The sequence below is a fragment of the Papilio machaon genome, chromosome 17, assembly GCF_912999745.1.
Source record: "Papilio machaon chromosome 17, ilPapMach1.1, whole genome shotgun sequence".
In the NCBI taxonomy this organism is placed as follows: Eukaryota; Metazoa; Arthropoda; class Insecta; order Lepidoptera; family Papilionidae; genus Papilio; species Papilio machaon.
The window spans coordinates 5,536,746-5,658,021 of record NC_060002.1 but is presented as its reverse complement, the minus strand read 5'-3'; the positions used below and the strand labels follow the sequence as shown (position 1 = coordinate 5,658,021).

At 33.3% G+C, this 121,276-nt stretch overlaps 1 protein-coding gene across 4 annotated transcripts; it reads right to left on the bottom strand.

Moving 5' to 3' along the window:
- Positions 1-10,174: 10,174 nt before the first annotated feature.
- On the bottom strand, positions 10,175-110,920 carry LOC106721682 (protein doublesex). 4 transcript variants are annotated; one of them, XR_001357522.2, is made up of 5 exons: positions 110,339-110,920; positions 74,366-74,509; positions 72,000-72,081; positions 69,696-69,870; positions 40,092-40,160 (listed from the first exon to the last, which is right to left on the bottom strand). XR_001357522.2 is itself a non-coding variant. In XM_014516703.2 (4 exons), the coding sequence occupies exons 1-3, from the start codon at positions 110,844-110,846 to the stop codon at positions 39,976-39,978; spliced, it is 837 nt and encodes a 278-aa protein (XP_014372189.1). In that variant the 5' UTR covers positions 110,847-110,920; the 3' UTR covers positions 10,175-10,296; positions 39,952-39,975. The 4 variants fall into 4 exon arrangements, 3 of the variants coding, with proteins under 3 accessions (XP_014372189.1, XP_014372190.1, XP_014372191.1); XM_014516703.2 differs by lacking the exons at positions 69,696-69,870; positions 72,000-72,081 and adding an exon at positions 10,175-10,296 and having other exon boundaries at positions 39,952-40,160; XM_014516704.2 differs by lacking the exons at positions 69,696-69,870; positions 72,000-72,081 and adding an exon at positions 30,436-30,511 and having other exon boundaries at positions 39,952-40,160.
- Between the last annotated feature and the right edge of the window lie 10,356 nt (positions 110,921-121,276).

The window sequence follows — 121,276 nt, the reverse complement described above, 5'->3', positions numbered from 1 at the left end:
TTTTTTAATAGTAAAGCGCCATCTCACGGCAACGAGATTATTTATAAGAATGCAATGTGGCTGCTTTTGTTGAATTGTTCACATGTATTAATAGATGGTGCTATCGTTGAAATTTTATAAAAAAATATAAAGTCAGTGATCATGTAATAATATATTAGCTGTCGCCGGCGACTCCGTCCGCATGAAATTAAAAAATATGTACTAAGTAGCCTATGTATTCTTACAGACTATATTCTACATCTTTGCCAAATTTCATCATGATCCGTTCCGGAGATAACTTCAAACAAACATCCATCCATCTAAACCTATGAATTTATAATATTAGTAAGAAGTAAGATAGCCAACCCAAACTTTAATTTCAATAACCCTTAGTTGCAAAAAAATATTGTAGAATTTGCAAACAGACGATACTATTTGATAAACAATTTGTACTGTAGTATTTAAAAATTACGATGGGCAAATTCAAAGGTGTTAATTGAAGATTCTTACTTATTCATTTACGGTGCTTACCTTTGTAAGAGTTCTCGACGATTACCCATTAGGACTTCAATCATTTAAGCAGATAACAAGGAAATTGGTTAATGGGCTGAATAGCTTACGGCGCCAATTACACTCGTTAAAGGGTTCTCAAGAATTCATTCGAGCACAGAAATCAGCTTGAAAGGTGCTGTTCTAAGCTTTAAGAGAATGATTAGGGGCAATTTGAATATTGGCCACAAGATGCGGAGGGAATGCTATTACCCAATTATTCCAAAAGGACTTGAATAAAATTAGCATCGCAATCTATTTGCGAATTGTATTTCGTTAGTCGATTTTGATATTGAATAAATATCTGTAAATATGATTTTATATTTTACAAGTAACCATTACGTATAATAAAAATGTCTGTAAAGTCGGTTTGCGGACGATAATTTTACGTAATAACGCTTAGGCCCGTCGTGCTTCTCTATCGCTTGTCCTCTTCCTTGCAGTCGGCTTAAGTGGAACGTGAGCGAGTCATGCTTTTTGTGTTTTTTTCGTACGTGTAGGGACGCTTACGAAAATTTTCTAACGAATATTCGTGCCTCTGAAACTTCACTCTCTTATGATGACTCGCCTTTAATCTAATGAAGGTTCTTTAAGCTTTGAAAACTTAATTTATAACTAGCGTACTTTTTTTGCGGGGGGGTGGGGAATCTTCAAAAGATATCCTGAGTTCCAGGTGAAAGACAGGGTTATGCGACAATTGACTCACTAAAACCCTCTCGGTGACCATCCACAAGTGCAAGAGTCAAAAGTCCCAGGATCCCCAAAGGAACTCACCTTGATTCACAGTGTTTCTACACAACCTAGGGGAAAGCGCCCCCTAGGCTGTGCAGAAGTACTGTGTTTATCCTACATAAACGAGTCACATTTGTCACTTGACAAGATGTCACATTTTCAGAAGAAACAAGTGAAAGAAATTCAACAACATTCAAGACATTCAATTCTTTATTTTTGACAAATATAACAAACATGTAATATTCATACAAATATTGTAAACATTTCGACAAATAGTACAGATGATAAAAAATTTAAGATTTTTAGAAGATGCATTATACATACAATTTTACCAAACATTTTTTATGCTGTACAGTTTTCGTCCTAGCATTAAACAAGCTAAATGTAATATGTATAAATGTATTTATACACAATTAGTTTAAGTTAATTCAGTTTGGCACAGTAATAATGTTACAGTTTAACAACTTACGACAGGAATGGTGAACCTGTATGCAGTCAATGTCCCATTTTTCTATGTTTAATGAGGTCATAGATGTGCCATTAAATAATTTTGATTCTAGGGATTACTGGCGTTTGCTTATCCTATACCTAATACACTTTTTTTTCGTAATGCATAATACATTTTGTGTTCAGTGATGTGCCCAATGGTGTGCATGCCAATAGTTTTCCATCCCTGACTGAGGCAACTATGATATTGAATGCAATAATTTCTATTAGTTATGATTGGTTTCAAATGCCGAAACATAAAAAAAAAAAATTGTGATCCCATTCATTTCCTATGATTAAGTCTCTATTTATTGTTGTCTCTAGAACAATATGTTTTTATACAATAGTTACATAGATTGTATATTTACAGTGAATTAATTCTGCCTTGGCTCCATTATAAAAAAGAATAACTTTTGTTCATTAAAAGAACTTACTTTTCATAAAAGAATTTTTAACATATGAGTCAGATTAGAGATTATGAATAACCTCATTTACCCGAAAAGGTCATCTAAATCAGGCACCTACAAACACGGTCGTAAGCTTTCAACCAACTTCACTAAAGTTGATTTATGGAACCAATTAAACATTTTCACTTTATATTTAACTATAACACATTACCATCCTCTATAATTTACAAATTACCTTTTCACTTAATTAAACAATTAATTTGTAATCCTACTTAAGTTTTACCTTCATTTTTCGCATTTAGCAACTGTCTGATGCCAAATAACATTAATTTTATATGTGCTTTGGTCATAAAAATTTTTTTCTTTATTTCTTCCGCTTTGGCTTCATATACCTTTATTCTTGCATCTATATAGGTATTTGCTTCATTTACTGTAAATTCCATGTAATGTTTTAAACCAATGTGCATTAGTAATTTAGAAGTATCAGGAACTGAGGCCTCCATGAAAAAGTTGCATCCGATATTTAATTTAGTTTTGAAACCATTCGGATGAAGCTTCTCGTCGGTAATCACTTTTAATGTGTGTTTTTCTTGAATTAATTCTGTTATTTCTTCATTCACTTTTTGTAAATGTTGATCATGCAAACGAAGACTTTCTTTTAAAACATTGTTGATGAAGTTTTCGTATTTAATAATTGCGTTATCAATATTTGGTACAGCCATACTTTATGAATTTAAAAAGTTTTTATCACGTAATTTTTTCAACATTATCTCAGTTAGTAATTTATATTTTTAGCTGACTATGATAATAATTTATGATTGCTTACCACGATGGCTTAGAGTAAGGCGTAGAAAAAATATATAATTTAACATGTATTATTCAAAGAACAAATTTTAAGAATATCCCATCCGTCATTTGTAAATCACGAAGTGAAATGTCAAGTGTCAAACTCAATTATCAACTGTTGTCAACGAATGTTATAATTTCGTGTTCCGTTATCCAAAATAATGTTAGAGTTACTGCCTTAAAATTTTTTTCTTTCTTTCATTTCGGTTTAAACTATCTTTTGAATAATTTAGCAATATACAATGATTTGACATATTTATATGGATAGAATTTGCGATCTTAATCTTTTTCACGCCATCTAGCGATAAATGTTTCCATTAAAAGAAAAAGAAACACGAAAGAAGTATTACAGTTTGTTAGTTTGGATTATACTGACTAGATGGCATGACATGCTTAAGGTCTTAGCGATCTCAGCCTTTCTCAAGGATCGCTTAGAGACCAATCATTAGTATCTTTTTTAATAATATATTCATTTGCTTTGAATGAAGATAGGATATGAAAGAAAAATTGCTTGTTTTTCGTCATCGTCTTATTCCTTTCGTACATTATGTTTAAATATTTTGAGCTTTTTTAATAGCAATATGATACTGCTCTCAGTAAGCAGTCACTTCGCTAAAATAAATCACCCTTTTTTTCAGTGATAAAATAATACAAAACGGCAGTCAATTAAATTCTTTATTCTGACAATAGTTAAGAAATCTTAAATGTCACATTCGCGACTATTTGCCACGCAAATTCTAGCTGGTTATTAAAAAAATAAAGTAGAGATACTTGTTATTTTGATTTGCATTGCTTTAATTGCTTCAGATTCATTAACAGAATATGAATCAGTTTTAAATTTTATTTTAATTACGAGTCCGAAAGGTGTGTCATGATTTCATTTTCATTTATACTGGTCTTTTTAATTTTTAATTTGCAACTTATTTACAAAACAAAATTTTGGATTGCAAATTCAACTATTACGAGACATGGTAACATTCTAAATCGATAAACAAAAAGCTGTATTTAAAAGACACAAAATTCGATTTATGAAAAATTGGAAATAAATGAAAAGTTTTTAAATTTTTACACTCTGTTAAACAATTAAAGCAAGGCATTAATACAATATTTTTCGAATGCGAAATTTTAAGAATAAAATAAACAAGAGACCTAGGTGTTACAGATTAACGCAAAGGACATATTACACAATATTTTCTTGAATTTTTACAATTGTTACAAGTAGGTTTGATGTTTAATATTTGTTATTTATGATTATATATGTACATACTATATTACAAATCTGTACTAAAACTGTACTCGTTTAACTATGGGTTTATATTAAATTATATTTATGTATTTATATTTATTATTATTAAACAAGACAAAAATATCCGTAACACTTAAGCAAATGTTATCAAAATAACGTTCCTCTAAACTTTATTTATAATTATCTGTTCAGTGCAATTTTATCCATATATCACCCAGTAGACCTTTATCTATAAAACATCAGATAAATTAAACCTAAAATTCAAATACAATTTACGTTACAATTTGTTAAAAAGTGAATGTTGTGATGTATCGTCGCTTAAATTTATTTATGTGCTATTACTGACTCTTAATTGCTACTATAGACCGACATATTTCACTGACCCGGTGGGTATAAGTGAAACTAATTTACAACACCATTAGCGCCCCCCTGACAATGTCAATATCTCTGTTTTTTCATAGATATACATGGATGACGATAAGTTTTTAAGAGAGATTTTAATCTCAGAAACAAACGGTAATCAGGTTTAATATAATTTCTGACAGAACAAACTGAGATATAGACAAACAAAGTTATCTGACTCGGTGGCCATAAGTCAAATTAAATTTTGACAGCTCAGTAGCGGCACCCAGTCAATATTTGTAAAGTATCACAAGATCCTTGTCGTACTGTAGTTGTCATATCATGTTTTTCTTTTATGTCATGCCTTTCTGACGGACTAAATGCGACAGCCGTGCCTTTATCACCGGCCCAGATAAGTTTGTCACACTATACAGGGGAAAATGAATACAGATTAAAACGGAAAATATTAAAACGGATTATCGATTTGTTTAAAATGTCTTGACAGTCTATGACCTGACTGCTGCATTTTTTAAAGTGCCAGGATAAGCACCTCATTAATGCCAACCTCTTTGGAAGGAATTCGTTATATTTTTTTTTGTGACGGAAGCACCTAAAATGTAGGACGTTTAAACGACAATATTAGACGGCTATACATAAATTAAAGAACTTTGGCTTTTTTTAACCGCATAATGAGTTTGCACTACATTTTTCCTATTTGGAATAATTAGACAGATAAACTTGGAGCTTTTTGTATGCTAATATATCACAACTTAGTGTTATGAACTCCCATAAAAGTAAAATTTTTATTGCAGAATCTGAAAAATGGACATCATCAATTACTTTGTTTTTAAAAATACATCAATTTGATAAACATTTAATGTTTAATAAGTTGTTCTATGTCGGTAGATTAGTAGAAAGTTGTATTAACGTAATTTAGTGTAATACGTCAATACATTTTTCCTATTAAAAATTTAACTTCAAATTGGCGATGAATTGACTTTATTTTTTATATCGGTTGTTATTTTCTCAAATTCTGACTGTTTACTAAGTAAGGGAGATCTGATTTTCATATTTTAATGCGAGGCGCATTGCTTGTCTTGTATATTCGAACGGGCGGGATAATTATACTACGACTTAGCTAACATTTACAACAATTATTAAATCATGATATTAATATATTACGCGGTCACTACATCTTATTATTATTAGGATTCAATCACAATTTTTAAAAATAGATTAAGATCACGAATAATCCAGACGACTGAAAAAACATTTTATCGTGTATTAAAACTTCAAATTATATATTTTTGACAAACATTGAAATTAGAAAATTATTCAAATAATCATTCATTTATTATATGTATTTTATATCTAGAAATATATAGTAATATAGTACTTTATATGTAATTATATGTTACATAAATATATAACAGTTTATTCGTGTCTTATGTAATAAAGATCCAGAAAAAGTTTTAGTTCACTAAGATTATTTAAATATTATGGACATTGTAAAATAAACCAACCTTATCCTTAATGTAATATTAAACCTTTATAATTTTATATACAAATTATTTACAAGCTTATTATAAACATTAGTATGAAATAACTATGATAAAACATCAAAAATTACATTTCTTGTTATTTTGATTGGATATAAAATGTAAATTACATTTACTACTGAGGGCCTAGCACGAATATATCTCAGAAAGTATTCGTAACGTCATGGACAGGATCAGATTTGTATAACGCCCATATCGGGCGTAAAGTACGAATCTCAGACAAACTTTGACATACTTTGTCGATGACGTTATGAAAACGCATGTCGCAGTTATTCGCGATAGACCCTCTGCTCTGTAATTGGGCTCGTTATGATGTAGACGCAATTTTCTCAAAAAAGGACGTATTTACTTAATATTAATTTATCTTACGTTTAAATTATCTAGGGGCGCGGTTGTGCCCCCGCCGAGGTGAGCACAACCGAAACATGTTTTGCTCGAAACGGCTGAGATTTGTTCTTTACTAAGTGAAAATTCTCTTCTCATTTGGTTTTGGTTTTATTTCATTTTGTGAAAATGACCAAAGACAATCTGTTTTTGACCTTTTTCATTCTTCTTTATAGGATACTGGTTTAATTTTAACAAGTATGAAAACATCATTCACTGGGACTAAGTATAAAAACAATGTTTTTTTTTTTATTTAATACGCCTCTCTAAACTTTCTTTTAGTTGATAAATATTTTAGAAATAGTTAAAATAATTACTGGCGAGAGTTAACAATTAATTATAAATCTTATAACAATTTCAATGTTAGCTTTTATCAAATATTAATGTATTTCAAACTGATCTTACATTTTCGTAACTATAACATTTTATATGAGATCATTTTTTCATATAATTTAGACAACTAGAAAATCACAAACAAATTAATTTCGAAAACAACAAAATTGGATTGTTTAAGATTACACCATTATCAACGAGTTGTTTGATCACTACAAGAAGTTCCTTACCAATTATCTTGATCGAGGCGGGAAGGGGGGGGGGAGGCTGGTAATTTTTTCTTATTTTTATTTGAAAGTTTATTGACCTAGGAATGGGAAAAACTGACAAGTAGTTTTTGAGTTATTTTTCCGTAGGGATTGTAAGTATCTTGGTTTTTCGAAGTACTTTATATATCTACTTTATATTTTATGTATCAATAATTTTGAAAATTGAATCGTTTCTCTTTACTAATATTTGCTTGTATATTTAAAATTTGAATTATTAAGCAAAGTTAAAAATTAAATTTTCATCGTAGGAAGTTACTGTATTCGGTGCATAACGTAGTCATTTTCTGTCACAATTTAGTAAATATACAAACATTGACATCTTACTAATCTTACAAATATTTTTAATGCGAATGTTTAGTTTAGATGGATGTATGTATGTATGGATGGATGGAAGAACACAGTCTGGAAGAACATATACGACGAAATGTGTAAGGTTTCCATGTTTTTGTTTTCATGTGTTTTTCGATATTTGGCACAGGCACAAGTCGAGTAACGCATGAAATGTTTTTCCCTTTTTTAATCCTGCGTAGACGAAGTCGCGGGCAAAAACTTTTCTTTTATATTTATTATTTCTTTTCGCAATTTAATATATGAACAATTGAGAAATAACGATGATTTAATTAATTAAAAAAAGCATTGTAACAAATTTAATTTTTGATTCTTGAGTTATGGGGTGCGAAGAATTGGTTTATAAATTGTCATTATAGCTAAAGCATGAATCTGTAAAATTTCGAAAATTCTTAACAAACCTACATGGTTGGACTTCATCTTTAAGATTTCAAATCGGAACGAAAGTGAAAAACATTTTTAGCAAAAGCCCTAACACATGGAATATACATCAGGATATTCAAAGCGAATAACTTTTAGGTATAAAGAGGGCATAGTAATCAAAGATTAATCATAAATAACCTTGTATAAGCTAAGCTTTATATCAAATTACATAAGGGCGGAACCGATTTTGCTCCGCCCGGCCGCGCATGTGCAAACGATGTCTAACAGTGTTGCCAAATTATCATACAATAAATAATTATTGGTAAAAATTAACGAAACGGGAAGGGGACAAACGTGGCGTCCATCTTACTCTCTTTAATAAAAAAAAACAAAGATAGAAATATATTTGAGTGCGGGTGCTTCGACAGTTAAATGTCAAGGTGTAATGAATTGGAATTTCAATCTGTGTATTTAAACTCTTTCGAAATATAAAACCCTCGCCATATTGCAGAAAAATATCGAACTAATTTCTTTGCGCACACTAGAAAGATATGATGTAATATAATAATGAAGCCGATTGAAGCACTCCGAAGACAGGATTTTCTTACTCTTAGTTAGGCTATAAATTTTGTTTATAAAAAAATTACACTTGGAATATTTCCAAAATATTTAAGAAATCTAACTTTTTCCTAAATCATATTTCTACAAAATTACATTTAAAAATATACTAATTAACGTTTACGTTTAAAAAAATTACGTCTTTATTGCAGCTGGAGACTACTAGGATAACATAATTATAAAATAGTAAGATTTGATTTGTTATTGTTCTGCGATCACTATATTTAAAACAATGATTTTATCAATGGCCAAGTACGAAACCTTACATCAGCATTATCGAGCGCGTGATGTATCATTTGACGAGGGTTGGCATTACTAGATCTTCACTTCAATGTACTAACCGCTGCTTTCGAAACATGTGAAGTAAAATTCAATGGAAATGCGAACAAACCTATCTAAACAATTTTATCTCTACAAGACTGATCACAGACTTATTTATGTGATTGAATAAAGATTATCAAAATAAATCCATAGACATTAAATTACATTGTGAACTATTGAAATGTGTACATATAATTTCAAATTTTCATTGAATTTGACTATATATATTAACATACTAGCGGTCGCCCGTGACTTCATCAGCGCAGAATTAAAAAAGTATCCTTAAATATACTCGGGTGCAACGCATCCGCAATTGCTGTCCATGAGCAGCAGTCGCTTCGCTATTTCTACGAATTCAGATGGCCACTCGCTCGTTTCCCACCTTATGATATAAAAAGTACATCGCAATTTTTATCTATGAATCTATCGTCATGTACCGAATACATTGATGTCATTGTATGGAAATATAAATAATGTGGTATACTTCACAGGCATTGTATTTGAGGTGTAAAATAAATTTGTTCATTTCCTTTATATGTCATCTTAAAATTAAGGTCAGTTTTCCAATTGCGTTTTTTCCGAACCGAAACTACAATTTATACGAACGACTGTAGTGGCGTTAGGGTAGGGACAGGTGGGGCGACAGCCCAGGGCGCCGGACATAAGAGGGCGCCGCAAGTACCACATTCGGATGTAAAGAGGCGTCTGCGGTGCCCCCTAAGATATCCCATCTTTGGAAGATATGCCCCGACACAAAAACAGAGGGCGCCGAAAGAGCTCGCTCAGGGCGCCGGAAATAATAAAACTTTGACGCTTTCGTCATGAAAACAAAGGAAACATGGAACACAGTTTGATTCGCGTTGGATTCGGTTTTTCGCTGAAAACCTAGCTGTTAAATTGTTCGCTGAAACAAACCTAATGCATACCATGCCATGCCATGGTTCCCGTTCCCATTCACGACAGTGTGCCAGAGACCTTAATCTATTCTGATTTTACAGATATTCCAAAACAAAAACAAAATATTAAACTAAGTTTGATTTCCATGACGATAATGTTTTGTTAAACAATAGGTACACAACACATTCGAACAAATATTTACTTCACTCTATTTGTGTAATTCGACTTTTTTTTGAAAATAGACAAAAAATAAAATTAAAACAATTAGGTACTAAGTAAATCCCGTAAGTAATTACACGTAACATATATACAAAAAATTGTATGTCTATACAGATCTAACACTATGGTATTTTGAAGTCCGGAATTCGCACATAAGGGTGGTGTCACACTCGCGCGTAAGGGTGGTATCACACTGTCGTGTAAGTGAGTTTATACACTCGCGCGTAAAGGTGGTGTCACACTGTCGCGTAAGTGAGTTTATACACTCGAGCGTAAGGGTGGTGTCACATTGGTGCGTAAGGTTGTCCCACACACGCCGGTAGCAGCCCCATTTAGGAGTCGCCGGCACCTTCCGCCGCACTCGAAGTCGACGGGGGATCGGTGGGATCGGGCGCCGCCTGAAAATTAAACAACAAAATTTTATACAACAACTGTTCAATAAACAACTTCTTAATTAAAATGATTTATAGTTCATAATTGTTAAATAAATTACTATACTTTCACAAAAATACAGCAACGAACAAAGAATAGTGAAGGCTATTCGATAAATTATGGTATACGTCAAATATTAATATCGCGCTCGGATTAACGCACGATTCGGTAATTGGTCACTAAGCGTGACTAAGATTTATACTTAAAAATTTTAAGTATGGCAGTAAGTTAAGGTATTATAAAATTTAAATAATTTAAATTGTCTTTCATATCAATAGGCGTTAGACATTTATAAATTACAAGCTGTCGCTCGCGACATTCCAATTTCGCGGAAAAAAAAACTTAATAAGTAGTCTATGTGTTCTTCCCGATTATGTTCGACATATGTGCCAAATTTTTTTTAAGATCTGCTGTGCCGTTCCAGAGATACCTTCTAACAAATATCCATCCATCCATGCATTTAAACTTTCGCATTTATAATATTAGTAAGATCATTCGATATCGAGTAAAGCATCAACGCAAATGTACCGTGCGGTAACAAGTAAGAAGTGCAGGTAATTTTTAATTGGTATTAATTATGTGTGTATAGCAACATTTAAACGAGACCTTTACTTCGAAGCGTGTCCACTACACGGAGCACAGTAGACACTTCGCTGGAAGTAACATTACTACATTAACTTAGCGCACTATGCGAATTTTTGGAACGAAGTTCCTTATCGCGCGTTGTGAAAGGGGGCTAGACGGAAAAAATTCTTACGAAAAGTTGTCACGACACTTTTTGCTATAGTAAGTATGTTAACGACATGACAATATATAACGAAAATTCATAGAAATAAAATGTACTTCTTGTGAAGACTTAAGTTTTTTATTCATAGAATAAACATTGGTTCCTTCACTAATTAATTGAAAGGAACTTCGTTCCATCCGGGTGTCCCAACACACCTCTCAAGTTTTTTTATTAATATTGACGAATTGTAATGACGATTTTCTAAACAAACTGTCTTTATCAGATTTAACCGTACGTTTCAATTGTAGAGACATTTGTATTGTCACATATTGTCATCACTCACATTAAAAAAAAAAAAACAGAGACAAAAACATGTTTTAAAACAGGTATCACTACAGTGGAACTCCTCAGTAAGACTTAAGAAAACACAAATAATAGAAATTATCAATCTGTTTCGGATTTAGAAATAAAGCTACAGTTAAAAGATGTCTACACTTAAGTTCAAAGAGTTTCAAAGAGGTTTTGTTTTATTAAAAATTCAAAAGAATAGAAACAAGACTCATTATATGTTTATTATTGCCTCCAAAATGCAAATAATAAAACACGACCAAATACCTATACCTAGATTAATTATACCTACTTAAGATAACTATGAAAACACTTTAGTATCTTCTAGTATAAAATGAGTCAACAGCAATAAATTGTCTAGAACGCGCCAGTAGTCAAAGAAACGAATCGTTTTTTTGCAAGCGGTTACCTCCCGGTAATAAGTTCATACATCACTATAGTCGCCTTGTTAACTATTGGCACTTGACGTATTTTACAATTTATTTTTCTTTACATTTATTTAAATTAATTCCTTAAAGTTAAGACCGTCATTAAGTATATTGAATTGAAACTACAGTTTTATTACTTAATGATTAATGTTCATTTTAGGCTGAAAATAACAGCGTATATAACTTATTATTATCTATACGGGTTTGCAATAAATTATCCAAGAAAAGTACTGAATTAAAAACAACTACACTCAAGTATTGGTAAAAGGTCTTTTTTGAAGTCGGTTAAAAAGCAAATCAGGTGAACAAAACATTGGGTGGCAAAAAATTACATGGAACTTACTTATATAAATACTAGCTTTTACCCGCGACTCCGTCCGCGCGGAATAAAAAAAATAGAAAACGGGGTAAAAATTATCCTATGCCCGTTTCCTGGTTCTAAGCTACCTGCCCACCAATTTTCAGTCAAATCGATTCAGCCGATCTTGGGTTATAAATAGTGTAACTAACACGACTTTCTTTTATATATATAGATAAATACCTCTATTTATGTCAGAAATATGTAAAGTACTTAAAAAATCGTCATCACTTATTTAGGGTTCATTATTAGATTATATTTTAAGATATTCGATACAATTGTGATAAATCGTTGAAGCGATGTCGGTCACTGGGCCAATGTAACACGGCGGCATATCGGACCGGATCGCTCGTTCGCAACACCAAAAGAAACTAATAAAACAATTACTCGAGAGCAACATTGTTGCAAACCTGTCAGCCAGGGCCGTACTCTCTGTTGCTAACTGCACTGTCCATGTTTTTTTTTTGTCAATTGTAGATATAGTATAAAATTTTACGACCTTGTTAGAACACAGCTATGATAGTTTTTGTTTAGTACATGTCGAAGTCTATTAAGAGATTAAATTATATTTGAATTTTAAATATGAAATCAATACGATCGATTACATGGAGATAATTTTAAAATTTTGGAAATAATGGTATAAATTTAAGTCAATAATCATTTTTACTCTTATTTGCTGCGTTTATACGTAAGATTAAACATATTATTCTTCGAGTTTTTTGTATTTTTTTTTATATTACAAAGTGGCAAACGAGCAAGCGGCTGCATGAATTCGCCGAAATGGTGAAGCGACCCGCCCATGGACATTCGCAATTGCAGAAGCGTTGCCTACCGTCGAAGGAGGAGACGTTCAAAAAGAGAATATTTAACCTTCCTATGCATCTCCTCCTCCATCAAATCCACCTTCCCTTCCCATCTTTTCCTTATAAGAAAAGGGTGGGAAGGGAAAGAGGACTAAAATTAGGCCTGTATTTTATATATTTATAGAAGTTTTATAACTTTTAAGTAAGGTACAACAAAGTAGGTCTTATTTTTTGTGTTATTAAGATTTTTCTACACTGTCATGTCAAAGTAGATAATTAATGTTAGTACGGCCCTGGAGCGCCTGCCTTTTTTCGCTGGTATAAAAGTATTTTAAAGTTGCAACGCTGTACTGGAGCGACGTTGTCAGTTCGATTAGGGCGGTACTTAGAATTACTATCGTACCCTGATCAAATGTGATCAAAAAGTTTAGACAAAAAAGTTACTAAAATGAAGACAGCATCATGGTATTTGCCAAACCGTTGAAGTTAGCTTCATCGTACCCATCTTAAGTTACAAGTTAGACGGACTCGCTTGAAAGCCGATACATATTGCGTTTATAAACGGTTTTTTTTTCTAAAAAAAAAAACAGCACGTGCGGACACGATCATTAAAATATTTTATACGAGTACCATAATATTCTAAGGTTGGAATTTATTAATCTTAAGGAATTTATCGCGTTTATTTACTGTGTAAAATTAATGATTTCACTCAAATGTAACAAAGTTATCTTACTAATATTATAAATGCGAATGTTTATATGGATGGATGGATGTTTGTTTGTAGGTATCTCCGGAACGGCTTAACGTTACTTTTTTTTCAAATTTCGCGCGGACGCAGTTGCGGTCGACAGATAATATTTTATACGTGATATACTTGTTTAATTTGGTTTAATGTTATTCAAAGATTAATTAATCATTGTGGTAGCGATCCAGCGATTAGCTCTACATAGAAAAACATCACACATTGAACAAGACAATGTTGTACCGATAGTTGTCCAAAGATGTATTTATCGGTTACATCACAGATTCCCAAACTCATTTTTACTACGACACATTTCAAAATTCTCCTGATGTCAGTGAATACTGCAATGTTTGTTCTTCGACTTGTGAACCCTGAAATTTGTTTTCTAGTTTCCGTAGACCCCAGACATTTGGACCACATTTAGAAATATTGTTTTACATTTTTATACGACAAATAGACCGTGATAAACAGCTGTCAAATTATAGACATACATCATACACATGATTTGACAGCTGCAGCTGTTATAAAAAACTTAATTAAGACATAGTACGATAATAATGGCAAACGATATTCCCAGTAATTAAGTTATACGATAAAACATTCACTCAATCGTGGCGAATGTTAATAATGCTAATATTACCACACAATGAACACAAGTAATGATGTTCATTTTGATGTGTGAAAGTGAACAGTTTAGTAGAATGCGGCAGCATGATTTATGCTATAGTCATCCTATGCACAATGAACTCGAAACTAATGAACTAAAAATAATGTAAAACGTTTAGATGTATAAAAAATAGCTTGGAATCAAGATAGCTTTAATAAATACTCGTATCTATTAATCTATATATATATATAAAAGAAAGTCGTGTTAGTTACACTATTTATAACTCAAGATCGGTCGAACTGATTTAGCTGAAAATTGATGGGGAGGTTGCTTAGAACTAGGAGACGGACATAGGATAATTTTTTACCCCGTTTTCTATTTTTTATTTCGCGCGGACGGAGTCGCGGGTAAAAGCTAGTTAATTATAACTTTACATATTTAGCTGGTTACACACATTCAGTTTTAATAGAAAAGTCTAACTGTTGAGTTAAAACTTACGTGGGTATGACAAACTGTGAACTGTACAGTTAAATTGATAATTACAATGTGGCCTATACAAGTAAGTGAACCGTTCGACTGTACAGTTAAAACTGTGCAGTTAAAATAGAACGTGTATAGCCATTTGAAATGTAAGTATTAGAATACACTGAATTAAATGTACAATCACTTGGAAAACCTATTATAAAATAAAAAGTTGGTTTTCGCAATTTTAGAATTGACGAATTTGAAAGTTAAAGGTGTGTGATTTTTGTTTACAATATTCGGGCCCTGATTTGGAACGGTGTTTAAATTGCAATCCGTGCGAAGTAGAAAATTTGTGTTGTATATTATTAATATTTCAAATAAAATTTCTATGGGTCAAGCGTATCGTTGGCGATCTATTGCAAGACCTGTTCATGGTAGTCATTTTATAAAAAAGTTAAGTGTCGCATCAGAGTCGGTGCGCTCTCATTAAATTTCACAGTACTCGAGAAACCTGAGGTCTGATGGCGGTGTCATCGTCGATTTAATAGTTAATTGGATCACTACATGCCCAGTGATTAAGTCAAACAAATTCAGTATTAAGGTAAACTGTATTTAGATACCTGAATAGAATCGCCAAGTTTGACGCATCTATGTTATTTGTCGGGGAAAGTTTGATTAGGAATTGGAGAGGCTATAACTTCCTTGAAGCATTTAGTTTTTCTTTATTAAAAATATGTAATTAGTAGTAGATTTTTATTGGTTTACTAAAATTTCTTGTATCTTTCCAATGAAGCTTTAGACTTGTGCTAAAATATAATTTATCACAATAGACGATTGTTGGGATTCAAACTCTCGACCATGTGATGGGACATCTGTACCATGGTTAAGCAATTAGGCTTTAAGCGTTGATTTTTTTTTTATATCTTTCTGGCTACACTACCTACATAAAACCTTATGGTACTTTTTATTTATTTTGATATTTGTTAAATGCGGTGTTAGTGTGTGACAAGTTTGTGCCGCTAAGAGAGGCGCTGCTGTCGCGGTAAATTCTATCAAATTTAAATTATATCAAATAAATAATATTGAATAATATATCAGACAATAATAAAATGATATGTAAAACCGACATAGGAGTAGAAAATATCTATATATATAAAAGAAAGTTGTGTTAGTTACACCATTTATAACTCAAGAACGGCTGAATCGATTTGACTGAAAATTGGTGGGCAGATAGCTTAGAACCAGGAATAGGACATAGGATAATTAGTACCCCGTTTTCTATTTTTTTTTTATTTCGCGCGGACGGAGTCGCGGGTAAAAGCTAGTATATTATAAAACAGTTACAGTACGAAAACGACATTTGTGACACTTTTTTGACATTGACAGGTGGGCGCTACTGAGCTGTCATAATTTAGTTTGCCCACCGGGTCAGATAACTTTGTCAATCTATAATTCTTGTTATCAATCCTTAAATAATTTTTCCTTTTACTTGATGTTTGTTATAAAATAGATGTTGCTATAAAAGTCATAGTAAAAGTAACCACACGATGACAGTATAAATGTAGAATACACTTTGACATATTGTATGTACATATGAAGTGCGAATTACGAAATGTTTTTTTTTTATCTTAAATATTAAAAAATGTAATCTGATAAGTATGATGCATTACATTTAAGACCGTTCGAAGGTCCAACAGAGTATTGTATGAATTTGATGGATGATTTTGTTTCGCAAACACTTACGTTGAAAATAAAAACCGTTATATGTGAGGCTGTCAAGTTTCTGAAATAATATAAATAACTAGCTTTTACCCGCGACTCCGTCCGCGCGGAATAAAAAATAGAAAACGGGGTAAAAATTATCCTATGTCCGTTTCCTGGTTCTAAGCTACCTGCCCACCAATTATCAGTCAAATCGATTCAGCCGTTCTTGAGTTATAAATAGTATAACTAACACGCCTTTCTTTTATATATATAGATTAGATAGATGTCTTTTAATCAATTATATTTAAATACGATGAAGCAATTTAACTATTGTCTAAAATAAAATGTATTCCAAAACTGATTCTAGATGACGTTGAAATAACATACAGGATGTTTAAATTAAAAAAAAATAGTACTCACATAGTTGAAAGAAAACCTTACGATCTTTCATATTCAGATAACACAAGAACTGGGAGACACAGCATCCTAATATAGATGAATGCAATTTCGAACTGGTTAAGGTCGACTTTGGAAGTTGTGTAAAATTACAACCTGTTTAAATTCAACTCTACTTTTTATTATTTTATCGATGTAACATAAAACTCATATCAACCTTTACAATGTTATGTAAATTATTTGTCTAAGCTAACACGCACATAAATGCATTGTTAGGAAGTATTTTAATATTGCGTAAAAATTCATTGTTACAAAAGTGCAATTAATTGGACACTTAAAGAATTCTATAATGTCTAATAACAATCATTAGCATAAACACTTCCGAGGTCATTTGACGTTGTTACTTTACAAAGAATGCTTTGGAATAGTTTTATTATGAATACTAGAATTATAACAAGGTTCTAATTACAAACACACACTTTTACAATTCGAATTCATTGTTTTAATCAAATTAAAAATTTGCTAGTTGAATATTATGTACAGTATTTTTTTGTTTTTACTTAGATTACATAACTACATTTATGAGATGAATTATGTTAATTTAGTTATGAAGACTGATGGGAATTTAATTAAGAGTAGTACATACTGTGCTCACCTTGCATAGGGAAAAGTGTAAGATGATGTTTACATATTATTATAATATATGAATGTATGAAGCTATTTTTAAACGAATTCAAAAAGGAGGAGGTTCTCAATTCGTCTGTATGTTTTTTTTATATTTGTTACTTTGTTACTCCGCTCCTGAGTGTCCGATTTCCATACTTCATTTTTATCCGAAAGTTAATGCGTGTCATCACGCACTGTATAATAATAATATATAATATAACTAGCTGTCGCCCGCGACTCCGTCCGCGCGGTTCGTAGATTTACCATAGCAGCGCCATCTATTGATTACTTACTCAACCCAGTCGAAAAGTATCGACATTTGTTAGAATCATTTGGAGTTAACAGATAATTGTGACTGTCAAATAATAACAGACAAATAATTAGCAATAAATTAAAATTGCGACTATAATTTGAGATTTAAACTATCCTATCTCTCAAGTTGGATCCAACTGCACATGGTGTGCGAATTTTATTGTAATCGGTTAAGTGGTTTAGGAGTCTATTGAGGACAAACATTGTGACACGAGATTTATATATATTAAGATGAAGTCATTTGGCCACATTTCCTTCGAAATTTAAAAACTTTCTATTAGTTATTTAGCTATCTTATATATATAAAAGAAAGTCGTGTTAGTTACAGTATTTATAACTCAAGTCGGTCGAACTGATTTAGCTGAAAATTGATGTGGAGGTAGCTTAGAACTAGGAGACGGACATAGGAAGTTTTTTATCTTGTGTGCATTTTTTTTATTCCGTGCGGATGAAGTCGCGGGTAAAAGCTAGTATATATATAAAAGAAAGTCGTGTTAGTTATACTATTTATAACTCAAGATCGGTAGAACTGATTTCGCTGAAAATTGATGGGGAGGTAGCTTAGAACTAGAAGACGGACATAGGAACTTTTTTATCGTATGTCCATTTTTTTTAATCCGCGAGGGCGGAGTCGCGAGTAAAAGCTAGTTTTTAATAAGGCGTATCACAAAGTCGGTAAAATATAGAACGATTATTCTCTCTTAGCTTATGTATGTTAATCTTTAGGACCTACATAATAATGTTGATGATAAATGATTATTACAATTGTCTTTGAACGTTAATGGATCAATTAATTGATTGTTAACTTTTATCTATAATAAAAAATAAACAATATTTACATCACAGACTCATTAATCGATTCATCTATATTCATTCTATGTTGTTATAAATTTGTATATTTAATTACAATAAAAAAAAACAAGTTCCTTGTTCATACAAAGTTCCGTCCAATACAAGAATCGTTAAAGCAAAAATTCCATGTGAATCTTAAACGCTATGAAAACAACCTACACTAATAACCGAATTCGAAAAAAGTTTTAAAATTCGAATTCAGGTCGTCAAAGTTAAAATCTGATCGTCGGATGGAAATCGGCTTTCCGTTATCTCAGACTCGGGACTACGTTGGTTATAGAAATTTCGAATTCAGAATACATCATATAGACTTATAGAAATTTTGGTCTGCAAAGACTTCATCATCTCGCCCTTTTCTTATAGAGGGTCGGCACAGCACTAGATATTTTTACTGTTAGTACTTATCTGCAGACTTATCAGAAATCACTGCCTTCTACATATCTTGAAGTTTGGAAGTCAGGTAATAACTCTAATCCAATATGAATCGTGATATTGATAACGGCTTCCAAGACGTCGTTAAAGTATGGCGTCAGAGGAATAATTTATGATTCTCTTTGTGTCGGGGACTTTGAGAGGGAAACTTTTAACGTTGTACACTTTACGACCGACCTCGCGCGATTGTGATTCAAACACTATATGCATTATAATCCTAATATACGAGTACTAACGTCTACATATTATATATATAAAGTACTAACTTTTTTTTATAAACTAGGTTTTGCCTGCGACTCCAGGACTAGGAATGGAAGGTTGATGATGTGTGCAGGAGTAGATAGATAGATCATATTTTTTAAATTTGGAAATAAAAATTTTGATGAATTAAATTTAAGTGTCTGTCAATTACTAGGCTTTAGCAATTAACCTAATTTTTTTTTAAATCCATTATAATAGTAGAGTATAAGCATGTGTAAGTTGTCAATAAGTTTTTGTGTAAAGATATCTATCAATAGATGTATAAATAGATCATAAACTGTGTTTGTTTACACATCCCTTAGTGAGAATATTACATTTGCAAATGCGTATCCTTTAATCAGTTACTCAAGTTAACATATGTGTTATTAATAATATTTAACTGTCGCACTCAATTATTAAGTAATCTACAGATGTTAATTTTAATAAAGTAGACTTTGAATGAGGCAGGTCTTTTCACATTTCAGTGCATTTAGAACATGTTTAACGAATAAACAAAAGCTGTGCCCGTGAACTCCGTCAAATGTTTCGCAACACACGCTTGTTGAATTAATGTAGGTGCGATTGTTTTACATTGTTTCCCTATAATTTAATACAACAACATATGTTTCCACAATTTTCTTCGATTGTCCTATTAGTAATATTAGACGATGTTTCTCAAATAACTGGCAATTATGTTTAATAATATCAGTGTAACTGGGCCCATGTTTTACATAAAACGGGCAAATGTTTGAGAGATACTGTAAACACTCATGAGAATGTTAGCGAACTCTAGCACCGAGTTATTGGATGTTCTAAACAATGTTCCCATCTTCACGAGGCTTGTACCCACGGACTTGGTAAATTAAGACGTAAAATCAACTCTCATTACAATGTCATACAATGACGTAACAAGATATTACTACGTACTAATACCGACCGTTGGTTTCTGAGACATAAATTTCTGTATAAAATATGCCAGATGACGGCAATATATTTGGCAAAACAGAGATAACATGTTTTAAACGAGGATTTTGGTCTCAGCAACCCACGATGAGTGTTTTAGTTTGATTTAAATTAATTTCTTTTGTCTTACATAGCTTGTTAATATTTTGATAGAAGTTTAGGTTTTGATGGCCTCAGTTTTCGCGACACCTGAGCTAATATTTGTCAGAAATAGGTTCGTGAAAAGTCGATAATGTATTTCTTTAGAAAAAATATTATTGTATTATTTACTTTATGTAAACATTGTATTGTATGTATTTATACAGTTTGTTTTCTGATTAAATTTATGTCTTTATTTTAAATATTTAAATCAGAAATACGATCAAAATTTTACATAATATTTTTTATTGGTGGTAATAAAAGTGAATGTAAATTTAAAACGAAAGATCCAAAACAGGGTTGTCAGAGATAGTTTATATTAAGATCTCTCATTATCTGACTTAAAGGGCGCTAAGAGATGACGTTTAAAAACGCAAGTTAATTATCTGCCGCCAAAATGGTGTTCCCTGACAACTAAGGTGAAACGAGTCGAATCGCAAAAGTCAAATAAGGCGAAACAAGTCGATTATTTCGACCAAGGCGATATTGGCGTTTGATTCGCTCGAAGGTTATTTTTTTAATTGCTTAAAATAATAAATATTTTCAATAGTAGTCGTAATTATAAGGAATTTAAACAGGTTTTTGTTCGACTTGTTATCTATATTTTAGGGTTTAAAACGTATTCAAAATTTAAATCTCACTGATTTCAAAATAGGATACTAATCACGAAGCGTCGAAGCGTTCAATTTATATTTAGTTCGGAATGCGGTCGGGTTCATCTTTCGTTAAACAGATGCAAATATTGCCCTTCTCCGGTTCACACTTACCAAATAGGTACTGGTAGTTACAATCAAAAATATTTTTGGAAAGAAACTATTTTACACAGTTAGTTTTAGTAGCGTATTGACAGAAATTGTCATGAAATTCCGTCTAATGCTATAACACGTTCAATGGGCCTAGCACGAAAATTAGTGACATCGTATAGTCATCCATAAAATTTGTATTAAAATTTATACAGCGCCAGCTATCGGGAGTAAAGTATACCAAAAATCTCATACTAATTTTGACATAATTGACGATACCAAGGCGATTGTCAAAATATTCGTACTAGGCCCACAGTGCTACCGACTCGAGTTACGTGTTTACAATCGCACATAAAAACTTTAGTGGCATTGAATGTGTTAAGATATTGTTTAAGAAGATTAACAAAATTAACAGAAATATAATATTTTTGTAAATTGTCGAACATTGGTGGTGTTAATAATAGTAACAAGACATTACATAATTTAGTGGAATTTGTCTAAAAGTGCTTATTTTGCCTCAGAAGTGTATGGAATAATTAACGAATAATAATATTATATTTTCAAATAAGTAAATACTATATCCAAAATCGTAATTTAATCAAGATCGTTGTGCAAAAAGATATATTCAAACTGTCACAGAAATAAAATGTATTGGTAAATGTTTTACTTTTTCTGACATGGGTGAGATCTTATCGAGGATTTCAATGTGTCCAACACACAAATATTCGTGCAATCGTGCTTATTACCTCGTCTTTGTATGGATGTGTGACATCATCTGTTATTAATTAATAATATTAACGACTTTTATTCTAGACAGAGTATACAGTTCTATAAATAATATAAAAAACTAGATTTTGCACGAGACTTTGTCGCGGAATTAAAAAAAGCTTAGTAAGTAGCCTATGAGTTTTTCCAGAGTATGTCTTAGGTACTTCTATGTTAAATTTGCCTTCTAATAAACATTCATCCAAAAATCCAAATATTCGAATTTATATAAGTAAAATACACTACAGCATTGCTTTTATTTATTTTTATTTCATGAGAACAATATAACTTTGAAGTCGGAGTAATTTACTGGGCGGTCGCTCGCCTTAAATTACACACTGCTCGGGCTACCTGAGTTCGATTCCAATACGGCATTATTGAAATAATAATTACACACATATATTATTATTATTTATTATTTCACGACGTGCGAGATGAATTTGATGACATAAATTAACAAAAATGTGTTGCCCTATTTCAGAATTTTACAATTTTTTTAATCTGCACTCCGGTGAAAATGCAACTTTAATCGCTTTTAATTCATTCAAGCAGTTTAGGCTATTGTTTACAATACACATATTGTGTAGATACGAAAATCCATCCTGTCAGTAAGCGATAAAAATATGTTAGGAAACTTCCAATTGGGCTAAGTCTAAACTAATTCCTTAATAACCAACTGAAATCCGCATTAAAGCTTCCGCGGATGGTTTAGTGCCGGCTTTAGGGCGAGCCGATCGTAAAACGGGACTTACCCAACTAACTGCCAATCAGAACACGTACACTCGTAAAAAGCGTAAAATAACACACTTTAAATTAATGCCCACGTTGCATACGTCGCATCTCTACTTTCCGATGCTTCTCAATTTAGACGGGTTATATAACACTTCGAATAGTTCAGTTTAATCAGGCGAAATGCTCCGATACTACTAAAGTTGTACGAAGTCGCATAAAGCTTGCCCGTAAACGCTGCATCTGCTTAATTTTATGACAGTCTATGCGAGAGTTTCGTATACCGTCTTATAATTCAATATTACATGCATTATTCAATTTTCTTCAAAACATCATGAGACACATCATCATAGTTTTAGCAACTGAATTCATTTATTACGTAATGTGCTTTTCAATCTATTATTATTTATTTTATGTAGAAAACAATTTTAGATATTCAAACAATAATCCCAATATATTGCTGTCTTTGAATAGAGTCCAAAAGTTAAGCCCTATATGATTAGAGACAATAAAGTACAGCACAGACATTTTACAGCAATCACACTTGTATTTTATGATGGTAACGTTATTTCAAACATGTTTATTGTACATAATTTTAGTTGTCGAATTGTAAATCATTTAAAATGTCTTACTGTGTCATTTTACATTTTATCGAAGTCGATGTATAGAAATAAGTATTTAGGAAGGGGAAATGTCTTCTTTCTATTCGTCTTCTGTTTAATAAACAATGCATCTGCATCCTTCTAACTTGTTACAGATGCAACAAACAAAAAATAAATATAGCGTTAGCTTTTATCCTCTCTATTGTTACTAAACGAGTTTGATTTTTTTTCCAATACCTGTCTTTCATATCACACAAAGAACAATTCCGCGATTTATTTTAAAAAGTTAAAAATATTTACAACGAAGCTCGAATATAAAGGATCTTACAAAAAGGCAAAAGCTTAAAAGAAAGGAGCAGTTAATTTGCAGTCCACGCTCTGCACACACGACAAATCGTTTCTTTTGGTGAGCGGCAGCGGGTGTTGGGGGGCGACGCGAGACGGGCGCTTGTTTACTTTAAAATCACGCACGCGTGACCACACCGCCTCGATTATTTCCAAAACAATCAGGCGCGAGGAACGACCTGGACGATACAGCGAAGTCCTTGTATAGGTAACGCTCACACTGGATGTTTCTTAAATTGTACTAATATTCACTTACAAAGGTCCTAAATTGAATAGGTAGGCTTTAGATCATGGTTATTAATTGTTATTAAAAAAAATTAACATGACAAGTCATGCCTTTTTTTAAATCATGCCACAATTAGCCAAATGGACTGTCAAAATTTTTAACAATTGATTTAATTCTACCACAAATACTTACTTTTAACTATTGACTGAATTTAAAACTTCTTTAAACTGTTTAAATCAAGGAGTAAACTTTAGTTTTTTATTTGATTACTTAATTAGCCAAGCGAAGCTTGGGTTGCCAGAGTACTAAAAAATTTGCAACAGTGACATCTGCACTGTAAACAATTCCGCATTTGTCTGATGAGTTTGGTGCCGGGGGCCTAAATTTAATCCTCTTACATTGGCAGTGGATTTGACGGAGAAAGGGACGCAGAGGAAGGGGAAATATTATCTTTCTGTGCGTCCCCTTCTCCGTCGATTAAACGTATCTGCAATTACGGATGTCTCTGGGGAGCGGTCCCTTCCCTTTTTCGGATAAGTAGGTGCTTCCTCGTTTACCACGTTATAATATAAAAAAGCTAAATTTACAAACTTTCATATATAGTGTGAACGGTTCCTAAAGCGGCTACTAAATCTCATTTCGTTGATTTAAATTCATGTTTACCCGCCAACATCCGGAGCGTATCGATGCGATCGGAATTGTATTTGCCAGCTTTCATTGTATCGACGCCTTGTAAATCTCCAACTGCTACCGAACTGGACAAGTACCGAGTAATAAGCCTATTGGCAATTGTTTAGCCTATTCGCTCACCTATATAGCCTATTCAAAAAATGTTATAGATAACCTTTCACAACATGTTCAAATGCTCACTTTCCAACCGGGCACCGTTTTATCGCGAGGCGTCCAATCATTGTCAATTTTACCTTTACTTAAGCTTTCAAACATCAGCACTCAACTTATCAAGCTTTTATATCTATTGATGCAAATCACAAGGTACATAGGTAAATACAGTGAAACTTGGTTAAGTGGGACCTGGATAAATGAGAAACCTCCATAACTGGAACTCATGCTGAGGTCCCAACACTTTGGCACTGAATTACCTCTGTTAGTGGGACGAGGTAAACCTCTATATCTGGGATTTGTTCTTTCGATTTATTACCATAGTTACCTCTATAACTGAGACAGCGAGTAAATTTTATATGTATAAACCTCTGTAACTGAGATAACATTGTTTGTTTACTCATTCTTATTCTACCCACAAATTCCACACGTAATTCCAAGTACGTAAGTACAAATTTTGAGCTTCAATTACCTTCAGTTTTAGTTTCGCTTTACTATCATACAGATGTTTATTTGAAAAATGTCAAAACGAAAGCTACAATCGTTATCATTAAACTTTGTTAACTCTAACTAACTTAAGTTAACTCTGTAAATGAGACAGATATTTATTTATACCTGTATATCTGAGACACTGGGTAAGTGGAATACCTCTATAAGTGAAACGACATTGCAGGTCCCTTGATGTCTCACTTAACCAGGTTTCACTGTAATAGCGCGCATAACACCACCAAAGTATACATGAAAGGATGACTATATAATTTTAACATGAAAGTATTAAGCATCCAATAATCTTGTACAAAAAAATAGTTATGACATGACAAACTATTCCTTGTTTTTCATTCATCAAAGACTGGTCTGATAGCAATGAATTTAAATCTCTTCAGTTTACAGAGCGTGAAATAAATGAGTTAACAAAACACCGCATCGTATGTGGCCGACAAGGGGGACGGTACTCGTAAAAAGTACGGCTCGTTAATTTTTATCGACAAACTACGAAAAGCCCGACACCCTTAAAGTCAACAAGCTTTTATAATTCATACATCCTCGCACAAAGAAACATGACTTAACTACGCACTCATTGAAGTGAACATTTACAGTTAACACGAACCGTTAAGTTTAAAAACTTTAAACGGTTCAAAATTAAAACTGATCGTCATAATTTGTATACATTTATATAAAATCTAGATGTATTTCTTGTGTAAAAAATACAAATATGAACAAGAAATAATCATATTGCTTAGATATTATCGTATGTGACAGATTTATACAAAAAAAAAAAAAATGCCGCAGCCTTGTATCAAATTAACAATTCATTTGATGGAGCCACCCAAGTAAAAACTCGTTCCTTTGTGTTCAAATATGGAGTATGTTAATACGACATGGCCGTTTACGACTGGACACGTGTAAAATAGTTCGGTAGACGATTAAAAAACGTTGTTCCAACGATCGTAAATCAAATGGCACACGTAATAACACCGCGCTTTGTAAATTTATAAGTTTCGGTAGTTATTGCATGAAGCCGGAACCAGTTGATTCCGAACGACATATGGCAAGTGTTGGATGAGAAGAAAGGTATTCAAAAATTACAGCAATCTTTGTTTTCAATTTCTTCGAAATACAGTTTGTTTAAGGAAAACAAGCTGATAAAGAAATGTCTTTCTGAAATTTTACTGTCACGCAGACCGAACCTTGTTAATTAAAAAATATATAATATACTAGCTGTCGCCCACGACTCCGTCCGCTCGGAATTAAAAAAAACTTAACTAGTAGTCTATGTGTTCTTCCAGATGTGCTAATATGTTCTACATCTATCTATCCATCCAACCATCCATCTAAAGTATAGTAAGATGTACATATATACATATTATGTAGATAACACTATGTAAAACAAAACAAATGAGTAACGTTGTTATGTCTACACCGGTTGGTCTTAAGAGTTTTTTTTTTAAATTTCAAACTAGTATTTAATAATTTATTGCTATTGAGTAGGAACATAAAAATGTAACTATTAAAGAATAATCTGGTATTGAAAGGGCACATTGTCCGTATGTTTTTAATACAGATTTAACTGACGCCTTTGCTCCACCGACGAAGTGGTCTCGCGTTAAAATTGAATAAATTTCGAGAACTTTTGAGATTTAACAACTTTAGAATTAGGCGAGACGCTATAAAGTTACAGTGTCCCTTTGACGTGTCTTCCGTTTGAAAAATTATGATTGACAGCTGTGACTGTTCTAATAGTTAACAACTCACTGATGTGAATGTCGTCTTAAAACCTTAGTGACTCAGATTTTTGTCGTATGAGAGGCATTTAAAGGACGTCTTCTTTATTCTTAAAAATATTATTAAAAAAGATGTTTCACATACTAAACTTAGTGTAAAAACCAATCTAAAAATATACAAATATTCGTCTCGTCTGAAATTAATTGGAAGGCGATATGAAATTAAATAAAAACTTTTAATAACTAATGGAGAAATCTCTCCAATTATTTGATAGTTTTAATACGATATGCGAAAGATGAGTTTAAAGTAGCAAATTAACTGCACGCAGAGTAATTTCATGATTACTTAAGCAGACCCTTGGTGTAGATTTCACCATAAACGTCTGTGAGTGAGGCTGTTAGTTTTTAAAATAAAGGTCACAATAATACACCGCTAGAATTAAAAGTTAAAAAAATCAACCATGAAAATTAGCCTTAAATAAAATTAGGTGACCGTGAATTTCGGTCGTTTATTAAACTTATTCGAATATCCAAAATAACAACAGCTCTTTAAATAACTCAGTAATATCTCATTCAAAAATACTTGGTCCTTTAAAGGTAATTATCGTTTTTTCAACTTTCCGCTTTGTGATGCCGTTTGCGGTGGAGACGAGCAAAACTTGTCTGCCATGCAAACAGAATGGAACTTAAAAAATATTATAAGTATATAAGTTTATTATTAGCACTAAATAATGGCAGCATAGTAAGATGACGACACGATAAAAAAAAGGAAATGATATTTGCCGACGCGTATTAAGATGTGTTTTTATCAATATTATTATTAAAATTGGGGGGGGGGGGGGGTAAAATTAGGTCATTCTCTTTTAAGGATAACTCGAAGACTTAAATCATCGTGACCTGCTCATGGCCTTGATTTGTTTAAAGAAGGTTCTGTAAGGCATTTTCAACATTTTTAACAGATACCGTGAGAGCACAGTTCGGCATAATTTTTGTATCTTAATTCAGATACTTAAAGTAGCCAATCGAGATTGCTAATTTGGTTTACACTTATAACCCTCTATCTTTAAGATGAGTTTATTTTAAGATCTTTGAATGCCAATCTGTTACTGAATTGGGATCGAATACAATAATTTTATCACTATATTACTTTGTGTGACATAAAAAGAAATAAAACTAAATTCAAGTAATGTAACCTTTTTCCTTTTTTTTGTTACTGGCCAAATGGAAATTAATTTTTTCTTTAAAACGGGACACGGAATAAGTTTTTTTTAATCTATGAACAGTTATTAATTGTACTGACATAGGGCGACGGCACACTGGTCCGGTGACCATTACGCTTAAACGTGCAAGTCTCGCCACCTGATGCCTGCCATTGCGACTACTTATTTACTGCGGTTCATGTTATAGGAGATTTTACAATTTGGTCGACTGATGGAGTATTTTTAACGTACTGTTTACCAACTTTCAAGATTGAAGTTTGATACCCGAATGGTTGGAGTGCAACGTTTTTAGATTTCTATTCTGCATTAGAGGCGAAGGAATTAAGTCGATTTGACTTTATTCGTTTTTATTTTTGGTTGTTAGGTTATAAATAATTTAATTAACAGTAACAGCGACCATTATAAAAAAGTTAATTAGGTTAACATTAGATTTGAGAAACAAGGTAAAAAATATGGTTGTGGAAATTCGTTTTGATTACGAAATTTAATTAAAAATAAACATTTATATTAATCGCTTGAGCCGTTGACTTGCGCCTGCGCAGATCGCAACATTGTTGCAAACCACACCGGCCTCGCTAAACAAGGCGATCGGAATGCCATCCGCACTCGATGTTTTTATCCGTGAATCGAAGAACGAAAGTCGCGTTTGATTCTTTCGTGCTAAATTTATCAACTTTTGTATAAAATATTCGCTTTCTAACCGAATATATAGAAATAATTATTTTTTTAAATAGGTTAAAATCAGCAGTAGAACCTACTATGTGGCGAGAAATTATATTTTTTTCTGGCTCTATGAGAGAATGGCTGTTATCACATTTAGTCCTATGAGAAAATATGTAACAGATATTTTTTTTATTGACAGGAGTTCGCTAATGGGCTATTGTAATAGTTGTCTTTATGCCATCGGGTCACATATGTATGTTGATTGATGTTTTAAATTTACCTATTTTGTTTTAGTCTTAGAAAAGTTCAATAAAATGTTTCATAGCCTTGAACTTCTACACATTTTCTCCAATCACGTCTTGTTAGTATTCGTTGACGCCAATAAAGAGGAGATCTATAAATGCCAATGCGTAATAATATATTCCGATACGAGCCTTAACCTGAATTACTTTGGAATGCACCTCCTGTCACAGACGAAAATGTCTATATTATCTAATTAAGATTTTTTACATGCGATAATGATCTATCAGTAAAGTCTATAGGTAATAGAAATTTATACTCAAAAAGTAGTGAATATTAAAAATTCTTTCTTCAATGAGGCATTTTATAATTTTGGCTTTGAAGGTTATTTTATATCTTCCTATATTAATCCGACCTAAACTGAGTCAGATTCCTAGGAAATAATAATCGTAACGAGGAAATGTGTTATGATCCTTGCAACATCGTGGCATTGTAGTACAAATATGGAATTCTGTAATTATTTTGCATTGATAAAAAAGTTGTCATAGATGCGTTAATGAATTTTGACATTCTTTAGCTGTTTTTATACATCTACGGCAGGTGCTGTGTTAATTATTACACTACAAAATACAATTTATTACAGCCATATGTAATAGTATCTTGGGTCTGCGTTGTAAGGATTGTAATTATCTAATTTCTGAAAAGAAAGTCACATGAGTTTGTAAACTTTAAGTTTTTAATTAAAATTCACAATATTCCATTCAAGAGGACTAATATTAGTCTTCTTTCCCTTCCTACCCTTTTCTTATAAAGGAAAGATGGGAAGGGGAAGATTTGATGGAGAAGATGAAGCATTGGAATAGGAAATATTCTCTTTATTTGCGTTACTTACTCCCGAAGCAATTGCTGATGTCTATGGGCAGTGGTCGCTACGCTATTTCGGTGTTTCAGGTGGCCGCGCGCACGTTTGACACCTTATAATATAAAAAAGAATATACTAATGTTTTCAACTAACTACATTATTACTATCTTTTTGCCTTAATATTATTTTAGCGAAAGATTCATCTAATGTTAATGAGTGTAATTGTTGTATGATTTTAATTCACTGAACTTTATTTAGGTACCGGAAGAGATGAAACAAAACTATTTTAGGATATGTTTATAATTATTTAATTATCCTTATCAATTAACATTTATAATAAGATCAGGAATATATAGAAATAACAAATATATTCGATACTTTACGGACCCGTAAACAGCTATGTAACAACTTTAAGGTTACAAATATTATGGTAGAAATTATTCTTAAAAAAACATCTGAATTTGGCACAATATTCGTCCTGTCCGTTGCTCAGACTCAATTGTGATTTCGCGTACGCTGGCCCTCGGGCTGTCAGCAATGTGTCTGTAAAGAATACGATATTCTTCACGTTAAATTGAATACAACATGCGTACATGCGTGTTTAACAATAGTAGAGACCGCAGAAGCATTAGCTGCTGTACGAATCGCCCTCTGAACCGGTGAAATACTACGTACACACAGAAGACAGGCATGGAGTGAATATCCACGTTTAGTCTGATAAGTGCTACTCCTTCATATAGCGAGATGCGAAGGGGATGAACATAATTTCTTATATCCAAAGTACTTATCGCATCTAAAACTCTTTAGTTTGTTCCAGATGTTTATAGGCAGCGGTGACTTTACCATTTTAGAGATACCAAGTGACTTACTGGTTTGGCACTTGGTATTAAAAATATTTAAAATATTTAAACGAAAAACTACAATGCAACGAAAGTAAATGCCAGTCATTTGTAAAACAAAAGTTTGCAAATATATAAATGCTTAATAATATACAAGTGTGGTCGTTACATTAATGTATCAAATCTTGTAAATAACAACTGACTGTCCTCTAATGACATAAAAACTTGTAATGACTTACTCCGATTACAAGCAACTGATATAATCGCACGGGACGCGGCAAATAAAACGTTTCAATCTTTAAAATGAAATTGTATGTTTGTTGCGGGTTTGTAATATCTGGGAATCATGTTCTACATTGTTGTGTTTGATTATCAAGTACGATTGTAGCTTTGCTTGTTTGTTTTTAAATAATTACATTTTCTGACTTGACTACCAATGAAATTTGTACCTACACTATTTAAGTAAGCTAAGATTTTTGTACTAATCAAAGTTACAACGAAATTTTTATGTATCGAAAAAATTGTCCAATATCGTATAAACATGTGAAGGATTCACAAAAACTTGGTGCTGGCTAATGTAGCATTTGTATACACCTTTCGAAGTGTGTATCAATAAAAATACTTGTGCGCTTTATCCCTTAATCATTGAACAGATTTGGATATAAATTTAGTAGCTTTTTTTGAGGAAAATATGGCTTGTTACAAAAGTCTAAAATATAGTAAGCCCCTTTATTTTTAAGGCGATCGGTTTTGGGGACTAAAGAAATAAATCTCAGTGACGCGTGTATCTGTACAAACCTCTATTGAATAAAATTGCCAGGCTTCGAAAATTTACAATTTACATCGTGAAGGGCTTAACCGTATGTTTAGTTTTAAATTTGGACTATCAATGCATTTCAGTGTTTAATAAAGCGTAATTAACTGCGTAAAACAGTAAACTGAACTGAAATTAAATTACATGTCAAAATAAAGCCATTTATTGTTGAGGCAATTCAAAAGATCCTCAATCAAAGTTTCTATCAAAGCTCATGAATCTGCAATAACTCAAGAAAGAAAACTGAAGCCGCTACCGAAACCCAACATTAAAAATTCCATATCATTAAAGTGTATACAGAAAAAATGGCTTACTTTGTATTTTAGATGCGGTTGTATTAACATAATACATGGCAAGGAGAGCCAGAGGCGAAGCTAGTTATGTCGTAATTTACGAGCGTGGCTTCGTAAGTGAATCAATCGGACAAATTGCACCAATAATGTCAGAGATTACATCAAACGAAATGCAGATGAAACTATCATTGTGCCCTCTGCGATGTTTAACTCCGGCTCAGTAAACACATGTTCACACGTTGTAAATATACTGCCTTATAATTTAAATCTGAATCTTGCAAAGATGACGAGGAAGCAGGCAGCGGGTATTTATCAAAAAAAAAATGCCTCCAGTTTGTGTCGTTTATGTTATGATGTCCATTTGTTTTTCAAGTTAAGTCCCACGAGTTTGTTGTCAGGGTGGGCAAAGTTGTGCATCTTATGTTAGTTTAGTTCTTAGTTATTAGGTTAAATTGTTTTATTAAACTAATATGTAGGATGAGTTTGTTTGTCCGCAGGTCAAACTACAAAATTTCGTAAGTAAGATAATAATTGTAACCGACTGTAGGATAATTTTTTGACCAAAGATGATAATCGATTCTTCCCCTTTAAAAAGATCTTTTGGCCTAATTAGTTTTAGAGCATCGGTGGCTCAGGGGTTAAGCACTTGACTTGCAATCTGCAGGTCCAGGGTTCGAATCCCGCCATGTACCAATGTGTTTTTCGATTTACATATGTATATTTATCGGACGTTTGTACTGTGAAGGAAAACATCGTGATGCAACCGCACATATGTGTGAATTCCCGGGAGAAACTGAGGGCGACGATGAATGGCGAAAAGTGGATTGCGGAGGTTCATTTGACCACACAAAATCACGTCCGTGATCTCTGTCTACCTTTCTGGGTTACAGTCCTGAGTTGTGTGTACTATGTAAAGTGCTGTTGAAATTATTAGTGAACTAGTTATCAGTAATGCGTCCAGTGAGAAATACAGACAAGTTAAGCTGATAATCCCAGTGACCGTAGCACGGCCAGGATGAAGCCCTACTTACACTGCCGCATCACCTGCTTTGTCGGTTACTAGACGATTTCTCGGCTGAGGCATGTTACTGTTGACTTCATCGTATTGACACATATTGTTGTGTCTATTTCTTTAAAGAACATTAAGGGATGACAATATTTGTTCATGTTCATGTCATTGCAGTCGCATCGTACAGTTAAAATAACGAGATTTCTAGGCATGGCGTGTACAATATATCAACACTTTTCCTCAGTTGAAAACATTATCGTTCCGTTCATTCTATTCCGAAAAAGAGAGAAAACAAACGGTTTTAATGCAAATGATACAGCGGTTAAATAACGTGGATAGTCGTTATCTACAATTCTGGACATTAGGATTTATTGAAAGATTGCATAAGTAGAAAACAACAAGATAGGTTGCAAAATTCCGGCGAATTCATGTGGCTGTTTGCCACCTTTTGATATAAAAAAATTAATGAATGAGATTTTTAACGATGATTTGAGTCTGAAGCATGGAAAAGAGAATTAAAATGTAAATGAATTCATTGCAGTTGTTCAAAACGTTTAATTTAATGTTGTGAAAAAAATTGTTAGTTTTGAGCGTGTTTAAACGAAGAATGAAAGAAGAATAACAAGGCTAGAATAGTTAAAAAATGAAATCGTTGACTTAGTAATGTGAAAAAAAGCAGGAGATGTACACGAACAGTCAGCTGTAATCTCGACCTTACACCTCTTAACTTTAAAGTTGATATTTCTAGTCTCTTCAACAAACGATGATCAGCGCTAATGATTTGTAAATAGTTCATCTTTAATGAGTGAGACGACAGGTGATCAAGTGCTGTCCTATCACCATAATACTACAACAGTATGTAAACATAACGAACTGGTAATGCCATGTTCACACGAAGATAGAAGAGTACGACAGAGTAGTAGACAGTGCAGTACTGCTATTGTTTGAACGCAAAATGCCGCCGTAGTACAGTACTGTTTTGTATTACTGTTCTGTATCTCTGTGCTGCACTCGTGTGAACATTAGTATTAATTTCAAAATGTGAACGCATATTAATGTCAGGTGTCCAATTAGCAGACAATTAAACAGCATTAGCTTGTCCAAAGGTAATAAAGTCTTAAAAAGAAATTTATAATTATCGACATCCATGTGCATAATTAAAAAAGTATCGTGTTTAGAGCCAGAAAAAAATATACACAAAAAGGAATTTAAGGATTTTAAGGGATAAAATTATTTACATATCGACGCCCCCACCGAATAACCCCGTAATAGGAAAAATCAAATTTTTCAGGAGAAGCAAAAAAACCGTATTTCTTTAATAACTTCGTCAATAATTATTGTACAAGAATCTTTTAGATACCAAAACACATAGATACATAAATTCCGGGCGTATTCTGTGCTATAAAGGAAAAATTATAATACCGGAAATAAAAAAAAATCTGTTTCAATAATGACTTTTTATCTCCGTAATTAACATTAAGAAAAATATAAAAAAAATTCACAACGTGTAATAGGACCTTTAGATGCCGAAGTCGACGGAAAAGCAAAAACACGGTAAGAGTGCATTACGGGATTATTCTTTGGGGGCGTCGATATATACATTTGTCTTTTGTAACAACAATAGAATTAAATAATTTGAGTGAATTTCATTTTTAATTATTCTTTATTTTTGTCGAGCATGCACTTAATTATAAATTATTTATTGTACTGAGTTTCCACCGGTTTTATAGTCCGAACATATAATTCTTTTCTTATCTACCCCATCCCCTTGTACTTTTAAAATGCCAGCTTACAAACGTCGACACAACACGCCGTAACTAACTGGCATCCTTGTTAAGCCCGCTACACACCTTCAGTTATAACTGCGCAGTATTATTACAGTCCAACTGCACAATTAAATGCGCCATGATATCCAAGCACTAGGATGCTTAGATAATAATAACTGTTTATATTCTTAATTAATAGAATAGTGGCAAGCACATTATAGATTAGTTTAGTGGGCTAAAATGTTACTAAAAACCGCATAATAATAAACAAAAAAATATATTACTACAATTTGACTAAAATATTAACGCTCTAGGGCTGATAGATAAAATGCTGAATGTGTTGAAGAGTACTTTACAAGTTTATTAAAATAAAATGGTGCTTATTAAATTTCTTCACTACTATGCCATCATAAATCGATAAAAAAAACTTCATCGTTAATTCCATGTTTAGAATTACATACTCGTATGTTTTCAATTAAAGTCTTTTTGTCAGTCCATCTTGGGTATTTGAATTAAGTAATTTAACAATTTATTTTACTTAAATATAGTTCTAGTCCTTAAATGACTTTTAAGGTCTAAGGACAACAGATGTACTATGAACCTGTTTTACAAAAACTTTTAACATACTGTATACTTGAAACCTCGAAGTTAATACTGCAGAAAATCGCTCCTGTAGTTACATGTGTTCCTAATTACAAAAACTATAACTCTTTCAGAATGCGGGCATTAGATAGTTAAGATGAGTAAACACTGGTAGCATGAAGTATTGACTACCAAGTGTAAATAAAATTTTTCAAGTTGGTGGTACATCTATCTTATATATATAAAAGAAAGTCGTGTTAGTTACACTATTTATAACTCAAGAACGACTGAATCGATTTGACTGAAAATTGGTGGGCAGGTAGCTTAGAACCAGGAAACGGACATAGGTTAATTTTTTCCCCGTTTTTTATTTTTTTATTCCGCGCGGACGGAGTCGCGCGTAAAAGCTAGTTATTAATATAAAGTTTAAGCAATTGTAGAGAAACTTAGGTTGTATTAGATTAATTAACTACTAAACTAATCAAATAAGGAACAGATTCATCTCCTTTTAAACTCAATCGCTGCATATCTTTAACTGCTCAATATAAAAGCATAACATTATCTCGAAATAGTCTTACGCTAGGTCATATAAAACCTAGACAGATAGAGCCGTGCGCCCCGTCTCCAGTCGTAAAACGTATCTACCTAAAATAACCTATAAAATATTGTCCAAGCATATCAATACGGACATTCATTTTAGATTTACTGCAAAAGATTTATACAATCTATAATATAATTTGTAATTGCTCGTATTATTTCCTTGATATTATATTATTGTTTAATAATTATACCTAAATTTTATATTTAAAAATAAATAAAATTCAGGTCAAATCGTTTGCTTCATAATAGTATAACTACATAGGAATAATTTACAGATAAATTTTAACAAATTCTACTAAGTTTAACATAACAATAAATAAATGGTGAATTAAAAAATGGTTTTATAGGTACTTAATATAATATTAGTATAATTAAAGCGTGACATTGCCAAAATAATTGCTATTTTTCACTTTAGATGCGCCGTCAATTTATTCCTTGGATCAAAGGGACGTATGTACATGATCTCTGTCGCGCCCTCTAGGTTTAGGGTGTGTATGTAATTTTATTTAATTCATGAGTCTTCGAACACCTGTACAAAAACATGTTATTCTCTGTTCTTTTCAAGACACTGAGAGTGAGAGAGCAAATATGTTTTTTTGCATACGTGTGTTTTAAAAAATCGAAAATAAGTTAGTTATCTTTTATTTTTTTTTTGTTTTTTTTTTTTTGAAAATCATAAATTATTGTATTCTTCTCTTTTGTCACTAAATGTAAAATTAATTTAATGATGATAATAATGGGGGAAGGGATTGGCTCCTGAAATACAGGGCTTTGCCCTAGTTCAGGAACCAAGGCTTCCACATAATTGTGTATATGAGTGTTACAATAAAGCAGTTATTATTATTATTATTGTTTTACACATTAGTTTTGGCGATGAAAACCTACGGCTAGACTTACAACATAAATTCCACGCAGGGCTGCAGATGCTAATGTCAAAAAGCGACATTTACACGCGAAAAGTTTTACGATCGGCAGACGTTACAGTAGTGCGGTGACAGAGTTTCATCGTCGATATTTATACATGATATTTCTATACCACCAGTGCTGTGGTAAATTAACAAATGACATCCTCATAAAAGTCAACGAATATACTGTTCAATAATAAGAAGCGTTCACCGTTGCATACTAGTAATAAAATTAATTTAATTCCCCTTTTATTTGCCTTATAATCGTAATGATTGCTTTTGCAGATAAAGTAATTAAAATTATTATTTAATTAATGGAAAAATATCCTTTATTTGATTAGCGACTTATTATCATTCGGAAATTATGTTTGAGGTCATAAATGTCATCGGAATCCTTTTAATATTTTAGACTAGATGGAAATCAATGAGATATCCTGGTTTAATCTGAATCCGTTTACTTTTTTAGGTACAAGATCTTGGATGTTTGGATCGTAGAATACGTTATGAAATTGTTCCTGGATCGGCTTATATAGATTTTATATTAAAGTTCAAAGTGTGTATTGTCGAACCATAGACTCTCAAACTTTTTATATATACTATATATACCTACTTATATTACTGAAACTACTGAACCGATTTGAAAAATTCATTCTTTATTGAGAAGGTACACTATCCCCGGGTCCCATAGCCTACATTTATAATTAGATATTTAAATTCCGAGCAGACATAGTCGCGAGCAAGTCCTAGTACTTTATGTTTTCCACATAACTGTGTAATCAAAATGTCTTTGCGAAAGTAAATGGTATTCTTAGTATAGATAATAAATTAGCGACTGACTTTTATACTCGAGTGTCGATATAAAGAAGGGCAAGCACTCAAAGGTTCGTTTTACGAGCGTCTGGTACCAGTGTTCCATTTTTAAATGGGTCTCGCCTTGTGGTAGGTCATTGGACAAACACTATTAAACTCCTTTGTGTACTTTATACTATGCCCTTGAATATAAATGAGATAATAAAATTTATTTATTAGTTAAATGACATTTAAATGAATCAGTAATATTACGCACAAGTATGACATATAGAGTATGCTATTCAGCTATAATTTGGATTACATTTGGAGAAGCTTCCGATAGATAATGCTTTGCAGACGGATCGTCTAGGAATGATCATAAACATTTTGTTTTACGATTTATACAGGCATGTATTAAGTCATCAGTTTGGATGTATATTGAGGAAAAGGTTCTAAAGGTTTAGCGAGTATATTACTCATATGTATTAGGTTTAAAAGTTACTTATGTAGGTTGAAATGTTTGATGTTTTATGCTCATGATTTTATAAAAAAAGTACATTGCCACTGAAAGCGTGTCTATTTCGTCACAGTGAAAATTCTTAATCTTATAAAATATAAAATACAAATCGCTTTAATACTTTTCTCGAAGCGAGACTGCTTAAAGTTTACGAGTGCTTTGCAGTTAAAAATTTTGTTGGGGGAAAAACGGCGGGACGCTATAAAAGCATATCTACGTCTCCCTTTCGCACGGCTACAAAAGCATGAAGGAACGAGACAGCTATTATAGCACCGGTAGTTTTATTACTAAGGCAACTCTGAAGTGCTAGGAAGCCGGCTACTAGGAAATAGGCAGTACTTTCGCGTCACACTAGACGCCTCTGTCAGGTATAACACGCCACGTAACATAGTCTTTTGTTTAAGGTAACTTTAAATCATTATTAAATGTTATTCTTAAAGTCTGAAGTCACGTTTCAGAAAGACCATACATAGAGTTGGGTAAAAGTAAAGTCCCGTAAGAACACATATTTTACGCTACCGTGATTTTCACTCCTATAAAAAAAAAAACTTGAGAGGTGTCAAGGGACATCCGGATGGAACAAAGTTCCTTTCGATTAATTAGTGAAGAAATTGTAATAATTTTTTTTTCATTTTTTTAAGTCGCGACACCACACTGTTCAATGCGAAATAGAAATGAAAATATCTGGCTTGCTTTCTATAAGAGAGAGAGAGAGAGAGAGAGACAGACAGAGAAACATGCGACGCCGCACAGCTTACAATAGCTTACTATAGCAAAAAGTGTCGTGACAACTTTTCGTAAGAATTTTTTCCGTCTAGCCCCCTTTCACAACGCGCGATAAGGAACTTCGTTCCAATTATTGTCATGCCCATTCTATTTGGAAATAAAAGAAGACTATGTTTCTGTAAACGTTTTACTGCAGTGGAAACTTGAATTCGACTTATTTCGAATAAACAATCGACAGTCATATTCTGAATACACAATAGGAAAGTATTATTTGCAGTCTTTATAGGTAATAACTGAAGACTAGAGCGGTGTTTACAGTGGTGCGTTTCACTTTATAGTTATCACTAGAAGGACTTTATAACCTATCATTCGGGCTCTTCGTTGAATTGATGGCATCGTTAAGATAAAGCGCATGATACTGAGGCAGGTAAGTGGCAGTTGCTCTCAGGATATATTAAATAATAAATATTACAATACACTGAAACAGTATCTCGTACTAAAATAAATAGAGCAAAGGTTATTATTTGAGAGAGAAGTAGTTCATTAGTGCACAACTGCTTTATCTTTTTATCTTTCTAGAATACACAAAGTTAAGTCATGGCTTTGCTCAAGTAGTATGTTTTCCGTTGGGCTGAATTTCCCCTTTAATTATTCGAAGCAAAGGGAAAAACCCCATTTGGCTGGTTTATTGGTAACCCGATTGGCCCAACGGCAAAACACTAACAAAGAATTGTTTTTTATATAGATGTAATTTTAATTTTCTATACCTAATATTATAATTAACCTGAGCGTTTAATTTAATTCGTTTGTTAGTTTAGTAGGGTCAATAAACACAACAGTAAATAAAACCAACGGTTGTGTAAGAGGCAACCTTAGAGTAGAGCATGGTGGGGTTGCTGCGCCGGTGGTCTGCTATGTTAGTTTCACACAGCGGCAGAACAGTAGACAGTCCAGTACTACTTTTGATCGAACCAACAATGCCTCGAGATGGAACACTACAGTTTCGTCAGTCTCTTCTGCCCTCGTGTGTAACTATAATAAGTACGATTGTCTTTCTGGATGATTTTTTTTTTTGTATTTTCGATCTAGGCTAATTCTAGCGTTGGGAATTTCAAGTAAATATGATTAATAAGTTGTACTCACCAAGTTCGGCGCGTGGTCGTACCGCTACAAGTGCGCGGGCGGCGGAGAATGGCGCTGCGTTGTGAGTTGCAGCGGCAGCAGATGCTGACCGTACTCCGGCGCGAGAACGTACTGCGAGGAGCAGCAATACGTGCCCTTGCGCGCTTGCAGCTCCAGCAGCGAGCACAGCGACCGCTCGTACAGCCGCCACTGGTGCACCACCCAGTGAGCTGTATCACAACCAAGGCAATCAATACACCTTCATACATACGATGACTTAGCACCAAGTAAACATCTTCGCAAATACCGCTTATTTTTTCGCTCGAATCGCTAAAATATTAGGTCCTTACATATGAAATTGGCGTTTTGTATGGGAGGAACAAAAAGTCGAATATTTTTTAATATAATATATTTAATTAATCAAAGTATGAACCAAATTTTTCTATGCACTTTTGCCATCTCATAGGTAGTTCATTGATCCCTTTACTAAAAAAACCAGTCGGACGGGAATCAATAAAATCTTTGAAGGCGATTTGGACTGCCCCATCGGAGTTGAATTTTTTCCCTTGCAAGAAGTTATCCAAATTTCGAAAAAAATGGTAATCTGTTGGAGCAAGGTCCGGGGAGTACGGAGGATGTCTTAGACTTTCCAATTGAAGCTCTTCTACTTTAGTAGCCGTCTGTTGCGCAGTGTGTGGTCTAGCGTTGTCGTGAAGCAGCAGTGGCGTGGAGCGATTGACCAGCCTAGGTTGTTTAGCCGCTAGCTTTTCCATCATGGTTTGCAATTGCTGACAATAGACATCAGCCGTAATAGTCTGGCCAGATTTGAGAAAACTGTAATGAACAATACCGGCACTAGTCCACCAAACGCTTACAAGTAACTTTTTTGGGGTTAATTTTCGCTTGGGGCAGGATTTGGCTGGCTGGCCAGGATCCAACCATTGTGCTGAGCGCTTCCGATTATCGTAAAGAACCCATTTTTCATCACAGGTAATGATTCGGTTTAAAATACCTTCATTATTGTGCCGGTTCAGTAATGTAACGCAACAGTCGACGCGCGTTTGCCGGTTTGCTACAGTCAATTCGTGAGGTACCCACCTTTCAAGCTTTTTAATCTTCCCAATTTGCTTCAAGTGAATTAAAACAGTTTTATCACTAACATCGCAGCCTGCAGCTAACTCGGACGTGGTTTGCGATGGATCCGCTTCCACAATAGCCTTCAACTCTTCATTATCAACTTGAGTCTCAGGCCGTCCACGGGGCTTGTTCTGCAGATCGAAATTTCCAGAACGAAAACGTTGGAACCAAAAACGAACTGTGTTTTCTTTTGCAACACGACCGCCATACACATCATTCACCCTTCGAGTCGTTTCCGCAGCACTAGTACCACGGCGGAACTCGTACTCGTAAATAATGCGATATTTTAAGTTTTCCATTTTGTAAAATGAGTGACGCAAACAGAAAAAAACAGAAGAAAAAAAACAAATGAATGACGGTCATCGAACCACAAATACATGAGTCTATAGCTGTACAAATTTGAATTTGGAATTCCTTACCAAAGAGGAGAAATTCGTGATTAAAGTGGCCAGTACGAAAAACGCCAATTTCATATGTAAGGACCTAATATTAAATTTGAAACTACTTCAACAACGTATATATCCAAAAGTACCGCCAGCAGAACTTTTTGATAAAAAAGTTAGAAATCACAATTAACAAATTATTTTTCTCAAGAATTTTTGTTTCCTAATATAGATGTATATACAGATTGATTGAAATTAATCATAATATAATAGAGAATCAACTAAAGGTTGTAGTTAGAATAAGTAAAAAATTTACTTTACTTGCCAGTCTCTTTCACTCTTGTTTCTTTTTTTTTTTTTCAAAGATAGAATAAGAAGGAATAAAAAGGATGGCAATTTCGAAATTTGTTACGAGATCAAGGCCAAAAGGACTAGTATCCAGGCCAGAAAATATTAATTAAAAAATTAATTACGAGATCAAGTGTCATTCTTTCAATAACCATTGCCTACCTACCACCCAGGTCAGATTTAATATTTAATTGACCGAAAACAAAACATTGCGTATTCGATTACTGCAAGTTGACTTGCAACAAAATACGTTGGGCTTAAAAATAAAATATTTAAACCATTAAACGTACTACATCGGAGGTGCAAGAGTGTAAGAGTGATACACTTTAAAAAAAATAAAGGCGTCATCTGGAAACAAGAAACGACATTACTCGTCGCCTCTTGTTAGACCCTTGGTACACAACATAAATCTTCGAACTATATATTATATGTTTGTGTAGCGAGTATCGCGTTGCACGCGTTTCGTACACGCAATTTTGTCGGTGACGTTACGACAACGTTCTAACGAATATGCGTGCTAGGCCCTTATATCAGGTAGCCAGCGATTGACTTTGGCGACATAAGAAAAAATATAGGAGACGCGTGCCGGTGTACAAACCTATATTACATTGCACTGTATAAGTCGGCTTTTGAAGATATACGTAGCATTGTGTACGAAAGGCCTAATACAACCTGACCATGATGATAAAGATATAAAAATAGTAATATATATGTAGATATATAGTTATATGTACAGACACAATTATAATAATTTAACGCACAATATCAAAGAAATAAGGAAGTAATGAACTGTAAAATGTACGATCGAAGACAAACGAGTCGCCTACATTGTCGCATGATCTTTATTTAAATCCCATACGTTATAGTAGTAGCTATTTTCTCCACACAACTACTAATATAATACATAATTAAACAAAAATATATTCAATCACAATGTAATAAAATTCATTTCAAAATGACCACATCCTGGAGAAAAAGACGTTTTGTTATAATAGTACTTGCATAATACGAATGTCTGAGTTCACGATTGTGCCAAGTAATATGTAGATACCACGCGACCAACTATTTATGTATGTATATATTTTGTCACATGTGCATTTGCACTGTCCAACATAAAGAGACACCTGACATTGTACTTAACGTTGTTGAGTTGTAAGATACAGTTAAGAGCGCGGGAGGCAGGAGAGGTCTAGACATTTTGGTTTGCTAATGATAGAAAACGTTCGAAGCTGTCTGATATCGTTTAATTACGACAACTTTAATTGTTTATTGACGTATAACTTCCGTTTATTTCATTCTACGTATCATCTGGTGACGGCTCGATCGAATAATGTTTATTAAAGGAAATCAACTAAAATGTAACTACATAAATTCTTCAAACAATAACTGCTGATTAAAGGTAGGCAACCCATATGCAATTGCGAGTATCTATGGGCTGGGGTCGCTTCATTATTTAGGCGTATTCTGGTGGCCACTTGCTCGTGATATGACCTTATGATAAAAAAAACTACAAAAAATCCTAATTAATATTTCTTAATACAAAGACGCAAGTTATTAAATAGAGGCACAAAAGCATCGGTCTCAAATGATGAAAATTTTACCTGAACCAAACTATGTTCTACATCTGTGCCTAACATCAAGATCCGATCAGCCGTTCCGGAGATACCTTCAAACAAACATCCAATCATCCCTTTAAAAATTCGTATTTATAATATTAGTAAGATTGACCGAAATTCAAAAATAATATATAGAAATCAAAGGTTGCCCAAAATAATCATAGATTTGCTGACAGACAGACAAAAAACTTTAAATATGTTAACTTTATAACATACGTTTTGAGATATTTGTATACATTACATTGTAAAATATTTCAATCGTCCAATGATCTTGATAAAAAGCGATTATGATTTAATTTTCACTGACAATAAATGGCGTGACTGTACGCACCAGTGGAAACATATGTTAACGTATAATGTTCATTTAAACGGTATGCATAAACCATGAGCGAAGTGTAGACATAATTAGGCCGTTTGAATAAAATACGTTCCAAGACTATTAGCTGAAATGAAAATTGTTAAATAGATGGGATTTTTTTTTTATTTATAATATTTACGTAAATAGATACGTAATTGCATCATTAAATTAAATGTTTATGAGTCTAGTTGTCTAGTAGTCTAGTCTAGTTGAACATGGTAACTGTTTCAATTCTAAATAATGTGCAAACCAAATGTTGAAACTTTAAATTTTCTAAAATATTTGAATTTTAAGGGCACAAGCCCTTCTCTGGCATCCTCGTAACATAATTCCTAAGTTTTATCAATATCTGTCCTTTGTTTAAAGAACGCATACCGAGCAAACATATTACAAGGATTGTTATTCATGAGATGAGTACTTTATTAATTTAATACTAAAATCAAAAAGTAATTTAAATTAAACATATTCTAAATTAAAAAAAACAGCGGAGATAACATTGAGTCGTACTAAGTCAGGTTGAATTCATATATTAGTTTGTCAGTAACAAAGTACCGTTGTCAGAGTGCGAAATTGTTCACAAAAGAGTCGATTGTGCTCTATCTAGTTGTGATAACTCATAATACAAACATGATAACCTATTCACATAAACAATGAGCCCCTTTACTCTAGTCTGGAGCAAATGTGACGTTATGTAATAAAAATAAGGAGTTTATTGTATCACAATGTTTGCGCGGAGTGTTCGGGTGATTAATTCAATCTTAATGAGAACGTAGTTAAAATTAATTATAGATTTTAAAATCATAATCAGTGGACCTAGTACGAATATTTGCGAAAAGCGCCTTCGTATCGTCATCGTCAATTATGTCGAAATTAGTATGAGATTTTTGGTGTAGTTTACGCCAGCGGCGCTGTCCAAATCTTCTTAATATATATAAATCTCTTGTCACAATGTTTGTTCTCAATGGACTCCTAAATCACTTAACCGATTATAATAAAATTCGCACACCATGTGCAGTTCGATCCAACTTGAGAGATAGGATAGTTTAAATCTCAAATGATAGTCGCAATTTTAATTTATTGCTAATTATTTGTCTGTTATTATTTGACAGTCACAATTATCTGTTAACTCCAAATGATTCTAACAGATGTCGATACCTTTCGACTGGGTTGAGTAAGTAATCAATAGATGGCGCTGCTATGGTAAATCTACGAACGTGTCATATAAGCTACATTTATTTTTATCTATTTTTCATACACCAATTAAGTTTTTTTAACTGCGCGCGGACGGAGTCGCGGGCGACAGCTAGTTTAATATAAATTTTGTGGACGATACAATGGCGATTGTCACAAATATTCGTGCTAGACTCACTGTATGACAAATGAAGAAATAATTGAACTGGAATTCGTTTCAAAAAGAATCGAAAAAAATCTTCGAGTTTATAAAACAATGTTTTAGAATCTTCTAGTTTATAAAAAAAAACGTAAAATTTTTTCCTTTGAAATCCGTACTTTCTTAGCGATTGTTAAAAAATCGAGGTCATTGACTTGCACATCCTTATTTGCTTTGCATTAAATGCAATACGAGTAAAATAAAATAAAGTTTCGTCTTTAAAAACAATCTTGGGTTATCGTCCTACATACGTCAAAAACTTACAATCTTTGAACCAATGTAGCAGTTAAACTCGTTTCTGTTTCAAGTCGCTGTATGCAACTAAGAATAAAAAAAAAACAGAGTTGCGCGTCAGATTATTTTGGTAATCGCCCAATGTCTACACATGACATATTATAATATACTTCGAATAAATTGACAATTATCTGATGAAAGGCCGTGCTAGACAGTGCACCTATGGACCTATTCTGACTAGATTTTAACGGGAAAGTAGTCGAAACACACGGGAATATTATAGGTTCATCATCATCATCTCACTATACGTCTCCACCGAGGGGCTCGGAGCCTTTTTCTTCTCAGATTGCATCACGATGTTTTCCTTCACTGGAAGAACGTTGGATAAATGTACATATGTAAATCGAAACTCAAAAAACACATGGCGGGATTCGAACGCAGGACCTGTAGATTGCAAGTCAAGTGCCTAATCCCCGAGACACCGCTAGTCTATTATAGGTTACATTTTTTAAATTCTGCGCTAACGGTCGCGTACGACCGCTAGTGTATGTACGTATAGGTATAATTTAACATCCCACGTGATTAGAGAAACTTAAATATTATGCACTGGTTAAAGCTGAATAAATGCGAGTTGCCATACTTATTTATTACTTGTGTAAGTGGTCATTTAAATAGTGTTATATGGCATTCCGCAGCCGGTGGTGTACTTTTTTATATAGTATACGAGTATATGTTGTTCAATTTTTTTAATATAGAAAATAAGTAAATAAATAAAAATATGTAATTGTGAAATATTAATATTATTAATTATCTCCAAACGAATATCTACACACGACACGCTACAGTAATGAAGTTCCAAAGGACGAATGCAAATTTATTAAAAACTAGCTTTTACCCGCGACTCCGTCCGCGCGGAAAAAAAAATGCACACAAGATAAAAAAGTTCCTATGTCCGTCTCATAGTTCTAAGCTACCTCCCCATCAATTTTCAGCTAAATCAGTTCGACCGATCTTAAGTTATAAATAGTGTAACTAACACGACTTTCTTTTATATATATAGATGAACAAAAGACGACCTAAAAACACTATTACGATTTGTAAACACTAAATTAATACGACTAAAGTTTCTAAAGTTAGATTGAAACGTTTTTATTGGTTTTCCATCAGCAGAATTAAGATTGGTGAAAACACTTTTCAATTCAACTAATTAATTAAAACACTAGCTAGCTATCACCCGCGACTTCGTCCTCGCGGAAATAAAGAAATTACTTAATTAGTAGCCGACGTGTTCTTCCAGGCTATGTTCTACTATGCCAAATTTCAGCGAGATATATGCAGCCGATCTGGTAAATACCTTCTAACAAAAATACATCCATCCATCCAAACTTTCCCATGTATAACATTATTAAGATGTACAAAAACGTTTTTTTTGAAACTTCATCTAAACGTTATACTAATCACGAATGTGTTCACCAACATTCATGATCCTTAAAACGGACTGACTTCATTTGTAGACTAGACATCCAGACTGACAACTATCCATGTCAATATATCACTGATCAGTGACCGGATTAACTCGATAGCTGATCTAAGAATAACGTGGTACATCTTAACAACGTGGAGCTGGTTAAACTTAGATTGATTGGATGCCAAGCGTAACATTTACTATTGAACATTTTCTATGATGTTATTTTGTATACTTCCTAATTGGAATAGTATCAAAATCTTATTTTGCTATAAGCCAATAAGTAAAGAAAGTGAAATCAGATATTTTACAAATTCATTTTATCACAAAAAATAACCTAAACTTAATTTTAATGAAAACAAACCCGACGGATTGAGGCTCATATATAAAATAGCTTTCTACAATAGATCATATACACACACTAGAATTAATAATAGAAAAGTACCAAGAACGTCAGAGACCTTTATACATTGCTTTTGTTGACTACCAAAAGGCTTTCGACACTGTGTCGCACACGAGGATATGGAAAGACTTAAGAGATCAAGGAGTAAATGAAAGCTACATAAAAGTTATAAAAAGCATTTATAAAAACAACACAGGAAGAGTAAAACTTGAGGCCACTGGTCCAAGTTTCCCCATAAAAAGAGGAGTCAGACAAGGGGATCCATTATCTCCGAAAATATTCATAGCTGTACTGGAGTCCATCTTCAGCAGTCTAGACTGGAAATACATGGGACTACAGGTGCAGGGTACATATCTAAGCCATCTCAGGTTCGCAGACGACCTAGTGCTGCTATCGGAGACAAGCACCCAACTACAACTAATGGTCGAAACACTACACTCTGCTAGTATCGCGGTTGGCTTGGAAATGAATCTCGCAAAGACGATGACAATGACAAACGCAGAAAAAATCCCTATTAAAATCAACAATATTCCACTAGAATACACAGAAAGCTATATATATTTGGGAAAAAGAATAAGTTTCGAAAGAAGAAGTAACGAGTTCGAAATAGATAGAAGAGTACAACAAACTTGGAATAAATATTGGGGTCTTTACGAAATATTTAAAAGCAAGCTCCCAATCAACATAAAAACTAAAATAATGAATACAAGTCTTCTGTCATGCTTAACATACGGCTGTCAGACATGGAAGTTTACGAAAAAAGTAAAACACAAAATTAACACCTGCCAAAGAGGAATGGAACGAAGCATGCTCAATATCAGAAAAGCAGATAGAATAAGACACACAGAAATAAGAAATATAACTAAAGCAAAACACGCTTTGAGTTATGCATTAAAGCAAAAATGGAAGTGGGCGGGACATGTTGCAAGACTAGGTGATCAGAGATGGACTGTTAGAACAACGTTATGGAAGGGACCAAAAGGAAGAAGAGGTATAGGAAGACCTATTACACGATGGGAGGATGAAATAAAGAAAACAGCCGGCACTTCCTGGGCACAGGTGGCGCAGGATAGAGAGAAATGGGCGTCTTTGGAGGAGGCCTTTACCCGAAGAGGGGTTCCTACAGATTAGTTTATCAAAAAAAAAAAAATTAAATTAAATTAAGGAATTGTAAAAAATTGCAAATAGAAGTAAGTTACTTTGTACATTTTATTTCATTTTTTAATTTTGTTTTATCTGTATGGAAATAAATGGCTTTATTATTATTATTATTATTATATAAAATAGCGCAATCTATTGGCTGCATTTTGAAACAAGGATTTTAAATTAAAATTTAATAAACTGTTATATTATACGTAACACTTTCTTAAGAACATACTCGAAAACATCGAACGAATTAACAATGTAAACAAGAGTTATGATGAATGAGACACAAACTTGTTTGTCACTCATTTAGAATTTTATTTCTTACTAGCTGTAGCCCGACTCAATCCGCGCGGAATAAAAAAAAACGTAATAAGTAGCCTATGTGTTCTTCCAGACTATGTTCTACATCTGTCCCAAATTCCATCAAGATCCGTTGAGCCATTCCGGAGATAATTTCAAACAAACGTCCATCAATCTAAACATTCGCATTTATAAAGATATACTGTACGTGTTTTGTGCAGATGTAATATTCCCTATGACACTTCGGGGAAGAAGACAAATTGAATGACACTCGTCATAATCAATTCAGTCGTTTAGGCTCTATAAAACATAAACAAAACATTTACATACACAAAAGCACACATTCATAAAACAAACTTATATACGCCCGAAAAACTCTCTTGTCAGTCGGATAAAAAGGTGATGTGGCGGAAAGATTTATTCTACTTCTAAAGGCACTTACGTTGTACATAAACGGAAACATTGAAAACAAAAAATGCAATTTTGCTATTCATCTGATGCGTTGTTAGAGTTTGCATCTCTTGAGAAGAGAAGAAAGGAAGAGGGACGGAGAAGTATAGGGAATATTCAAGTTCATCCGCTTATCGTAGTTGGGTGGACATGGTTGATTTAAGATCATGCTAACTCGTTTACCACCTTTTGAAAAATGAAAATTTAACAAGCGTCTTCTGTAACCTTATATAAGTCTATTTTCAATATAATAACACGTTAATTAGCATAAGAATGAGTAGCTACTTGACCTGACTTGAGAGGCTTTGTTCAGCAGATAATAACAATGTTATTCTGAATACTTAGCGTATAATAGTAACTCGTAGTAATGTGTATGTTCCACCAGTTGGGTACCGTTCAAATAGAGCAGGGATGAAAGTAGAGCAGATTTTTTATTGCATACAAAATTGTACTTTATACGATTGAATCAAGGTTTAATTTTATTTTGCACGTCACTCGGTGTGAACGGGTTTATATGGAAATGTCAGGAAAATAAATAGAAAATTGACACTTCTATTGATACATATTATTGTCTCTATTTTATCTTACAGAATATCTGTTCTCTATTTTATCTTACAGAATATCTGTTCTCTATTTTATCTTACAGAATATAAGGGATAACAGTACATGTGTGATTTGCCAAAAGGTTGGCGTTTTTGTAAGATAGATGTTTCTACTCGTATATCTATGTTTATTTAATTAAACATATATATAATAAGCATGTATTTGTATTGGAGCAGCACGTGTAAGCGCAGCAAGGTCGGCCGCATCGATAACTAACTAACAACATTCTATCATTGAGTTAACTACATTTTATAGCATTAAATCCGATTCCATTTCAACACCTAATGTACTGTGATTATTTCTAATAAGGACTTAAGAATGCAACATTTTATAAAAAAAAACACTTGAATACTTTTCTGAAATAACTAGATTTAGGAAAAGAAAAACTTAGTAAGTATATGCTTTTTCAGACTATTCTCTACATCTATGTTAAATTTCATCGAAATCAGTTAAGCAGTTTTGGAGATGTCTAGTAATAAACATCCATCCATACATACATTCGCATTTATAATATTAGTATGTCTGTATAATATTCGTAAAACATTCATTGTGGTAAAGATTTAAACATTAGTGTACAGAGCAGAAGTTGAAATGTTAATTTTGATGCAGTCAGCTCAAACATTATTTAATAGAATCCATCCATCCATTCAGCCGTTACGCCCACTGCTGGGCATAGGCCTCTTAAAAAGACTACTTCTACAGTATTATTTAAATCCAAATTTATCATTGAATAACGCTTGCAAATACATAATACATTAATCATTACTACCCAGTTCATAAATGGTCACCAACTCACGTGTTTGTAACAACTTATTTAAAAAAATCTCACTTATTATTAATATATCAGGTAATAATTAGCATTGAATTGAAATTTACTTAACATAGTCTTTTAATTATACCAATTACATTTAAATTGCACACATAGTTATTCTTCGAATGAATAAAATTCAATAGTTGTCTGTTTGTATCAAATGCGATGATATACACAGACGGATTTTGATGAAATTTTAATTTTAGTATAGTACCAGCAGTCCCCGCGACTTAGTTTGCTTAGGATAAAAGAATAGCCAATAATATTCTCACATAGGTACATCAGCTGTCATCGTCAAAGTTGCGTCGAAATTGGCACAGCCGTTTCAGAGATCACTCGAACCAAACGCGAATTTATGGTTGAGCAGACAGACATAGAGTAGATAGATAAAAATTTTAACGATTTGTTCATCGTTAATAGCAATGTATACGAAATATGTTTTCTTTTTTCTATATAACATATAGACACTTGTAATTTAATAACATTTTATCTGATTTGAAAACATCACCTAAAATGTAGTAAGTAAAATATTTATTTATCAAGATTCATCACGATATTTTCCTTCAAGGTAAGAACGTCGATTCGAACCCAGGAACTGCAGATTACAAGTCAAATGCTCAACCGTCAGCTGCCGCTCGACTTTTTTCCGCGTGCGCCTTAATTCCGAGGGATCAAAAACTACAATATATGTAACTCGCCTTGACACTGGCAACATAAATGAGTTCTTTACGTTATATTAATGACACATTCGAGTATAACTGTCATCTTGATGTTCAATTGTCAGTTTCTATAAAGTTTTTTTCGTAAATTTTAACTACAATGTCGTAAATTATCGGTTCAGTATCCGGACAAAGTGAAGTCGATCCTACCTAACCATGTTTGGTCATGGACATCGTTTCATTTCTTAGTAAAAAAACGTTCCTAGTGATACAGTTCATTCGAATAGAATTAACGTAAATGTAAGAGTTGTAGGTGAACACTAAGAAAAGATGTTACGAAATTCACCTAAAGGTGCAAAGTGGTGAAGTTTGTATGGAAAAAGTTGAAAATTTACATGAAATCTTTTCAATATTAACAAATAAGAAACCCATATCGTTTTTTTCAATTCATCTTCCACACAAAGTCGCGGGGGTCGTCTAGTTCCTATTTTTTTTTTTTTTTTTATAGGAGAACGGGGGCAAACGAGCAACGGACCGAGAATTATTTGATCCGACGCCCATGGACATCCGCAACTCCAGAGGAATCGCAGATGCGTTGCCGGCTTTTAAGGAAGGTATACGCTCTTTTCTTGAAGGTCCCTAAGTCGTAACTGTTTGGAAATACCGCCGAGGACAGAGTATTCCACAACGCGGCTGTGCGAGGTAGAAAGTTTCGTGAAAACCTCGTCGTTGTGGAATGCCACCCATCGAGATGGTAACGATAAAATTTGCAATCGTGTCAAATGTCGATCGTTTTCAAATGTCGAGAATGGTAGCTTTTATAATTAGTACTTTAAATGTAGAAAAAATTATCTATTTTTAATTAATTTTCATATTTTTTTTGTGACTGAGCAGTCACTGTTTACCTTGAAGAGGCATTTACAGTTTCACCGGGCTGGAGGTGGCCGGGCGCAGATGGCGCTTAGCCTAAACCTCGTTTAAGAGTAACTAGGCTCGAGGGCTCCCTCAGGAGCCTCGGCTCGGGCTGTTACTTCGTTATTATTACCGGATTGGGAGGTCACCAAGCTCTTAGGTCGCTTCGGTGGACGCTCCATGGAGTGACTGGGCGCTAGGGCCCCCGAGAGGGGACCTCGATAAATTTCAATAAATGAAGACATAATTAAGAAACAGATAAATTTCAATAAATGAAGACATAATTAAGAACAGTTCTTTAGGAAAGCCATATAAAAACTGTTAGGTTTATAAGTACATTCTTATATGGATAATGAATGCAGGTCTGTACAGAACGCATCTAATAGTCGTATTAGTCTGGAAGAGAGCTATTAGACCTTTTTTAGATATTATTACGTCTGTAAAGTGTATGTACTGCCACAGACAGCGATAGTGACATTTATTGAAATGTTCCCACGAATTCTGTTAATAGTTATTGAAAGATGAATGAAGTATGATTTTTAATAACTTATTACTTCTATATTTTTAACTGAAAGAGATGCGATCGAGCATTTTATTTTAAGTTCACACTAAGGATAGCTAGCGCATTCAAATAGTAAATTGACCACAAGAACCTCTTCCCATTAATGGAGACCACTTAACGACTAGTAACAATGAAATAGTGCATGTGTTAGCAAAAGGAAAACTTGTAATTCTCTAATCATCTCAAACATCAGATGTAACAGAATAAGAGGAGCTAGTTCACACCATAACTTTATCTATTTGAAATGGCTTTTTTATGTCAATGCCAAGTCGTGGTTACAACTGTTACGTTCTTATAATAGTTGAAGAATCGTAATATAAAAGTTATTCAATCAATACATTATCAAATAATAAATTGATGTTTTTTTTTTTGGAATTACAATCGAACCTGGATAAGCGAGAGTCCAAGGGACCGCAATATCAGAGGTTTTTTGAAGAAAATGTCATGGAGGTCGTCCGACGGGAGCGTACAATACTCGCTTATAGAGGTTTCTCGCTTATCCAGGACTGTATAAACTTTATCATTTACTCACTCCCTAATCATACCTAATTATAAGCTGCATTGCAATAAAAAAGTTATCGAAAATTATATTCTTACTAATTATAAATTATGAATACGAATGTATAGATGGATGGATCTATGTTTGATAGAAGGTATCACCAAAACGCTAAACAGATCTTGCTAAAATTTGGCGTAGATGTAGAAAATAGGCTGGTAAAAAAATTTCTTTTAATTCCGCGTAGACGGTCTTGCATGTGACTGCTAGTCTCAAATAAAAGTCGTAGATTGTTTCAAGGTCGGGGTCATGTATCTGAGTCAGTGTTACAATGTATGATCCGGTGGATCGTGATGTAACACAATGTTTTGATTGGTCGCACCGACGACGTTCGGTTCGACAACCTACAACATTGTTATAACGGCCTTGACTTTGCAGACAAGTTGCGTCGCAAATGCAATACAACTGTCCGTGATATAATTAAAAAAGCACCTGCAGTTCAAACGTTCCAACTTAAAATTTCTAACTTGTAAATAATTCTTAATTTTAACCTTTTTGATAATTAAAAAAACCATTATTGTTATTGACTTTCTCTTTAAAAGGCTCGAAAGGAAGTATTATTGTACACCATTTCATCAATATGACGCAGTAATTAGTTAGTGTTTTCAAACTCGGATAACGAGCACGATCTTAACAGTTCCGGGTATAAAACAATATAACACGATTAAATAAATAAAGTACACTACAGACTATACTGGATTCTCACGATCTACGTAGTCTACGTAGGTTGTATTCTAAAGTAGTTACAATGCACAGCGGACATCAAACTATTTATGTATACTTAGAAATAATGAAGTTATTGTAAAATTAAATTATCGTATAAATGGATTTTTTATTTGTGTTCTTGACAACTTCATAAGAATCATCTCATCTGACAATATAGACACAAAAGAAGAACGTCCTCCACAATAACAATTCTCACGAAAAAATAACAAAAGTGCATATTGTAATTGTGTAATTTAATAAACAGTTTAGCGGTCCGTTAGTGTAAGTTAATGCAAAATCAACACTAAACGACTCTATTAGTGAAACAATTCTGAGTGAGACAGTTAATCTATTAACTACAAAATGCATAATGATCGTCGTTACGACTACTGTAATACTGAAACCTGTTTGAAAGAAAACAAAGCGAAGAACCGCAAGGTGTTTAACCTTGTGGAATGTATGAAGAATTAAGTAAAGAATTAAATAAATTAACTATTATTAAGGTGGTGATAAAATGTCGGCTAATTAGTATTTCTATGTCCACTGGTACTTTAATAGTAACATAAGGGCAATCTACTTCTTACCATAAAAGTATTCCAAGACCGCGGACAAAATATGCTTGGATTATAATTAACACTAAATCATCTGAAGGTCTATAACAGACAATGATGTTTTTTTGGACACTGAAACTTTTTAAAAGCGACTAGTTATACTTCTTGGCTTTCCTCGCCGCGAAGTTTATGATGAACTTTAATTACCTTTAATCCATTATTGAAATAAAGAAAAATCCTATTAAAATTAGAACGTATTAAGATATTTTCGTTCCAAGGCCCACTTCGGGTCACTGCGTCACCCTAGTTAGTTAGTTAAGATATTTTCGTTATACCGCTTAAACCGCAAAAAAAAACAATAGAAAGTTATCTTTCATCTTTAAACATTTATTACTTTAACTAGAAATTTCAGTTTGTGACTTTGAAAAATTTACTTTTCTTCAGTTCCGATGTGTTACGTATTTTATAACTTTATTAAAATCACACAATATCAATATTTAATACAACATTAAAATGATAAAAGAGTTGCATTGTCACATGCATCAAATGCAGTCAATCTACGTCATTATTTGACGTGAGTTCGCATTGCAACTAATACTCTATGAATCGCAACATGTTTTTATGCAATATTTCGGTAGTATGAACTCCCAGTTATACATAACATTTTAAAGACGATGACAATTGAAGACAGGGTTGAATTTACAATCTGGATTTCGTTTGCATTCATGAAGAAATTTTCAACGCTCGTCTTCAGGAAAGTAAGTATGACACCAAACGTGCCAACTAATAATCACAATGAAAATAACTGAAATTAAATGAGTACACATGATAACTGTAATAGATAAATGTATAAAAATGTAACACGTTGATTGTGTTATTTATACCAATACTAGCTGTCGCCCGCGACTCCGTCCGCGCGCAGTTAAAAAATGGGGGGGGGGTATGAAAAATAGATGTTGGCCGATTCTCAGACCTACTGAATATGCTCACAAAATTTCATCAGAATCGGTCAAGCCGTTTCGGAGGAGTACGGGAACGAAAACTGTGACACGAGAATTTTATATATTAGATTATAAAGCATTTTTTGTTTGCTTTGAATAGTAAAATTCTTTATCTGTATGGAAGGTATACTATTCCTGGGTGATATAAGTTATATTTATTAATACATTTTTTTTAACGGCGAGGAAGAGTCACGAGCAACTGCTAGTAAATGATGTATGAAATTTACGTGTGGTATTATATTACACTTCAACGTGAACGTTGTTAACAAATTTCAAGTAGAATAAATTAAGTAAGAAAGAATACTGGCAACAGATAACGTTCATCCTAATCGGATTACGCAATGGAAAACTGCAATACAAAACGATAGATCGCAATAGCAGCTATTTCTGAATCAGGCGGTGAACCGGCACGGTCAAGGTCGTTCCACATTGTATGCACGTGGCGCCCTCTTCTGTATTATGACGCGAGAATGTCATGCAATTCCAATTCCCGCCAACACAACAAAGACACGCCACATCGTTTACTTTCCGTCATGTGTTTGACGTTTTTTTTTAATTACTTCAGGCAAAGGAAATCAACGTTTTAATTATGCTAAATCCATTATTTATGCATCAAGTTTTTTAATTAATGATGATGTTATACAATTATTAATGATTGATTTGTATTTTAAATACAATCAGTTGATGATAATGGATTGTTGAAATTTTTAATAAAAAATAATTACACGTGTAGGTAAGGAATTGTTTAAGTAGTTGTATTAAAAATCGTTGTTGGTATTAGAAAGGAATTTATTTATTAGATTATAATGGGTTCAATTCTGCGTTCTTGTATTTATGTGTGACTTACATATGTGCATAAAAAAGATACTACAGAAGATTTACTGATTGTGTTACTTAAAGAAATTCGACGAAGTCATTGCCACTGTATTACTTTAATAGAGTAATAGAGATAGTTGTTGACCGGAGACCACTTAAATTATTGTCTCGTCAGCTTTGAGCAATGATTGTCAAAGAACATTCCCAATGTCACTTACATAACAGTAAAATATCAATTCAATAGTCGTTGAAACTTTATCAGATTTTAAATTAACTCTTGTCAGAACCGAAAATAAAACTTTTAAATGAACAAAGAGAAGGTTTAATTTGGAAACTTATTTACGGATACGATGCAACTTTGTTAGACTGTAAAGAATTGGATCTAGACTGGAGTAATATCGAATCGGGACAGAACGGCGCTCCTGACGGGTTTACGACTTTCCCATTCGGTTACTCGGAAGAAGGATCAAATGATTTGCAGTCGAGGTTACACGTGGAACGTTCTTTAACTAGCTGCCACTGACGTCTTTTTCGTCCGATTTACATCTTATTACGAAAGTTAACTAAAATATTATTAATAAATAAAAAAAATCTCGCTCCATTTTTATTTACCGTGTATACGAGTAGCACTGGCTTATTTTACGAGTATAAGATTCACTGTTCTTTTTTCTGGTTGCAGGGCGGAAGTGTGTTTTAAAATATGAAAAGGTATGGTTTTGCTAGAACTTTCTAGTAACGATGATATCCATCTCATACGTAATTTTTTGTTGCTTTTAAAACTTTTTCTATTAAAATGATCACACAATTAGTATACATTATTTACAAAGAATTAAAAGGCTACTCTTTAATGAATCGTTTGTCACACCTGAATTACTTCGGATAAATAAATAATTCACGATATATATAAAAAACATAAACGCACCATGCATCAATTATATGAAAATCGAATTAAAAATCCTGTGAAAACAGACCACAGTATTTATTGGTCAGATTTGAATTGCAAAGAGAATTTTACTTTACAAATAGCTACTTCGAATTATTGACACGCAATGAAACATGTCGGAGACAATTATTATATTTAAATAAAGAACCTCAAACCGACAACTTTAAATATGTCATCTATATCAATGGGTAAAATTAAGCTTTATTATTTGTGTAGTTAACAATGCACATTTTTTGTATTTTCGTTATTTCGGGTCCTTGAACTTATTTCTTAATTAATAGCTCCAGGGTGCACATTTATCTGACAGACCTTTCAAGAGATAACTGAAAAAAAAAAACATTTAAAACTAAACGAAGTGCTTTCAAGACCTTAAATGACTCGGTTTAAAAAAAAAGAAAAAAAGAAAATTACTTTAAATTTCAATCATACTCAGTAGCAAAAGCTACACCACTTTTCCGGTTGAGCAAAAAGCTAGTTAAACATGTCATTTATTTTACTTCATATATCCGTTATAAACTTGATCTTACCTAATTCTAATAAAAGTAGGGCAATTTGTGAATCTCGGAATACAAAAGTACGTAACTAAATTTCACTAATGTCATTGCGAAAGCAAGTAAATTGGTACAACTTTGAGCGTTTGATAATAAAGACATGAATTTAAGCCTTGCACTGAACCACTGGAAATGTGGCGCGAGATGACTAATTAAAACTTATTAATTACTGCGCCACTCGCTGGCAGTAAAGTGCGCATTTACTGCTCGAACTGTGCGCAGTAATAAAAGAAGTTCGCCTTTAAGCCTGTAAAAACGATCGTTTCCTAGCCACGTTTCGAGCGAAATTCGATGGCAGTAAAGCACATGCTGGTTTACGGCCCAGTGTTTGCTCAATGCGGGCGCGTGACTTTTTAGCTAACTACGTGCTTTGATTAGTTCTTGAAAATGCTCATGAGCTGCTTACGAGCTTGCTCCTAACATCGATATTGTAAACATCTAATATAATATTGTACTTATGTTTTCTATCAAGCTATAAAACTTTTTCTAAAAGCTTTAACAAGATGAAAATCTACGCAACTTTTATGGGTGGATAAAGATAAATACAAAGTGATCGAATTAAATGTCTAGTTGACCATTTTTTAACATCGAAACGTTTACAAACTTATTAGCATCTTACTCATTCTGTATGAAAAAAACTGAGATAACAATATTTGAGAATACAGGCTACTTGCCAATGAAGTCAAAAATTTTAAAATACTAAAGTTTGTGCTCAACTTTAACGTTTTATTAAAAACAGTTAAAGCCTGCAATAGAAAACTACATTATCTAACATATCGCAACATTAAAACTAATATGAATTACAAGCGTATGTTATAAAACATCACCGACATATTCTGCCAGTAATTGTTGGTCGGATGTTGCTAAGTCGGCATTTAAACTGCGCGAAGTCCGCACTAAACTCAAACTTTATTAGTCGCCATACGAGACACTCGTAAAATTCTATTTATGACGTCTTCACAGTACGGTGTACTTTGAAAGACTAATTGGGAATGATACAACGCAGTGTGAAGTGTGGAGTGCAAAAATTACAACAGGTAAGGCAATAGAAATACTTTTACGACTATATTCCTCAGCGTCGAAAGTAGAACTTACTCGGACGTACGGGTTTACATATCAAGGGCGTTCCATTTTACGTCTTAGGATTCTATATCGTATCTTGTGTCGAGGTTTTAACATTAAGCAATTGAATAGCATAAGGCCTACAGAAGCAACGTAGGTGAAATATTGTGGTAAATACGTAAGGATACGTGAAATATAAAAAAAACTACTCATTCAATAAAGACGAACTTAACACCTTTAGTGCTACCGACTCGACGAAATGTGAAAATTCTAATCTCATTGAACGTGTTAATTCAAATAAAGTTAAAAAAGCTAATAGGTAATATTGTTGTAAGTTTAAACATGTCTCTACCGAGGAACTCGAGCCTAACCTAAGTGACTAGGCCTTTGTCAACCATGCTAGTCAAATTGTCCAATGTATGTTATAAAAAATACTTTTGTTACCTTGCTTGTAGCAGTTTGTACAAGCTGCTAAAACACTTATCGTCGATAAAAGCACGTTAAACCCAACTCGGTGATATCAACAAGGACATAAAATCTACCGTAAACATGAAATTACAAACATGGCAGCGCTGCATTTCGTGAGCCCGCCTCCACTACTCCTGTACTATAAGTAAAATTTGAGTTGACATTGCGTTGAAAATATACTGTAACTAGCTGTAGCCCGCGACTCTGTCGGCGCAGCATTAAAAAACTTAATAAGTAGCATATGTGTTCTTCCAGACTAAGTTCTATATCTGTGCCAAATTTCATCAAGATCCGTTGAGCCGTTCCGAAGATATTCGAACAAAAAACCATCCATCCATCTAAATTAAACATTCGCATTTATATGATTAGTAAGATTAAAGGATCTCAACAACCATTATTTAAATTCTTAAATTGCCATCACGCAAGACGGTAGAAGCTAAACCTCGCTTTCATACAAAAATTTAACATAGCAAAGTTATTGTTGAATTAAATTTAATTCTATACGAACATACTTCTGTCGCTTTAGTAATAACAAAGATTTAAATTATCTTTGATTGTTTTTACGAATCTGTTTCAACTCCTGTTCTACGATGAAGCTATGAATCTTCGTCCTACAACTTCTTACGAGCGCTTTGTCTCATAAACACTTTCGCCGCTGTCTCTCGGAGGCGGGCCGCAACATGTGCAAAATTATCAATAGGCGCATTTGGTCAGCGAGAAGATGTACTGCTCATTCCGTACGTACAGTTAACGCTTCTGCGAGCATTACTACACATTTTCCATAAACTAGTGGCTCGTAAACCTGCACATATGTTTACCGGAGCGAGGTGCAGTACCTTAAAAGCATTGGTAATATAACAAAACGTGAACCGAAATTGCCCATAAAAGTCCGACGGCGTTTTCCAACTAAAGCCATGAAACTGAAACGCTGTAGGAATTTACAATGGCCGCTCCGGTCTACATTTAACGTTCGCGAAGCTCACCTTAGTTTAATTAAAGTGCCCCGACTTGAAACTCGAAATCATTTCGGCAAATTATGTCAGGTCCGGGAAGGTTATGACGCTACGTTACTACCGCTCCGAGTGAAGAAGAGAGAAGCAATGATAAACTTCAGCGAATAAAATAAAAAAACAACAATATAAACAATAACACACAGATTCTCCTCCCAAAATGTCAGATTTGTATAGCAGAAAGTTGTGTTAGAATCTAACGTAACGACTTTGCTACGTATGAAACAGTTACAACTTATCTAATATGTTAATTATACAATTTTCGTTATTTATTCATGGCCGTTTTTAGAATTTCCTGAGCAAGATTTTTGCGGCTCCCCCTTTTTTTGTTGTCGAAGGAAATCTTCCAAAGATCTTAGGGGGTATCGCAGGCGCCACTTTATATCCAACTTTGGCGCCTGCGGTGCCCCCTTATGCTCAGCGTCCTGGGTGGTCGCCCCAACTGGTCCTACCCTAACGCCGCTACTGTATTTATTTGTACAAATATGTAACTGATGACAGGAAAAGATGGATGAATTGCGTGAAAGGTGACAAAATTAAAAAAGGAGTGATGAATAAATGAAGATAGATCGGTCTGGAGAACGAGAACCTTGTACGCTGACCTTACGCAAGTGTGACGGGAGTTGTGAGCACTTGAAAATGTAACAGATTTCAGGTTACATTAAATTCACAATAAAATAAAAATTGAGTATATACACAAAGCACAATTTATTTACCTTCTTAAATGTTTTAAATGCAAATATTTAGAATCATAAAAAAATGGTTTATTTCCAAATATTTATGGGTCTATTTGATAGACTGCAAAATGCGTTGCAGGCGTAGGATAATAAAAGTACAGCCTGAAGGGAAGCTATACTAAATCCAGTAGCCTGCGTCGTTACGAGGTCGGTGTAAAAATCTTATAACCGAATGCGTCCCGTTTTTATAGCACAGAATATATTTACGACAATCCGCTTGCAGAAATTGCACGTAAATTTATCTACGTCGACATTTTTCATTGCTTTAGTACAGCAATCTTAAATACTCATCTAATCTCTTTTCAGTATCATAAACTATGGTCAAACCTTTATTAGTTTTAAATTTAAAAAAATTAAATGAAACCTGACACTCAGAATTTAGATAGTGTTTATGAAATTCTATCGGTTGCGATTCTGGTACAAGGGCTACGACACAACCATCTTTACGTACCTGTATATGCCTGTTGTTCACTTCTTGTATCGCTTTTCTTTAATCAAACAAATATCTAATCGACAAAAGTTAACTTCGTCCTCCAATATTATATCCACCAATCTCAACCATAAGTATTTGCCTAATAAAATTCAGTATACGCTGTTGTCGCCTGTTTAAGAACTACCTTTCCGATTTTTAAAACACTTTTTTATTTACAATTCCCTCCAATCTGACATTATTTTTTCAATCACCGCTTGGTTGTTCTCCACTAAAATTATCTCAAGACAGGGAAAGTTATTTGAGAAAGTTGCAACTCGCAAAACATAGCATTACGCAATATAACCGTTCCTTTATGAAGTTGTTGGAATACGTCGCCTCAAGTCATATCTGTTTCTATCCATGATGCGTTTAGTATAGACATGTTAAAATTGCAGCTCTCTGTGTTTCCAAGAATAGCTTTTGACATCAACAAACACGTAAAGTACACGCGTTTTCTTTCATTTCATTAGCATTATCTTGAGATTATTTGACATTGAATTAAATAAAAAGTTCTACGTTAATATGGGTTTTTATAATCGTTACTCTAAACATTCGACTGACAGTACTTAGGTATTGCAGGACGTGAAAAAGCCATGACGTGACGCGAGCATCACCTGTTTCCGTCACGTTACGGCTTTTTATCTACACACTACATATTGAAGGCGTGTCTTCTTCCACTAAGGAGAAAGATTCTCCGGATACGTACATTCAGCTAATCTACATTTAATGCAGCCAGTGGAGTTTGTTTACTCGAAAATCAAATAACATAAAGGAAATAGTTAAATTTACGATGGCTTTTATAGTATTTCCTTAGAAAGGCATCGCAGGCAGCCGCATGGGAGCTTTTCAATCCGCGCACTGCAATAAAAATATGCGACGCTCCACAAGACACATAAAACTTGCAACGACAATGAATTCCTGAAAAAGATAATGCATAGCACCGTCTCTTTAGAACCGCGTACGTGCGAGCGGGACAAAGCGATGTCGCAATAAAACTTTTGATACGATCCAAAGGAATTCGCGATATCGGACGTAGCTCGTTTTACTACCGGACTCCGAAGACCCGACGTGTATCGTCTTAGCTTTATGGCTGCATTTTAAACTTTAAAAAGTCCCACCGTAACTATTCAGGACTTACCTTAGATGCGATTTCGACTTACTTAACGATTATTCATTTCTAACCAAAGGTCCTATTAACATTTTATTTATAAATAATATACATATCACGCAGTTTAACAAACAGTAGACCCATTAACAAAATTTACGAACATTAATTAAGGAAGAACACCGCAGACTGAACAGTTCTCGCAGTGTTGATTGTTTTCCGAACATCCTGTATAATTGCGGTTACAATACCCGAAACTTTATATTGATAAAACCGCAAGTTTTGAACAAACAAAATTGCTTGACCGAATCCAACCCCTTTACGTAACAAGACACTGTCCTGTACAAAAAGTTAAACCAGTGTTGAAAACTTCTGATCACACTCGGAAACATCCTGTATAAAGGTAGACCGCTATGCCCGACTGTATGTCGCAAATATATTCTGTAGAAACAACTTTTGAAACGAACATTTAATTTTGTCCTGCAAACTTTGAGATAAACAGTTTGTTTCGCAAAATTAGGTAACATAAAAGACAATATTTAGAGTAAGTTATAAATTTGAAATATATCGTACAGCGTGAAAAAAACATTACCTCTTATTTTAAAATGTATTATAAATTAAAGAGAATTTCTCCCCTCTTTAAAATCTCTCTCAATCTGTTAACCCATGGAGCGAGATAATTTAATTACTTAGTAACTGACCAGTCAACAGCCCTTCTGTTTACGGACATTGAGTTACACAACTGGAATAGACAGACTAAAAAGTATGTAATTGTATTTATTTAATAATACGAAATATGCAAATATTATTTACGATTTTTTTTAAATCACAGAGTCGCAAACAAGCATGCGGAATTCGCCGAAATAACGAAACGACCACAAACTTTGCGTTTGTATGTACTTATCCCCTCCTCCCTCAAGTCCGCTAGTAAATGATGAACTAGTGTAGCGCCCAGGCATTGTATAGATTGTATGACAAAAAATTCAGCAATTTAATCAAATCTTAATGTCATATTAGCCAATTTCTTTATCAAAAATACGGGTGTAGCTATTTTTTTTAATTTCTCAAACACGTCATTTTTTAAAAACTTAAACATCTTGATCAATATCTCGAGGGAATCGACCGAGAACTAAATTGATTGATATTAAGCAAACTTAACATTGTGGTGATCTTTGGGGGAGGCCTATGCCCAGCAGTGGGCGTAACGAGGCTGAATGGATGGATGGAAGCAAACTTAAAGGATATATGTAATAAGAATGTTTTATACTGTCTCTTTTAGAACTTTGTATGCAAGGTAACAATGCATTTGACAACTATTAATGAAAACGCTTCGTCCGGCAATAGTTCATTAACACTTGCACACTAAATAATTGAAATACGAATAATATGTATACGAGATTTTCAATTAAGAATAAATTGTTTCTAAATCAAACAATCAACAAAAAGTGGACTACAATTAGTAACATTTAAATACAATTTGTTTTGTTATTTGTTATATAAAGAGTGAATGTTAGTTAATTCGGTATCACGAATAATCGTGAGAACGATTTCGTAACATGACCTACAGATTGCAAGTCAAGTGCTTAACCCCTGAGCCACCGACGTTCATTCATATAGTACGTATTTAAAGTAAATTTAATAGAACAGTATAAGGTATACATTATATTTGTGTAATATTTTAACAACACAAATTAAATCTTACTAATATTGTAAATGCGGATGTTTGGATGAATAGATATTTGTTGGAAGGTATCTGTTTTCAGAACGGATTGTCGGATCTCGATGAAATTTTGGCATTGTTGTAAAACATAGTTTGGAAGAACACATAGGCTTATAATTACGTTTATTTTTTAATTCCGTGCGGAGAGATTCGCCGACGATATTTATGACATTTAAGTTTCTAGTTTTGTTAGTACCAAAATATGAATCTCTATTGTTCAGGAACAAAGAATTCTGAATTTGAATTAAATTAAAATTTCCGTCAATAATTTTTTCTTTATAACTATTTATTCATTGGTTCAATGATTCATTCATCATTTCAAAATTCCTGACTCGATCTTTAAAAATAAATAGTTTTATTTTTTGTTATGTCAACAAGAGCATCTTGGAAAGATAATTGAAATAGCCAACAAAAAATGTAAAGTATATGTTACATTAGCAAAACGGCAAATTAATACAAAAATTGTATTTAGTTGTTACCATTAAATGTATAACTACTTATTCGTTAACATAAAACGGCCGTATAGAAGTTATAAAATTTCTCAGTTTTATAGATTTTCTCGGAACACCTATGTTAGGTTCTGGTAATTGAAGTAGGGTTGCCACAACGTTTAAATTGGCAATTCAATTTAAACGATAAAATCTCCATTTAGTGAATAATTTAAAAGCTACACTCGAACCTTGATAAGCGAGAGTTCAAGGGATCGCGATATTTTTCTCGCTCATAAAGTTTTCTCTCCAATAAGTTTCTCGCTTACGGAGGTCGTTTGTCGAAACCAGACAATGACTCTCGCTTATAAAGGTTTTTCGATTATCCAAGTTTTACTGTAGTTTTAAGATAATCAATAACCATAAATAATTATTTTAATAATTGCCATTAAGTGTGCAAAATTGTAGAATGTATATTGTTAACATGAAGTTAAATCAATTAAATAAATAACAAAACTTAATAAAAATATTAACAATTGAGAGAGTGATGTTGACAACCCTAGCACAGAACGCTGGCGCAAAATTAGTCACAGCACAAAATAAGCAATGAAAGCGCTTAGCCCTTCGAGCTGTTCACGAGCGTTCGTCGTAAAATTTTCTCTCTCAATCTAACATACTGATAAAACAAGTGGAGTGAGGGAAACAGCTGCGGCAACATTGTTGGCAAATGGTCCATGTCAATACCGGAATAAGAGACGGTAAAGTGGTATATTTTAACACGACTGAATAACTTAGCCAGTGTTCTACAAATGTGCCTTAAAATCGTATCTATAACCAAATTATAACGCTTATCACTTACAAAGTAATGCAGGCAATATTTTAAATAAATTACATGACGCCTTATCTGTTATAGACTGAGAGACTCAAAATGCTCCGCTCTATTTATTTAGCATAACAAATCTACATAATATTAATACAGAGACTGTAACATACATACCTGCTGGGATTGACCGTTGAGTTTTAATTTAAAAATATCATAAATTATTTACCTATTATCCAGATTAAGCATTGAATCGAAATTATAACTAAATTCTCATTTACTACAAATTCCATTTCAACTTTTTAAAGTTGGATTAACGATATAGAAATATATAGAGGTGACAAATAACTGTCGCGTAGAAAAAAGTAAAAAAGTAATATGTCACTTTAATTCCAAAGAAGTACTAAAAAGGTTAACGTCGTAATATTTTAATTCCAGTTACACAAGTTACGAGGGCTATAGATAAATTGTGTATCGGTTGACCGTTACCAATTAATTCGATAACTCCACATTACAGCACTAGCTACAAACTAGTGTTGTAGGCGTTGGCAATTAAATAATTAGAACAGTAATTTTAAACAGTATTGAAAACTCAATTATTAAGTCCAATTTCCAAGATTTATTTAATGTTTAGTAAGATGCATTATTTTGTCTACCATATTTTTTCGGAAGGGGGCAAACGAGCGGCAAGAATAAGGTGATCAACAACGCCTACGGACTTCCACAACACCAAATTAACTGTAGATGCGCGGTCTTTAAGGAATTCCGCAAAAGTACGATTTCGATCGGTTGATATTTAGAAAGCCGTGAAGTATTTTTTACTTGTTCCCACAATTTAATGGCTAAACACACTGATATAGCTGCTGAAGATTCATTATCGATATTCAATATGTTGTGGATAAAATGTGCTACCTCGTGATAGAAAATTACACGAGGCGTGCTTCGCATGATAACCGGTGACCTCTCCCCTCACATAAATTGTAAATTCATTAATATACGGAAAATTCTCGTAACGTTAAAGGCCAGTCTTCTGTAGATGTCGAAACCTTTTTGAAAAAATATAAAAACAAATGACTTTCTTGTCTTCAAACTATAGGTTAATTAAAATTTCCAACTATGGCTCATTTAATTAATTTTACACTAAACACAACAAAGAGTGTAATAATGATAACATCAACGTAATAGTCATGTGCAAGGAGGTTCTGATATGCTCCCCTCGGTAGAGGAACTGCTGTGCATCGAATGATGGCAAAGCAGGACGACTTTACAGACAAGTGTCGTAAGATAAAATCTAAAACCTATATATATATATAGCGCATCTCTGTTAAATGACACTATTCATTCTAGCAGAAAAATATTAATAACCACTGGACTATTGCTTGGAAATTACAGCTTTTGCGTCGTTCCAATTTAAACGCGCCTGTTGGTGTTACGTGACAGTAAATTCTATCTAAATTATTAGTTCGAATCCACACCTCCGCTACAAACCGCCATACGCGCCAAATGGCGAAAATCAAATAAGCACAAAATACTACGTCTTATAGCCAGTTCATTTATGAAGTATTAATAGCTCATCGATTAATTTTTTTTTAAATTCCATACCATCAGGTTTTAAAAAAGGTCGATTGCAAAATCATTGAATACTACATTCACAGGAGCTCAGAAATGCCTGCGCTGTAGAAGATACGATCTAGTTACTGTCAAAATTATTAATGAATGAATGAACGAATGAAATGCTGTCAATTATGCTTTGTAATTAAAAAGTACTGTTGTTGAAAAAATCCTTTTTTTATTGTGTTTCAAGACTCATGACAATTATCAGTAGCGCCAACTTCAATATAAAACAACTGCATCACAATATGGTTCGTGGTCTATTGATACATAACTATGGTTACTATTTTTCTTGTTGCAAACACGACCACACATTATGATAGTCATAAAGTCGTTGTACCACCCATAGACAAGACCTCCAGCAAAGCTGTTTTTATTTATTTTAAATGAAAACAATACTTTGTCCACATTGTGGAAAATATTTCTAACATAGGGGATACGGGTAATCTACTTTGTGGTTGTAAAAAAGGCTTTGTAAAATTATAATTTAGAGCAACATTACCAGATAGTATTGGTAGTATTCTATTGGGAGATACATGGTTTTAATAATTTACGATGCGGCCAACCATAATTGAAAATGAGCTATGTTTTTATCACAGTTTATTTCAACGTTGGTTTGTTGTGCAAAAATCAATCTTAGTTTTTTGCAATAGAGTTCATAAAAGCAAATAAATAATGTCTAAGTGATAACGTTATGGGAGGCATATTTTGTAATAGTAGTGGTAAAACTCATAAATTTGTTTCAATTTTAATAATTCTTTTTATGGCTAAGAATATATATTTTTTTGTTATCACAAGCGCGTAGGTACAACCTAACCTAAAAAAATTACATCGACACATCCACACTAATATTATAAAAAGAAAAGATTTGTATTTTTGTATTTGTATGTAACGAATAAACTAAAAAACTACTGGACCTATTTCAAAAATTCTTTTGCCCTTAGAAAGCTATAATGTCACTGAGTATCATAGGCTATATTTATTACTACTTTTATAAATCCCGCACGAACGAAATCACAGGCAAAAACTACTTTTGATAAAACATCAAAATATATTTAAAAATAATTGATCCACATTATTTTAATGTCTTAATTACGCAAACATTCAATCTACGAACAGCACATCCGTTCGTATATGCGACAAAAAATATCTCGACACTTACTTAAGAACGCAATGTGATTTAATTACTACGTATTTAATCTTTGATTAAGGCTATATGTTTATAGAGCTAGAAACACCTCCGGAGTCCGCATTCTTAAGTTATGTCTACACTAGTCGCCTTTTTACGTCTAACCATAATTTTCCACTGCCGAAACACCTTTATAATTTATTGAATAAAAATAAAAAAAATACAGTCGAATTGACAACCACCTTCTTTTTGAAGTCGGCTAAAAATGACACTGAACCCTTATGAAACTCAATGGAGCGTGGGAATCGAATAACACCTCATTCGGTAATATTAGTTCAGTTATTTAAATATAATACAAAAATTCAAAGTGGTATTGACATAGGAAAAAATAATATAGAAAGGACACTGGTGTAGATATAGGTTTAGGATATGGCAACATGTGTTGCAAAAGGGATCCAAAAATCGAAGAAAAGTAAGTCGACGCCTTTTAGCGTACTTGTTACAATGTATTATGCTGCTGCCGTTTTTGGTAACTTTACGATCAAGCTAAGTAGAAGTAGGTACCAAATATTTTCATTATAAAAGTCATATTTTTAACGTACCAATAGTAAAGTAGTTATATTTTATAAATCAAACCAGCCAACATATATTTGAGAAAACAACGCGATACAAAACAAACCCATAACATAATTGCAAAAATTTTATTGCCCTTCGAGGAATCTACGGGTGAAATACAATTTGCCTACACGCCGCTCATTACGGCCGCTTTTATAACGCAGACCATTAAGAAGATTCCGCTTAACATTTTTACAATCCATAATTGCATATTATAAACGTCCAAAGTTATAGACGCGGCGCTGGAGGGTCCGCGAATAAAATATTATAAATGGAAATGTGATAAAAACTTCGTTTATTGCTATGGCTTTAAAATAACCCTCGGGGCAGAAGCACGACCAGATATAAGATTTGCAATAGTTGCTATACAAGCCTTGTTATGTAACGCCTGTGCTACACAGCTGCGTAAGGGAGCGAATCGCTTTCGCAGAAGTGTGTTGGAGGCCTCATACTTCTAATACCTACACGATTAACTCATAAAATGGGTTTTCATAAAATGTTTGTCAGAACTTGTAATTAGTCCTATCTTAAATTTACGTCTCCTATAGTTTAGAAACTTTTTCGTTGGTCAGAAAAGAGACAAAGTTATGTTTGAAGTTTGCATCCAAGATATAAAGAACAATGCACAGTAATAATATATAATAGTATATAATATTTAAGGTAGCTAGTATGTGTCTATGTATCTCACCTGCATCCGTTGTGTTGACAGCCAATCAGTCCGCATTTCGCAACAAGCGACAGTGCACAGCACAGCGCGCGTCCACACAAAACACAGCACTTGTAAAACATAGTATCATTCGCAAAATAACTTCATAGACGACGATAGTACACCACTTATATTATTAATTTCGCTCAGCATTTTCCTACAAAAAAGAAAACAACACTAATCAAATAAATATCGATACAATTTACACGCACACACACATCACTATTCGTGAACGCTTCTTACGGAAGAGTCACTTATCGACTGATTTATATTTCGAATTTCTCCACCTTCGTCCGGTCACTGTAAAGTGGAAATCACTACTGGTTAGAGCTGTGTACTGCCAGTTTGTGAGTCCGCTGACATTCTTCTACAGAGTAACGGCCATTGTAGTGTGCGTGTTCTGATTAATTTTCAAGCAACACTGTTGTGGCCGAGTGTACTACTTTGTCAGACGAAAATGTATTTGCAATATTGTTCGCTCGAAAACTACATAAGTCAGTCTTTGTTTTATCTTGATCAGAAAGTCGCAGCGATTTATTTTTAATCATTGCCTAACACAAAGTAATAATATTTAAACAAGACCCTAATAATTAAAATAGACCTACACAATGTCTCAATGCCAGTTAACTCTCTATCACTCGAGCAACGAAAATGCCTAGACAGAGGAAAAAACGAAAATATTCTTCCCTCGAACCAATGTTTTGAAAAATATAATCAGTTTTACGGATTGAATTCTCAAACATCTTCATCTTAATTAACATATCACAGCTAAAATTTGCACCCCTCTTCCATGTAAATAAGGTTAAAACATCTCAACGTAGTTAAAGGCGATTCTCAAGTAGAGAATGAATCCTCATGAATACTACAAATTACAGCCGCAACTCTCTGATTAGTAATATCTGTGGTCGCATCAATGTTTTCTAATTACGTGCAACTAACTGAAATTGGGCGCACCACGCACTTCCTAGTGATGTGCATAATATCGATTAATCGAAAATATTTAGAACACCTGGTGGCTAGACTAATAAAATAATAATAAAATCTTGTCGTAAGAAGTGCGGTTACCACAGTTATAAAAATAGATTAATAAATTTGTAAATATCGACGATGGAAAGCATAAACGCTGTAACCCTTGAAATCGCGAATATGTTTTTCACACGTTAATAATTTCAACCATTATCAAACGATAATGATTTTATTATAGGTTAGCACAAACTACACAACATTGCTAAATACCGCATGCTTGTACGAGTAGGCGTATCAGCTCACGAGTTATGATTTTTTGGCTCTCCTGTAAAGTTCATACTTTCGGGTTTACAGCGTTTACGCTTTCCAGCGTCGATATATAAAAAAATGAAACCTAAATCAATTATGACAATTAAGGAAATTTTATTGTATTAATAACAAAGCCTGAGATCATATAAAGATACGCACTTTTTGATTTTTTTTTTTTAAATCAAATACATTTTCGTCTTGTGTATTGTGTCGTATGATGTATGTGTTTATGAATCATGAAATTTGCTTGATCAAATACGGAATCTAAAACAGACCTTTATACATTAGACATTATATTGACATTTACTTAATCATTTTTAGTAGAACGTTCACATAACGATTACAGTAATAAGAGATGTAAATTTAAATCATAAATTAATCAGTTAAATCATCTTAATTGGTGAAAGCTTTTATTAGAACTGGCCGACACATTCGCAGGCCGTGTCCGACATAAACGTCACCTTTGAATGTTGCTAGTAACGGCTGACATGTTCATGTTTGATCTTTACAACGGTTTTATGATTGCACATTCGCATTCGAATTCTAAATTTAAACTCTGTGTAAACTTTTAAACAGTGTCACATTACGATGAATCATTTCCGGAATTGATTAGGGACAAAGTTTATTTTGTGCAATTTTTATTTTTAAGTTTATTGAAAACAATAGGTTTTATAAAGCTATAAGTTTATATTGGTATTATTGCTTTTCAATCAAATATCAAATTACAAATGACTATTTCGATTTAAAAATGGCTTGAGTTTTTCGTGATATATCTGTTATATCCATTAAACTATAATAATTATTAAAAACTGTTGTTATTTACAGCACCAATATTAACTGAATAATTAATTAATTATTATATAATATTTAATCTTTGTTGCAATTTGTATTTTGTCTGAGTAATTGTATAGTTTTGTCTGTTGTATACCTAAGCGTAGCAAGTGTATGTCTGTAAGTTTGAGTGTCTGTTTGTTTTAGAACAACTAATTATTACTGTATTAAAGTCCGTACTGGCGTGTCGAGTTCCGAAGTTCGAGACCATCAAAGATGTTCAAATTGTGCTTCCTCGCGTATTCGTTCACGATGAGCTTTCCTGTGAACAAACAATGTTGCTTTTAAACGCTTAGCGTGCCGATTGAAAGAAAAAACTGCTTATTTATATAAATTATAGAGTAAACTGATTTACTGACTTACTGATTTATTGCACAGGTCAAACTACTGTGCCTAGAAACTTGTACATTATAAAAGTAACCAGTAAAATTAAATATGATTAATTATCCTTATTTTACTAGCAATAACATATTGTGTTTCATAGAATTTATTTTACAGTACGTAATATCAAAATACTTATTAAGTGTTAAAAATATCGTGATTGTAAAATAATCAAAAATTATTTCTTTAACACGTTTACAATTTGTAATGTAAAATAATTTGTAAAGTAAAACAATTTGCAATGTTATTTAAGACAATTTATTGCAGTTTTTTCAATCAATACAACAATATGTTGACAAAATTAAAATGAAAATCATTTGCTGTCTTTTATCAATCAAATATGTCTCTAAAATAAGAATGATAAGATATGCAAAATGTAAAAAAAAAACATTTAAGATAAGATTTCCGTTGTAAATCTTGCCGTTAATAAACTTAAATTATGAGCGTGAAGGTGTACACGGGTAGAGGTATACCAAGCAAGAGATGGATGGATTGCGTTAAAGGTAATAAAATCAAATAGGGGGTGACGACTGAGATAGATTGACGTAGATAGATTGATTTGGAGGTGGGGAAACCTAGCGCTGACTCTACTTAAGTAGGACAAAGACAAGGAGGTGATGAATTAATACTACAGAAATACCTCTACCGCAAAAAGTTATTGGTATTTGCATGATAATGAGAAGGTGAGTTAGTTTTGAAAGTATTCAATCAGAAATACGCTATAAATATAAATTATAAAATAATCTAAATCCTCGATCGATAAAGATAAATGGATAAGTTATTAAACATAGAAGTGATTAAGCAATAAGAAATTCTATGTAAAGATTTATAGACGCAGTTAAATAATAATTTAACTACAAACATAAGTAACACAGCAAAGGATTTACATTTAAAAAAATTATAATCAATTCGCTTATTTGCATTGAAATGGATTTGTCTTATTTTTATTGTTATTTTCTATTTTTTATCCTAATTTTAAATCGAATATTGATGAACTAATTCAAATATTGTGATTAATTTGTGTAATAAAACAAATCCAGTTTAATATAAATTAAATAATCTCATCAAATGCAATGCGATTTATTATACCAATTAAACTAAAATATTTTAAAAGTGTTCAAACAATTCATATTGGATTTGTAAAATCTAAAAATATACCTTCTTATTAAAATTAATTTGAGAAATTATACCACGGGTATGTTAAATAAATACTAACTCGTGGTTAAGTTTATCCCAATCCTACTAATCTTACTAATATTATAAATGAGAATGTTTAGATGTAAGGACGGATAGGTGGATAGATGTTTGTTAGTGGACATCTTCAGAACAGATGCATGAATCACGCTGAAATTTGGCATAGATGTAGAACATAGCCTGGAAGAACACATAGACTTCTGATATTTTTTTTTAAATTCCTCGCGAACAGAATCGCGGGCGACAGCTATAAGAGTACAAATGAAATTTAAATTGTAACTAGCTGTCGCCCGCGACTCTATCGCACGGGATTATAAAGAACGTAATAGTTAGCCTTTGTATTCTTCCATACTATGTTCTATAACTGTACCAAATTTAATCAAGATCCGTGTAACCGTTCTGGAGATACCTTCAAACATCCATCCATCTAAACATTCGCAAAAATAATATTAGTAAGAAGTAAAACAGTAAGATGGAAGTTTCTCTTAGCAATTAAGAGTTACTACAATATGTTGCTAACAGGAATGTTTTAATATAAAGTACGGCCATTATCCTATTCTAAACTAAATGAAAAGCCTAGTAATTTTCCGTTTAGCAATTTTACGTTGTCATAACTCGACAAGATCATTTACTATTGAAGAAACTTTAAAAATTTACTTATACCAAATCCTGATATGAATTGATGAACAATTATAAAACGCTACTCAATTTAAAATGTCTCAAATGATAATAAGTTCCCAATTTAAACAAAAATAATTCAAAAAATGAAATAAAATAAAAACGTTAAAATACATTGAAAATATATCAAATTCGCTTTGCAAATTTACAACATATAAGATCAGATACTGCCATACCCAGAATTATAAAGCAGACTCTTTATGTAGCTTACTTCGATTTAAATGTACACTAAAGTTCCATTCAGTAGTTATTCTGAGTATGACAGTAAAAGTGGCAGCAGTTATATTACTAACCTTCATCTATCTTCCGCGACGCCTCGTCGAGGTCGCTGCCTGCGTAGTTAAGGATGACCAGGACTAACGGCATCATCTCCCACGAGTAGTGAAACTTCTCTAGTAGCCTGTGACAGTTCTCCACCAGGGTTTCAAGGGATACCGCTGTAACAAACATAATTCATTATAAACGGCTAAGTTAATAATCCTTGGTATCCTTGTCTTAAAGTTGATTTTGGTCTGCCAAAATGTTCTTAGTAAAAATTATTTATCCCTTTCTTTCACTTTGAAAAATTTGAGATAATAACATGTTTTGGTGTAATGTTTCATCTGCCTTATATCATCAACAAATGTGCTATGTTTGTTTTATCTTAACAATTGACTTAAACCATTTCCAAATAAAAGGTCCACCTTTCGCATGCAACAACCGAATCTAAACACGTGACGAAAATAGGGGACTATGAAACATTTTTTGATCTGTTAAGTAATCAAAAGCTTTATCACCGAGGAACTGTCCACGAGGAATTAAAAAAAAAACTTATTTAGTAGCCTATGTGTTCGTCCAGGCTATGTTCTACATCCATGCCAAATTTAAGAGAGATCCTTCATGGTACCTTCTAACAAAACATCCATCTATGGATCCAAACATTCACATTTATAATTTTCTTAAGATAATTATCTTTGAATCCTAAGAGAAAGTAAACACAATATCTAGTCTAGATAAAGTAGGATTAATGATATTAATTGTGTGACATCTATTATACCATAGACTAAAATAAGACATAGAGCCGTCCCGCTTTAAAATCGGCCGTGTATGTTTAGCACTAACAATACGCATCAGTGCCCGGAACTGTAAACCGATACTACAAATAAACGTTTCTATGAAGCGATTCAATCTTAAAGAGTGTTTATACATGTCAAAAGATAATGTAAACTGAATAATTGGGATTTATTATAGACAAGCGCCGACAATCCCCTGGGACTCAAGCAATGTTTACTAGGAACATTCTTGTCAACTGATGGAGAATAAACAAACTTCTTAATGTATACATAAATAAAGGTAATATATTGCTATTTGAGATAGGAATATTAAACATCTTTAATGGCTGCCGTTATAGTAGGTACTAAGAAAAACATCTCTGATTCAGCAATCACACAACAGTTCATAAAATATAACTATTTCAGCTCAGTTATATTTATGTATGTATGTTATATGTTTCTCTAATGTATAAAAGGAAATCTAATTTCAAAATCTTTATAACAAACACTCAAAACGCATAATTTAGTGAAATAAAAATGACAATCGACGTTGACAATAGATAAGGATAAATTTGACATTTGGCACGCAGGGTACATCACTAGCGTCGCTTAGGAGGTCTCGCCTCGCCGCCAGCACTTGGCTCCTTTACGACTTCCCTTTGTCCAAGAGACGTCGACGATAAAATACCTATTCAAGTTCCAAAGGACACTCGGTCACACATCACTCGCCTCGCACACTGTTAAGATGCACTTCATGTTGGTGGAAATGTCCATTCTTTTTATTTACAAACGTGAGAATGGAACGCCGCTACAAACAAATGGATGCACTTTAGACGATTCAATCGATAGTTACTTCTTTTGATTACTATGTGTTTATTTTAAAATTAGTTTTAGTCTTAGTCTTCAGAGGGTCTATTAGGAATATTTGCGATAGTATTAGGCGATATTTGCAAACCGATTTACTTAATTTATTTTTCTTTATAATGCAAATGGATATTGAAATTCATTCGTTGACTATTCTATGCAACTTTGTACCAAGATTTACAATTAAACCTACTATAAGTCAGTTTTATTACGCACTTAAAATGCTAGGTTTAATTGCGGTATAATGATTGAAGTAATCAATAGTTTATTTATTATTGATTGGTTCAAATATTTCTTTAATTAAGGTAGCTGTATAAGTTTTTATTGCATTATTAGCTGTCGCCCGCGACTCTGTCCGCGTGGAATAAAAAAATAATTAATAAGTAGCCTATGTGTTCTTCCAGACTACGCTCTACATTTATGCCAAATTTCATCAAGATCCGTTGAGCTATTACGGAGATACCTTCAAACTTACATCCATCCATCCATTCATCTAAAGTTTAGATGAATGGATGGATGGATGTAAGTTTAGATTCTAAACAATCGAATTTATAATTTAAGTAAGATAACATTTATAAATGCTTCACATCTTTGTTATGTCAATTCATGAAAAATTCTAACTTATGAGTATGTCAAAAGCTTTTTTAACCTATTATAAATCCTAAAGCTTATTTAAACAAAAATGTTGACACTAATTAGAGAATGTAAAAATCTTGTAATGATGCACCTTATGTTCCAATTTCCTGAGTGGGGACTTACAATATAGGACAGTGGGATCTTGTTTGTCAACGGATATTAAATGGCTTCTCACCCTTCCATTTTTAAAAGTAAAATCTTTGTATTTCATAATAAATTCAATTTTCCATTAAACTTTTACAGTTTCAAAATAAAATTAAAAACTTATAGAAAAAATTTAAGAAAGCTAAAAATGTTTTATTGAAATTTCATTTCACTTTTGACTTGACATTTCCAATATGACTTACTTAAAATTTGACATTTAAAAAACTCGACTAAACTTTGCAGATGGCATTGGTAAAATTAATAAATGGCAACACTTAGTGACAGCCAAATAAAAATCCCCCGCCATAAAGCAAGTAGCGTAACGATCGAAAACCGTTGTAACGTTATAATCGACCGACGCATCGTTAGCTGCCGCGCTCCGCCAATGACAGCGACCCGCCCCGCCTACAGCGCTCGCTATTGGTCGTTGTAACTTTGAATATAGAACCGCTTTTTTTCTCTAACGCCTACGTAAGCTCGAGCACGTAGACAGTGCTGCGGCCTGCGGTGCTGTGGTAAGACAGTGCGACGGAACGTTCGAAATTCAAAATTAAATTTACGTTTTTTTTTTTGTTAACCAGATAATGGCATTCTACAACTTTACAATTAGAAGACTTACTTGAACTTTACGAAATATAATATTAAATTATTAATATACTTATTATAATTTAAAAATACAAAAATTTAAATCTTAAAATATAATTAAATAATCATAGATTTTGATATCAATAGGAGGGAAATCTAGTTGAAATTGACCGATTAATATACATGGATTTCCAATAGTTAAATGAAATCAAATCAGAATTTTTGATCTTACTTATACCTACTCATATTATAAATGCGAATTTTTAGATTGATGGATGAATGGATGTTAGTTTGAAGGTAGGTATCTCCAGAACTGCATGAATATTAATGAAATTTGTCATAGAGGTAAAGCATAGTCTGGAATAACACATCGTCTACCTTTGATCCTGGAAATATTATTTAATAAGACTGAAATAATTGACCATTCTTACAATAATTCATGAACCAATGTACCTATATTATCTGTTAACAAATTTAAAAATATTAATATACAAAGATACAATTGTCGACAAACGAATGAATATCTTCTTTACAATGTGAATAATTTTGACACGTATTGTGTAAATATGACTATTGTATGATAAGTAGGTAGGTACTAAGCCACAATAGCAATTTTAAAAACATCTGCCGTCCAAGTTAAAAAATATCGTTTTTACTTCCATTTATTTACATGACAGACTATAAATAGGCCAGGATTTGAGTTCCCTATTCCCAAGCTATAGTTTTTAAGTGCCCGCAATTTGTAGCCAACATTTCATATAATTACAGAGCCATGAGAGCTTGCGCGTAAATTATAAGCATCAGCGCAATAAAATGGACTGCTCGTAATTGTTTCAAATGTTGGTAGTACTAATTACCCTTGCATTATAATGTTGGCAGCTATCTGCATCGCTTAAATTGTTTATCGGTTTCTATGGTCAACATAATCGTTAGTTCCCTTAAATAAAAAAGAAAAAAAAAACAGAGACAACATATTTTTTTTAAATATATGTTTAATCCTTGGAAACCAGCGGTATTTTTTTTCCAGTAAATAAGAAGGTATATAGTTATCATTCAAGAGAATTTGGCACCAGTGGTTTACCTTTTTCGGTGCAAAAAAGTGAACATTTTCGAAGATTAAGATCAAATCGTTTCTTTTGTAATGACTGCAATTTCTAGTAAAGAAGTTCCTCCAAAACAATAACAGCAATTAACGGACTTAATCCAGAGATATTGACCGATGCATTCTTTTCATAACTTGGTGCACATTTAAGTTTAGATATCGCAACAATCGTCACCTAAGTCACTAAAGGTGTTACTTAACGCAATAACATACTAACGACACTGCGCACGAAGCTACGTACATCCTAATTCGCTACTCCACCATTCAAATACATTGTAAGTACAATTAAATAGGGAATTATGGGCGTCGTGAGTAGATCATAAATTAGCCGTAACGTTCCGATACAAGGACGTGGCTTTACGAGCGGAGGTAATGGCCAATACTAAGATTACTACCTACGTCTAGAAGCTTCTATACCACTGTCCAATTCTATTTACTTTTTAACCGACATTAAAAAAGGAGAAAGTTCTCAATTCGTATGTATGTTTTATCTTTTGTTACTTCGTACCACCGTACATCCGTTCTTGGTTGTCCGATTTTCATTTATTTTTTTTCTTTTGAAAGGAATTGCGAGCTATTTGGTCCCATTTATTAACAATGAACCAGTCCTTGACCATCTATTATCTACCTATTCATTCTTCTCTTGAAAGATCGAAATTGTGATAACGAAATGAATAATATGAAACTGGTCACTTCAGTGACTTGAAGTAGTATGTAGAATATAAGAGTCTAACAGTGGTAGACGCCAGCAACAAAAACATCAGTTGCACGAATTGGCCGGCTCGCCCGGTGAATCACCACGACCACACAGAAGACAGACGTGAAGTGGAAGTAATTCCGCGTACAGTCTGATGAGTGTGATGCCGGAGGCCAAATTTTAGTCCTCTTCCCCTTCACGTTCTTTTCTATTAGGAAAGGATGAGAAGGGGAAGTGGATTGGGCGGAAGAGGGGACGCATAGGAAGGGAAAATGTCCTCTTTCTATGCGTCCCCTTCTCAACGTTAGACAAAGTTAGGCAACGCATCTGCATTTGCGGATGTCCATGGGCAACGGTCGCCCGCTATTTCGGCGACTTAAGGTGACCGTTTGCTCGTTTGCCACCTTCTCATATAAAAAAAAATTAGCAAGGATAGGATAATGGCATTTTGGAAAGTAGCCTTATGAGCGAAAACAGCTTGATAATGTTACGAACTAACTAAAATTTTATTAGAGATTTATTATCTTTAAAATTAAAGTTAAAGTATAAGCTGTCTTTTCTACCGACTTATGCAATGATCCGTTTTGCCATTTCGATTAAGTTATCTCCAAAACAAGCTGACAACGATAAAATTTGGTCTAGTTCTTGTGTTTAAAAATTATAATAAAATACAATGCAATGCGACCAAATTACAACCAATAGGCGACGAGTTCTATTAAAAACATGGAAACTGAAAGTACAGGAATAACGTATGAGTGTCGCGCGACACGTCCGGTGATATCGATACAAGGCCTCATTCACACCGAACAATCGGCGCGAACACAAAAACGTTCAACATTGTCCGTTATGCGCGCTACGTGACCGGCCGCCGGTACCGCAGGAAGTCGTCTTTTGCGATAACACGACGTTAAAGCTAAGCCCGCCTGCGAGCCAAACAAACTGCCTATTAACACAAGAATTACGACCAGTTTCACGCTAAACATCGATTAAAACCATAATCGATTATGGAATATTTTTAATCGATTAACCTTCCTGTACTTATTGTGGGAAAAAATGTGTCTAACCCATTGATTATGTTATAATTGATTATTCGAATTATTAATAACTGAGTTTAAAACAATTAATCCTATCGCCTGTCATCTTTAATTTAAAATAGAACTTAATTAACTGTGTTTGGCAATTAGCGACTTAATAGTTTCATTTCTCATTAAATATAACTGTAATAATAATTTCTCTTCCAATTTAGCCTAAAGCCTAAATTTTATGTCATTTTGTTAAATTTAATAACTAGATAACACTTTAGCGATTTTTATTGAGACATCGCCAACAAAGAGATAGCAACTTTTACCGAAATGAGTCTACAATATGACAGGGAATACGAAGGTAAAGATAAACCGTTGTTAAGCTATTGCTGTTCAACTCTAATCTGAGTGTACCATGGGCTGTAACTGTGTTGATCTCGTAACACAAGCAACATTGAACGTTTTCTATTCATTCGAATACTGTATTTAGTTTTAAAACAGATAAATTACAGATTTAAAAGCGTTGACAGTAAAAAACATAACTGTGAATAGCATCATAAAACCTAACACAATTGGCAGACCTTTACAAGCAAATAAAAACAATTGTAGAATACATGTAAATACATATTAACAATCTTATGTCACCTTGGATCTAGTAGTGAATCGACTGTAGTTAATATTATTTTTTACGAGCCCGTAAACGTTCGCCTTCGTGAGCGATAAGCAACACTGTACGGTGTGAATGAGGCGTGACTGATTTTTCAAAATGGCCGCGTTAGTTTTGTTTTAATTGTTAAATAATGCTCACGATTGGTGAATACATATTTGAACAAAGAACTTTTTATAGGTAATAACTTTTTTACTGAGGAAAACAAAAGAATGTAAATCGTACTTTAATGCAGAATACGTGATCATAAATTTACAAAATATCAGTTTTCTTTTGTATTCAGCATGAAAGAAATGAATTTCAAACTACGTTGTGTTTTTTTTCACAACATTTCTATATTATGCTATAAGGTATTTAAAAGAGGTCTTTTATTCAACCATTGAACAAAATGCAGCAACTAAAACTGTGTACATGCCTACTTCATAGTCATATGGGTAGGTCATATGAAATCATTGTTGGTTTTGTCATTGTTCCTTGATAGATAACAAGCGAAAACGGATAATGTCGGTCTAAGCTATTAACCTAAAGATAGAAAAAAGAACAAGTCTCGATGGGGGCATTTCAGCGCCCCCTGGTATGTAAATACAATACTAACATTATATATTTAAGTAAATACATCTTTAAATACAATACATTAGGGCTGAGCTATTGCTAGGAATCATTAATAACTGTCAGCGATTCAGGCCCCACCCACTGCGCAGACACATTATGCAGTTGCGGCCTTGTATAGATACTCTTCAGAGCAACTATCGCCTTTATTCCTAAGATCATAAAGGCTACTTACGTCTGAATGATTAACTCAACACAAAGATCGATTCGGTTGAAAGCCCTCGGAGCAGCAAAGCGCCGACAGCGCCACGCCTCAGCGGACGTCGGAAATTGACAATTAATTTTTCCTGTAGTCGTTTCCATGTAGAGATATGTATTGTTAACTTCCTTTAAGATTTGGTGCTATAGGAAACATTACATTAGAATAATTTTATTCATGGTCTTGGTATAATAATCTTTATTGTACCTATACCTACTAGCTTTTGCTTGCGACTTTGTCTTTGCGGAGTTAAAAAAAATTTAGCAGTCTATGTGTTCTTACCAGACTATGTTATGTATCTATGTAAAATTTCATCGAGATCCGTTAAGCCATTTTAGAGATACGTAGTAGTAAACATCCATCCATCCATACAAACTTTCGCATTTATATTAGTAAGACTAGATGTTGCCCACTTATCCGTCCGCGCGGAATTTAAAAGAAACGTAACTAGTAGCCTATGTGTTCTTCCTTCCTATGACAAATTTCAAAAAAATATGTTAAGCCGTTCTGAAGATACATACCTTCTAAATTCCATCCGTCCATCTAAAGGTACTTTCGCATATTTAATATTAGTAAAATAATATGAGTACGGTTTTAAATATATAACACGTGTATTACGTATCCTTATATAAAGACATAAACAGTATATAAAAAAATCCTGACAGATGAGATGGAAATTTTATCTCAAGTTTGTAAGAAATTATGTCCATTCTATTATCCTAAACCAGAGCCTATCTCTCATGTATCAAAACCACAAAAGTATAAAAAAAAATTATTTCTAGTTCAACAGAAATACAAAGTTTCCTCGGACATGTTAATATTGCAGTAACTCAGTTAAAAACAGAACAGATCTTGAATCTATACAATGCATAAACAATATTATCTTAATATTTATAAAGAACTAGCTTTTACCCGCGACTCCGTCCGCGCGGAAGAAAAAAAATGCACACAAGATAAAAAAAAGTTCCTATATCCGTCTCCTAGTTCTAAGCTACCTCCCCATCAATTTTCAACTAAATCAGTTCGACAGATCTTGAGTTATAAATAGTGTAACTAACACGACTTTCTTTTATATATATAGATTTAAGGGATAAATAATGTTTTCTCAACCGTTTTATAGAAAGTTACGTTAATATAAGCAAAATAAATGGATATAAAAGTTAATACTCGAATATACGACACGAGCGCAGTTAAGTTATGATTAACTTAAACCAATATACTGCTTTTATAAACGACTAGGTCAATGAAAAACTTTTATGACTACTGTGCAAATTGTTCTCCGATCTTATTATAAGCTCTTTTTCTCGTTTTATACCTTCATTAATTAATTATACAAAAATTAAGGACAATAGTTAATATAAAATTTGTCTTTAACAATCCCCAGTTGTTAAGAAATTTGGAGGTTAAGATGGTCATACTTGATATAGAAATTATATAATAAACGAAACTTGAAAATTAATAAAAACTTAAAAAAATACGATATGTCATAGAGTTCCGTACTCAGGCATGCGTCGCATTTTGTTCTTTCGTAGGGTGGGAAGGGAAAGTGGACTAAAATTAGGGCTTCGGTACGCATAATCATCACAGGAAACGCTGAATCGCTTCCACTTTACGCCTTTCTTCTGTGTGGTTGTGGTATTTCACCGATCGTTTATTATCGAAATATATAGAAATATTGTTGTTGCAGAATCTACTACTGTTAATTCAAAGTTCCTTGTGTACGTAGGTCCTAAACATTAAAATCTGAAAGTTAGTCATTTCATTGCAATACTGAAACTTAGTCATATTAATTACGCAATGTTCATGAGATCACCTTCGCATATAATACTCGATAAAAGCTGTACTCACAAATATTCCATATCGTAAACATAATGAGTGTTGAGCGAGAGTAATGAAATTATCAAAATTATTTATAAACACTACCATAGTGATGTCAAGGCATTGTAATACTATTGTTTACTCGAATCACAATCAGTGATGTAAGCGATTATCTAATCGATTATAATTCGATACAATAAGTCTTATTCGATTGTATAACATATTTTTACTTTTGCCCTTTGTACTTATTTAAAGTAAACAATGATATGACGTTTTATTTTTTGTATTTTAAATAAGTATTTTAATGTTACTTTATACATGAGTTGTAGAGACAATGAAAATTATTACACGTATGTTATTATCTTTAGGAACTTTAATTTAAACTACTTTAAGACATCGAACCGATAACAATTTAATTCAATTAGTATACTGCAACTGTCTGTCCCAGTTGACGGACATATCATGTAGGATATCATCATGTTTTGTCTATGCCTAAGTAAATTTTTCATATTTCCTAACTGAATTGACCTCTATATCATCGCCAGTTTCACCGAACAAGTTAACTTTATGGAAGTATTAGCTTTTGCCTGCGATTTAAATCGCACGGAATTTAAAGAAACACTTAATTAGTAGCCTATGTGTTCTTCCAGATTATGTTCTACATCAACATATGCCACACCGATATCTGTTCTAGAGATACTTTATAAGAAACATCCATCCATTTATAGCATTTATATAAGTAAGATAATATCAAATGATTTATTTAAATTCTGAATTCTTTCCCGATTGACAACACGCAGTCTGTGTCGATTTTGAAACGTGTCACCGCGTCACATCTTTTGAATTTTAATTCCAATGTCAGTATTTATTCATATTCCAGTTGATTGTGATAAAGGGACATGTGTATGCGTAGGAGTGCGCGCATTTACATGCTGAGTGATTCCGCGAAGCTTTTCGATACGATTCCACATGGAATCGTTGCAAGTCATGTTTAACACAGAGTATACTTGCGCTTCCGACTCTGTCTGTGATAAATATTAAATGTTATCAAGAAACAAAGACATGTTGATACTGAATTAAATCTTATTAGTTGCTAAGATTATTTAGGCTCTTTGTACTCAAGTCAATCATTTTCAATGTCAATTCGTATACTTTAAAACGCGATTCTCCCAACGCAACCATACAATTTTATTTTCGTAAATTTACTTTGCCTTGTTTACGAACGGCCTAAAAATCTGCTACTACCAAAAAGCTACATTAAAATAAAATTTTATATTAATATGGTGCTGTTGCAACTACATGCAGCATGACTAAGAATTAAATAACATAATCTATATCCAAAAGCAATAAACAATCAATCCACAACCATCGATCACAGTGTTAAAAACTTGTATACTCGTAATATTAATAAAACATCTCCATCTAATTGAAAATACGAAAAGATACGGATTTAAAATACTACTAACGTATTCACTAATTATTTATAATATTTCTAAACACGTAACGATAACATTGTGAGAACCAGATAAGTGTTTCTATGAAACTATTGTGCGAATTCGACACCGGACGTGGTAGAGACGAACGGACGGATCCTTGTACTTACACGTACCTAAGTAATTGATGCAAAAACAATACTTAATAAGGCCACCATAAGAAGTCAACGATTTCGATACATTAACGCCCAGGTGCATCCGCTAGCTTCAAATACGTATGCATAGTGGTACATCATGAATTTCTATTGTATTTAATCGAGACATCGATTTTCCAGAATCGACACTGATGATTACGATTTGAATGCGAGTCGTATCTTTAATCGAGTTGGGGGACGTGTTTGCGAAAAATATTGCAGCAGCCTCAGTCGCAGGAAATCTACGGTACAGTGGCAGTTGAAATTAGAATCGCCTTTGAAAAATATAAAAATGTAAATCTTGTCTATATTTATCATAGAATTCTTAAGTAGGCCTATTATAATGATATTGTTTAGAAGGATTACTTTATGATCGTTAACTTATATAGGAACGGCTAAAACACTCACGTATATATATCCGGTGTCGTCACCGACTAGTTTCGAGCCTTTCGGGGGCCCTTCATCAGGGTGAGTGGGATTGGTATTATTTCGCGGACTCGGTACATCACTCACTTTATGATCGTAATAACATAGCCTATTCGGATAACTAATACACTAATATCCATCAAATACACACAATACTACAAAAAAATTGAGCTTAACGTTAATTTCGAACACGAAACGGTGAACAAAATTTAAAACTTCATCGACAAAATTTGTCAAATTATGTATCTAATGTCGATGAAGATACGAACACTTTTTCGCAAATTTTCCCTCTGAACTTGGCCCTCTGAACCCGCAAATAAAGTAACATTCGATTATATTATTAGCTAGATCGATAGTAGACTTGTTAAAATGTATAGAAATAAATCTTCTATATGATGATGATGATGATGTAATCCCGGCCGATATCGGCCACGGCGACTGTCTTCAGCTCCGGTTTTGACGTTGGTGTGCTCGCATGTGGCTTATGTAGCCAATTTTGTTTGCGAAAATCCTCGCACATTGCGGACATGAGATATATATATATATATATATATATATCTTCTATATATATCAATATCGAAAGTCGTGTTAGTTACACTGTTTATAACTCAAGAACGGCTGAATCGATTTGACTGAAAATTGGTGGACAGGTAGCTTAGAACCAGGAAACGGACATAGGATAATTTTTACCCCGTTTTCTATTTTTTATTCCGCGCGGACGGAGTCGCGGGTAAAAGCTAGTATGTTATAAGCAAGTTACATTATGGAGTTAGCGATATCGCTAATCGAATTTAACTTTATTTAGAGAGGGTGGAGTCCTTAAAGAATGTTGATTATATCTGTTTTTATAAAGGCTTCGCTACTCGAAAATGCACTTGAACAAGAAGAAGCAGATAAAGGAAATAATGCCTGGTTTACATTATGCCAGTATAGTAGTAATGTTTTGGCTCATTCGCGCTATTTATCGTGGTATTCTGAAACCAAAATCTCTGTTTAAAATAAATTGTTATCTCTGTTTTGGTCTAAGATAATGAAAAGGATGAAGATATGTTTTATACAAAAATGTTGGTCTCGAAAACCCATGGTTAATGTTAACATTATGCCAGTTGTATGCCAGTGCTGGTTTTGAGCGCTGGTTTGAGTATACTGGCTTTATGAAAACCAGGCATTTTGGTATATAATATTAAAGACGTGCTTTGTGTACCGTAATCCTGTATTAGGTATTACTAATCGGCCTGTTTGTGTAAGATAAAGAAGTGGGTCGACTTTAGTCACTAACAAAGTAAGCACTTTAGTATGAAGTGGCCACTTGTAATACGGAAAAGAAAACAATCACACGTGTTGAACACTCCACTGTAAAAATGTTATTGTTTAAGATAAAATTGTTTCATTTTAGTCTAGTTGTTTTAGTTTAATTTATAAATGGAGTAGCTGTCGCCCTAGACTTTGTTCGCACGGAATAAAAAAATAAATCTTAACTAGTAGCCTATGTGTTCTTCCAGATCCAGTATGTTCTGTATCTGTGCCAAATTTCATCAGGATCTGTTGACCCGTATCTTAACTTATGCATTTATAATATTAGTAAGATGTGCCAGAATAATGTTAGAATACTATAATTTGCTTTGCGTCGATGAGTTGCATTAGATTAAGACAGGCCGAAAATGAGAGCAGAGTAGATTTTTTATCCCAAATAAAATTGAGCTTTATACGGTTGTAAAAAAGGTTTAATTTTACTTTGCACCTCGTTTCTTATCAAAAGTAAACGTAAAGAAAGTGTGAAAAGTAAAATTAAACCTTCTTTCAATCGTATGAAGTTTAATTTTATTTGCGAAAAATATCTGCTATCCGACACTGTCTGTGTGAACGGACCCTTATCCTAATGAAAAATCATATTCACAAATTTGTAACTTTGTCAATTCTAGAATTCTTTAGTTTAAGTTCAGTTTAATTTATGCACGTGCATTTGCGAGACCGAATTAAAAAAGTGAATCAAATAAAACCTGCATTTGTAATTTAAGAAAGGCTTCTGATTTGTATTGTAACTAAAATAATATATTATACATTTGAATTTAGAATGATACGTAATCTTTGCAAAGATACATACATCAGTTTCAATTAAAAATTTAATATGTTGGAAATTTTAACTTAAAGTTAAAATATTTTCGTTATAATATGGATAGCAAAAGTTAAAAGATAATAAAACAAAAAAATTGTGTCCAGTTATAATCTGGTAAAAAGTAAGGTTTTTAACAACTAGCAAATCACAAAATACCTGATATATTTAATAACTAACTTACAAAGTAATAGCAAACTCGTTTTACATATTTCCAAATAACCGCGACATGAAACGTCCGAAACGATAGTCAATTTCCTCATTAAGTTTTCATATCGGCCGCTGAAATGAGATCAGTCGGCCAACATGTTGGCAAATTGATGACTGCCCGCTCACTGTCATACTGCTATCGATTCATTTTGAGCTATTATTACTAATATTATAAATATGAATGTTTGAATGGATGGATGGATGGATGTTTTTTTGAAGGTATCTCCAGAATGGCTCAACGAATCTCAATTAATTTGGCAGTTATAGATGATAGTGTGGAAGAACACAAAGGCTACTTAATAAGTTTTTTTTAATTCCACGCGGACGGAGTCGCGGGCGACAGCTAGTTATTACTAATATTAGACAAACATCGATTAAAATACAGTATTAATGCAATGCAATGTAAATTGACAGTTTACTTAAAATTATAAATTAAGCACCAGAAGTGAGAACATTATTATGACCTTTAATAAATTCATGCTAACGCTCCTTATCAACTCATGATGGTTTCGAATGGTTAGCTTGCTTGAGTAAAAAGTAAATTGCAGTAAAAAAAAAGTTTCTAAAAAACAATAACTCGACTTAAAGCGACTGCTTCTTAATTTTTATTGTAATTTTGCAACATTTAAGTACATTATTATGTATTTCAACTTGATAAAGCTTTTATCGCGACTATAAAAATGCTTGGTGATTTTTTTAAAGTCTAGTATTTATCAAACGTGTGAGTGCGTTTTTCCTACAATCACTTAGTCAGACTCATTAAAGTCATACCCACAGACAGACACCACACTCATAGTTTATAGTAACGCTAAACGGCCGCGCGATTCATGTTTTTGCTTCAACAGTTTTTATTGAATCCTCTTTACGACCTCCGACAATATTTTACGAGCTCTCTGTATCGCAAAGAGTCGCATCGGGTTTTATAATACTTTAATTTCACCGCCAGAAAACCATAAAAGTATGCAAATGCGACATAAAAGTCGCGAGCCGGCGATAAAACGCATTAATCCGGACGAAGTGTAACAGTGATGTTACCAGTCTGTCATAGTTTCGCACTTTATAACAATTAATCGATATTATTATATGGCGAATAAAAAAAATCGATGTCGAATCGTGACAACATGCGATTATTTACATCATGACGAATCATAAATCATATTTTTAATAATAATTACAATTTATTTAGCTCTCCGTTTTTATTTACAAATATAAGCTTTTACAAATTAAAAAGTTAAACCACATTTGAAACAATACTGTTTCTATTTTACTAAGCTATTGAGACAACACTACTCGTACAACGCATTTATCCACTTCGATTTACTTATTCCGTAGAATTTTAAAAATGGCTTTAAAAATATAGATAACTAACAGTTGTCCGCGACTACATCTGAATAAAAAAAACTAGTAATAAATGTCTACATCACACTGGTATGTTAGCTTCCCAACAGTAAATTAATTTTTCAATTCGGAGCCTACTCAATACAATAAAACAATCAAATAATTCCGTCTTATATTAGTTTAGATATCTTTCTGAAGACACAAAAAAATACTTATGCATGTTTGACTTTCTATTTTTTTTTAAGGGTGTGTCGATGATAGCACAAAGATTGCATGTTTTATACATCTATATATATAAAATAAAGTCGTGTTAGTTACACTATTTATAACTCAAGAACGGCTGAATCGATTTGACTGAAAATTGGTGGGCAGGTAGCTTAGAACCAGGAAACGGACATAGGATAATTTTTACCTCGTTTTCTACTTTTTTTATTCCGCGCGGACGGAGTAGCGGGTAAAAGCTAGTAGTTAAATATATGCTAAGTATTTGTATTGCAATAAAATTATTCCATTCAATTGACATTGTAATGACCTTTAGATGATATTGGACTCGTATTGGAGTTAGTATTTTTTGGCCAAAGATGGGCTTGGTTTGACAACACTGATGTAAAGATAAGAGCGCAAGAGCAAACGAGGTAAATAATATTTCTTATTTTATCTGTCTCAAGTAAATTGATAGAATTTCTATGAATTGAACTAATTTTTGATGCTTAAAACGAAACGAAAGAGAAATATCAGGACTGCATTAAATGAAAATCTGTGATCTCTGGTTACCCTTCTGCGTACTGGTTTTACTGATCGTTAAAATTAATTGTTTTTTCATGATAGTAATAACTGCTACTAAGTTATGTACATGTTCCTTCATAATCAAGCTTAAAATAAATTAAATTTAAATAGGAAATGATGGCAAACAATAAACTGCGGTAGGTCAATTTAATTGCTCTGTCCTTATTAAATTAAAAAAAAATTATTACTCATTCGATTTAAATTTAAAAGCTTGTAACAGGCTTTAAATTTTTTGGGTCACAAATGTCTTTATTAAGTTTTAGTGCATTTTTATTACCTCAGCCGCTACTGTTGTTACAAGTTTTAAATCGTACGCGCCCGGAATTAGAATTTGTGACATTGTTGAGGGGTAATAATTTAAATCAAATGTGCGTGTGATTTTTATTAATTTAATTTATCATCAATTACTTTGTCATCAAATTTTATAACGTAATTTATTAAACTACACAAGTAGCTTGTTGTGGATTTACGATTGGAAGTCGAGGTCTCTAAAGCAGGTTACACACGTTCGGTTTTGCATGCCAACTATGACCTTATATATAGTAAATAACATACAGGCACATTGATTTATTATTAAAACTGCGCGAATAGAGTAAGATTAAAGCTCCAAAATGTGATTGAACGACAATTAACTTCTATTAAAACACACCTAACTTCTGTTAGCCTAGAACTACGGAAACAGATAATGCTATATTTTTTCAGCATCGGGACAAATTAAACTCCATGATTAATCCTGGGTTTATACCAAAGTTAAAATTAAAGGATTAATTTCCGTACTGAAAATCTTTAATGGTCACTAAGGGTGTATTTACGTATGTAAAATCTACACTAAAGGACCTGTTAAGTAATCATTAGAGGACTTTTGGTCTGGCAGTCGTTATTTAAAATGTTTTATCTTCCAGATAACTCAAAAGAGTAAGATTGTAGCCACATTTCTGTTTCAAAATTCAACGGAATAAATGTGAAACTTCATCTCTAGTTTCAGTCCTGTCATGTTATATCTATGTTACGATATTGCGAATAATCATATCTCTAAGAAGCTATTGTACAAAGGATATTGAACTTTATACCTATAGCTTTAAGTTGTTCTTCAGATTGTTGGTAACGCATTGGGATTTGTGCCGGCTGTCCCACCACAATTACCACGGCACTGACCCACTGTGCACGAGAGTAGTAACCTATTTGGAGCATAATTGAGTTCGTCCAATTCCATCAAAATTCGACGTCTGCTCTTGCATTGTAAGCAACCAATGAAGATTGATGTCCAATGCTAGTTTAAAGCTAGACATCTTCGTTGTGTTACAAAATAAAACTTGTTTTTCGTTTATTTGTATCATAAATTAAAATATTGCGAAGTTTAACAGTATCTACATAGTCTCACACCGACAAATTACCTCTAAAAGAAAGTTTGAATTTTGAAAACAGAGCAATGTCAAATTCCACACATGGTGGTTACGTTATTTTATTTTTCACTTGTTTTGTATAACTTATGCTTATGTTATAGAGAGAAAAAGTGTTCACAATTTTATTTTTTTAAATATTTATTAATTGAATTGAAACTACGAGTAAGTTTCCGAGCATCAGTTGAAATCAATATGTACTTACTACTTACTATAGACAGTTATTATAATAAAAGAAACATTCTGAAATATAACTATTAAACCCAATCCGAAGACTCTACCCTGTAGATAAATCAGAGTCATAAAAAATATAATTCTGTCACAACTCTGAAGCCCCTTAAACGTTGAGCCTTTGTGATGGAAAAAATTATTAAAACTAAATTTAAAATTATTATCCCATTGTATCTGTAAAGTCGTAGCAGTGCTTAAGGCACCCATGAAATATAAAACATTTTTAACCTTATTTAACGGTAAGATAACTGTACTACCATTGTGTCTACATTTCTTTTGCTAATACACGGTAGTCACGACATGGTATTGTGGTCACTGGTAAAGGGCTATTACATCTTTTAAATATACGTCGAGAGTTAATTACATTAGCCGAAAGAAGAATAAAATTAAGGTAAATTGTTACGTTCATGTATACTTAATAATAACATTTAAAATTATTTTTTAATGTGTAAGGCAAAACTTGGTGTGACTAAACGTTAACACGTAGTAAACTTGTCCAAAAGTTTAGAGTGCTGTTCTGTTCTTGGAGTTCATCATCATCTCATTATACGTTCCTCTTCAGGGACTCGGAGCCTACCTTAATTAAGGGGGGGCTAGGCCATACTTAACAACGCCGAGCAAGGTTTGGAACATTATAAAATCACTGCATATGTTATTTTGGATTTGTAACATTTTTAATATAATCAATATAAATAACTAAAAAGCGAATATGTTTGTTTTCAGTTCTGAATTATATAAATTGGACTATTTTCTATAACAAAAATGGTGAGTGTGAACATTCCTGTCACTATGAGAAATTATGAAACAATTTTAATTTTTGCTTCGAAATAAATTGCGACCCCAAAAAAACATCAAAGCAATACAAATGAGATAATCATATCGTTTAAAATCAATTTTATGGAAATTTGGCATGATTCGCTTGTGAGAAGTTTTACGAAAGTGATTTAAAAAAACAAGTTTCGTTTCTTTAATCAATCTATGCAATTATTGGGTCACAGGTAATTTGCTTCGACAGTAAAACGCGGTCATACATCATACACCGTGTCCCCCGCTAATTGCGAACATGACTATAAAAGTTTAATTACTACATCTTATCGCAACTACGATTTAATGTTGCAAATGAGAAAACTACTTCTGATTGATTAATTAAAATTTTGTAACGTGAACGAGAACTTTGCACACAGATTAACAAAACAAAAGCTACGCTTCAATTCGCGCCTAAACTCTTTGAGGGCAAAGGCAATCAAGTCATTCAGCCACTCTGGTTTGAATTCATCGAATACCTTTGCCTTCTAATATAAATAAAGATTACTATCGTTTTTAAATAATCAATACAACACATTCCAATCAATTAAGTACAGGATTACGAGTAATTAATAGAACAGTTTGTAATTTTACATAGCAACACATTTAGCCATCTGGACTCAGTTTTTATAGAAACCATTCATATGCAAACATGATTAAAAGCGTAATAAGATTAGCCAAGATTAAGTAAATCCGGCCACCTGTTAACATCATAACGAAATTCACTGTAATTTGTTGAAAATGACTGTCAGCCGATTTTAAAGGTAATTTTATGAAGAAATAAACACAAAAAGAGATGTAAGCTTTGTAGACTAAACAAATCTTAAGCTAAGGTCATTGACACGCATCTACACACGCTCCACAATACTTAAGCCTAATTGAACAAACAAAACATATTGTACCCTGGACCACTTGAAACTAAATATTGGCTCTCGAAGGGCTCTTGAAAACGTGAGCGCGAAGTGGGAGCGAGACAAAATGCGCGCACGGATTCCGCGAACTGCGGAGTTATGGTCCCACAAAACGTCAAGCGAATCATCAATGTTTAAATCGTAATATATTGAAGAATTTCTCAATTATCATATTTCATACTTATTTACGACGTCTAGGCTCTCTGACATCTATCCAATGCGATACAGGGAGGTCATAAAATGAATAAACCCGGCCGTAATAAACGCGCGTTTTATTTCTTCTGTACATAATTATAAGTATAAGGTATTTGTTTTCGATATTTTTTTTTTGGATTTGTACGTACGAGGTCCGTTTACGATCGTCTGGCGGAGTGAGCGCGGGCGGGCGGGTTATCTCGCGAACCCGAAGGCGTTTTATTCGCACGGCTAACTTAAACGCGCCGCGATAGTGCGATGTTGTTGCGGACTGGCAAGTTTGCGTTTGGGTGACGTTTACAGCTTTAGAGAGTGGCAGCGATGAATTTAATGGTTGGAAACAACTCGCACAAAAGGGAACTCTGTCGGTGTTAAAATGAGAACTTTTTATTGTAGATAACAGTCATTTATGTTTGACGTTACTCATAAACGCTCATGCAAAGCAATATAATTACTCTCATGGTGAGGCTATTGTTGTGGCGAAGATAAAACAAATATAAATGCCGTAACATATAAAGTTATGATGGTCCCGGGAATAGATAAAGTTCCGTAATGTCTATCCATATTATTTTTATCCCGAAATAAATCCATACAGTGAGTAGATAGATACATACATAACTATATTATTTATTATTTTTTTATTTCAAAGACTTAAATTAATTTTTAATTCACTAATTTTAGATCAAAATTATTTTTAACCATCAAGGGAACTTAGAAAGTTTATCAGTAATACTTCCCAGTATTACTGGCCGTATATAGAATATTTAAATTACCAAGTAATACTTTTACGACTTTGTAATAAAAAGGGCCTTAGATAACGCCATTTTATCGATTTATAACTTATACTTTACAACTAGTGCAATTAGCTATGTCCGCATAGAAATATAAGTACTATAAATTTGCATACAAGGACTCTAAAAAATATTATACATGGCAACACTTAACTAATGTCAGTGTCATTAAATATTTGACTGTTTTTCGACGACTTTTTAACTTTATTTGGAATACTTGCTTCGAAATTGAATAGAATTGAAATTTATTTGGATATTTTTTTACCAATAAAACTTATCTTCCAAAACTTAGTAGGTAACGGTATTGAATATTGGCTAGTGAATTGATGAATTATAGATTTGATAAAAGAAAATAACTAAATAAAAAAAACACTTCCGTCCTTGCGATCCAATTACTTACATTGATTTATTATTTCATATTTTACAAAAGAATACAACAGACAAAATAAATAAAAAGTAAAGCGTTCGATTTTTGATTTGAATCTTTTGTATAAAGCCTCTTTGCTAATTCTTAACAAACGGAATAGACATTAAAAAGTTCACAAACAGGTTTGGTTTTAGTTGCAACTATAATATTTACACGAGTCTCATATCTCTGTATATTAATACTTAGGTAAACAAGGAAACAATTATTATCATAAGAGTTAACCCTAGCTCTTTCAGTTATCGCGAAGGCTTCAGTGTTCTGGTTCTCACTGGTAAGACAAGGTTCTATCTGGCAAGGACAGAAAACGGCTGGTTATATTGAACAATGTACATAATTACCACTGATCTATTTGTTTAGGATTTAGCATAAATGATTATCTCTCACTTAGTGATATTTTCTATTCACGATATACGTAAGGCTAGTATAAACTATCAATTAAACACGCATTCGCTAAGTAGGCTTGTGTAGTACTAGGTTAATACAAAATCAAGTGAGGTCGCCACTGTAGAAAATATTACAAACTCTACACAATCCTATAATCCTATACTTAACTTCAAAAGAAAGTAGTACAGTTCTAAAATCGTAATACCTTCAAATGTTAATACTATGAGTTTTGAAGTAAAAACTATTACATAGGAAATTTAATTAACTTTCTTAAAATGTAGAAGATATTCCGATTTTAAACCTGTACAGCTTTTATTTGATGGAAAGTTTATGTCAATCGCTTGAATTATAACAATACTAGTGTTGTAGTTCCAATTCTCGTTTCCTACTAAAAGCAACAAAGAGTACTTGAAGCGAGTAGAGTCTGAATTGTAACAAAACTATCAATTAATATTATTCTAGTAAGTCAGTAAAGACTTCAAATAATATCCCTAAAGAATATCTCTTCGTTAAGACCTCTTGATAATTATTGCTTCCTAATTAGTCCCCAAGTAGTTAGTTCCTAATTCTTTGCAGAATACTCGACTGAAAATGACAGGGAATTGATTTGTGTTGACGCTTTCATTCTGATTGATGTTTGTGTCTGATTGAGGCGAGTGGGTGTTACTGCACGTGTTAATAAAATCATGAATAAAGCTCTACAATTCAATTATTTCAGCAATTCAGTGTTATAGTTATATAAATTTTAAAACTTGTATCCTTGTTTTATAATTATTATTTAACGGAACATATATAGTGTTTAGTTTTATTTAATACGTCATTTGTTTCTATATGAAAATTCAGATTTCTGTTATAAGCCGGCTACACACCTACAATTTTAACTGAACAGTCGAGCTGCAGAATTAAAACAGACGTGTTTAGACAAAATTTTAATTGTCAGTTAAACTGTACAATTCTCAGTTTTGCACACACACGTACTATTTAACTTAACATACCGAATGTTCTGTTCAAACTGAAGCCTGGCCTTTATAATACTTATTAGACTATCATAGTTATGCAAAGATAACTCATTTAATTCCAATACTCAATAACAATAATTAACAGAACTATATTTCATACATACTTAAGTTTTTCTATCCGTATTGATGTGCTTTAAATCATTTTGTTCGATTAACTTATCAAAGACAATTGATTGCAGGATATAATTACAACAAACGCTAACAAAACGAGCGTGAAAAAAAAACGTCATCACATAATAAAAAATCTTTAACAACATTGTTGCTATCAACTAAAGTTGGGATTACCAACAAAAATAAGTGTTTAATTGATAACACTGATTAATAACCATCATTATTAATTTTAATTTGTTAGAATGAGAACTAAAATGTATATTAATGGGGCTTAGCCACTAAAATTATGAATGGAGGTACAGTATCGTTCATTTTTTTTATATTACAAATTGGCAAACGAGCAAGCGGCCACATGAATTCGCCGAAATAGCGAAGCGACCGCTACCCATAGGCATTCGCAAATGCCGCGTTGCCTACCCTCAATCGACGAAGGAGGAGACGCACAAAGAGAGAATATTTAACCTTCCTATGCATCTCCTCATCCATCAAATCGACCTCCTCTTCCCATACTTTCCTTATAAGAAAAGGGGTGGGAAGGGAAAGAGGACTAAAATTAGCCCTCCGGCACCACACTCATCAGACGAAACGCGGAAAAGCTTCCACTGCCTATCTTCTGCGTGGTCTGGTAACTGTATGCCTAGTAACCGTTTAAGTTTACTATCGTAAGAGCTGTCTGTGCGTAACAACATCGTTATTTTTGTTTATTATAAAATAGGATAATAATTAGAACAAAAAATTTTTGTGCAATGGAAACTAACGCTTACGTTTGTAGTCCAATTGACGGGAAAGTAAGGCTTTGGTTTTATAAATTAACTATTTGTTAGGACTGTAAAAAAATACAGCAACAGCTGATTACTTGTTATTTTGGTGCATTAAACTTACTTATACTTTTATTGCTTAGATAATGACTTATCTAGCTTTTAATTGTCAAACAAGAGGTAAGGTTTGTATGTATTTTTTTTAATTAGCGTGCACTATATATGAGGCGGTGTAGGATCCAAACCCTTTTAGCCGGATGGTATTACCCGGACGGTCGTAAATGCCGTTTATGGCCTATAAAACCAAGTGGGTATACACATCTACACGGAGTGTACATTTCGCATACTTGTTGCACTTTTATAACCAATATATTTCGGTTTGATTTGTTACTTCTGCACTCGGAATGGTAACTCTTTGTTTTTTTTGCTTTCGATGCGTAGGTAAGTTATATCTCTTAGTTTTATGGCTATCGTTACTAATGTACTCTATTATAGTATGTACAGTAGTCAAATAAAAAAAAATGTGTTAGAGAACATGTAATGATTAAATTTAAGTTTAAAACCTAGCTTACTCGACTCGACGACGTATAGAACACATTTAGGTAATTTTGACCTAGATTACTTGTAACAAAATAGCTTTTTATTAATAAGACAATATTAGAAAGAGCGTCGGTGGCTCAGGGATTAAGCAGTTGACTTCTGTTCAGTTCAGTTGACTCCTGGGTTCGAATCCCGCCATGTATTAATGTGTTTTTCAAATTTCGATTTACATATGTACATTTATCCGACGTTCATAGGGTGAAGGAAAACATCGTGATGCAACCCGCAAATATTTGCGAAAGAAATTCAAAGATATGTGTGAATTCCCGGCAGAAAAAGTCGGCGACGCGGCTCGCCACCCGTCACGTCTCCTGAAATGGCGAAAAGTGGTTCGTTTGGCCATGCCAAATGGAGGTCCGTGATCTCTGCCTATCCCTCTGGGTGACAAACGTGAGTTGTGTCAATATTAGAATTCGGTTCCTGAATTCGCTAATAGCAGGCAAATGTTCACAACATAATGATGCTAAGATGGATGTGTGGTGTGACAAGAAAAGATAAAGTTAAGAATGTGCATATCAGAGGAAGTTTGAAAGTAGCGCCAGTTATCGAGAAATTGAGGAGCAGAAGGTTAGCGTGGTTTGGACATGTTATGCGGAGGGATGATAATCATATAAAAAAGTAATGAGATTGAATATGGATGGATTGTGTGAAAGAGGACATGCGTAAGAAGGGGGTAAATTCAGATATGACGGCTGATAGAGATGTATGGAGGAGTAGTACATACTGTGCCGACCCTCCATAGGGATAAGGGCAGGTTGAAGATGATGATGATAATGTCCATAAACAACTTCTACTAAATCCGTTTAATTAATTCATCAATGAATACTTTATTATAATAATCAAAACTGGCTCGCCCAATCGATTTGCCCAATGAACTCTACGCCCTACTAACCCAAACACCGAAATAATGACAAACTCGAAACACAAAAATATCCATCAGACATTCAACGTAATATTAACTAAATAAAATTACAAGGTGGCTTTACCAATGTTTTTATGTTCTGATGTTTTTAATGCATAAAGTTTTTATGATCCATTTTCAAGGCGGTTGCAAATTAACAACTTTAATTTAATCGATGAGTTAGTCAAAGGTATTAAGTAGATTTTCGATTTTGGTATTAATCTGTTTATTAAAACTGTAAATAATATTAATTGACAATATTGTAACAATTCAACAGCGTATGGTTTCAATTTATATCTATTCAGCCTCGTAACGCACACTGCTGGGCATAGGCCTCCCTCAAAGTCGCCACGATAATCAATCCTGTGCAACCGGCATCCAGGATACTCGCGCAACCTTGATCAGATCATCAGTCCATCTTGCAGGAGGCCTGCTTACGCTGCGTCAACCTGTCCGTGGCCGCCATGCCAGTACTTTGCGGTACCATTAATTTATATAAACATTTCATATCCTCTAAAATAGTTAATTATTTTTTATCTACGTAGGGCAACAAAAATTTACGACGGATATAACCTGAAAATAATACTAGACTTTAATTGCACTAGTTTCTTTATCACGGATCTAGAATTACGTTTAAAGCATTCATTTAGGGCGTATCTTATCATAGGAAAATAAAACTTTTATAATCAATAAAATATGCATTAATATTAAAACTTTCGATTACAGAAGGATCCCTAACAATATTGGGGTAGAAAATAAAACAATAGCTATCTATCAATTACATTAATAAATGAAGGAAAAACTTGTACCTCTTTTTAAATAAAGGATATTGTGCGAACAGATGAACGTGAAATTTGTTAATGTGGAAAAGAAGTGGGTACCTAAAGCTGTTTTTGATCAAAAATGGCCATTGGACCAATGGGCGAACAATAACATAAAAAGAAGACCTACTAACAGTGTTTAATACCAGCAACAACAAAATCTGTTGCACGGAAAGACTGGCTCGCCAGGTGCAATACCACGACTACACAGAAGACCGGCGTCAAGTAGATGTAATTCCGCGTTGCGTTTGATATGTATGCATGCCGGAGGCATAATTTTAGTCCACTATCCCTTTCCGCTCTTTTCCTATATGGAATGGTTTAGAAGGGTAAATAGATTAGACGGAGGGGAGAACGCACAGGAAGGGGAAATATTCTCTCCTCCATTGTTTAAAGTTAGGCTACGCATCTGCAATTGTGGATGTCTATTGGCTGCGGTTGCTACCCTATTTCGGTGAATTCAGATGGCCGCTTGCACAATTGTCACTTTAAAACATAAAAAGAAAACCAAATTATTCTGCCAGAAAATGAATTTCCATAAAACACGAAATCTGAAAATTATTCTTTTGAAATTGAACCCAAATCATATTACTATAGAGTTTAAAATAACAGACCTTGCTCAACAGTTGAGGCGTTTTATAAAGTGATATACAGAACTATTAGCAAAACAGTAACGTCCTTCAATTTAGTAGCGAATCCGTTGTTGCTAGAAACGTGCTGAGTATATTTACATATCTTTACATCATTAGATTGAATTATCGTGTTCCTTTTAAATTGTGTCTATGTATTGTTAAGTCTGTACCGAAAATGATTTTGGCAACTTAAAGCTAGAGACACAATATAAGCTATGCGTTGCGACGGAATATATTTTATTTTATTTAAACTTTGCACACATATAATTTTTGTGACATTACATTAGAAATGCAGTCATGTACTGGAGAGCTTAACTCTAAAAGAGTTCTCTTATAGTTAACCATAACATAGAGAGAGGTTGTTTAGTGGGTAATAACTAAATGTGTGTACAAGTCGTCATAAGTACAGTATATACTGTTAAACATATTTTGTGAAGTCTGACATTAAAGGTAATGTAAACCATAGTTTTAAAATATGTACGTAACATATTAACTTGTTTTTAGGTCTTTAAGTGTAGCTACAGACTATTCTTTATAATTTACTTTGAACTACATTCATTACAGACGGTTAATTCTCATGTTCCAAATTTTTTTGTTATTAATTTACTAAAACATATATAAGCATACAAACGGCATATTCATTAAATGTTCCAAAGCCAAATTCACAAAGAAAAACAAACTTTAATAAATGAAACTGTGCAAGCTTTAAGTTCGCTTCGAGATTTTATTTTCCTACTTCCTTTGTAATATTTAGAACAAAGACTCAAGGACATGGAAGCAGTTTATTCAAAGTTCAGTCTTAATTGTAGCAGATATTAGGTTAGTTTTAGTTTATGCAGACGAAAGGGTTATTGTGCTCACGTCGCTGCTTGATGGGGCTGCAAATTCAGGCACATAAATGTATGGTCACACTTTCAGCGATTTTTGCAAGTATTTTTATGAAACAAGTAACTAAAATCATATACATTTTTGAACCCATTTTTGCGTTCTTTATTATGGAAGAAAGATAATAAAACATTCAACAATATATAAAGCAGACAAATCGTAGAACAATGATATCTTCGACCTTCTTATAGTTTCTCAATGTGTATTCTTTAAACTGTATGAAATAAAAAAAACCATTACAATTAAAAAATTAAATCTTATTAATTAGAATAAAATGTCGTAAATCACACTGTAACTACAATAACTATACGTAAACACGTATTTATGTTGCTATGACAAGTAAACTTCAAATAAACTTCAAATAAATTTTCAACGAAATCGGTAATAAAAAACCATACCCGACTGGAAATACATTATGATATATGTAGACTTTCGGTTACTAATTTCTGAAATAACTTACATACCTAATATTAGATTTCGGTTGTTATTAAGTGAAATTGTAGCTTTAATATCTTTGGTAATCGCTAATAGTGAGGCCACACAAGTCGTCACCCGTTCTCCCGGTGAGCTAGTGCCCGAAATACAGATGCGTCGTAAAACTTGTACCCTTGCTGGATTGACGGCTGCCTAACTTATTGACAAACACAGGGTTGTAACACATCTTAACAAAAATAACTTTCTCTGCTCTTTATTTATTATAAGGTGGCAAACGATCAAGCGGCCACCTAAATTCACCGAAATGGCGATGCGACCACTGCCCATAGACATCCACAGTTACAAAAGTTGCCTAACTTTGATCGACGGAGGAGATAATATTTCCCCTTCCTATGCGTCCCATCCTCCATAAAATCTACTCTACCTTCCCATTCTTTCCTCATAAGAAAGCTCCGGAACGCAAAACATTTCACTAAAGAAATATAATATTTGGTTTAAAGATTTTAGAAGTTAGAGGAAGCCGACATTATCTTATCTTACTAATATTATAAATGCAAATGTTATGATGTATGGATGGATGGATTGATGTTTGTAATCTCCAAAACGTTTTAAAGTATCTCGTTGAAATTTGACATAGATGTAGAGCATAGTATGGAAGAACACATAGACTATCAAATAAGATTTTTTTTACATTCCGCATGGTCGAACTCGCGGGCGACAGCTAGTAAGTAATAAAGCTTATATAACAGTAAATATCAATTCCATATCAAGACGTCTAGACTGATCTGTTACCGTTCACACTGTCAAAACATCGACAAAAAACATGTGAGCTCAATCTTTGTGTGAATGAGAAACATGGCACGATCTCCGCGGTGCTCCTACCGTTTGGTATCCCTTCTCTTATTAAAAAAAACATGTTTTATGTACAACTATATGCAGTGAATCTTAATATTATATAAAATTCTCGTGTCACAGTTTCGTTCCCGTACTCTTCCGAAACGGCTAGACCGATTCTCATGAAATTTTGTGAGCATATTCAGTAGGTCTGAGAATCGGCCAACATCTATTTTTCATACCCCCCCCCCATTTTTTAAGTGCGCGGACGGAGTCGCGGGCGACAGCTAGTACTATTATATAATAAGACAATCAGACTCTGTTTTATGATTATCTTATATTGTATTCAGATTTCGTATCAATAGAAGTGATTCAGAACAAAGAAATACATTTATTGGTCATTGTTTATGTATAAAAAGTAGTAGTGTAAAGTATTGTATATGTTGTATTCTTGACTGTATCTGATATAGTAAAGACCACCCAGTCTGTTGAAGCATTACTTTGGGTTTCTTCCATTAAGACACATCCATAAACCATATTTCGTATATACAGAACCAGTAAATAATATGATAGAAAATGATCAGAGTATATTTGATTGAAATATATTTTTCTACAAAACTAATTATTTTACTTTATAAAATTAATAGTATTGTTGCTATTATAAATAATTTAATACGTATAATTGAATATAATATATAAATTAAAATATAAGAAAATGTGTAAACGACAGATAAAACTAATATTCAAGATAATGGCAACACTGCGCACAAAAATTATATATATTTCTATTTAAACTTCATCAACGACATATTAAATAATCAATTAAGCAACTCCTATAAAAGGCCTGTGAACATCAGTGGCTCAGGGGTTAAGCACTTGACTTGTAATCTGCGAGTCCTGATTTCGAATCCCGCCATGTACCAATGTGACTTTCTATTTTCGATTTACATATGTACATTTATCTACACAAAATGCACACATTTACGTAAGAAATTCAAAGACATGTGTGAATAAATAAACCCGCACTAGGCCATCGTGATTGATTTTGGCTTAGTCACCCCTAACTTAGATATGGCTCGGAGACTAACTTAGGCTCCGAGCCCCGTCGGTGAGGACGTAGTAAGCTGATGATGATATAAACCTGCCCTTAATTTTTACTTGGATTTTTAAACAACTACATAAATAATACAATCTTATCCCAGCAGATAATTTAAATAAAAAAAAAAATAATGAACTAATTAGGAGTTTAATATTCCAATAGATTGAGTTATTCGGATTCTAATAGATACTCGTAGATTAAGAATTGTTTTATGTATATAATTAACACAATGCAATTATTTTGCACATTCCAAATAGATTACAATTTTATAAATCTCATTATCAAAATATGCTTTCTGAAATGTATTTTCATGTCATAGTTTGTTGTCATCCTATATCGAGGTGTATGTACAAATATATACTAGCTGTCGCCCGCGACTCCGTACGCGCTGAATTAAAAAAACGTAGTAAGTAAGCCTTTGTGTTCTTCTGGACTATGTTCTACATATGTCCCAAATTTCATCAAGATCCGTTAAGCCGTTTCGTACATACCTTCAAACAAACATCCATCCATCGATCCAACATTCGCATTTATAATATTAGTATGATGATATATATTGTAGAAATGTTGGATTTGAACTTCAAGTTATAAACCATGAAGTACATAAACGTTATCGCGTAAGCTTTATTTACGAGTATTTACAAACCGCCTACTGTAGGCTTTTATTTCACCCCCGCTTTGCGCCGGCCTATCGGAATGCCTCACCCCTACGGACAAAGTCTTGAGGAGCAAGCGAGACAGGGAAATAATGAAGCTATTACAAACAGTAAGGATGGACGATATTGCCCCCTTTGGGCGTCGCCACTTTTCCCTTCGTAACTTACACCGTAACGCAGGTAAACGACCATTTTGATAACCACGAGCTACGTATTCGCTGTCTAAAATAAATTTCACACTGGCTGCTGACAAATAAATAAAAATATAACACCTTTTTGGTGCTGATAAACTTTTTTTTAATAATTTGAATAAAAAAAGTTATACATAAATAATTGCTTTGCTATAAGCATTTCCGATATTCCCTTTCTTAAAATAAAGATCTCATTAAAATTGGACACTCATCACCATAAACAATCAAATGTGTCAAAAGGCGGGAAAACACATACAAAATCATTATCTATGGCTTATACAAGGTAACACTTGACATCTACTACAGATAATCATTACCTAAAATGTTTCAAGATATTTTTTTAGAATGTCCGCTCTGTGACTGATTTATTTGAATATTTCTGACGATCACTAACATAAGTTAAAAAATGGTCATTAATAATTAACATAACCTAGTATACAAGGTATTAATTGTGCAGACAACGAATGCTTTGTCGATATCTACATTGTTATCGCCTCAGTAAGGCAAGGACAAACAGTCATCACATACGAAAAATAATTAATAACTGTTTTATCAATTTTATTGGTCGCCGATATCAATACAACAAAGCACTCACACAAATCTTTACTAAGTACTTTGTATCAATATCTTTCACAGATTATTTAATACTTCTTATAAATAAATTGTTATTAAATCAAATGGAGTCTTTCTTTCTTTCATATTCTTCTTTAAAGCGAGACATTTTCTGGTCCCGACGGAACGACTCCATGAGCGAGAAATTCGGAAATAAAAAAGAAACCTCAGTAAGCAGTTGAAATATCGCGGTCTTTTGACTCTCGTTTATCCAGGTTCGACTGTATTTGATTATATTTATAATGAAACTAGCTATCACCCGCGACTCTGTCTGCGCAGCATTAAAAAAACGTAATAAAGTAGCCTATGTGTCCTTCCAAACTATGTTCTACGTCTGTGCCAAATTTCATCAATATCCGTTCAGCCGTTCCGGAGATACCTTCAAGCAAACATCCATCCATCTAAACATTCCCATTTATAATATTAGTAAGATTTATAATATTATAATTACATGACTGGTATAAGACTACCAAAGCCAGATATTCTCTAACTAGAAGAGTTACTGTTTAGAATTTATAAGAACAAACTATTATAACCTTACCGTAACCTACCCAAATTATTTATTTTATTATCATTCAATTATTTTATTATTCATTGGTTTCTGAGACCATCTCTGCATAAAACATATTGCTATCTATATTTTCTCGAAGAAAATTACGATTTGTATCGTTGTTTTCTTGGTCTCAGCCAACTTTAAACTATTAAATTGTTTAAACTTTCGTGAGACATCATAATTAATTAATTAAGAAACGGCTTAACTCACGTTTGATCGTCCGGTGACGGCACTGACTAGTTTCGGACCCATCTCACCCGTCTCAGTGCGAGACGCGACGCGACCGCGAAGTCTTCGGATTAAACACTCGCCCTGAAAAATGGACCCCCGATGGGTCCGAAACTAGTCGGTGCCGTCACCGGACGATCAAACGTGAGTTAAGCCGTTTCTTAATTAATCAACTTTAAACTAGATACTTTGTTCATCAATATACATAATACTTTAAGTAGATTTCCATCTTGAAATAACTAAACGATTATGAATATAACAAAATTACGCATCGACTTTATTGACCTAATGATAATAATACTGATATGCATTATATGACCTCTCTGCCCTGTCCTATGTAACCCCTTATCACGTATCAAATCTCCTTAAGCCCGCTATCAAAATCACTAAACAAAACTAAAAATCATTTTTCGGATTCTAAACAAAGGGCAACCAATCTTACTTTATACTATAAAGGCGAAAATTTAGATGGATGCATATTTGTTAAAAGGTATCTCCAGAACGGCTCTACGGATGTCGCTGTTTGGCATAGATGTAGAACATAGTCCGGAAAAACATAGGCTAATTAAGTTTTCTTTTTTAATACCGCGCGGACATAGTCGCGGGCGATAGCTAGTTTTAATATAAACCTAGTTTGAATTTGGTTTGTTCCAGCAGATCATTTAGCAGCCAGGCTTTCAGCACGAAATCTAACGTGGAATTTGATCAGGTGACTTCTACAAATAGTTGTACTTCTAGACAGCTAATTTTATAAAAAAACAATAGTATAGAAATAGTTAATTTTTTATTTCAAAAATTTTTTTGTTTACTTTTGGAATATTATTTTACGTAAAAACCGAAAATGTTTTATATTAAACCGAGCCTATCAAGTAGTATATTAAACCGTTTTATTGAACTTGTTCTGTTTATTTGAGTCAAATCTAGTAATTCAAGTTAGATTTACTTATTTGATCTTACATCTTAAGTTCTAATTATAATATTACATGAAAAACAAACCATTTGATGTATAATTTTTTTTGCTAATAAGTATACGTTACTTTGTCCTAACCTCGGATTAAGTATTTTAAAATAGATTGGAATTGAGAGCGAGCGTCAGAGTGCACGGGGCGTATCAACCACGATAATATGCAATTTGTTTCAATATAAACATATAAATGTTATCACATTCACCTCTGTAAACAGACAGTGTGTGTTATCAGTTGCAACTTTGAATAGTGGCATATTATCTGTACTGATGTAACAGACTTAAGATATCGTGTTGCCTAGCGTTCGTGTCATTGGGGATAATAGGTTAAACTAAATACGATTCGAGATTTTTTTTAACCTATTTTTGTAATTTTATTTACAGACTCACTGTCGCCTGCGACTCCGTCAGCGCGGAGATAACAAAAAAAAACTTTATAAGTAGTCTATGTCCTTCCAGACAATGTTCTACATCTGTGCCAAATTTCATCAAGATCCGTTGAGCTGTTCCGGAGATACCTTCAAACATCCATCCATCCATCTAAACATTCGCATTTTTAATATTAGTAGGAAGTATGATTTACAACTTTGAGGCGGTGAAGGACAGGACTTAGACTAAACCTCGATGTATTCGATTCGAGACATTACTCGAGTACGAATCCCCACTGAGGGACTCGGAGCCTACCCTATGTTAAGGGTGACTAGGCCATAGTCAACCACGCTGGCCCAGTGCGGCAGTGGTTTACTTCACACATCACTTTGAATTTCTCTTCAAATATGCGCAGGTGTCTGGATGTTTTCCTTCACCGTAAGAACTTCGGATAATTGTACATATCGACGCTGGAAAGCATAAACGCTGTAACCCTGTAAGGGTTGCTGTAAGGGTTACAGCGTTTATGCTTTCCAGCGTCGATAAATAATTGAATAAACATTGGTTCCTTCACTAATTAATTGAAAGGAACTTCGTTCCATCCGGGTGTCCCTTGACACCTCTCAAGTTTTTTTTACATTCGCACGGACGGAGTCGCGGGCGACAGCTAGTTGGAATATAAAGAGTAGTGATTTTGGATTATTATCGCTATTTTTTAAAGACCATGAAGGAGATGAAAATGTGTTTTTGTGTAAGTATCGTTGCAGGAATAAAAATGAAAATACACGTGAACGCTTTCATTTAAAGACAAAGCTGATCACGTAAAGCTCATTTGTCATTTATTTTGTAAAACAACACAATATCTGTGTAAACATGATCTTACAACATTGAAGCATCTTTAATATGTTGATTTTTATCATATTTAGGTCATGTTTACCTTTTTAGATCACATCTAAGTATGTAATTATTGAAGGTACATTTATATCCAACTCTGGATGTAATTAATAGACAGTTTAACAGCTTTTGCGGAATTAAAAAAATTTCTTTTTGAATTTCATCCAGATACGTTTGGCCTTTTTGCAGTTATCTGCCAACGAATTTCCTCCCTTCCAAACTTAGTTCTAAACATTCGCATTTATAATATTGGTAAACTTTTAGTTGCTTATATTGTACATATATTATGTAAAAACATTTGTTTTTGTTTCGACTGCCATGATTGATCATATTGTTGTCTCTACTTTTAGTCCTTTTTTGATGTATTTTTTAAATTAACTTATTTAATCGACGTTTGCAAATTGTTAATTTTTAAACTAACTAAGCGACTAGTGGTTTTTTTATTATTTAGCAATACAGGAAAAATGTATTATTATACAAACATTTAGGGTTTAAATGTAGGATACATTAGTCATGTAGACCCTGCGGATTTTCAAACTGCTTCTTAAACACAATTGTATTTATATTTAAAAAAATGTTGAATAATAAAGTTAAAAAAAGTTATGTGTTTCAGTGCAGTGGCAGTATGGATAATTTATTTCATTCATACATACATACATACATACATTACATAAATAATTCTACATTAATATTGAAGATATTAAAGACTAGCTGGTGCCAGCGACTCCGTCCGCTGTGAATTAAAGTGAAACTTAATAAATAGCCTATGTGTTCATCCAGATAATGTTCTACATCTGTACCAAATGTCATCAAGATCCGTTGAGCCGTTCCGGAGATAACTTCAAACAAACATCCTTCCATCCATCTAAACTTTCGCATTTACAATATTGGTAAGATTGTAGTTTATTTTTAACACAGAAGTTAATTAATTGACTTATCTACATCGGTATAAAGTACCTATATAAATATGAACTCTTTGTAGTAATTAAAATCATATAACGTATGTTTATGCTATATTCCGAGGACAAGAATTTCAATTAGCGCATAATTGTAAACAAAAAATAATCCTTAACAACTTGTTTCTTTTTATTTCCTTTTATTACGTTGGTCGATTTTAATACTAATTGACTACCGACGGCAATTTTGCATGAATTTAAAAAAAAGAAAAAAAAGAACGAAAACTCAATGTTGCCAGTGTTGCAAATGCTAGTTTACTATAAATAAAAAATTATTAAATTATGTTATTAATAAGTATATCTATCTTTGCAATTACTTTATTATCAGTTATTGTTGTTTTTTTATTCAAAAGTGCAGTAGCAAAATAATATACGCAATTAATTTAATTGTAATTAAAAATAATTAGTTATGTTGGTACACAATGTTTTACTTTTTAGTTAAATCTTACTAATATTTATAAATGCGAATGCTCGGATGGATGGATGTTTGTTTGAAGGTATCTCCGGAACGGTTCAACGGATCTTGATGACATTTGGCAAAGGTGTTAAACATGGTCTGGAAGAACACATTGGCTTACTAGATACACTTATTAAGTTGTTTTTTTATTCCGCGCGGACGGAGTCGCGGGCGACAGCTACTTTATTTATAAATTATATGTTACTAATATTTATAAATGAAAAATGTATGCCAAATTTAGATTTTGTAATCACTTATTGTGTGTATTTCACTAACCGTTGGTTTCTGCGATGAAAATCTCTGTATGAAACATATCGACATCCCTGTCATTATCTTCGACAAAACAGAGATAAAATATGATTAAATCGGAGATTTTGGTCTCAGAAACACACGGTAAAATATTTACAAGGTGTAACCCGACGCCAATGCTTTTTGCAACTGATATTTTATCAGTTAATAGCAGTCGCCCGCGACTCCGTCCGCAGGGAATTAAAAAAAACTTATTAAATAGCCTATGTGTTATTCCAGACTACGTTTTACATGTATGCCAAACAAACGTCCATCCATCCATCTAAACATTCGCATTTATAATATTAGTAAGATTTTATCTCTCATGTATCTAAATTACGCAAAGAATTAGTGTTAATTAACTAATACTTTTTAGTTTTTTTAAGATCGAAATCGACTTTGTGCCTAAACATACGATTATTTAATATTTACTATCTTATATCTCTATATTTAATGATATGTAACGAACTGTTTACTATGTTCATATTTAGATATTGTTCTTTGACTTACGGAATGTTAATGTAGAAAATATACGCTGTACCGTTGTCACCGATGTGTTTGTTTGAACGGTAATGTCTCGCGCATACTTTTAGTACTGAACAAAATAAGCCTAGTAAACATGTCGCTAGTCTATATTTTCTTACTCTACAAAACAAGCCCAGTAACAGGTAAAGGTAAACTGTATTTAGACAAACAGTAGCAATGATAATTCTACATAGTAACTCACGACAACCCAATATTTGCACGTTATCCTACACACCATTCCTTCCAGTCGACCGCGCATAACTTAGCGCCAGACGACACAGGTTTTGAATATTTATTTATTAATGCACTTTTGTTATTGCGATCAAGACAAACTTGCGTTATCTTATCGGATAGGGTCACGTTTTCGTTCACTAAATTCCGGTTATCGTAGATGCGCCCTGGCACTGGTTTGTACACAAATGATTTCACAATGTGGTCAGGTGTCGGTAGGGAGTACTAACCGGGCTGTTGCGGAGGCAGCAAGGGCGGCATGGTCGGCGGCGGCGGCACCGAGGGCGGCGGCGGCGCGAAGGGGGAGACCCCAGGTGAGCCGGGTACCGAATCGCAGCTGGAGGAGCCCAAAGAGCGCGGCGGCGGCGGTGCCGGCACAACGGGGCTTCGGGGCGCCTTCACCACAGGCGGCTCGCCCCGCTCCAACTCGATTCCGGGAGGAGGGTGGCCAAGCTCGGCGGCCCGTGCGCGCGCTTCATCCTGCGCCTGAGCACGCCGTAGTGCTGTCTGCATGGCCATGACGCGTTGCCGGTCAGCGGTGAGACGGCACTTCTCGCAGGTGCAGTACCGATACTTGCAGTAGCGCTTGTGGCCCTTCAGCTCGACCTTGAGCCGATGGTTGCGGCAGCGGGCACAGTTGGGCGGCGCGCGCGGCACTCCCGAGCTGGAGGCCCCGGGCTCGGTGCGGTCGTCGCATTCGTCGGGAGACCGGCGCCTCCACGCGCCTACGGACACCATGACGGGCTGTCGGTGGCGGGCTGGCGCGCTACCGTGTTCCTGTGTCGGAGCTTCGCACAGGCAGCACGTCGCGCGGTCACGATGCGACTGCCGCCAACCGTCGCCGCCCCGCCCCGCGCCCCACCTCGACTCGCGCCTGCATTTATTGCTGTGCAATGCATAAATGCAACTCAGTACATTTTAATGTTATCTTCAATCATTTTATTCTATACCACTTGGTACACCACGACACGTCAAACAGTGTCCCATGTTCCACTTTTTTATCGATTGAAAACTAAAATTAAGCAACAATTTAAAAATGGCATCCTTCCTATGATCTTGAAACCTATCTACACGTCATCTAAACAATGGCACACTTATATATATATCATAATATATATCATAATCATCATCAGTTTTCATATTAATCAATAAAAAGTTAATATTTATAAACTTTGTCTTTTGTCACATAAAAATGAATATCAATATTTGAAATAAGCAAAAACATGTTAATCTTGAACCCAAAAATACTTTAAAGCGCACACATATTACTTTACGTTAAAATATAAATACAGATTTACGTAATTTTAAAGTGATAATATTGCAAATAATCGTCTAAACAAAATAGCACACGAATAAAGGCCCCAACAGCGTGTTGCACTTCCATCGGATCCGATCGCGTGCAACATGATGCACACAGACGTGATTACTATCATAGTTAAACGTCAGTTACATGTGTGCAACAACGCTCACATTGAAACAACACTATTGTAGTTACATGACAGACGCATGTGTGCATGCCTCGTGATCGATATCTATGTGTGAGTTAGGAGAAATGTATGCGATGCAACGCACGCGTCTGTGTGCGTGTCTTGTACACTATCAATGAAGTTTTTTTACCTCTACTATTTACACAATTCCAGATATAATTCTTTATAGATATAACGATTTCATTTCTTTTTTATTAGAAAAAATAATAAATAAAAATATTTACAGGTTCATAAAATACACACCGTATCTTACTGATATAAATGCGAATGTTTGGATGTATGGCTGGATGGGTGGATCCACCCATCCAGCCATACACACCCAGATAGGTCTGTGATGGGTCATCTGGGTACACACCCAGATGTTTGTTACAAGATATCTGTAGAACGCTACATGGATCTCGCTGAAATTTGGAATAGATGTTGAACATAGCCTTTAAGAATACATAGGCTACTAAATTAGGTTTTTTAACTACTTTTAACTTAGAATCGCGGGCAATAGCTAATTTGCAATAATTTTAAGGTAAATTTCTAAATTGATTTCTTTCCAATATCGAATGCTTCCTTTTGTATAAAAGTTTTGATTTACTTTTATCTTTTGAACCAAAACTTTTCATTTCATATGAATTAGCTTATAATAATTTAAATTCATACATTTATTCAGCAAACATTATGTATGCACCACGAGTCACGGATAAATATAAGAAATTTTGTAGATAATATTCAATAACTTTTCTTACGATTTCTTTTTATTCCACATTTCATGACCTCATTAATTCTTTTAACATTACAAAGGTAAGAAGAATACAATAGGCCATCTTTCTTAATTCTAGTCAAAACAACCTCTTTAACTGTCCATAACTTTTTACAAAAATTATATATTGCTTTTATGAATTTCCACAATTTCAAAAGAGTAAAAGAAAAAGTATCCAAGAAATGTTAGTTATTTCTAAAACCATTTTGTACAATAAGCCCCTTGAAATTTCATCTTACTATTATAAATACAAATGTTTGAATGTATGGATGGATAGATGTTTATTAGTATCTCCAGAACAGCTTCATGGATCTCGCTGAAATTTAACACGGAAAGAAAGAAAGAAAGTTTGACATAGATGTAGTACATAGTCTGGTAGAACACATAGGCTACTAATTAAGTTTTATTCTTAATTCCGGGCGGACGAAGTCGGGGGCGACAGCTAGTTGAAATGCTAAACCATCAACGAACTCAGAATAAATAATTGCAGCACAATGTTTCTATGCAGGAATAAAGTTTTTACCTCAAGGTTTTTAATTCAAGTCGATCTTTCAAAAAACTTAGGAATTAATAGATTCACTTTTATTCATATATGTGGTGCTTATTGTACCATTGTTTCAAATAAGTATTCATAAGTAAAAAAAAATACCCTGACTATGTACAAAGTTGCGTGAATATTTCCTTACTCAATAAATATTATTTGAAATTAATTTGAAGCATCTGTAAATGTAAAATAATATTAGTAATTGCATATTAATTCTATAGATTCCGTTACATAAATTATTTAAAATTTTTTAAACTAATTATTTTTTTATTACGAAGACGCGGAAAAAGTATGCAGAGCACATGGCGATCACTTACCCATCTACAGCGATATCATGTGTAAAAGATGCGTTCTCTACTTTAATAAGGAGGGTGTAAATTGGAAAACTATATTTCTATTTCTTTTTGATCCTCTATCTCATCAATTCAATCGTCACTTTCCATCGAAAAGACTATAATTTGCCTTCGACACCAGTCTTCAGTAGAAACGATAACTTCCTTTCATTTCAAGCCTGGCTTCTGTGCAGTCGCAGTATTGCACCGGTTGAGCGATCCATTGATACAGCAGATAATGCTGTTGGATGCTGTAATCATCATCTCCCGGGCCTTTTCCCACTCACGTGGGGTCGGCACACAAGGTTTTATAAACCTTAAAGTTTTGGCTTAAGTTTTACGGCCTGCCTGTCGCCAACCCTACTTGGGAGACTGCTGTTGCAGACTCTACCATTATTAATTAATTTATCACCTTAATGATATAGTATACCGAGTTGTGAAGTAAATCAAATAACGCAACAGTTGTGGTCGACACGTTCGAGGTTTGCGGGTATTACCACTCAAAACGTTCATATTAAGTTTGGACATTTGAATACAATACTGAGGTATGAAATAGTTTACTTCTCGTATATACCACTAGCTGTCACCCGCGACTCCGTCCGCGTGTAATTATAAAAACAAAAATTTTAAGAAAAAAAAATAGCCGTCTTCAAAAAAACAATCTCAAACAAAATGCACTGAAAAGTAAAAAAAAAAATGTCATGAAAACCCTCTAAACTCTAAAGAAAGTTCTTTTCTTTCTTGTAACATGTCTATATTGTATTTCACAGTCGGTGGGTAAATTTGGGTAAACTCAATGAAATTATTTCCTTTATTACAACCATTCCTTGAATAATTATAAAAAGAATAAAGATCTTGAGAACTTGTATCATTAATAATATAAATAAATGACAAATCATTAGTCTGTAAATTAAAATAAATAGTTAACATTGTTCAATACATTTTCTCTGCGTAACGATGATTCACATGAGTAAAAATATAATATACAGAATGGTTGTTCAGTCGTTTGTTTCCATTGTCGAAACACTTGTATAACAACATGTTCTCATCCCACTCATATTCATTGGAATAACGGAGATAACAATATGTTTTAGAGTGATTTATATGTATAACATCACCGTAACATGGGATTGAGGTTATGTTACATTAAAAAGTTTTAAATCTTCATAATGGAGTTGAAATACAAATATATGTGTGCCCATAATGTACTATTAGGGGCCATCTACGAATTACATCACACTATTTTCATGACTTTTTCACCCCATCCCAGTCGTTATCACATTTGTGAGACCCCCACTCCGGCCCTTGCCACAAAATGTTACACTTCTTCAACTCCCTCCTTAACCTCCTCCTCCTTAAGATGTAACGTTAATTGTGTTCTGAATGTCTAAAAGCTCTCAAAATATCAGAAAACTATAATGCAAGTTACAGAAATAATGTAAGCATCGTGCATTATGGAAAAACATTTGACCTAGAAGCGTGAGATTTGTATACTTTTTAACATTCACTAGGCGTCACCATAGATTATATACTTTACTAGCTTTTACCCGCGACTCCGTCCGCGCGGAATAAAAAAAAAAAGAAAACGGGGTAAAAAATATCCTATGTCCTATTCCTGGTTCTAAGCTACCTGCTCACCAATTTTCAGTCAAATCGATTCAGCCGTTCTTGAGCTATAAGTGGTGTAACTAACACGACTTTCTTTTATATATATAGATATATATATATATATATATATATATATATATATATATATATAGATATAGATTAGAAACACGAAGTCACGGTAACACTCTGTCACCATGCTACGACCCTCACAACCATAACTGGCTGTATTTATTATATTTACAAAAAAAAAATATTGTGACAAGCCATAAGTAAGCGAACGATGTTCGTTCGCTCTCTACTTTTTACACCATTGTGATCATTTCGTAATCGCCTTATGTAATTTCTAATTAAATATTACTTGATGCATTGTTTCGATCCACACCATTTTTATAAAATAATAATTGTCATTGAATTCAAATTATTATGTTATCTGTCCCTTTATTCTGTAAATATTAAGACGTTTGTGAAAATAAAACAATCGAACAATTGATATGAATGAATAATCAATTCAAATTAGACCTTGATGTAAATAATTTAATTATCTTCCATTATATCAGTTTTTACTCGCTAGTGCGACTGCGACATAGATTTAGAAATTAACTTTAGCATTACTTTGTTAAGTTCAAACATTTTTCTAGTTGATAAAATACACTAATTGACATTAATCAGTGACAATTTGTTTCGTTTAGGTCAAGGTTACGACTTCGATGTCAAATGTGTCACACGAACCACTAGGATTTCCACGATTGTCAACGTTCGTGTCACGATCTTACAAAATAGCCTCAAAAAATAGAAAAAAGAAGGAAGCTTAAACGTTGCTTTAATACATGCAATGCCATCGTCGACAGATTTCACTTTAATGCAAAAGAATCGAAGTCGCGCGTAATGTGTTAATTTGGTCTGAACAAAGTTGAGACAACAACAAGGGTCGACCGGTGCAATACCACACAGAAGACTGGCGTGAAGTGGAAGCAATTCCGCGTTTCGTCTGATGAGTGTGGTCCCGGAGGCCTAATTTTAGTCTTCTTTCCCTTCCCACCCTTTTCCTGTAAGGAAAAGATGGGAAGGGGAATTGGTTTTGTCGGAAGAGGGGACGCAAAGGAAAAGGAAATATTCTCTTCCTGTGCGTCGCCTTCTCCGCTGATTAAAGGTAGGCAACGCGTCTGCATTTGCGGATGTTTATGGGCAACGGTCGCTTCGCTTTTTTGGCGAATTCAGGTGTCCGTTTGCTCGTTTGCCACCTTTTGATATAAAAAATACAATAGAGACTGAGTAAGAATGATTTTGTCATATCCCCAGTGATGTCCAACAAATATTTTGTTAAGTATGTCCAATACATAATAATGTTCTAAGGTAACTAAGTTGTTCCAATACTTCTTTATTTATTTTATTTACGATAATTTCTGATTGAATACTGTTTCTTACAGTTACTGTTTGCTATTTCCTTGAGCAAGGTAAAAAGGAAAATGGTCAAGATGAATATAATTTCCTTTCGTAGAACGAATATTCTTTTCCTGCATCTTTCCGCTATGCTTCATGATTGTGACAGTATGTACGTCGGTGTTATAAAGGTCGACAATAACTGATAGAACAATTAAAGATCTTATGTATTTACAGTTAGTGTGAAAATTGTAAGCAACGAGTGACGAATGATCCGTTTACATAATGACACTTTACAGTGGTTCATAGATTCCATCATCTGGTATACAATAAACAATGAAACTAAAGTTGCACAGTCATAGCCCTACGACTGATTACAATAAAGATATTTTAATATTGACGTTTATCATTTAAACGTGATGCTGTTTTTCCTTCTATTATTATTGTTTGAAAAATTCTGTATTTAGTTTAATTTCATACTAGGTGTCGCCCGCACTCCGTCCGCGCGGAATTAACTTAATTAGTAGCAAATACCTTCTTTTAGACTATGATACATCTATGCCAAATTTAATCGAGATCCGTTGAGCCGTTCTAAAGATACCTTCCAACAAACATCTATCCATCCATCCATGCATCTGATCTCTGTAAATGATAGGTCATAACTTGGAAATGACTCAGCTACCACTACCGTCAGCACCAAAATTGCGATAATCAAATAAGCACAAAATACCACGTCTTATAGCCTGTCCATTTGTGTCACATCCGTAGAGTAACTAGCCCTATAAAGAATACATTACCTACGTAAACATCAAAATCTGTCCAATGACTTGGTACGTACAGGACATTTAAACTTGTCATGTAAATAGAAAAGCTTTGATAGGTTAATAAATTGTTAATTAAAAAAATTATTTTAACAAGAAAATGTCTAAAAACTTTCACCATATCATATTCGTTGGGTCATAGACCTCAAAGATTTTTAGAAGCCTCGAGACTGTAACTTAATCTCATCGTATTATATTGCATGGAAAATTGATCTAAAAATAAGAAAAACGTGCTAAATTCTGTCAAAAATTCTTAGGAGCAATATAAAATAATCTGTTAACTAACATTTTACAAGGGTGGTTAATTTTTTTATTAGAAGTCAGATTATATTAATATTCTATATACCTCTATAGTTTTATATTATGACGTAATAAAATTAAGTTACTAAATTTATGTTATATGACTTTATAATTTTTATTCTTTTTTTACTTCATTTAATTGTCATATAAATATTACAATTAAATACAATAAATTGAAAGAATTTGAATTCAATTATTATAGTAAACCTAACAAACCTCACCAATTCCAAGAAACTAAGATTTTATAGTTTCTAATATTAGTACAAATTGAAATAACTATTATTATTAAATAAATAGAGTATGTATGTTGCAAAAACACAAATATCGTTTCAGTAACAGGATGTCTACAATGTGAAGGAAAGGGAAACTAATGTAGAAACATTAGGATTCTTGCACAATTATTTATAAAATAGGTATTAATAAACAGTCCAGAGTTCACTCAAGAAAAATAATCAGACCAACAGAGGACCATTCTATATATATTAAATCACTAAAATTGCCCGCGATGTCTTCGCAGTATTTAAAAAAGAGTGATACCTAAGTATCTCATCTCAAGTTATTCGAGGCTATGTTTTATAGCAAATTCCATTACGATGTGTTGATCCGTTGCGTAATTATCTAATATGTATAAGTATTAATTATGTCGTAATTATTTATTATCTACTATGTAAGTCAAACGTTTCCCACTGGAAAGGTACATATTTTCGGGATCATAGGTAGGCTGTTAAACCAAGTTTAAGCAAGACTCGTGCGGCCGTTCCGGATGTACACATCCAAACATAGGAATTTATAATATAACTAAGATATGTGGTAAGATTGATAAAAGCTATACATATAGCTATATCCGTATAAATTGTTGAATATCTGATCATACGAGTACGTGAGTTAAGCCGTTCTTAAATAATTTATTATAAAACAATATAATAGTTAAATCTCTTCTCATTTTTAGTATAAATAATAGTCTTACAAAAATGTTTTGAAATTAATTTAAAACGCTATTGATTTTTACCAATAATCTTCAGAAATATACCTGACAAAATTAAATCCACTTAAAAACTTAAGCTTTAGCTTTAGCTTTAAGATGTTGTTAAGTGCTGATCTTTAAACAGTCCAAATAAAGGCACGGTAAGGAAACACAAATTAACATAGTTGCAACAACTTGTGTAAATTATCTATATTTTTTAATAACAACAAAAAGAACGAGGAAAACATGAAACAATAGAAAATTAGAGGACTAATGTTCATTTCACACGCACTACTTTAAGAACTTTATTAATTATATTCTAGAATATATATCCTACTTGATAAATGTCCAATGTAATATAGTAACTATGTTGAATGTGAACGACTACAGGCTAAATCATTCGTTTCGATCCACATAGAGAAACCTCAATTTCCATTCATGGCGGATTGACAAGAGGGTAATGTTTTTCACTCGTATTTAATTACTAGCTGACAAGTACGTGCCATGTAAATTAATTGCATCTGTCGCATGCTTTATATATCACTAGATGTTGCCGGCGACTCCGTCCGCACGGTATTAAAATAAACAACTTAATAAGTATGCTATGTGTTATTCGAGACTATGTTCTACATCTGTGCCAATTTTCATCAAGATCTGTTGAGCCGTTACGGAGATACCTTGTAACAAACATCCATCCATCTAAACTTTCGTTATTAAACATATTTTCATCCCTCTCGTTATCTTTGATAAGTAAGAGATAACAATATATTTTATACAAGCATTCTGATCTCAAAGCAAACGAATCAAATGTTGAAATCAAAGTTACATCGGCACAAAACATATATAGGTACAGTGGAGCTAAGAAATTAAATTCTAAATTAGTGAAAAACAGATTCGAATCTCACTCGCCATAACTTTTTTATATTGTTAAATTATTTTTTCGATGGGTTCAAGTACGATCTCAAAATACAAAACTGTTATATAAAACATTACATTTTATTCCGTTTAAATTAAAAAACAATAAGCTAATAGATGGCGCTATTTTATCCATTAGCGACTAGTCGTGTCGATTTTTTTGTTTTAAAATCAAAATTAGGTTATTAAATTGTATTATAAAATAAATGTGAATGTTACGTATAAAAAAATGTTTAACCAAAATTGTAATTTTCGAGTTTTACGTAATTTGAACCGTGAATATAGTGAATACCGAGTAAAAGAATTAATTAAATTTACTTTCTACAAGGAAGTAAAGACATTGATAGGCCTCTAAACAATAATTTTTTGATTCCAATTCTTATCTTGGCTACTTTTGAAGCAAAAGGATTAAGTTACATCGATTAAATGATTCGACTGTATGTACCTACACAGATTTGCATGACTAGATTAAAATTTTCTTTTCGTAGCATATTAAAAAATAAAGTTTGAATACTAGTTGTTGTGAACATTTTAATGACCAGGAATCATTATTGAATCAAATATTTATAATAATTTTTAATTGCACTAAAACACGCAACATTCATTTAGGGTTCAATAAAAATTCAAAAATATTCCAATTTTTAATTCCTGCTTTTCTGTAGAAATGGATTTGAATTCGAAATTACACATTTGATATCCGCCAAACTTAAAATACTTTTTTTTTATTATAGGGTGGCAAACGAGCAAGCGGCCCCATAATTTTGTTCGAAAAGCAAAGCGACCGCTGTCCATAGACGCCGGCAGATAAGTTGCCTACCTTAAAACGACGAAGCATCCTCTCCTCCGTCAAATCCACATTCCTTTTCCATCCTTTCCTTATAAGAAAAGGTTGGGAAAGAAAAAAGGACTAAATATATAGATATTTGCAATTATTAAGCACACTGTGCACATGGCTATTAAAATTAAAAAGGTTTTTTTTTAATCTGGTATAATTGTCATTAGATATTGAGGCAAAATAATAAGTAAGTAATGTGCAAATTTTCAGTACAATTTTTGCAATCGTTTATGAACACATCTTTCTATCACAATAATATAAACGGAACCACAATTGTACAACCGCATAATTACTCTACACAAAATCAAACCACGTCACTTTGCATTTGATTTTCGAACTGCAAACAACAATAATGTCTGCTTATAAATTGTCTCATAATTCAAAAATTAAAGGACGGGAGCTATGGTGGCATGAATACAGACGTAGAAAATTTCTTCAACGTAGAAAAATTAACATTGAAATGGCACTAAGGAATATATTTAAGCAGTGCTTTGTAGAATATATGAGAAACAGTTCCGTTGCAGGCTTGTGGCAGATGACTGACCCTAAGACCACATTTACACAAAGGTAACAAGGATATAAATACTCACGTTATTTTTTTATTTATATAAATATACGAGTAGATTCATTTAAAATTATAATATTAACTAAATAGCTGTCACCCTCGACCTCGTTTGCTTGAATTTTTTTCTTAGTTCATACGAACAGGCGCCTACCTGAATTCGCTAAAATAGCAAAGCGACCGCTGCCCATTAACATCCGTAATTTCAGGATGTGTTGCCTACCTCTGATCGACAGAGGAATACGAATAGGACAAACTCACAGAAAGAGGATATTTCCCCTTCCTATGAATTCCCCTCTCCGTCAAATCATCTTTCACTTCCCATCCTTTCCTTAAAATAAAAGGGTGGGAAGGAAAACAGGACTAAAATTAAACCTCCGCCACCACACTCATCAATCGAAACGCGGAATTGCTTCCATTGCCTATCTTCTGTGTGGTCTGGTATTTCACCGGGCGAGCCGGCTAATTCGTACAACAGATGCTGTTGTTGTTCGTCTACCATAGTTAAAAACTTGATAAATATCTTATGCGCTATTCCAGACAGTATTTGTGTGCCGAATTTCATCTGTATTCGTTTAGCCGTTTCGGAGTAGACATTAAGACATCTGAACTTTTCCATGTATAACCTAACATTAAGTAAGTTACTGTTAACTGCTGAAAGACTTATTG

Coding starts and splice junctions, on each gene's coding strand:
- LOC106721682 (XM_014516703.2), bottom strand. CDS start 110,846: ATGGTGTCCGTAGGCGCGTGGAGGCGCCGGTCTCCCGACGAATGCGAC. Junction 74,510..110,338: donor GCTGCCTCCGCAACAGCCCG/GTTAGTACTCCC, acceptor TGTTTGTTACAG/CGGTATCCCTTGAAACCCTG. Junction 40,161..74,365: donor GTCGCGGAAGATAGATGAAG/GTTAGTAATATA, acceptor GTTGTGATACAG/CTCACTGGGTGGTGCACCAG.